At 42.6% G+C, this 140,421-nt stretch overlaps 10 protein-coding genes across 20 annotated transcripts in view; 6 read left to right on the top strand and 4 right to left on the bottom strand.

Annotated features, from left to right (window-relative positions):
- The first annotated feature begins 12,502 nt into the window (after positions 1–12,502).
- tcf20 (transcription factor 20) lies at positions 12,503–23,639 on the top strand. 4 transcript variants are annotated; one of them, XM_041061805.1, is made up of 5 exons: positions 12,503–20,011; positions 20,336–20,429; positions 20,555–20,618; positions 20,838–20,938; positions 22,027–23,639. In XM_041061805.1, exons 1-5 carry the CDS (start codon positions 12,791–12,793, stop codon positions 22,029–22,031), a joined length of 7,485 nt encoding a protein of 2,494 aa, XP_040917739.1. In that variant the 5' UTR covers positions 12,503–12,790; the 3' UTR covers positions 22,032–23,639. The 4 variants fall into 4 exon arrangements, with proteins under 4 accessions (XP_040917739.1, XP_040917738.1, XP_040917740.1 ...); XM_041061804.1 differs by having other exon boundaries at positions 22,032–23,639; XM_041061806.1 differs by having other exon boundaries at positions 20,555–20,604.
- A 1,732-nt stretch (positions 23,640–25,371) lies between these two features.
- Positions 25,372–30,103, top strand: LOC121198292 (germ cell-specific gene 1-like protein). Its single transcript, XM_041062304.1, has 7 exons — positions 25,372–25,483; positions 26,034–26,349; positions 28,623–28,670; positions 28,779–28,943; positions 29,036–29,147; positions 29,623–29,988; positions 30,043–30,103. Exons 2-7 carry the CDS (start codon positions 26,052–26,054, stop codon positions 30,101–30,103), a joined length of 1,050 nt encoding a protein of 349 aa, XP_040918238.1. The 5' UTR covers positions 25,372–25,483; positions 26,034–26,051.
- Positions 30,104–30,565: 462 nt separating this feature from the next.
- LOC121198013 (epithelial membrane protein 2-like) lies at positions 30,566–35,754 on the bottom strand. The gene is made up of 5 exons (XM_041061816.1): positions 35,614–35,754; positions 33,715–33,802; positions 32,903–33,011; positions 31,892–32,032; positions 30,566–31,774 (listed from the first exon to the last, which is right to left on the bottom strand). The coding sequence occupies exons 2-5, from the start codon at positions 33,790–33,792 to the stop codon at positions 31,614–31,616; spliced, it is 489 nt and encodes a 162-aa protein (XP_040917750.1). The 5' UTR covers positions 33,793–33,802; positions 35,614–35,754; the 3' UTR covers positions 30,566–31,613.
- Positions 35,755–43,619: 7,865 nt separating this feature from the next.
- Positions 43,620–52,430, top strand: LOC121198293. The gene is made up of 14 exons (XM_041062305.1): positions 43,620–44,160; positions 44,770–44,925; positions 45,131–45,249; positions 45,411–45,582; positions 45,701–45,819; positions 46,281–47,970; positions 48,268–48,372; positions 48,614–48,789; positions 48,888–48,982; positions 49,540–49,670; positions 50,237–50,417; positions 51,540–51,693; positions 51,913–51,982; positions 52,399–52,430. The coding sequence occupies exons 1-14, from the start codon at positions 43,620–43,622 to the stop codon at positions 52,428–52,430; spliced, it is 3,741 nt and encodes a 1,246-aa protein (XP_040918239.1).
- A 563-nt stretch (positions 52,431–52,993) lies between these two features.
- Positions 52,994–59,595, bottom strand: zgc:65811 (uncharacterized protein LOC393524 homolog). 2 transcript variants are annotated; one of them, XM_041061814.1, is made up of 9 exons: positions 59,508–59,595; positions 59,134–59,241; positions 58,654–58,759; positions 58,437–58,534; positions 56,096–56,170; positions 55,871–55,975; positions 55,447–55,542; positions 55,186–55,269; positions 52,994–53,809 (listed from the first exon to the last, which is right to left on the bottom strand). In XM_041061814.1, the coding sequence occupies exons 2-9, from the start codon at positions 59,197–59,199 to the stop codon at positions 53,720–53,722; spliced, it is 720 nt and encodes a 239-aa protein (XP_040917748.1). In that variant the 5' UTR covers positions 59,200–59,241; positions 59,508–59,595; the 3' UTR covers positions 52,994–53,719. The 2 variants fall into 2 exon arrangements, with proteins under 2 accessions (XP_040917748.1, XP_040917747.1); XM_041061813.1 differs by having other exon boundaries at positions 52,994–54,657.
- Positions 59,596–62,732: 3,137 nt separating this feature from the next.
- Positions 62,733–103,557, top strand: LOC121198010 (RNA binding protein fox-1 homolog 2-like). 6 transcript variants are annotated; one of them, XM_041061812.1, is made up of 13 exons: positions 62,733–63,744; positions 73,290–73,340; positions 85,211–85,414; positions 85,807–85,980; positions 86,466–86,519; positions 86,791–86,883; positions 95,947–96,034; positions 97,507–97,560; positions 97,872–98,019; positions 99,734–99,776; positions 101,416–101,513; positions 101,673–101,748; positions 102,090–103,557. In XM_041061812.1, exons 1-13 carry the CDS (start codon positions 63,490–63,492, stop codon positions 102,132–102,134), a joined length of 1,383 nt encoding a protein of 460 aa, XP_040917746.1. In that variant the 5' UTR covers positions 62,733–63,489; the 3' UTR covers positions 102,135–103,557. The 6 variants fall into 6 exon arrangements, 5 of the variants coding, with proteins under 5 accessions (XP_040917746.1, XP_040917744.1, XP_040917742.1 ...); XR_005896310.1 differs by lacking the exon at positions 102,090–103,557 and adding an exon at positions 99,185–99,227 and having other exon boundaries at positions 62,734–63,744; positions 97,504–97,560; positions 101,673–101,708; XM_041061810.1 differs by lacking the exon at positions 99,734–99,776 and adding an exon at positions 99,185–99,227 and having other exon boundaries at positions 62,734–63,744.
- A 4,046-nt stretch (positions 103,558–107,603) lies between these two features.
- Positions 107,604–111,281, bottom strand: LOC121199008 (G-protein coupled receptor family C group 5 member D). Its single transcript, XM_041063441.1, has 4 exons — positions 111,094–111,281; positions 109,028–110,230; positions 108,439–108,494; positions 107,604–108,249 (listed from the first exon to the last, which is right to left on the bottom strand). Exons 2-4 carry the CDS (start codon positions 110,175–110,177, stop codon positions 108,160–108,162), a joined length of 1,296 nt encoding a protein of 431 aa, XP_040919375.1. The 5' UTR covers positions 110,178–110,230; positions 111,094–111,281; the 3' UTR covers positions 107,604–108,159.
- Positions 111,282–113,911: 2,630 nt separating this feature from the next.
- pde6hb (phosphodiesterase 6H, cGMP-specific, cone, gamma, paralog b) lies at positions 113,912–115,628 on the bottom strand. The gene is made up of 3 exons (XM_041063442.1): positions 115,575–115,628; positions 114,140–114,297; positions 113,912–114,029 (listed from the first exon to the last, which is right to left on the bottom strand). Exons 2-3 carry the CDS (start codon positions 114,280–114,282, stop codon positions 113,912–113,914), a joined length of 261 nt encoding a protein of 86 aa, XP_040919376.1. The 5' UTR covers positions 114,283–114,297; positions 115,575–115,628.
- A 19,323-nt stretch (positions 115,629–134,951) lies between these two features.
- On the top strand, positions 134,952–138,040 carry LOC121198951 (matrix Gla protein). Of its 2 annotated transcripts, none has more exons than XM_041063343.1 (5): positions 134,952–135,068; positions 136,533–136,621; positions 136,752–136,781; positions 136,995–137,100; positions 137,484–138,040. In XM_041063343.1, the coding sequence occupies exons 2-5, from the start codon at positions 136,561–136,563 to the stop codon at positions 137,641–137,643; spliced, it is 357 nt and encodes a 118-aa protein (XP_040919277.1). In that variant the 5' UTR covers positions 134,952–135,068; positions 136,533–136,560; the 3' UTR covers positions 137,644–138,040. The 2 variants fall into 2 exon arrangements, with proteins under 2 accessions (XP_040919277.1, XP_040919278.1); XM_041063344.1 differs by having other exon boundaries at positions 134,966–135,068; positions 136,536–136,621.
- Positions 138,041–140,118: 2,078 nt separating this feature from the next.
- Positions 140,119–140,421, top strand: part of LOC121198741 (bone gamma-carboxyglutamate (gla) protein) — a 1,571-nt gene continuing 1,268 nt past the window's right edge. Inside the window, exon 1 of the mRNA XM_041063047.1 lies at positions 140,119–140,291. Coding sequence (XP_040918981.1) covers positions 140,234–140,291 — 58 coding nt within the window. The 5' untranslated portion in view covers positions 140,119–140,233. The remainder of the gene's footprint in view (positions 140,292–140,421) is intronic.

The following is a 140,421-nucleotide window of genomic DNA, read 5'->3' on the forward strand; positions in this document are numbered from 1 at the left end:
GAGTAAACCAGCACCACAAACACATTTTGTGGCTAAGCTGAAAAAGCAAATTGGTGTTATTTTGCTTCGTGATATACCAGCTCTTCACTCAACGTGTCTGTGGCATTTCTTGTCTGATTATATAGCTTTCTCTCTTTCGCGTGTAAGAATGAGATTAGCGCAGGTCTGTCCGTTAGTATCACAGCTCTGCCAGGGACTTGTCATTTGTTTATGCAAATCCCTGGTTGCCAGTTAGATAGTACTGAGGTTGCGTTAGAGGAAAAGTTATATCTCTACACTGTTGTGGAGACATTTCACTAAAAAACAAGGAGAGTGATTGACTGTGGGCCAATGGGAGAAGAGAAAGCTGTTTGAGACAGAAAGAGAGCATGAGAGATGAAGAGTCACATTTGGCATCACTACCATCATTTCAGCTCCCCCCCACCCACCTAAAAGAAAAATAGTGCAGATGAGATGAAGTGTCTGGACGGTGCAGCTTCTCCTCCCAGCAAACACTCTCACCTGCTCTCCCAACAGACCACAGCTAGAAAATAGGTGTCTACCAAGGAGCCTGACAAGAGCAAAGTAGGTAAACCCAGTCTGGCTCTGCAGGGTTGAACCCTGCAAAACATGCTATGAGTGAGGCCACGCTGCACCTGCTAGACTTAAACTGCAAAAAATGTTACAACAATACTATAACTGAATACCTTGGCATCCACTCTGCATGCTAACTGTCTGAGCCCTTTGCCTCTACCTGCACGCAGCAGCCCGTCTGTCCCCCGCCCAGCTACAATGACACCCACCTCCCATCCATCATCCTTGGAACAGCACACAGCCACCCCCCTCCTGTCCCCCACCCACTCCTAGCTCGCATTAATTTTTCAGTCACACTGGCAAGCAAGACTTATTAAATTATTGATGGAGGGAGTGAGGTGTGAGGAAAAAAAGGATGAGATCTATTAGTAAGATAGAGAGCCACGTGTGAAGTTGCACGTCACCTCCACCTTAAATGTGAAATGTCACTGCCTGTGCTACAGTGTTGTGTTTTTGTTACGGTGCCTTTCGTTACTGGACAGCGTGAGTGTCTCAGCAGAATCCCGACGTGTGTGAATCTGAAGGCTGAAACTTTTGACAACTCTAATTCAGCAGCCATCACCTGATAAATCACGTGATGCTCTCCCTTACACTTACACTTCCCTAAATTCCTCCCTCTTACCTCCCTACGTAACTCCTCTTTTCTTTAACTGTATTTATCCCACTCTTACTCTCTCTCTCTCTCTCTCTCTCTCTCTCTCTCTCTCTCTCTCTCTCTCTCTCTCTCTCTCACTCACTCTCTCTCTCTCTCTCTCTCTCCAAGGCCCACTTATATTGTGCATCAGCTTGAATTATTAGGATGGAGGGAGAGGTGAGTGTGTGATGGAGTGTGTGTGTGTGGGGGGAGGGGTATCACGGTAATAAAAGAAAGAGGGCCCTGTGAGTTATGGATCAGAGTTCCTCCAGAGAGCAGGATGGAGGGAGAAGTGGGGTAAAAAGGACAGATGACAGTGGTGGAGGTGCTGCAGTGCTGTAGTTCCATGAGTCCAACAAAGTGAGCTTCTATGTCAGTGACGCAGCTCACTTCATCTCTGAAACTTGTGACCTTAGGAGAGTCATTTGTTTGCACAAAATTGCTCAGCTTTTTTGTGTGTGTGTCGGTGCCTAACCAACATCTACAGCACCTCTCTGTCATTCTCTCGCTCTCTCTTACTTCTTCTCTTCCTGCTCTTGAAGTATCTTGAAGTACCTCCATTTAAACAATTAATGGTTACCAAGCAACAAGATATATAAAATAAAAAACCAAGTGTCTGAAGCAGCGACGAAATGTGAAGCTTATTATTTACAGTATGTACTGCTAATGCATTTTAGTCAGTGAATGTGAGACAGAGGGTCTGGAAGATCCAACAAAAGCAGCTGACTTGTTTAATTTAACTTTCCTGCATTTGGTTTAATGGCAGGCAAACGCATTTTGTTTGACACATGCTGATTACACACACACTCTGCACACAGCGAACAAACTGTTCCTTGAGATTTAATTTGGCTGGACACTGTGATTGTTGTTGTTGTTGTGTGTGCATATCAGCGCTGAGCTCCTTGTGGAATAACATCAGGCACTGATTTCACACAGCAGTGGGACAGCACACACCAGAATTCATGATCCATACAGAGGAGGAAGACCGCATGTCATCAGTACACACCACACGAAGCGTATAGAATTGTAGCATATGGTGATGGCTTGTTTATTTCATAATGCAGCATTCAGAGAGCGAGAGAGCAAATACTGGAAATTGGCGAGTGCTGAGGCACTCTTTTATTATGACCTCTAAACGTCCTACTTTGCACTGGCAAACCTCCATCATATCACATGGTTACACAGGAGTGAACTTTAATTTGCTTGTGAATTTGATTTGATTTAATGAAGGTCACAGACTCACAAGATTGCTCCAAATGCAACATCTCAGATATATAAACCTCCTCCAGAAGGACCACAACAGTATTGTCACCATTTATTCCTTCAGGGTGGTTAATCAGCTTCAGTCATGCAGGCCATCATTTTGTTACGGCATGTGTCCAAGTTTTCAAATCATCAATAACACCTGTACTGAAACAGTTACTTAACACAGTTCAGCACAAATTGTCACTGTTCTCTACCACAGAATGACTCAGAGTTAACAAAGCACATGTGTGTAGACAAAATGACAGGTGTGCCAACATGATGAGGATGAATAATCACGTTGAGACCGAATGGCTCACGAATCAAGATTTTGTAGTGCAGAGTGATGGGGGGAGGAGAGAGAGAGAGAGAGAGGGATGGAGAGCGGAAAGATGCATGGAGATAAAGAGAGGGACAGATGGGGTGACAGGACAGCAACAAGTGAGAGAACGCTGCTATGGCAAAAGACAGAAGGTGAAAAGGAAGTGCTGAGGAGAAAGGGTTAAAGAGGAGAGGGGAGAGAGATGGTTGCCTCGGCAACAGCAGCCAGCGTTTTCTCTCCTTCTTTATCAATCCCTCTTACACACACACACATACACGTTCTCTCCCTCCTTCATCACTTCTGTGGCAGAGAGTTAAAGTTTTGCAGGCGTATATTAACACTCTGCTCTTCCTGGAACAGATTTCTTCAAAGGATGATGTGTCTGTCTCATGGTGTAGCAACACTCGGAAGCACAGGATGTACTTTGAAATGATTGGCGTTGCACAATGAGTTCAACCAATGAGTTTAATCATATCATATATCATATATCATATATCATATATCATATCATATCATCATTCCTTTTAATATTGATGTGAGTCCAGTATTGTGCTGTCACTGATATTCCAGTTCTTATCAGTGCTGTTAACGCGCCTCATGTTGTCGTTACATAGATTTTTGGATGTAATCCACACTGAAATTCAATTTTTTTTAATGTCACTTATGCAGAGGTGTATTATTGCAGCTCTGTTGATCTCCCGCTGCGATTAAATCAAATGTTAAATTAAATGTTAAATTAAATGTACAGTCACCGCAAGGTGCAGTGAATAATAAGACTATAATAACAGTTCATTGATGGAGCTTTAAGTTGCAATATGCTGACAACTCTCTTTTCCAGGGGAACATTTAATAGGCTGGTTGCTTCAGAAAAGTTTACCATAGTATGTAAAATACCTGCACTCTACTATATTTTTTCAAACTTACACTATAACACATGTATTCATTCATGTACCCACCATAACATAATGTCATGTTTAAACATTCAAGGAAGTATCATATTGCATTAGTTGCGAGCTGCACACAACCTGTCAGCTTTCACTCCACTGACTCCTTTTGTGTATCAACCTGCCCAGTCTCCCTGACTAAACCCTGTCATGCGTGTATCTGTGTAGCTCATCCCCACATGACAGCCGCCACAGGGGGAGGAGATCCAGTGTCTAAGGTCACTGTCGCATCACACGGAGAGTGTGTGAAGGCTTGTGTGTTGTGACTGTGAGTGACAAGCGTGTGTGCACAGTGTTTTTTCCTTTGTGTTCTGTATGCACGACATGTATACGCAGGATTTTACATAAACTTGTTATGTGACGTGTGAGCGCGTGGCATCTCCAGCACACCGGCATAAGTGCATTTGACATGTGTGTGATGTCACGTAGGATTGCGCTGTGTGCATGCGCACATGTTTTCTGCGTGCACACCCCATGTGTGTGTGTGAGAGAAACATAGATCACAGGAGACAGAAGAGTGCGGACCCCCAGGAAAGAGTGGAGTAATAAAGCACTGAGGCCTGCCGCGAGTCACAAGGACAGAACACAGATGATGATGGTACCATCAAATTTAATGGGCTGCAGGAGAAGGTGGGTGAGAGTAGAAGAAGAGAGGACTGGAGTAGCTGCTGGGGAGGGACCACGAGCTGTGGAGGCAAAGCAAAGGGGACACTCAAGACAAACTGGCTTAATTGGGGCAATCACTCTCCTCCTCTTCACATTCTGTACTGCAGCTGATTTGAATTATGATCTCAATATGTCCCTGAGAACCTTGGCTCCATGATTCACCTCTCCCACCACCCAACACCCAACATGATCCGCCTCTAAAACCCTTGGATCAGCTTGTTACCCGGCACTCAGGCTTTGCACACTTTCAGCGCTGCTGCTTGGGATGTTGATGCCGAAGCCTAGCCAGCCTTTCCTCCTCTTCCTCCTCCTCTTCTTCCCCCTCTGCCTCTTTCACACTCTCCCACCCTCCCTCCATCCCTCCCGGTATCCGTAGTGATTGGAGGCAGGGTTCTGAGGTTGCTAGGAGACGAGGAGAGTGTGGCAGCCAGCCTCAGTGTGAGAGAGAGTTATGTGAGAGAGGTGAGGGACATTAGGAGAGAGTGCTCCCTGCTGGCCACTGCAGGCTATTGATGCCTACCATAACACTGATCACTTCAGTGCTTCATGCCTCCTCTCATCTTTGGTGAACAAGCAAAAGGATCACACAGAGGTGAGTGTGTATGTGTTTGTGTGATCACAGCTGAATGTTTGTTTAAGTGGGACAGAGCTATTTTAGAGCTGGAGTGTATGGGTTTTTTTTTTTTTACTTGATAAACATATTTGGTAAATATCATTTGTCAGATAGGAACAATCACTCTAATGGCAGTGGACAGAGCAAATACTGATAATATCCTTTTGAGGAAAATACATCTTTGCATCATCAGCCCCTGTTAAGGTCACAGATTTAGAGTTGGAGCTGTTGCAAGTGTATTTCAACTGGGCTACATCATGCTCTTTGATCTATGAGAGTTTCACTGGGACTATGAGAGGGGCACCACACCTAATAGCAATCAAAGTTCAAGATCTCATTTCTCTGTGCACTCAGAATTATGTTTTCAAAGCTGTGCCCATTCTACTGTTATAATACTTAATGTCGGTGGGACACTAATTGGGATATTGTAGGACATTCCACATGAAGGAGGATCAAAGTCTGTGAAATTGTACCAAAGCATAATTTTAGAAGCATACACTTCAAAGGGACTGATGGATTGTGATTTCAGACAAAATAATATGAGAGCTATTTTTCATGCTGTAATGCAAGGCCAGAGTCTGAGCGTCAGATCACAGCTGCATGTTTGTTGTATGACTCTGACTCCATGTGGTCATCAAGGAAACTGCAAATCTCTGCTGCTTTTGGGCATGTCATCTGGTTGTTGCTGTATGAGCTGGATGCTGCAGGATGCTTATGTTGTCCTGGCTATTATTTAGTTTTGAGTGAATTGTTTTCTGTTTTTCTTAGGATCTATTCTATCCACTGTTTTACAAAAAACAAAGGCAATTAAATTACACAGACACTGGCATAAATAATGTTATATTCTATATTGTATGTGCATATATTCACATGTATATATGTGTACCTACAGGGGAAAAATATATATATATTCACATATGAAACCATCATCAAAATAATATGTGTAGTGCATTTTAAAGGATGGGTTCCCTGCACAGGGATGGTTCCCTGCTGAGATGCAGTGGACGGACTGTACCTTTGGAATATACCCATTCCTTATACTAACTTCAAATCAACTTTGTCATTTATTTTCTGCACAGAAAGAGTCCTGTAGATTTGGTCCCTCATCACTTGTAATGGAAGTGCATTAGGAAAGGATCTCTTTGAACAGGAGAAATGATTACAGCAAGTAAAGCCCTGCTCTAATGTTCGTTTGGGCGCCTGACTAGTGCTTTCAGACAGACTTGAAAAACTGTGAACCTGCCCTTTAAGTGCCACACGTTCCCCCAGTAGTGACTGTTCTTCTGTGGGAACAAGTGATTCTTATAAAATGTTATCAAATCATCAGCATTCAAAATGGAGTCATTATTGGATATTATATCCACAGGCATAATCAGTGACAGAAAGAACCTCCTAGGTAGCCTCAAACCTTCACATAAAAATGTCTCTTAAGAGTGGATTGTATTCAGGGGGAGCAGTGAGCACACAGTGCAGCCACTTATCCACTGTTCCTCTTTCCATGCACTCAGGTTGTAGAACCATGCGCCAGCTGAGATTTAATTGCCCATTCACTTGCTTGAGTGACATCTAGTTTGTCTGTGTCTCAGGCCTGTGGACAGTGTAGATCTTGTGTACAAAACCAGACAGACAGATTCAACACACTGAAATTAATTCTATGTAAATGTTTGCGCTGGTGCAAAATGTCCTCTTTCAGTTTTGGCATGTCAAGGGCATTTTAGTAAGACTGCTTACATATTCACTCAAGGTACTGAGTGCCGATATTTGCTCAGATTCCTGTGAAAGTAGATGGTGTCAAACTGGAAATGTAGACCGTGCTTTCTCATGCAACAGCTCTTGTATAGTATTCACAACTTTACCTGGCTGGGTTGTACTGGACTTTGTAAATATGATGGTCTTATATATGAAGTAGTCGACATGTTGTTTTCCTATTTATCGAAGGATCTGTAGAATTTTCAGTTCCTGTCATCAGGCAGAGTGCTGGAGAGGGCACAAATCGTGACAATATCAACCATTGGTTGCACAATGCATTGCAGCCTTGGGATGTTTCCTGTAATGAAAATACACTGAAATAAAATTGAACTTTTTTTTAATCATCATTTTAAATGAAAAACTATTACCAGCGAGTACAGGGCATAAAACACTAATCTTCCAGTACACACTGAAAATATCACTATTACATGAATAGATACAAAAATGTTAGATTTAAAGAAATTTTCTAGTCAGTCAGGCTCTCTTATTTTAAATTCACAAAATCGGTGTAATAGTTGACTTTAGGTTTGTACTAATACAATTTAAAAACAAAACATAAAAGCTATTTGCTAGATATATTCTTAAAGGACCTGCTAGTGAGGGAAGGGATGTGCAAATCAGAATCACCTTTGTCGATGAAACGGAGGAGAGAGGAAGGTTCTGTTGGATTGTGTGCGTCCATGATGGTGCGCATACCCCAAAGATGTGGAGGGAATTAAGTGTGTTCAAAACTGGTTGCTTTCTTTACAACTGTGTGCTCCGAGCCTCTTCTGTAGAAGATTTTGTGACCTTGTCCATGATGGAGAGAGTCTGTGTGTATCCCAGCAGGCGTTCCTGTTGATTGGACAAGCCTGGCTGGCTGACTTGCTGGCCCAGAGTATCAATGCCCTTTATGCCTCCCAGCTCTTTCACTTCGACTGAGTGGCAACACAAGTACACAACTGCTTGCAAGTGATTCATGGTTGAAGATTTGTGCCGACAAACAAGAGTGGCTGTGTGAAATTGCACATGTAAAAAGCAAATGTAGATATGTAGCCTAAAAATTATCCTCAGTTAAGGCTCTGTGATGCAGTTGCTATGGCAACTATGATAGAAATAGACGTGTATCTGCAAGGGAATGAAATGTATTGAACTGTTGTTTAGAAACTGAGAGAGATTTTACTCTTGTGATTGACAGGTTAAGTGAGTGACTGCATACAGATGTGTACGCTTGTGTGCCAGCTCTGTGTGTGTGTGTATATGTGTGCGTTTCACACTGGGTTTTGTGTCTATGTCTTTGTATGTTCATGTGTGTTTTCTGTGGATGTATATATGTAGGAATGCATGTAGTGGTGAATGTGTGTGTGTGTGTGTGTGTGTGTGTGTGTGTGTGTGTGTGTGTGTGTGTGTGTGTGTGTGTGTGTGTGTGTGTGTGTGAGACACACTGCAGTACATTAAAAGTGCAGCACCATGGATGGGGGGCATAGGGCACATCATTATGACGGTGGGAGAGTGTGAGTGGGTCTGCACTGCACTCACTGGCCCTGTGTGAGAGCAGATAAGCTCAGGCAGAGACAACACAATAAATTTAATGGGAAAAGGATTCTGTTTGTAGCACCTCCATTGTTGTTCTGGCCGTGATGATGTTCTGAGCGTGTCGTGTCAAACATTAACCAATGGTTAGATATTATGCTAATGATTTAAGTGGCTTTTCTTTGTGGAAAAAAAAACAGAGCTCCACTGTGTGTGCATTTCTGCATTAAGAGACCACAATAAACTTAAGCTTCATCCACTGCGCTGCAGTCTTCCTCTGATGCAGTCACATCTATTTGCTCCCAAATGGTCTTTTATCCGTTATAGACTTATTCATTTCAGGCATACCCTACCATTCCATTCAATCCAATCCTGTCTCCTCTCCATATTGCCTTTGTACCCTGGTGCCTTCATTAGGCTACCCTAATTCACTTTCACTTGAGATGAAATAAGAACAAAGGAGCTGTGTCAAAACGCTCAGCCCAGACATTCAAAAAACTGCATTTGCAATATTAATATGATCTTAGATTTTATGGTGTAAATAGGTAAAAATCAGAGAAATAGCAAAAGCCTCAGAGAGGGAGGGGAGATGGAGGGATGTGATGGAGAGAGATGCGGGAGGGGGTGCGGGAATATGAGTGTGTATGCATTTTCAAGGCGGTCTTTCTGTTGCAAGAAAAAAAAAACAGTAGTCTAACAGGAAAACGAATAGGTCGAGCTACTGATGAAGGCGTGCAAATGCAATTTAGTGACGGGAACTAGCGTTTGAGATCTTCGTGTGTCAGTGGAGGCTTGTGTGATAGAAATGTGTTTAATTTTAGTTCGAGATAGGTGGAATCACCTAAGCGGTGTGTGAAAGAGAGGAGAGAGAGTCGAGGGAACAAGAGGGGAGGGGGCGGGGGTGTATGGACCTCACTGGTTACGGGACCTACAGGCACCCCGATTGTGCTCTGCTCTCATCATTTTTGGAGGTGAGGACAAAAGGAAAAAGGGGGAATCGGAAGAAAGGCCCGGGATCTGAGTGTCGTGACGGGCCCCCCGACTTCGCCGCCGCTGGTCGGGGTTGTCTGGACTCAAAAGGGTGAGGGAAAAGCGGCGGAGCGGTCGACTCCAGACTGGGGTTTCCTGCCACAGCAGCGGGATTGTCACAAAACAGCCTTTCAGTCTTCGAGGGGCCTTGTATTGCTACGTTTTCAGGTATGCATTTAGAGTATGTTAGCTAGCCTGTCTCTGACTCACTTGCCTCTCCCTGGCCAAGCTTAGCTCTGTTTATTTAAGGAAAATGTCAGGCTGCGTGATGATCATTTTCTGATGCAGTACCCACACCAGGTCTCTTGCTAGTAAACGTTATTTATGCTAGCTACCCCATTTACTCACAGCCCCACTGAATTTCTGAGGGGGGGAAACATCTGCACCTAATCACCTCTCTTTTGTAGCTAAACGCTGCCTGCCTGCCCTGTGCCTTTAGCCTGCTGTAACTATCGGCTTGTGCACGTCCTCAAATACTGGTTGTAGTGTAATAAACGCAAATTAGCTGGCTTGCTAAGATGCTAAGTAGTGGTTGTAGCTTAGCTAGCTCCCAACATATGCGACTAGCTGGCATATTTAATTTGCAGTATGTGAAGTATTTTGGCTAACGCTAACCCCACAAAGCTAAAAGAGGCAGCACCACAAAGCTAATTGTAATGCGTATACCTTGCTGTTGGGCTAATGTAGCTGCTAAGGCTATTGTACAGAAGCCAGTGCTGTGTTGATGACAATTTGAGACGATAGAGCAAATATAACAGAGCTGGCGTTTGGTCATTATCTGCAAAAAGCGTTGCGTATGCTCTTATCAATTAGGCAGCTATGCAACTGACTGACTTGCTGACAGACTGCACTGAGTCAGTTTTCATTAATGCTGCACTGTTGTGTGTATTGTGAATGCTGCTGCCTGGTCGTGCACAGTGAGCTGCTGTGATTAATTAGTAATCAAGATATGGGCTAATAAACGGATGGAGATTAATAGCGTCCCTCTAACTTTGTCGGTGTTATACAGCATCGCCCACGTACGAAAGCTATGACCCTCAAATGTGACACTTGGACTCAGACCTGTTTGATAACGCAGTCTGTTTGACTCCCATTTGATTTACAGGGTATGAGCAGTTTGTTTTGTAGCGACCCGGGTCCTGTGTTTTTTGTTTTCATGTTCTTCATTCAACTGCTGATCACTTTCTCCGTGGTGAAAAATAATATACCATAATGATCAATAACACCACCTCGACTAATGGTTATGATCATAAACAGCGTGGCTCTGCTTAACTCTATAAGACAAGTCACGTAAAGTTGTTTTAGGGTCATTAACCATTTTACAGTGTATCTGAATAAGACAATAGAGGCTTGTGTCACACATGGTAATTACGGGCACTGACCCCATAAAAGTGGCATCATCCCTTCAAGTTTCACCAGTAATAATTAAAGCCCATTAAAACAAGGTAAATACCCTAAAGTTAATGGTGTTTAGTGTCAGTGTAAAGAGGTGGGAGGTGAACTGCTTCTGTCTTGACTCCACCAGGTTGTTTGTTTACATGTGAAGTAGTGTTTGTGACCTTGTCTATGTGTCTTTGTTGCCCGAATTGGATGCTGCTCCTAACCCACTTTCCTCTCCACCAACCCTGTTTGTTATCAGTCAGCAGAGACAGCTTAGGCATGTATTGTAAAAGCTCCAAGCACAGTAAAGCCCGTACTCACAGTGCATATTAAAATAGCAGTGTTGAGATGAGGCCAGCAAGACTTTTAAGTCGTGAAAGTAAGGAGCTGAATGGATAGTAAATGCAACAAGGACGTAATGTTAACATGGTTATTGGTTTGGTTAATATGTCTGTGATAGACCTGTGTGATTGTTTTGGTGAACTGCTAAAGATAAGGCCACTTAATGGGAAATGCTGATGTAATATGTAATGCGTGATCCTTAGATCCTATTTTTTTATTTTTCAATGAGCTCAGCTTCAGCAGTCTAGAAATTAAATTATCTCAAGTTACAGAAGGCCTAAGCAAAGGGTGAAAACTAATTTCATTAATTTTGTTTGAGTCTACATTTGTAAATGTGTCATATTTGCCACTGAATTGTTTAAATTAAATTGATTAAAAATACAGCGGAAAATGTAATATTAAACTATCATTAGCCAAAAAATGCATTTTAGTATTGTCGTTCGTTTCTCAAAATAATTATTTAATTACAACAACAGAGCTTTAGCACAAGGTATGATTAACAAATGTTGCTTCATTTTTGCATGCTAACTTTTTTGATTCATCTTTTGTATTTGCAGAGTTGTGAAGGCTTCTGGTCAGCAACTCCTGGAAAATGAACTTGTCCGTATGGAAATACTGAAGGGAAACAGAAAAACGGAGCTTGAACTGACTGAACTTGAAGTGGAATAAATGGATTACCCTCCTTTTGGAAAATTGTTGCCATGGAACTAGGTAGAATTAAATGATGGTTGACAGAAAAAAACAAAGGTAAGACGGCTACATGCTGAAGAAGAAGAATCACCAAGAAGAATCTGAGCACAGAGTCAAGGAAAGAACGATTACTAAATAGGGACCAAAGACCTCTACAGTCCAAATGAATGCATGCAGTAGCAAGAAAACTAAAAAGAAAACAGCATTTGAAAGGGAATGACCAAGAAAGAGAATGTCTCAGAAAGTATAACACTCTGCATCCACGAGTTGATGAGAATATCAATGGAGTGTTTGCCCCTGGGAGTGTTAAGTGAGGGTCTGTATTCAGACCTCTTGATTCTGTTGCTGCAGTTTTTGTCTCACACAGGTGTGAGTCAAGTCACACATGTTGACAAACTGAAGGATTGCTGTGACGGAACACAGTCTCAATGGTTTTGTTGAGATTTTTTTTTTTTTTTTCACACAAGTTGCTAATGGATCATAACTCAGTTTAATCCTAACATAGCTCTGCTTGCTTGAGCTGTTATTATAGCAGAGTGTATACATGTAAAGACATTTGAGGTTGAACATCTCGCATGGTGGTGTGTCAGTTGTCCATGATATCATTGCCTGCTTAGTGCCAAACCGCTTCAGCTTTCATGGGAATGACTGCACACTTTTAATCGTGTATTTTTCTGCATTAGAAACCTGCTTCACTACGTATTTCTTCTCTTTTTTTTTTCTTTTAAAATTTCCGTTTTTCAAGACCCAGCTATCAAGTGAACCTTTTTTTTCTAAGTGAAAACAACAATCACATTGAAGAAGAAAGATTTTTACCATTTGGCCTTTTTATATACTGATAAAATCGTCTGTTCAACCTCCCTAAAACTTTCTGCTACAAAAAAAGTGATTACAACATCTGTGATATATATTCCTCTGCTTCAGCTCTTTGGTGGATTTCAAAAGCATTTCCTTGTTTTACTGCCAGGCCATAGACTCTCTCTTTGTCATTTATGGTTACTGCCATAAGCCTTCCAGTTTCTGATCAGAAACATTCCCTGATATAGACACTGACAGATATTTCCGTTTTTAATCCAAACTTGGAAAAAAAAACAATGCAGAATTTTTCTAACAGTCCAGCTCCCACCTCTCTCCCCCATGGGTTCAGTGGGAGGGGTGGAGGAGGACCTCCGTATCCCCCTCAGCCAGCAGACCCCCAGATCTCCCCTAGGATGACAGATGATTACGCAGGGATGCAGCAGAGCCTGCACAGAGGCCATCACCACCCCAGTCAAGCCAGCCACATGCTTGCTTACAGTGTTAGAAACAGAGGAGCTGTGGAGCCACCACCAACACAGGGTAACATTCACAGTGGCAACAGTAACAACCCTTACAGGAAGGACGCCATGGATTATTATTTTTCAATGGGCGGGAAGGACAGGCACAGAAGGGGAGGTATGGGTTACGGGGCAGGCTTCGGGTACCCTAACATCGATGGACATATACCTCACCAGTATCGGCATGCTGGATCTGGCTCTGCTCCATCATCTGGCCTGATGTCACCGTATCCAGTAGACTATGGCAGCGGTGCCGGTTCAGGTGGAGGTGCTGGTGCCGGTGCGTTCTCTCCTACTCATCAGTATAATATGAGTCAGAACCCTGCAATGCAGTCAGTGCCGGGTTCTCAGATGCAACACCGCCAGCATGGGCAAACCTTCCCAGGTGTCCACCATGGACAGCAGCATAGGAGCTATCCACATTCTGGCCACAGAATGACCCCACAGTACCCACACTACTCCCCACAGGGTGGAGCGTCCACGGGGTCATCAGGAATGTACAGCCCCCCTCCGCAGAGATATCTCGACGGGGCTGCTAGCACTGGGTTTGATCCCAAAGTCAACAGCTCTCCCAGTGTCAACTCCAGTTCAAACTCAGTCTCCAGTTCAGTTGCTGCTAACAATGTGGGGCCAATGGAGAATGTTCAGCAGAGTTACCATGCTTCAAATTATCCTGGATATTCCCCACAGACGCATTCTCTTCACAAGCAGGCCACACTACAGCACCGCAACTCACAGCACAATTTAGGGGTAGGCTATGACAACTCTCTCAAGATGCAGCACCAGGGTCCGTCTCCAGGGTCTGTATATGCTAAACATCATCAAGCCTCCAATCCCAGTATACCTCAAACAGCATCTCAAGAAATAGCCAAATCCCCAATGCATCCCAGTGCTCAGCAAACCCAAATCAACCAAAACTTTAGCCCGATATCCAACCCCTCTCCAGCTGCCTCAGCAGTGCATTCCCCCAGCTGTAGCTCCTCTCCTTCCCCTTTGATGGGTGTCTCGGAGGCACATGGAAACCCCTCAGGTCATGGTCCTTCACATCCTCCTACATCAAATCCCCGTAGCAGCCATGGTCATGGCAGATTACTGCAGACCATGCCTCAGTTAAGTCCCACACCCAACTCAAATAGCAGCATCAGTAGTTGTGGTAGCAGTGGCAGTCATAAAGCTCACAGCATGAGTTCAGTCGGAGGGAGCAGTCTTCCTCCAACAGGCCGCAACAAAATGGGTGTAGGTACAGGAATTGGATCCAGAGAGGAAGGCTCCTCTGTTTATTCATCTTCTCCACTTGACAAAATGCAGGATGCGGGCCTGAATAGTCTTAATGCCTTGACCTCACAAGTAGCCAATTTACCCAACACAGTTCAGCACATGCTCCTCACTGACACGGTGCTTTCGCAGAAGAAGAAAGAGGGTGGGCAGATGCAACAGGTGACACATGGCGTGCCCCCATCGCAACCAAGGAGTCGAAATGCAAGTGCAGCCTCAAGTACTAGCACAGTCAAAGATGGAAGTGCAGTGGGGAGCGGTGATGGTGCCAGCTTAGATGTTGGTGCTGATGAAGACTCCTCATTGATGTCAGTTGGAGGCTCATCAGGGACCAAGGTGGAGCGTGAGGAACAGTTTTCTGAGGGAGAACAGGGCAGAGTGAGGCAGATGAGTGGTGCAAGCAGTGGATCTGAAACAACCGGCTATCACCCTCCACCTCAGAGTCAAACCCAACCGCAGACTGGACAAGCATCAAATGTTAAAACAGTCAGCTCTGATTCAAAAGAAGCAAGTGTTTCAGAAACAAAAGCGAATGAAGCTCACGCTCCTTTGTCCTCGTCTCCATCCTTTGGATGTCAGTCGGCGGAGACTGGCCCAAGTTCGCATTCAGCACCTCCAGTTTCCTCATCCCCCTCATCCACCTCTTCCAGCATTCCTCCTGCCCAGCCAAATTGTGTCTCAGAGCCTGGTTTAACATATAATGACAACAGAGGAGGCCACAGAAAGACAACAGAAATTAAAAACGAAGTCATCAAAAATGAAAGTGAAAGTGCCGTCGAGAAAGCAGAGAAAGGCAACAGCCAAATGCAACAAGATGGGGAAGTCAATACACAGAATGGTCAGGACAAAGAAAATAGGTTGCACACTGCATCCAGATTACACAATAACGAGCGGGAAGAAAAGCACACATCTGAGGAGCAGCAAAGTGCCAGTAGTGTCGGTGTGATTGTTTCAGCTCGATCTGAGGGAAGTCACACAGAAAAAAGCAAGCACCACCTAGACAACTGTATTGAAGAGAAACAGTCACACCCGTACTTAAGAGAGTCAGGCAGTCATAATGGGGAGGAAGGAGTAGATCTGAGTCTATATTCCTCCCATCACCAGAAATCAAATTTTGGACGGCCTCAAAATCCTCCTCAGTCTGGACCACATAAATATGGCTACCCAGAATCAACATATGGCTCAGATTTGTCGGTGAAGAAGAGAGGGAGGGCTGGCGCTGCAAGTGTAATGGAATCAAATTCCAGATATTTAGGTTACCAACCGTCACAAACTGGTTATGGCCCTGTGCATCCAAAAGATGCTGGTTCTGTAGCAGAGGGTTTGGTGAAGAGAGGGCAAGGAGCAGGAGGTAAAGTTCAGGAGGATAATTCACAAATGCAGCAGTTTCCCAGCCTTTTGCAAGAAGTTCTTCAGGGTTACAATTTAGATAGACGTTATGGCAGACCCGAGCAGGCATTTCCTGCCCATCTCCAGGTTCAGCAACAGTTTCAAACCAGACATCCTTATGGCGTGGCTGAAAATATGAGAATGCAGAGTGGAGTTACTGAGGCTTCGGCTCATTCTGCCCAAATGGGCAGCTCTGGAAAGCCCTCACATGCAAACCTGAGGCATGGAAGTGAGCCTGATTTCACCACAGATCCTCAGTCTGCAGTGAAGTCAGAAGTATCCAACGCTAAGATTTTGCAAAATGCTGAAAAACCTGAAGTGGGTGTGTCCCAGAGTCATTTACCACAGGCTACAGAGTCTCAGCAACCCCCACCCAAACATATAAACTTAGCTGACTATTCTCTGCCTCAGAGAAAAGTGTTATCTAATGTGTCCACTCCATCCTCTGCTGTGCAGGAGCTCCTTTTGCAAGAGCCAGAGCCGCTAACTGGCAGCATTGGTCAAACAGAGTCTCAAAAATCATCAGGCTCCGTATTAGCCCCATCAGAGCGACGCTCCGTCATCTGTGATGTGTCGCCAAACCGACGCAGCACACCAGAGAGGGACAGGGAAAGTGACAGAGAGAGAGAGCGGGAGAAAAGTCAGAGTGGAGCCTCTGTGATTCAACAGCCATTTTCCTCTCCTGCAGCAGCAGCAGCCAATGATCTGAGCAAAAAAGATACAGGAGAGAAACAAGTGGTGAAAATGGAAACGGCATCAAAAGAGGCTGGTCCAGATGCTGTAAATTTGCAAACTGATCATCATGGCAGCGGTGGAGCAAATGAGGCAGACATGGAGTATCATCCCAAGTCTATTCATTCATCTGTTGTAATGAATGCTGACCCCTATAGGCGAGGTAACGTAGATATTTCCCCCTTGCCTTCTCACCCTATGAGCACTAATCCTTTATCTTCACCCTCAAGGCATCAGCCCTATCTTCATGGTGTTGATTTATCAACTGGCAGTGGCAGCGGTCTTCCTGGATATCGCTATGGAGATACAAGAGAAGGCAATATAATGCCACGCAGCAACCCTCATTTCCCCCCTCACCATCCATACCACAGCTTATCCCCCGGGGCTCAATCCACAAATAAGCTTCAAATGTATCCTCACCCTCGCGGCCTCCCTCATCACCCACATGACATGAGTGACTGGGTAAAAGCAATGAACAGGCCATCTAAGGAGATGATGTTGCAGCCAGGTTCTTCTCCAGGAAGACATAAGGTCAGCCAATCAGAGCAGAGACAGAGGATGATCTCCCAGACTGACATGCCCGGTGAACACGCAACCAAAACTTCACTCCATCATCAAAGCACTTACTTTGATATGAAAATGTGGGAGTCGACGCACCCTGGAAGAGAAGGCCCCAGACTGATGGAGGGAGACTCCTACTACAGAACACAGCCGCCTCCACCACCTCCTCCTCCCCCTCCCCCTCCTCCAGCTCCGGTAGCTTCGCATGGCCCCACTCCTCCACAGATGACTCATGGCCCAAATGCTGCTGAACCTGAGGTCTCCCGAGGAACCACAGAGGAAGTCAAACATCCCTGCCCACCTCCTCCATCCAGCTCCACTAAGCCTCCTTCTGACATGAACCCCGCTCCGCCGCAGGTGCAGCGTCAGACTAAAGCCGGGGGTCCTGGAGACACAAATCCACTAATATTGAGAAGGCGAGTTCGTTCTTTTATCTCTCCGATTCCCGCCAAAAGGCAACTCCAGGATGCATCTCAGCAGAGGGCTGCCACAAATTCACATCACTCCCCTGGGGCCCAGTCTGAGACCAGCCATCACAATGAAGATGACTCATCCAGTTCAGATATCCCATGTCCCAGACTCTCTTCTCCTCTGCATGGAGATAATACCTATTCACAACCTCTGTCTCCATCACATGGTAATACCAAGGTTTTGCATCCCAGGAAAGGACGAGGTTTGAAACTAGAGGCAATAGTACAGAAAATCACACCAAATATTAAAAAGCCAGCAGGCCACGGTGACGATGAGTCGAATCATTACCCAGGCTTCTCTCACTCAGATATACCACCATTTAATGATTCACAGGACCAAGACTTAACACATTTCCCTAGGGTTGCAGGAGGGGATGACAGCTACATGGATGAAAGTCACTCATTAAACGACATGATTCCCTTCAGAGGAGTTGATGAGACTGGGCCTTTACCCCCGTCTGCTTACCCATGTGATCCCCACCAGACATCCCAAGCCCTCAAACAGCAAGACTTTGACTTTGGATTAGGAGCCGCTGTGGCATCATCATCTGATGACAAGGAGGACTTTGCTTTGCTCGGACCTTTGCCCCCTCCTCCGCCCCTTCCTCGCCCAGTCCAAGGTTCCCCACCGCCATCCTCATCTGCCCTGTCAGACATTCAGCATTTCACCAACACTTACCAACAGCTTGAGACTAGAAGAGGAGAGCAGTCTGCTGCTAACCTTCTGCGACAGAAACTTCAAGAATCTGGCATAGGATTTGATGATTATCCTGGCAGTGACTACTATGGAACCACCACGCCCCACCACGGCCAGACTCAAGGACACATGCTGAACAGACATCAGATGTCCTCTGGGAGGTCCAGTCTGTCACCACAGGATTCTAAGCCCCCAGAGAATGTTGTGCCTAAAGGATATTTCCCATCTGGCAAGAAGAAGGGCAGGCCTGTAGGGAGCGTGAATAAACAAAAACGGGCCCAGAACCAAGCCCAAACACAGGCACAGGCTCAGTCTCAAGTCCAGACACAGACCACAACTCTGAGTGCTCCTCCAGCCCCACCCACTCCAGCTACAGCTGCTGCTACAACTCCACAGACAGTGCAGACTACCAGCAGCACACCAGCCCCTGCAGCACCCCCACTGCCAGACACTAAAATCACTCCCCCTCTGGCACCACCCGTTTTAACCCAGGTAGTGAAAGTGGATGTCGAGAGTGAGGACACACAGCCAGAGACTGAGGTCAAACCTGTGCGACGGAGACGCAGAGGTGTGAAAGATGAAGACGAGCCACTAGGAGTAAGAGGGCGACAGAGGAGGAGGAGGAGAGGGGCAGCAGTGGCTACACCATCCGTGGCCAAAGATGACCCAGACACATCTTTAGGGGCAGGAGGGAGTCTCGGCACAAACAGAGTCTTCTTGGATCCAAATAGAAAAGGCCTGTTTGTTCCACACATACATGTGGAAAAAAAAATACCAGAGATTGGGGCGGTGTGCACCATTGTAAATGCTGAGGAGGACAAGATGAAAGGAGAGCGTAGTGCAGTCGTGGGGAAAGCAGGCGGGAGTGGAATTGAATCTCTCCTGACCTCAGCTCTTTCCTCCCAGTTATCTAGGAGAGACAGAGAATCAGAGAAAAGGACGACGGACGAGGTGGAAACTACACTTCAGTCAGGAAAAGCACTGCCTTCGTCTGGCTATGTTGTTTCAGGCCCCGTGATTACAGAGACCGACCACTCCGGCCGCTTGCTTTGCTGCCTGTGTCAGAAATGGGCAAATTACAAACATCTTGGAGATCTCTATGGGCCTTACTATCCAGCTGAATATGCTGCAAAGCTCCCCAAGAACCAGCCCCAGGTCAGACAGTGTCAAGCAACCACAGGCACAAACAAAACAGGACCAAATTCAGATGTAAGCTCAAATGCTCTGAGCACTGTCCAAGACTCACAAACACAAGATGCTCAGTTTACCAAGCCTTCAGCTGAGAGCGACTGTGCCATCAGCCTCGATTCAAACCCAACATCTCTTACCACGCCAGTTAGAACTGCCTCCCCAGCTGGTAGAGAGGATATGTTGATGCATGAGGCTGGCAAGCTCGGGAACACCGCCTCCTCTCCCTCCTCCTCCTCCACCACAACCACCAGTAAAACGACATCGCTAACCTGGGACATGAACCTAGATATCCGACCTATCCCTGAGCTTAAGAGGGAGCCAGACCTAGAGGTTGACCAGCAGCAGGTGCAAAAACAGCTGCAGCCGCCGACTGACGAAGCTCAACAGCGACCTCAACACAGAAAGCTGACCTCACATCCCCGCTTTAAGAGGAGGCACAAATCTAGTGAGGATTCCCCCAGAATGGTGCCATCCAACAGCAAGGCGTCCCTACCCTTCCAGCCCCCTCCACCGGCCTTGGATTCCCTGGGACCCCTGGCACAACTCGCCCAGCTGCCTCAGATGCCCATGGACCCAGAGGAGCTGTGGGTCCACGAGGGATGTATAGTGTGGACCAGTGGAGTGTACCTTGTCAATGGGAGGCTGTATGGCCTGCAGGAGGCACTAGATGGCGCCAGAGAAACAGTGAGTGTCCTCTGTATTGATTTGACCTGTTTTGTGTTGGGACAGTTCAGGTTTACAGCTCCTTATTTCTGGTGTTGAATGGAATTGTTTAAAAGGCAGGTTGTGAAGTCTGGCATTAACTGATGAACAGACATGTCAGTGGTTCTTATGTTAGGGTGCATGCTATGAAATAACACATACCAGTGTGCCTTACTGTATGTTATTAATAGTGGTATATATGTATTGATTTTTATCATTTTGTTAGGCCCTAGCTGTTCTTCACTGTCTAATACAGTTTTAAGATGTATTGATTTCTTCTTTGCCTCTCTGTCCGTCTCTGCTCAGAGCTGCTCATATTGTGAAATGGTCGGCTCAACGCTGGGCTGCTACAGTAAAGGCTGTACACTTCGCTATCACTACCTGTGCGCTATTGAGGCAGGTGAGTGGATGCATTAAACACAGACGCACTGTAAAAAGCGAGTTGGTGTAAAACGCATACAGTGTGTTTCAGAGCTGCGTTGCAGTCTCCGTACAGTACACTGATATTTTCTCTCTTCCATCCAGATTGTTCTCTGAACGAAGATAACTTCTCTCTGCGGTGTCCGAAGCACAAGGTAAAGAAAGAGAGGTTGGTTGGTTTCATTTCATTCTGTTTCTGTGGAAATTTTTATCACATGTGACTTGGTGTGAAAATGCTTGCTCTTTTCCCTTAGCAACTGTAGCTCCTCAGCATCCAATCAGCAACTGAGCCGTTAGGCTTCATTTCTTTCATTCACCACCTCTAAGCCCAGCATATTTCTTTCTTCCTGTCTTCCCCTCTCTCTCTCTCTCTCTCTCTCTCTCTCAGTTTACCCAGAGCATCCGGCCAGCCAAGTCAGTGTACCTGGAGCAGTCAGAGAGAGGCTGAGAGAAACGGAGAGGAAGAAGAGACACAGGAGTCTGGGAGCTGTAAGTTTAGACTCGGTTGTATGATTTTTTTGTTTGTGTGTGTGTTTTCAGTTTTCATTTGAATAGCAGTTTGTTCTTTGAAGCTTTCCAACACTATTTGTTTTATAATGTTGTTCAGTGTTCCCCACATACTAGAATTATTCAGTCCCCCCCCCCCAGATCTGCCCCCATCCAAAAAGATGTTTATTATCATTTCTCTAAAATAATTGTGGAATTCAAACACCACACTTTTCAAGATGTGATCAAAAGTAACAGAACTACATCCTTATGAAATCATTCAGACTGGAAAACACAACTTTCCTATTCAGATGGTTACATGTAATATAATGTTATTATCCAGTCAACTCTCACTGCACCTCGTCACCCAGCGGGTTCAATCACCACAAATACATTTTCATCTAGGAAATGCTGTTTTCCCAGTACTTGGTTGGAGACTGGATTCTCATTAACGGAGCTGCAGTCATTTCACACAGTAACACAACGGCTACTCTTTGTCGGCTGCTTCTCCGACTCCTGTAGATGAAAATCATCCTGCTCTCACACTCCCCCTCACCTCGCCTCAGCTGCTGTACTCTGCCTGTCACTCCCTGTCACCACCTCCCTCTCACTTTCAGTCCAGCCCGTGCTCATGGAAACTAAATACATACCACATTTCTTTCTGAGTGAGGTTACAGCAGAATGCTGATTGTGTATGGATTTAGCTGCTTTTCCTCTTTATTTCATGTTTGTTTTCATGTCAGTATATTATATAATCGCATATTAGTAGATGTTTGATGTAAGTGAAATTTACCTGGTAACAGCTGTTTGATTGGCTATAAAATGAAGTAATTTGGGCGCTCGCCTCAACTTTCACATGGACATTTAATCAGTGTGGATTCTGTCTGTTCTTGGCCAACAATGCGTAGCAATAATAATAATAATAGAAGAATAATAATAAAAGCTGTGATTACCTGCCTGTTAGTCCAAAGAGTCTTTAGAGGTTTTCTCTACTAAAGAAATTGTGCTAAATGTGGAAGTTGCATGGACCTTGGTGATGGTGCTTACCTCTGTTTTTTTTTGTGTGTGTGTGTGTTTTTTTTTTTTCCTAGGTTAGTTTGGACAATAGAAGGCTGAGAAGCCTGTTTGTGAAGCAGCCCCAAATGTGAAAGGACAGGACTGGCATCTGTGACGGACAACAACAAAAGGGAATGTACAATTTCTCTACAGGAATCAGCATTATTTACATTTAAGACAATGAGGAAAAGAAACCTTTTTTGTTCTGAGAGAATTATTGCTCTTTACTTAAAAGCAGAAAAAGAAAAAAAAACATGGACATGCAACATAGAGGAACAGAGCTACAAGAAAAAGACAAAAAAAAAAACAGCTACAAAGGTCAAAGTGGAATAAAATGAGATGTCAAGACTGATGGAGGAACTAAAGGAACTTTTCTTTAAAGAACAAAAGAAACTTCCTCCCTAGGCTTACTTTGATTTTCTTCAGACACCCTCAAAGTGTTAAACTCTTGTTTATCATCATCTGTATTATCATTTACCTTTTTTTTTCCAGGTTTTTTTTGTTTGCTTTGAAGAGGAGTATTGGGAGCAAGCTGGGTGTCAAACCCAGGAAAGAAAAGGAGAGAATTTTGTATCCTCTCGCAAGTAGTATTTTATCTTATGTTATTAGGATGATCTCAATTATTATTTTAGTCCTCATTATTATTTTGTATCCTCATTAGTATTTACTCATAAAGATGAAATGGATGTATCTCACTTTATATTCAGTCAACACATAAATTGAATTTTTTTTTTTTTTAATTTTCTTCCATTCCTGGAGAGGGAGGAGCCAGAGTGATGTCTGGAATGTCAGGGTTGATTTGCCACAAAGACATTATTGCCTTGGAGAACGGACATCTGTTGCCTTTCAAAAGTCATGTGTATGAGTGAGAAGTGTGTGTGCGTGCGCGTGTGTGTGTGTGTGTGTGAGAGAGAGAGAGAGAGAGAAACTGAAAAATGCCGATATCTAGGTCTTTGATTCCATTTTGGTCCTTTTGAAAAGTGTTCTTATTTTTCATCACTGGGGTTTTTACGGTACAGATAGTATTCATGAAAAATCAGATGGACACAGTCTTATTTTTCAAGTACAAAATGTTTGTAATGTGCAAAGAGAAGGACAGAGCCTTGTAAGAGGAGGAGATAACACTATGGACTAATGCGTGTCTGCCATCTTTAGCCGTGCTGACTGGAAAAAGATGAAGGACAGGACGCTGAAGAGTTTTCATTGTTGTGAAACTGTGTACTGGGTGCACAAGTGCATATGTTCTACATAGGAAGTAGCGTTTGACTGACGGGCGTCAGTCCCTCGGACAGTGATGAAACTTTTCTGGGACTGAAAACTTTGGAGAAAGTGTCATACGAGTGGCTGTGATTGGCCAACTGTACTGGCCCGTGGGGAGTAAGCCTGACCATGTACTTTTGAATGGTTTCATTCCTAAGTGACACAGCAGCGACATGATCGGGAGATGCAAAATCCATTCAAAAGAAGCATTGCCATAAAATTTAAAAGTGAGTCGTACATGGTGTTGTCTTTATCATTTTTTATTGTTATTCTTGTAAAAAAAAAAAAAAAAAGCTGAGAAGAAGACAGTTACACTATCAAAACCATGCTGTATTAGAAACCTGTCAATATGTATATGAATTATGAATACACTTAAAAAATGCTTCAAGTATGCTCCTCTTCTTATTCCTGACACACATACTTTTTCTTCTTTCTGTTGCACTGATAAAACCACCTGTTTCAGTTCCATCTGATATTTTTCTACCCCATATTTTTTTTTTTTTTTAGCTTTTACAAACCTCTCTGCCTTACTTTCTCTTTTTTGCATGTGTTCTCAGTCATCTTTTTATGGCACATTTGCACATAAGCTATCTCTGCTTTAGTCACACACACACACTTTTTCTCTTCTTCTCGTCCTTTCAGTTTGATGGGAGTGCATAACCCCATTCTGACTTCTTTTTCAGACTGTCTGAATGCTTTCTCTTGAGTCTAAAACCCACTGTACCAGGTCAGGGATTCTGTGTTTCTGTCAGTCTACGCCTTTCAAATATTCTCAGCCTGTGAAGAATTTGGCAGCAGCCTCAATATAAAGACAGAATTGTCTGATTCAAGTAAAAGTAAAAGTTCAAATTGATTATGAAAATGTGAAAATGCAATGGTAATGAAAGAAAGATAAAAGCAGGTTCTCAAAATTTTAAACATTATATCTGCATTTCCATGATAGGGTGTAAATTGGTGCGTGAGGTTTTTCTTCATCACAAATGAGACTGCTGCTGGCATCTAATGTATTTTGTTCCAGCGGCTCAGGACAGTGATTCACAATCAGGGGTAGAATCATCTACTATCTCTCCAAGTAACATTAAGGGGTGAAAACTAGCAAGTGTGCAGAGAGCTTGTAACTGCTAACATTAGCTAGAAGGCTAAAAGTAATGAATAAACCAATAGTTAAAAGGAATATATAAAGGGTTGAAACAGAATAGATTGATAAAAGGTTAAAATAGCTAAAAGTGGAAATTACCTGACAGTAATGGTGAAATAGTTAAAAGCATTGAAAAAGTGGTAATATACCTTAAAGCAATGCACAACCAGTAAAGATAAGTCAGCCAAAAGTAAAGAATGAATTCTTTAAACAATCATTATCCTGTTATGCCTCTAAAAGATGGTAGTACGAATGCAAACTAAAAAACTGACAGTTGAGTTCCAAAGTATTAAACAACATCCAGATTAAAAAGGGACAAAAAAATGCCTTTGGAACATGATGGGTGTACTTGGGTGAATCTGGGTGTAGGGGCGCATACAGAAAAGATTTAGGACTTGATGTCTTTAAAAAGTGAACCATTATCCTTCTCTGGCAACCACATAAAACCTTTGCAGTCAAGTGATTGCAGTTGACTGCAGTTATTAAATAACCCACCCTCATAGCCCCCTCTTGGGGGGGTCACCACCTCTTAGAGTCAGATTGCTGTCTCTGAAAATTGGTGTACACGTATGGTGCTGCAAAGCAATATTGTCCATGTAATATTGTGTATCTGCCATATTTATTCACCATTTCAAGGTCATGAAAACAGTGCCGCATGCTTTTAGGGGCTGAGAGCATTGGAAGAGGGGGCAGATGAGAGGAGAAGAGATGAATGAAATAGATCAAAATAAGTGTAGGAATCAAAATGAAAACAGATGGAACAGAGTTGTCTGTTTTGGATTTATACGGGTGGATTAAAGAGGAGGAGTGTGTGTGTGTGTCTCTGTGTGTGTTTGTCTCTCTGTGTGTGTGTGTGTCAGTTTGATATGTTCACAGTTGTGTTTGACCGCTGGGGTCGGATCATAAAGGCTGACAGTCACTGCGCTCGCAGAGGTCAGAGTGACGGCCAAAATCCTCCATCACTCTCGCTATCTGATGAAGAGCGAGAGGGACGCAGACAGGTAGAGGAGCAGGGCCAGATGTTTCTTTCACCCTCCTCGCTTTCTTGATGAGGGAACGGAGGACAAAGTAAGAAAAAAGAGAGGCTGAAGGAGGTGAGTGCTTTTTTTCTTTATTTGTTCAAATTTAATTCACCGCTTGACGTCAAGTGCTCAGAGGTATTGGTTTGAGCATCTGTCTCCTGGAGAGGTTCCACGGCGACAGCAATTTTCACCTATTTTCCTCTGATTTAGCTGTCTGTCTTCTCACCAATTACCAGTAGTGTGCTGATTTTCTGTCAGTCTTTTTATTCTTTAAATGTGATTAGTCATGTAAAACCGTTAACTCCCCCGCACTTTCTCTCTCAAACACCTCACTAATCATCTCAGGCAATTGGGCAGAGCCGCTTCTCCTTGGAAACTAATAACGTGCTGGTGATATTTTTAGTGACGTGCAGGAGTGGAGGTGTACCTGAAGTCAAGTAGATTAACAGTGAAAAACTTCATTCCCTTGTCAGACATTTAACATGCATTGCTGACATGTTACCTTTTGTTGTTTGACTGAAGCAGCCCGTACCCACCCTTTAAACATTACTGTTGGGTACCTGCATATTTTACCATCTCCCTATGTCTCTCTCCATCCCTACTTTCACTCCACCATCCCAAGCCATCCTTAAACCCCTGTATGATGGCCTTCCTGCAGCAAATGCGTTCCCCTCGCCTTTCCTTTATCCAGACGGTCGTGTCTCTCTTCCTGGGAGGCACTGCCCTCCTGTCCTCCTACTGGTGTGTGGGTAAACAGAAGGTGCCCAAGCCGCTCTGTTCGCCCGTCAAGCGCAGCAACTGCATCCCCGTTCCCGGCCTCTCCAACTCCTCAAACATCCAGTTCTCCTGGGAGACGGGGGACGACCGCTTTGTCTTCCCCACCTTTCACACTGGCCTGTTCATCACCTGTGAGGAAAACATCTACACAGACGCATGGGGTGAGCAAGGAGGAAAACAGATAGAAATAAGAAACAGATTTAAAATATTAAGACCATTTTATTGGTTTCTGTGCTGTTCAGTTGAGCCTAAAAATGTGAGGGGAAAAAACATTCCCTAACCTCTCAGCTGAAAATAAAACTCCTCACTGGTCACAAAAGATGGTAAAGGGACAAAGTTGCTCAGTTTCTTTGAATAGAATAAAAGCCCAGACATGTCACAAGTGACCCTGAAAAGGATTAAGCAAATAGAGGAAATTAATAAATGAGAGAACACTGGATTTGTACAGAAATCTGAGCAGAAGCAGAACTCAATAATACATGTGGTCATGGTTGCAGCATACAATCAGTATCATTGTAAGGGATTTCAGCGTGCCCCTGGACATATGTGCACATCAGGTTGTGTGTGTGGTGGAGGATATACCCAAGGTGAAATGAGGATCCACACAGAAAGAGCAGGTGAAACAAACTGTATGATAAACTGTGGCACTAGTGCGACAGACAATGAAATAGGTCACAGGAGGGGAGGAAATCCAAGGTGATAATATGAATTGAGGTCTCGGGTGTGTTAATTTGTATGTGTATATGTGTATTTGAGCAAGTGACTGAGCGAGTGAGTGAGTGAGTGAGTGTGTGTGTGTGCGCGCGCGCTCAGCCCAAAGAGGATTATCATCAGTGTGTGTTCTGCTCGCTGAGATTTAGACTTCAACAGCATGACTCAATTATGGATTAGAAACCCAGAGAGAGAAAGAAAGGTTAATAGGATTCACAAACATCAGCCGGGTGTTCACCGTCTCATTTGCAGCTGATTTGCAACTGATTTTAAGGACTGAGTTTGAATGACACTGAAGTTCAACCAAAAGTTTCAGCTGACTTAATGTGGTCATTTACCCAAAACCGTTGGCAGTGGTGCTGTAAATTTTCCTGTTGTTGAAAAGATGAATATTGATGAGATTTATAGCATCTTTGAACTCATTGTTTTGGTTTTTCGACCTGCAGCTTTGCTGTTTTGGTTCACTGTCAGCACTGTACAGCTCTTGTTTTGGCCGCAGCAGGCAGCAGTTTTAAAGGAAAAGGTTTTAAAACCCACTGTACACTACCTACATGAACATTACAGAGAATTTAGCTGCTAAACTGCCTGAAATTTCCCTCAGACGCTGGTGGAGACTAAAAACTGAGCCAAAAGGAGAGTCAGTATTGGACAGAAACACAACTCTGAGTGAATGCTAATGATGCTTTTTATCTGCTGGATCTGCAAATAGGCAACTGTATGCTAATGTTAGCTATATCACTTTAAAAGGTGACATGTCAGAGCTTTACTTCTTTTTCCCCATGATGGCACAAAATTCTGCCACCTCAGGTTTAAGAGCCTCTTCTGATAATTTGTCATTTATGTTAACGTTATATTGATGACTGTTACAATATTATGATTTTTTCTTGAACGTTTTATCGTAGCTTCATGTTTTGCCTGAATACAACATAATTTTACACACATTATTATATAACTCAATAGAACTCAGTCATTCAAAGCATTTCAATTCTCTGTATGTTCTCTATGTGTATCTTCATTTGCTTGTGCTTTGTCTGCCTGCATCTGTTTTCTTAAGTCACAGTATGTTGAGCTTTCACAGCCGCCGTAATTTAGAGCCAGATACGGTTCACTGATTATTGCAGCTGTCATGTAAACACGTTGGTAAACAAGCCACAAAGAAGCTTAACTGACAGCAGAAACTGATTGTTTCTGTGTGGGGGGTTTTTTTATGCCATTGCTAGCAGTAGTGTAAAAAAGTCATTTTTGGGGTTGAAAACAAAATGCTATCGTTTGTAAATTAATAAGTGAAGTGAAAACATTACAAAAATGAAAAATAAGACACAATGATAAAGTCTTGTTTTGTGGTGCTGCTGAGATTTTTCCTGTAGGCCCCATCCTTCCAGATTTATACCGAACAAATCTTATAATCTTCCCATCAGGTTACTTCAGGCCATGTAAACACTTTATGCAAACTGTTACCTCAATCTGGTTATCCACACAGTAATTATGCTGCAGTGTTCATTTGAATGCACAATGTACAACCTTATGCACAGTCTGAAGGATATCTGAACTCCAACGCTCTTGGGAATGGAGAAATGATGCTGACTACACAGATGTAGTGGTTAGTTTTACCAGCTGAGGTCTTTACTAAAAGCCAAATTACCAAAAAGCCCAGTTTCCTTTTAACACAAGCCTGATTTATTGTCAGTGAGGTTATAACTAATCTTTACGTTTTGATTTCTAGAGGAAAAGTGTCGAGGATTTTACACTTTGACTCCGGGATCTGAAAAAGGTAAATGAATTCATCACTTTCTCCTACATGTTTGCAGACACTTTGCTCTTGGTTGACTGATAAATTAAATCCATATATCTCCATCTGCCTCTTCTCCTCCCTCTGCAGCAATGATGTGGCTGTCACTATCACTGGAGCTCATGTACATAGGCCTGCTGTTGATCAGCTGCATGCTGCTCTCTGTGCAGTTGTGTATCAGGGCCTGGTTCCCCTCCACCCAACGCTGGGGCCAGCTGCTCAATGCTTTTGCTGCTGTCTTCACAGTCCTGGGAGGTACAACCATTTTTTTTAAACCTTTTTTTATGACCAGTGATACTATTTATTTAGCCAGTTGTTTGGTATGTTTGCTCCCCCTGTCCTCTCAGGTCTGCTTGGGATGGTGGGTCACATGATGTTCATGCAGGTGTTTCAGACCACTGTCTCGATGGGGCCAGAGGATTTCAAACCTCACAGCTATGGCTACTCCTGGGCTTTCTAGTGAGTTCATTGTGCACACCATAGTCTTAAATCTCACACGCGAGGCCTGACTGACACTGCATTGAGCCACAAGGATCCACGCATACTGATCCTGGGTCTGTTCAGCTACTTTGTGTCAGATGTGGACCACAGTGTACAAAGGGTTTTGGTCGTGCATTTACTTGCAAAGTGAATACTGAAAACTTAATGGTATATTTATGTTCCTCTAATCAGTTGCAAAACAAAGCTCTCAAGCCATTGACCAATTTAATCTGATTTAGAAGTCTGTTACTTGATCCTGGGCTCTCTGCAAGAATTCAAATCAGAAAGAAAATCATCCCAGTTTTTGCTTTTTCCCTTGAGTCAAAGTCAGAATAGACCCAATATATTCTTGCTAACACATTTACACATCTTTTGAACATTTATGTAAAACACAAAAGCACTTACAAACCACCTGTTTGCCACCACCTCCCTGTTTCTCTATCTCTGTCGTCAGTGTGGCCTGGTTTGCCTTTACTGTCTGCATGTCAGCCGGTGTCTCCACTCTCAACAACTACACCAAGAAGGTCCTGATGGTGGGACCCAGGCGTAACTCTGGCCTCAACCCGTGCAGCTTTAACTTTGTGGGGCTTCTGCCACCTGCTCCTTACTACACCCCTCCAAACCCAGCCATGACCCTGGCCTGTCCCCCGTCTCCGCCCCGGATTTCCCACCTGTCTCCCTACTATGAGCCCCCATCAGCGACGTTACCGCCCACCACTCCGAGGCTCACGCACTCTCACTCCCTTCCTCTCCCCCACTCTGACTCCTTCCCTCCTCCCCCTGCCCATCCTGCTCCTGCATCCCCATTCCACCGCTTGTCCCTCCCCTCTCCATCTCCATCTCCATCACCCACACCATCTGTCTCTGTCCACAGGACCCTGCCGGGACACCATGAGAACCGTTATGAACCAGAGGAGGACTACAGCCCACTTTGAACTATTAATCCAGACAGGAGTCCTTCAGAGGACCTAGACCCATCTTGGCTTTGCAGTTCAGTGTTTGTCAGGGTCTTGTCATGTGCTCTAAATTTACACTGCAGTCCAGTGACTCAGTGAATCCAAGTAACTGGCTTTGATCATAATCACTCTGTCCTAACAGAGAAGGGCAATACAGATGCAGAAGACCCCTCAGGAAAATCAACCACTGCTTTGTAAAATTAATATAATACAAAACATACAATATTTATATTAAATAAATATGATCCCCAGACTTCTGTCTGTTTGAAACATTCCACTGTTTTAAGCTTCAAAGGGAAAATAAAAACATTTTTAAAAAAAAAATCTAACATAGTAGCCACTGACACAAAATTGAACAATTTACCTTTACTTTTTACTCTTACTAAAGAGGAAAAAGTAAAAGAGAAACAAATGAAAGAGAAACAAATAATAGCTCCAATAACCGTTTGAAAATCAAGTTTTAATATTGTAAAAAATCATTGTCATTGTCCATAATGAGAAATAACGGTAGCAAAAATAAAACAGCATTAGACATATGTAGCATTATGGGAAACACAACGTACTGTATTTACACATTATATCGCACACTCTAAGAGTCAAGGCAGTTGCGCATATGAAAGGATGGTATATTATTGGTGTATGATTGGATTTACAGTCTGAAAAGATATTTGATTAGTTGATTTATGTAGGATGGCAAGTTTCATACATAGGAGTGTAACTCAGAATGGTCTGCTTTATATCACTTTATTGGTTTGATAGTTCCAGGGCAGGCTGAGAGCCACATGGTTTATGATTTGGCGTAGTACCGGTTTGATGTCTTCCCAATTAGTTAGAAAACAAACAGTATTACATAAATGGTTTTAAACTTAATATTGTTGCATAGTCTAATCATTAGGTTACACGCAAATCTACAACATGTGACTTATAAATGGAAAACTTTTAAGACTTCAAACAGGCACAGATTTACCGAGCGTTCTGAAAATCGATGGCATCACGTTGTGGTTATACTCTGTTTAATCTGTGGCACATTACATAAAGTCAGACCAGAGCAGATAATAATACTAACATTATAGTATGGGAAAAAAAACAATATACTAAAATCATAAACTCGCCCCTTTTTATCCAACACTCACATCCATATATTTAAATGTACAATACAAGAAAGACCAGACTAGACTAGATCTTAATTTATCATATCATCTTATAAACATGAAGGCCTTTCTTGTTCAGATAACTACAAAAATATTCTTAATCCTTAGATGCCCACTAGAAATCTAGGCCAAACTCAGGGTTGAAAAAAAAAAGCCCAAATACAAGTGTGATTGACTGAGTTTGCTTTTTTTTTTTTTTTTACTGCAGAAATAACCAAATCCTGATTATCTGAAAGCAGACTCAGTTAAACACTGTATGTATTTGAGGGATTGAACAGGTCTGCTGTATCTGTAGCTGAATATACACTAGCTGGTTGGAGGAAGCTCTAGTGTCCTTTTCATGCTGTCTTCTTGCGTAGCACAAAGTAAATGATGGAGGAGATGAATGTTAGAGCAAAGGAGATCCACGCCAGGATGAAGCAGTGTCCGTACCAGCCGTTTTTCTCATCGATGTGGAAACGGTCTGTGTAGATGGAGGCTGCGATCATGATGCATAGGCCTGAAGTGAAGGAAGCATGGACATCAGTGAGGGCAGTGAAGGAGGACAGGAGGAGAGAAAGGCATACAGAGAGAGAAAGGTGACACTGTTGAAGAAAGAACACACACAAATACTCACAGGCGAGTAACTGAAAGATGCCAGAGATGGTGAACCTCTGTCCTTTGTTGAGGGTGAAGAGCTGAGCGACAAACACAAAGATGCCCAGGATGGAGAATATACAGGCTAGGACAGAGCTGGCCTGCACTGCCTGGAGGTAATCTGCAGGGGGAGCCAGAGAGAGAGAAACACAATGAAAGATGCTGTGTGTGTGTGTGTGTGTGTGCGCGTGTGTGCGTGTGTGCTGGGGTATTCTAAAAATTCACCAAACATCATTTAAACACACCCAGGAAATGTTGAGGTTGCAGTCACACTGACAGCTGCAGTTGTGAATGGCAGGAATGTTACGTTCAAACATCCCAAATGTTTTAGGATTTAAAAAAATGCCAATTATGGTGCCAAGTAAAGATAAACAACAGCTTGGGACATAAACATAAGTTGAGTTTTGCTATGTGCTGTTATAAGTTATAAGGCAGCATCATTTTGAGCAACACTGATTTTAATTTTTATGCTGTTGGATGACTGCAAACATGTTTGTGTTTCCCCAACTGATCTACATGTACATGTTCTGGGGGGATGCCAAAACAAATAGCACAGCAAAACAAAGCTTACTGAAAAGATTTTTTTTCATATCACTTGAAGATGTGTCTTAAATGTGCATCTCACAGCTCTCAAAATATTACTGCTCCTGAGTTCAATCAGGCTATCAACAGAAAGACTTGCTTGATGGAAACCTGTTTTTTACACTAGCCCCTTACTGTGAGTTATGGGATCTTACTACAGGTAGAAAAAGGTGGTGTCAAGTACTTCCATCCACCAATCAGGATTTAGCAACATTTAAATCAGAATCCGATCACAGTCGGTGGGTTGTTTGGCTACTGCCAATCAAATCTGAACAAACCACACGGCTCTGATGAGGCTGATTAGTTTTTAAGCATTAAACTACCAATAAATGACACCTAAAGATTTTTTTCTCAAACTGTGGTGATGGAAACATGTCCTCACACTACATCTTTGCAGGATAGGTCTTACTTTCTGGGTAGTGTGAGCCTGTGGGAAGATCAGTGTAGTTCCACACTCCGTGTGTCTGTATCCACCGGGCCCACACGTCAGTGGAGATAGTGTCAGTCATCCACCAGGCCTGAGGGGAAGGACAGAGGGGACAACATTTTACATTTTGAATAGTGTTACAACTCAGCAGTTGACCAAATATGAATAACTTTCTTACATGTTAAATTAAAATACATTAATCAATAACGGGGAAGTCTGAAACATTAGGAGAGCTGAAAACAGGAGCAGTAGTAAACATAGAAGCAGCGCCAAAAACAGTGTGTGTTTGTGTGTGTGTGTGTGTGTGTGTGTGTGTGACACTGTGGCATTCTACAATTCTTACTCTGGTATGCAACCCTCACTACAACGCCTGTCCGTCACATATTTACTTGTGCATATACAGCATGTGCTGGTGCACCGTCTGACCGACAGCTTGCAAGGAATTTACATGCACACTTAGAGATGCACTCCCTAACGCCAGGTGACGACACCATGGCCGGCCCACCTGTCAACCAGAAATGCCAAATATGTGGCCCTGGGAAGAACAGTGGACCATTGACAGAGAAGGCATGAAGGAACAGAGTGATGAAAGACAGCATGTTAGCGATGCACATGGCTCCTCGCTACTGTCATTTTAACACTCAATCTAGGAAGTAAGTTAGGGATTAGGCTGTGGCAATTGTGCCTTGAAGCTGTGAGGCTATGTAGATATGTGTATGGCTTTGTGTATGTGTGTGTGTGTGTTCGTGCAGGGGAGTGATGCCGCAAAAAAGGCAGCAAAATGTCATACGTACATTGTCAATAGTAGCCACCAGGAGGAGGATGATGCCGATGATGTGAAGGGCAAAGATGGCAGCGAGGAGAATCAGCATGATGACTGTGCTGGAGAGAGAGGGAGGCGCAAAGAGAAAACTTGTTACACCACTTTCCAGCCGTTATTATGCAGGATGACTATAACCGGTGAGCTAATTCACATTCAACCCAAAAACAAACAAACAAAAAAAAAAAAGACTCAACACACTCTGAACAGAAGGAACCAACTATGGCCTACAACAAAGGCTCCACACTTCCTGCCTGGTTTCAGACAGGGAGCCATTAATGACAGCTCCAAGCACACACACGCATACACGCTCACACACACACACATCTTCATAAACACACTCAAAGCATGGCCAAAACCTGGCACCCACTCAGGGCGTGGCTTCACAACTTCTAATTACTTTGAGTTACAGCTGAAGCACTCCCAGTGAAATGCCTGCGAACAGACTGCGAGATAAAGTCCATATCAAGAATAAGACAGGAGACAAATGCAGAGGTGTTGCTGTATATTTGTGAAGACAGAGATCAGTAAACTAAATCCATTTATCCATGGGTGAACACATACTGATAGTAATGAGGGGGAGAAAGCGTTAAGAAGGGAAGTTGATGGCAGGCAGATGAGTTTGGGCTTGTCTTGTGCTCCTAAGGAACCCGCCACTCCTTAAGATAACTGTAGAGAATACCTGCTATTTCCCCGCCTAGCTGGCCAACACCCAATCCCCCCGAGTTTGAATTACTAACACTATCACACATAGCAGCCCCAAAACGCCAACTACTTAAGAGTAATTCAAACAAACTCTGTATCCCACGGTTCAGCAGTCGTTCATCAGTCCGTCTGCAGGTGGCTCTGCCCTCAGATACCAGTCAGATCAGAGATTTGATCAGTATATTCTCTTATTCATATGTGAACTATGTGTGGATGTATCCAGTGTGGAGGCTGAGCTGGGTGTGAACAGAGGAAGAAGCACATCTGGAATGTGCTGGTTCTCTCCCCGATAAAGGAGTGGTCAAGGGCTGGGTTCACACACACGCTCGCCAGCTCCTTCTCTCTCACACACGCAACCATTCTCATATACAGACGTGGAGAGCCAAAAGGCGCGCTGGTACACATGCGATCATACCCAACGCACCTCTACAAGTGTTTCCCACCTTTCATCTGCTTCAGACGGCTACAATTAAGTGAAAGGCTGAGTTTGTAAACATTTGCTCTGTATAATTTCTGCCTGAAGCGCTACGAGCACTAATACAGACGCGCTCTCGAGCTGTCTTGTGCCAGATGATCAAACTTTAATGAAGAACTTCTGGGTGGAAAAAATAACAAGTGAATGTTCAACAGCTGGACGCTTTAATTTAAAACACACCCGTAGAATAGTTTTGTCTTCCAGTTTTGTCTCTCTCATGTAAACAAAGGACGTGTCAACTGTTCCTGTCCTGGATTCTTAGGTCCTGCCTAGATGTGGCATATTTTCCATTACATGTGGCTGAGGGTAGATTTTTGAGAATTGCTAAAAATCTAAGGAAGAAAAAAAAAAAAAAGCAGAGAAGCAGTCCTGTGCCTTTTCACAGTTTCACAACATTTAAACTAGTCTCTTTAGTACACCAAAAGCTGCAGGAAGACATCTGGTAAGTAATTCATTCGCAAAGTTGCCTGTGAAGGTGAACAGGTATGTGGGAGGTGTATACACACACACACACCTGTCTTTACTCTGTTACTCATCATTATTTGCTTTTCTTGTATAAAAAAAAAAAAATACTGAATCAAAACTGCAGGACATCTCCTGTTCAAATACCACAGTGTTAACATTGCTAACCAGCTGTAGAGAGGTAAGATATAATATAGAGGGAATCAAAATGCAGAAGGATCTCTGACTTACTGTTTGATGGCTGTTTGTCTCTTCAAGTGTAATTCCTCCCGCTCTCAATGACACTAATTTCAGGCTCAGAGTCTAAATGCACAAACACTAGAAACTACCCTTCCGCCCACTTTTACCCTGCCCTCTTTTTAAGTCCACACCCCAGCCAAGCCTCTCGCTTGCTTGGTCACATAATCTCTGCCTCCTTTTCTGTCTCTCTTCTTTCTCCCCCTCCTTCTCCTATTCTTCTGTCCCAGTCCCACCCTCTCTTTCTTTCTGTCTACTTTACAAAGGTTGAAACCAGCAACTATTTCAACATTTTTTTTGTGGTTCAGGCGATGGATTTTCCTGATGTGTTCGGTGTCTCATGTCTTTGTCACTCATCTGATGGTGCTGCTTCTCTCCGGGTGGGCAGCTCATGACTCACTGATGTTTGAGGGGGGAACTCCCACAACATTGGACACTGTTGACAGTGATTCTACGCATGCTGCCATGGTGACAGACTGTAATCTGGCCCGATCACAATCACATTGTTGCCATTAAATATATAAACAAACAGTCAAACTCGGGCGAATGAACACATGCACACTCAACTGAAACTGTTTCTTCCTGATCAGCACCCTCCGTCTTTTCCCGCTTTTGTTAGAGAGGAATAGATTCAATGATGTAGGAATGTTGTTGGTTGGTTGGGAGGGAAAAATAGGTGGGGGCAAACGAGTGCAAGTCATAGCTTGAGTGACAAACGGGAGGGAGGGGGGAGGGGGGTGTTGTTGGAGGCATTTCACACTGCTATGAGTTTATTAATTATTACTCACCATCATTCTTTCATTGTTTCCACCATTAATGTTTCCAATGGGGCAAAGTGATCTGCATTGGTTCACACTGAGGGAGAATCTTTTAACAACCAAAAAAAACTTCATCATCACCAGTGTCATATCACATAGTTGCGTAACACATAATTATGGTTGAATTCCTGTGGCAAATCAGACATTAATGGGGAAGAGTGCCAGTGTCAGAGCCTCCGTGCCAATGATATCTAACAATCTGAAATGTTCCCTAGAGAGGAAAAGTGATTTTTTAAAATTATTTTTATTTTTTTTACTTACTCTAGTCCTTAGAGAACTAGGCGAAAGAGAAGTGTCTTAGGTCAGCCTCAAAACTTAGACTAGTTTTAAAGTTTTTTGGGGGCTGGGACAACTGTTGGATAGGGACATTAAACAACAATTATTATCCATTGTTTAATGTTCATCAATGATTAAAATAAAAACCCAAAGTTTTTATGCAAAATACATGTGTGCTCATAGCTGAACACTTACTGTTGAAACATTTGAAATACTTGACAAACCGAAACAGTAGGAAGTTGAAGTAGCAGTTGGAATAAAAGAAACTTAAAGAAGCTGAAATGGTAAATGACATAATGACAGAGACAAGGGCAAAGGAAGTGTAAGCACTGAATGAAGCAAATGAAATGTGAGCATTAAAAGAGATTCAGGTGTCAGTTGAAGTGTTATTCATGAAAAAAGATGAAATCTCTGTTAAAGAATGAGACACGAAAGAAGGGAAACTGTCATTTGACGTGTTTGAAAGCAGCTGTGTTGCTTGGTGTTACTTACTGGAAGATGAAAGCAGCTGAAATGTCAATTAACATCTAACTACTAAAAGCCTTGGAATTGTCAGTTTAAGAGTAAAAGGTGAATGCAAATATCAGTTTAGGTGTCAGGGAGTAAAAGTAATTGAAGTTTCAGTTTAAGTGGAAGCACTGAATGTGAAATGTAAGCAGATATAAAAGTAGCTGATCTGTCAGTTAAAGAATAAAAAATACTTCAAATTGGCATGTAATATGTGAAAGCAGTTGACGTGTTGGTAAAAGTGTTGAAAGCACTTGCAATACACAGCAGGTAAAAAGTGTTAAGTGTAAAAGTCTGAGAAGGAAATGAAAGAGAATTAAACTTCAACGTTGATTACAGAAAAGTGATAAGTATGAAAAAGGTAATGTGATGAGGTACAATGACTGGAGGCCGGTTCAAAGCCTGAATTAAGTTTCTAGGTGAATGTATGAATGACTATGAATAGGTTGAAGAGGTTTGATCAGTATAGGCGACAAGTTTCAAAGATGATTGAAAGAAGATTTTCAGAATGTAAATGGTTTGTCCACTTTGTTGATTATTTAAAAAAAATCTCTGAAACACAGATGTTCTTAATTAGCTAAACATTTTAAAATTTGAATTAAGTTTCTAGGAAACAGGAACCTCCCAAAAAAAAAGTTTCTAGAAGAAGAGGAAGCACAAGAATAACAGTAAATATGAGTGTATGACTGTGTGCATCGCTGAAGGCAAGCACACTAATAAAAGCCAGGCAGGAAAAAGTCAGATACACACAAGTAGATAGAGACCGACAAAAATACTCTGGGTGCGGACTGGGAGACTGAGGTCACTTGTTTGCTTCTGGTGAATATAAAAATATGCAGATACACCAACAGCGGTCTGAGTCAAGAGCTCAGCAGAGTACCTGGTCACTATCATGTCAGCATGTCTCAGCCTCAGGTATGAGCCAGCAGGATAATAACAGGCTTCAGAAATAATTTCCCAGCCTTTACAGTGACCTGGAAAGACAGCAGAGCCTGCTGGAGTTTACACCAAGGCTACTTGTGTAGATACATTCTGGTGGGGTCACGAGGTTACATACACACATACACAGAAAAACACTATGAGACTACGATGAGATCTTTCTGAAAGCTGAGAACAATGCTGTGTATTTCAATACGGTTGTCATGGAAAATAACCTTTTTCACATGCAGACAGAGGGACTCAGAAAGCTGGAATGCTAAACATATCCAGCGCTGAAGTGTTTAACTAAATGATGCCTCTGCCATGGTAACACTTTAGGTTTCTGTGCCTTATGCACATCACTCATTTCCATGACAACACTATCAAACTCCATAGAAGCCACAGTAGATACACCGCCCACCTTACCACTTCAGGACAGGTGACACAATGTTCATCCATTCATGTTCAACAACACCACACCCTGATCATACCACTTAACGTCCTAAAGTGTCCCACCCAGTACCCGTGGGAAAGAATGTGAGTCCACTGAAATTCTGCAATTCAGGTTTGGACTTAAATGTTCTGATGTCCTCGAAATCTTCACTGCACCTGATAAATCTAGCCAGAAATCTATCACAGACACAAACAGCTCCACCCGAGCTGCCAGACAACTCCATTCATACATGCAACGACGGCGAATGTGCTCATATCAGGGCACCTGAACTATTTTTACAATTTGACTTTAGATTTAAAAAGAATAACAACAGGTGGTACATCTGTATTTACAGCTTGTTGTAATCATCTGAAGATGATACAGAGCGTAGAAAAACACAAGAGAGACACAGACTGAGTAAAGAGCTAGGTGAGAATGGAGAATGTGGTAAGACCTGATTCTATTCTGGGTGTGTGGACCCCACCTTGCAGGTGAGGTAAGCCACGGTTTGTACTGGACCATTCAGTGCGATATGACACTCCTCCCATGGCATAACAACAGCAATGCTCTGCGAGTCATTGAGTGAAACCAGTATGCATGCCTGTGGAGCAAAAACTACTTTTTGCGACTGCAGTTATGCAAGAATCAAGACTTTTTTTTCAGTTCTTGTTATATTTTAGGGAGAGGAAATGCCATGAGTCATGCATCAGTCAGCTATCATTTTTCAGAGTAAAAACGTAGTGGGTGTTTGACCATGCCACTGTCTACTGCTGTATGTAGCAGGGGGCAGGGCAGGAGCGTAGAGCTTAGCCACAACACGTTTTTTAGATCCAAACACAAGTCGACAAATCACATGCCCGTGTAACTACTGAAGAAGACCAATAGGGTTGCTCGCTCAACAATCTGCCCTTTGTCGTTCTGCCATTGCTGATCAGCACTGGAAAAACCAGAGTCATAAAGGATCACATGGAACAGTTGTGATATTGTCTGCGAGGCCAAGTGTTGTGTGCACAAGTATTAATGATGATTCCTTGCAATGCTTTCTCAGGGTTGGCTTGGTTCAAGGTGGTTCTATTTGTTCCAGTGTGCAGTTTTAATGTACACTGTGGGATCATTAAAGATTTGTAAGCAGAACTGAATCTGCTACTCAGAAATCACTGAAATAGACAGAAGTGAATTACATTACACTTGTGGAAAGGAAGTTATGGGCCCTGTCAAGAGGAGGTAACTTTTCCAGCATCTTCAGCAGGCACTCCTCTATCACGGATTACCTGTCGCATATTCTGTCTTAAAGTGGTGGCACTGAGCCTTGCATTCTTATTTACTGGTTGTTTGTTAAGTTGACAATGTCAGACATTAATCTCTGACACATGTTAGATGGCCCTGAAACAGAGCATCAGTTTAATGTCAAACATGTGAATTTGACGTTGGCCTGTAGCAGGACAGATTGCTATTTTTGGGTTGAGTAATAATAAAAATCTCTTAATTAAGGTGTTTGTGAGGAGTCTCAGCGAGGGAGTATTTCAACATGACTGTGTGAAACAAAGCCAGCAGAGCAGTGCCTACATGCCAGGGGAGTGAGTCTGACCACAGCCAAGTCACTGCTGCTTTACACAATAATAAAGCTCTCTGTCTGTGGATGATGTCTCACTCTGCTCATTCCTTCTCTGTCTTACACAATGTTGCACCCTGCCCTGAGATTTCTAAACGCCTACAACAAAAACAGTCTGAGTGTATAGTACATTTACAGGATTTGCTGGGGGTAATTTCAAAGACCTTTTGTATGTATTTTGAATGAGGCTGAACAAACAAAAGGGGCCAATGTCAGAGATTCTGTGTTGAAACTCTCACCTCACATCAGGCTGTTGACTAATTGGAAATGTTGACCCCCTCCACCTCCCTGCTCCCAGTGTCACCGGACTGGTTTTTGATGATAAGCCGCTGCACAGGCATGTCAGTGCAGGAGTGAGACATACACACACACATATACATGTTCACTTCCTTATCTAACTCTGACAACCGCACACGACCATACATTCTGCTTACTCATCAACGTCAAAGGGAGTGACACACCTGAGAAATTAAGATCAAGATGGTAAACTGAGTGAAGCAAGATTCAATAAAACACACATTTAGTAGTAACATAGCTAGAGAAAATCAGACAGGAGTACAGGTTTTCTTTTTTTTGCCGAATCAACCAGGATTTGGAAGCTGTGTTAAAAGTGATGATGTTTGCAATAAATGTTAAGTGATCAGGTAGTGAGTTCCAGGACTTGGCTCCTTTCACAGAAAAAGCTGTCTGAGCAAAAGATGTTTTGCAGAATAACAACTTTACGTTTGCCACCACAAGCTGTTCTGGTGGATCTGCTGCAGCTCTGTAGTCTCTTGATGTATTTGCAGAGAGGCTGAGGAGCCAGTTCATTTTCAAACTGGAAAATCAATAGCGTTTGTAAAAACTTAAATTCTTCTCATTACTTAGGATAGAGCAATGATGATACTTTATTTGCCTTTTGTCCAAGATTTTCAAGGCCCCGATTATAAAGATACTCTGTGGAATTGATTACTGACTGGTTGGCCTGGGACCAGGTCGGTAAACTATAGGACATATTTGAGAGTATCACTGAACAGTGATATAGTCAGGGATTCTGTTGCAGGTAACTTTTTAAAAACAGATGGACTTTGTTTTCTTAGTGTTTAATGTATGTGTTTAAGTTTTTGTTTAGCTTATTTGCAACAGCATCACAGGTTTTGCTAGGTACATGGACGACTCTGTGTTGTCAGCGTACATCTGAACACTATTTTTTTTACCAGGGCATATTTCTGGCAAATCACTAATATACAATGTTTTTTGGCATGCATATTGTTCAGTTGTAGATAGACGAGCAGCATGGCAACACTGATTGTGTGTGTGTGTGTGTGTGTGTGTGTGTGTGTATATATAATTTGATGTTAAGGACTTTGATTTGACTTCTGAATTTTATGTATGGAACGTGCTACACAAAGAGCCATATTATTATTATGCTTTTTATTCATAATAATAAAATAATAAAAACAAATACATTTCCTGCTCTTTACAAACCTGCTTACTCTGAAATATAAGAGAGGAGAAGAGAAACAATATGGACAATGCTACCAGTCATGTAGGAGATAGGCAAACAGACGTAAACTTTGAGTGAAGGGGCAATCAAAATCAAATTAAGACATCAAAGAAAATGCTAAATGTGTAGCTAAGAGCATTTCTTTCTAAGCATTTGCATGTGCCTTGTTGGCTGCCTGCCAGCGGTTTGAACAAAAATCAGCCAGGAGCAGCTTCAGGAGTCTGTAATGAACCAGACATATTGGATATATTGTACAGTAGATGTGAGCTACTGTACTTGTGAAGCTGCAGCTCAGTTTCCAGTGGGGCGAATATTGTGTGTGTCAGTTGTGGTGCCCCAGCCGCCGTTTACATTCAATAAAAAAAGAATTCCTCATATTTAGTCGAGCCGACCCGTTTCCATGGTTACTGGCCAGGGGTTTTCATTCTTGATTCAGTTCCTCACCCTGAGCGCTCTTTTTGTAGACCTCACTCTTTTTTTTCCCTCTTTCCTTTGCTGACATTACTACATTTAACTCCAGTTTCTCTTTACGTGATTTCTTCTGTTCTTTGGGAACATTTGTGCTCCTCCTGTTTCCTTCTCAGTGCCACCCCTGCATTTATGCCGCCCCCACAAAGCCTTGCTCTCTCAATGAAATCCAGACATGCACACTGTACTCGCGCTCGCAGTCTAAAGAAAACAACTCCTGGCTGTAGCTAGGCAACTCCAAATATGAGTCATCCCACTGCCGCGCCCATCATCAACTGATCAACCCCCCCCACCCCCCCTTCAAACACAGCTTCAGAAGTGTAGTTCTTCAAATCATTCAAACTGTGTAACTATTGCCGTTAAAAGTGTGTGGATGTGTGGTTTTTGGTTTTTGCGATATGTGATTTTTCAGGACTCTTCTTACCAAGAGGTGGAGGCAGAAACAGCACTTTTAAGTCAGCCACCGTGAGAAAATTACCAGTCTGTCCTCAGTTGACAACAGTATGACCACAGTGTGATGAGTGATCACAACTCTTGGCAGAGAGGCCTATTGTCAGATGATGGTGCATTTCACGAAAGTATGTATAAAATACAAAAGAAGCTAACCAATGAAATGCAAATGAATGTAAATGATATACAGGAGTTAGGTGGTGAATTAACCTTCCTACGTGACTTACTGTGGGATTTATCTCTGTCAACCAGATGATAGGTTCAGTTTGACAAAACAGAGAGAATACTTCAAGATGACTTGTAAAGAGGGCAAAGGTCAAATGTTTGCCTTGAACGTCAGCACGGCATGAGATCTGTTAGAGAGGCAGAGAATGCCTAAATGTCTCTCTTTTTTAAAAGAATTTCATAAATGATACTGTAACAGACAGACACAGACAGATAGACAGATAGATAGATAGATAGATAGATAGATAGATAGATAGATAGATAGATAGATAGATAGGTAGGAAAGTAACTGATAAGTCCATGAATTCACCAGTGTTCATGAAAATAATACACTCCTATTGCTGACTCAGTGCAATGAAGTGCTGCCCTCTAGTGGACAGAAAAGTACTTCGTGTTAAAGATTTTTAATAGCTGGTGTAAATAAATAAATAAATAATAAATACGGTCAAATCAATCAATACTCTGCTTGAGGACCAAATTTCAACAGATTGAAATATGGTCAGAAGAAAAAAAAAAAAAAAAAAACCTAATGACGTTTGTGGGGAAGTAAAGACGAGTAAAGAAAGTGTCGAAAAGAAACACCCCTTTTAAGCACCTCCTTGATAAACTTCAATTTAAAACATTATACAGCCATAATAAATAAATACATCTAAAAAACAGTCGCGATAATAAGCCACAAACTGCAGAGCATCACGTGCCACCTTGGCTAATTAGTGAACAGGTGTGATGACAGGAAGTCTACAAAAACACCGCTGCTCCTCATCCTGTCCCCGTGTCTTGGTGCACAGAAAGAAACTCGTATTGGCAATGCATTTGAAACAAAAAGGCCACTGCTTCGGTGTCCTTCTCATTTACACCATCACAACCACAGCTTTATTTTCAGTGGGCTGGTGCGAGCCTAATCATTCTCCCCAGCCAGATTCTCATGCGGCTCTTCATAATGTCAGGAACAGCGTTTTAACAACGGAAGGCCTCCTCTACCCTTCCAGCCGAGAGGACGGAAAGCGGCAGCGCCTCGACTCAAGGCAGGGTGAACCAGAGTCGACCAGCCTCCCAGTCTTTTACCACCTCGAAAGCAGAGACGGGACACGGACTAAAAGCTCAGCAGGACGGCCTGAACAGAGAATTGGACCCAGAATGGCGACTCCTTCAAGTGACAAAAGTTTGAAGAACCACCGCAAACCGAAGCAAACCAATGGGGAGTGGACGTATTCTTCCCCTGTCTCCTCAAAGGAAGACTGCAGCAAAGGAGAAATTAAGAATGTAATTCACGGAAAGTTTTACATTATTGGTCAACTTGAGCCAAACATCGCCAACGTGGGCTACCAGTCTGACTCTTCTGTTTCAGGTAAACTGCTTGCCATATCATAATGCTCTAGTGTGGCTTGAATGCTGACACGTTTTCAGACATACAACAATGGTATTTTTAATAATAATTCATAAATATGGTATTTAATAAATATGGGTCGCAGCTCATTACTGATAATACAAACATCACAAGTGACAGATCTGGAACCTTTTTATTTGGGTATTTAGACAGAGCTGCAGTGTGTTGATGTGAGTGCTTTACAGCTGACAAAATGCTTTTCTTATAAGCAGTGAGCAGTGTGTTTACACACTGTTACCTACTGGAGATCAGTTTCCCTAAATGGGCACAAAATTTAAATTTTGTTCTCTGATAAATCCCAGTTTACCAAAAAAGAGTTACTAAGTGAGACTAACAGGCTTTTATAAATGTTGCATGTGGGTTTTTTTTTTTTTTTTTCGGACACATCAAAGAGGAAATTCTGTTCTCACTGTGACCAATCTCTTTTATTTCTGAATCTGAAATCAGAGTTGGAGCCACAGAGACACTCAACTGCTGCCTGATGCTCTACATAAATACAAACACTAACATGTTCTACTGTAAATGTATTTTCTGTTGTGAACTCTGCTGTGGATTGTTTTTGTTTACCAGTCCAGACTGAGGGAGACCAGGCAAGGATCAGAGGTCAGCGGCCCAGCAGCTCAGAGGAGAGCTGGCAGAGGCTCCAGCCTGTGGTGGAGTGTGGAGACGACGCCATGACCCTCGTTGTCAGGAGGAGACGAGCTGTACAACTACAGCTGGATCGAGGTGAGGCTACAGCTTCTCCATTTACAAATACTCCAGCTTTATGTCTGGGATAGTGGATTTGGTGTCCATAGCTTAAATTAGAATTTTAGGGATATACTGTACAGTATAGTTAGAGCTGGTTTACCTAGGCCTCTACTTATCATCTTTCTTTTTTCTTCATAAGAGTGAAATTAAGGTTTTCTTTTGGTGTCTGTATTTATCTCAGCAAATGAGTCATCTGTGCCCCTGTCCCAGCTGCCACCTCAGTGCGGTTACTCCGTTCAGGCCACGTGGAGAGACCTCAGGCTGATGGCTCAATATGATGCCTGCCATGTCACACAGGAGGTACGGGTCAGATTTCAGATCTCAACACATCGGTCCATATTATGTGAACAAGGCAGGTCATGTCTGTGTGTTTCATAATCATAGACATGCCTTCTCTAATGGATGGAAAATGTCAGCAAAAGTATTTAAAATAAATCCCATTTAAACTTGTGTGTGTTCAGGATGACAACTATGTGTTGCCTCTGCTGTGGAGGGGGACTCCAGTCAAGATGTCCTGTCCAGTGTCTCAGATGCAGTCTCATGTCATGGGCCTGTCCTCCTTGTGCTGCTCCCTGTATGGTATGACTGTCAAAGTGCAAGGACTGTCTGCTACAGAGGAGTTGAGGATAAATGGTAATAAACTTAATTTTAACTTTGTTGTGTTAACACTCATTTCACTCTAATGACTTTTTTACCTCTCCTCCCTGACTTTATAATAAATATCACTTTTTTTTTATCCTTTTCGCTCAAGTGAGAGGAGAGTGGACCCCTTTGGCGTTGTTAGCCGAGGAGTGTGGCTTCACCTTTGACAGACAAGATGCAGAAATTGTCATCGCTGCTCCATACCTGACCTGTGGCATCACAGTAAAGGTGAGGTGAATTCCAGAAAAGAAGAGGCGAGATATGCTGTAGGTGGATACGGATCCTGCTGCTGTAAACTACTAATAAAATCTGAAGAATTTCTCAAAATTCAAAATATCTTCAAGAATCACAACTATCATTTGTCAGCTCTTAATGGAATGTTATAAATGAAATAAATGATTTCACCAATTATCAGCAAAACTGTAAATACTAATAAGATTAAATAGAAAAACAAAATCCAATATGATTTTTAAAAATATCTAAAACAATAGATTTTATTATTTTAATTACTAAACACACTCAAAACCTAAAAAACAAACTGAAAATTACAACAGAATGTATGAAATGACCTAACATTATTTCCTGGTGCATCTCTGAAGTTTAGGCATCTACTGTTCAGTTTAAACAGAATTACATTTGTTTTATTTCCTTAAACTTCTCTAAGAAAATCTCTGGTCTTTTTTTTCCAGGATGGAAAATACACGCTTTCTCTTCAAATAGGAGAAAAAACATTCACGCTGTCCTGTCCTGTTTCTCCCCTGGAAGAACTCCCACCTGCCCATCAGCGTCTTGTCGACAGCCTTCATCATCTAAGCAGGGACACAGCGGAGCTTACACCAACCCTGGAGCCTTTCCTATGGGCGCCACCTTTCTACCTGGCCCCACCTTACTATCCCCACCCAACATATCATCACAAGTATCCTAAACCTAATGTTCATGATGGACATAACCTTCCTACTCCCCCATCTTCAACTACTGACCCTATATTTAGTCCACACCCTCTTCCCCCTGTTGATTCCCAGCCAGACTATCCAGAATACGAATCCCACCATATTCCTGTCAGGGAGTACTATAAACAATTCAGTGCACACAGTTCTCTATCACCTGCAGATGAAATGGAAGATTCAAGTCAGGTGTATTCAGAGCTACAACAAAAACAAGAAACTCCTGACTTAGGTCTCGCTGAAAAGCACAGTGCTACACATTTTCCCTCCTTAGCGACAAGCTATCCTGTTCAAGTTGAAGCGCCGTCTCTCCAGCCTCCCAGCCATGTCTTCAATCCATACTACCACTACTACCATCACCCCAAAATCCCTCTTCCTGGCCCGACTCAAGACCCTGATCCAGGTCCTGAGGTTCCTTCAATTAATTCTCATACCCATGAATTTTTAGAGTTGCCCCCCAATGTCCAGCAGTCTGAGGCTAGCTCAGACCAGTTCCCTCAGCCTGTGCCTGAGGCTTACATCTTTCCAACAAGTCCTCAATTTGTTCACCAAGTCCCTTCCCCTCATGCACTTTACCCACAGCCTCATCCATACCACTACTTGTACTACTTTCCACATATTAGTAGGGGCGAGGCTAAAAGGTTGGCTCCTCTACAGCACGACATGGCTGCAAAAACAAATTTGTCCTATATTCACCCACTTTCTCGCTCATCAGTGTTTCCAGGTGATGGTGATGTAAAACCAGAGCTGGATGACAGAAAAAGACACTCTACACCTGTGTCTCCTGTAGTCCAACCTCCCCTCCCACGCAGTTATCCTCCCAAACCAGACCCTGCTGCAGCTCCTTCTCCTGAACAACCCTCTTTCCCTAATCCACCCAACCATAATCCCCCTCCTTACCCATACTACTACCACCCTTACTATCACTACCATCAGATGTATTTTGGACCTCAAAGTTTAAAGAGCACTGACAAGAGTGTGTCTCCAACTCTACCCGAAGAACCTTCAGACCCTCTGCTTCAAGCATCTTACTTTCCACTCCAGCATCCGTCCTATCGCAAACATCAAACCACTTCTTCACCCACAGAATCAGCGAATGTTCAAAACAGCCACATTCAACCTTACTACTACTATTACCACCCCTTCTACCAGCCTCAGGTGTTCAAGGACAACCAGGACCTACATCCTGCAGGCAGTGAAGACTCTGACCAAGCATCCTCAAAATCAGAATCTCAGCTTCCCTCTGACTCTGACCACAGCAGTGTGGACGTCCTGGCTCATGCTGCTGAAGCAGGATATCATGACATCCCCTGGTCACCGCACAGTCCCTTCCATAGCTTCTATTCCCATTATATGACTCAACAACTTCCACGTGATCCTTTTGTTCATCCTGGTGAAGAAGAAGCAGAACAGAGGCTGGATGATGGAATGAGAGGTAAAATCTCTGGTTCAGCTGTGTTCATATTTCTGTGTCTCTGGGTTAGTTGGCATGTTTTCTGTGTAAGGACAGATGTGTTGGGCTGGTGTCTTGACCTCAGATCACCACAAGGGGGCAGAAAATTGTTCAGTCCTGACAGGCTAAGGTCTTGGATCTGGCTGTAGCTGTAACCAGACACCTGAATGGCATATTATGACTCATCATCTTTACATTCATCCGTCATCTCTCGTGCTGTTGAATAGAACCGTTTAAGAATAACTAGCTTTCCTCTCTTTGTTTACTCTGTGCACTCAGATGGCCTCAGTGCTAACACACCCTCTGCCTCGCCCTGTGGCATTGGCCCTGTGTCAGATTTTGACTTTAGCGGTTCTTTGGGCTGCTGTACCTGTCCTGTGAAGGGTGAGTCTTTCCAAGAAAACCTTGTCAACACTTGTCTGACATAAATTAATTCACAATAAAGAAAATCACAAAACTGTGTGACTGCTGTGTGGGCATACAGCCAAGAAGACTACGCCCAAGCCACAGAATTGACAGAATAGTTTGTGAGTTTTGCTTCCGCTTGAATAATAAGAATTGTTTTTTAAACACTTTTTTTTGACCATGGCCTTTTGTGTGTGTGTGTTTGTGTCTGAGCCAACAGACTGTACAGTAGGACAGTATTTTGTCTTTGCTGTGCCTGCCTCTGTGGTAGAGCCCACAGTGGCCCCTCCCGCTCATCCCTCTGAGGACAGTACTGGATCCTGCACGCTGCAGAGGCTGACCTCTGACCCTGACATCTACATCGTGCCCCTGGATGGCTGTGGAGTAAGCAAACATGTAAGGCACACTGCTATGTTTATGGCTAAATAGGGTGACATGGAAAAGAGCTTTTCTTTGTGAAATAATGGAAACCCTTTTCACAATATATCTGCTAGGTGTTTGGTCAGACAGTGGTTTATATGTTGGAGGTCCAAGGTTTCCATTCTCTTCAACAAGACCACCGTTCTGTGCAGGAGCACTCTCCCATCAGGTCTGTGTGCAGAAAGTATTTCTATTTATTTTTTTTAATATGTTCTATTCAGAGTTAAATGCTGCCTTTATTTCAGAGGCATGTGGGAGATGTCATTTGGCTATGAAGTCAAACATTTGCATTGCAAACATCGTGCGTGTCGTTATACCTTTTGCTGGATACAAGTGGCAGGCCTTTGATCCACCCTGAGCTGTCTGAGGGTGACCCTGATGATCACAACATGTTAGTTTGCTCTCATTTCCTGTAATTAGGGGCATAAACCAAAACGCAAATTAGGAAATAAATTTCCATCCCTGTAACTTCCACTTTTACCATACATTTTTACAGGTATTCACATGTGCTTACATATACATAGACATTTTTTTTTTCACCTGTTGTGAGTCTGGACACACCACTGGAATCATTCAAACCAACTGATCTCACAACGCACACACATATACCTCCACAACCTGGGCCACATTCCATACAACAGTTGCATCTGCATCCACTGTGTTGTTTGAATTGTTTCTGTGAGCCACTGTCTTCTGTCTAAGTCGGTTGTCTGTGTTGATCCACAGGTTGATGGTGGAATGTAGCTCCTCCTCAGGTTCTCCAGGTGAAGTAAGGCTCTATGTGATGGATCAACCTCCTCCACCTCCCATTCAGTCTACGCCAGCCACGGTCACTGTGCAACTGAGGATTGCAACAGGCAAGCAGTTTTCTTTATGTTTTTTCTAAGTGTTATGCAAAAGCAGCTGGACTTGCATGAGGTTCGTGACGTTTCACCTCTTAACTTGAAAGGCTGCTTCGCTTCTGACTGCTGGGGAGTCCCAGGTATTTCACCTGTTGTGGGATTGTTAACACCGTGAAAGTCGTTGAGGTCACATGCAGGTTGTTGACTCACCTCTGTCCTTGTGAGCTCATTCTGGGCCCGATGGTGTTCTGATAAGCTTGTGCTCCAGTGAGTGGTAAGAATCGCCCTGTGTGTGTAGGTCTCCTATATACTGTGACGTTGAGGCTTCTGTTGTCTTCAGTGTGCATTGCACAGGCCAAAAAGGCACTTAGAAATGCCATGACCTGGATGACGGAGAATCTCCACAGACTCTTTTCTTATTTGTAATCTTCTTGGTAATTGCACATCATACGTCTTGACATAATTCGGTGTTCATTCAGTGAACAGATCTTCTGTGGGCCTGTTTTGAACTTCACGTCTGAGCACCAGTTGAGATTTTGCATCTACTTGCTGTTGACCAGATATCATTCTTTTCCTTGTAGACGAATCCTTCACCAGCTTCCACCCTGAGGCTCACCTGCCTCTCAGTCTTGTGCGAGGCAGACCACTTTATTTTGAAGTGAGCCTGCTGGACCCCCCGGAGCCCGACCTGGTGCTGCTGGTTCACTCCTGCCTGGCTTACACTCAATCTCCGTATACCAGCTGGATGCCCCTTTACAATGGGTATGTTTTATACAAAAAAAAGGAAAATTAATTTAATTAACACAATTAGTCTTGTTTAATTGTGTGTAGTATGACACCTTTGGCAAATTTAGCCTTTGGACTAACCAGGATCCCAACTGATTAAAACCTACTGTAATATTTGTAATAAGGATTGTGTATGTGTGTGCATTAGTGTGTTATTGTACCACAACTCATGGCAGAAGCTCGTCTTTATCCTCACAGCGGTTGTATTATTTGACTGTCTTATTCTCTCATGCATTTACAAGAGTCAACAGGCCAAGTCAGTGTATCTTCAGTTCTCCTTCATATGCCAACATAGTTTGTATTTTCATTGAATTTAGATGAACGCTGAGCAGCCATCTGAACAAGTTATGGAAAGGACTGATGCCTCTAATAACAGACCTAATCCCAGAATCACACTTCACAGTGCCAAAGCGATAACAGCCTGATTTTACAGATGCTTGGTGTCAGATCACGGGTGTGGATAATAAGTGTCAAGCACAACAATTTTGTTCTTTTCATGTAGGGTCTCACAGTGAAACACTGAGGTTTCCGCATCTTATAAATACATCAACATGTTGATGGAAAGGTTGGGATGTTAAAGTTTCAATAGTTTAACATCCACTTCACACTTTGTGACAATGACCAATAACTGGACAATTGAACTTCACGTAAATTTGAATATGGTGAGTAGAAAGTGGCCCCTCTTCCCTGATAAATTGTGCATGGTATGAAAAACTTCAAGCTATGATTGTGAGGTCAACATGATCACCTAATATGACATTGTGACATTTTCATAAGCCATACATGTGTAGTTTGATCCTAGCATCCTGAGGATGGTTCATCAGTTCGTCCGTCCATCATTTTACCCTGAAGCCAAATTATCACCAATTGTTGGTCACATCACTGTAACGTTTGGTAAATGTAATATTCATGGTTCATGGTATATTCATCAAGGCAACATTTCCCCTTTAAACCAAGTCTTCAATTAATTTTTACTTTTAATTTTGTGGGTTGTTGGCGATCTTAAATCCCAAGCTGCAAATGATCTTTTTGCATGTTATTTCTTCCTTCCGAAATTTTCATTGTAACAGTCCTTTTACTCCTGTGTGTGTTGTTCAGCTGCCCCAGCGGGGGCGATTCACAACTGCTTCCTTCCCCACGCTTCAACCCGCACCACATCCGGAAGATCATAATCCCTAGCTTCCTGTCTCTGCCCTCAGAGAGTTCCTCTTACATGGCTAAAGGAGGATACTCTCTCATGGATGACCCAGAGGTACAGCCCACTTAAACAACAAACTCACACGTCTGCCGCTGATGTTCTCTTGTTTTTTAAATGACTAATCGTGTGCTGTGTAAGTTAAGCTGGGCCCAAGTAAACTCTTAAAACACAATAATGACAATCCAGAAGGGTGACTAAGTGTAGACTGTAATTATGCAGTAAAACCGTTTAGAAGTTTTTCCTTTTTTATTTTTTTCCCTGATCTCCCCTCAGATCTACTTCTCATGCTTGGCAGAGGCGTGCTCCGCTGCAGATGGCGACTGCACTGTCGGCTGCATCAGCAGTAAGTTGAAACAGTAGAAACATACAAGAGGAACTGGAAAGTGGTTCAGTAGGTCATCATTCTTATATCTTTTTAGAAATATATTCATTATCATTTGAATGGGTCAGGGAAAAAGAATGTAATTCACTGTGCATTTGCTACCCAAATTCTTTTTAGTGCACTAAATATATTGAGGTTACATAATTTTATTTCACATTATCCAGTTAAGTCATTATATTTCATTCTGTGTATTTCGTGATTCCAAAGAGCTTTAATAACATGGCATAGCTAAAAGACCCACCACAAATTCATTGCAAATAATGCTACAGAAGAATCAAATGGGTGAAATCATGATGTGTGGTGAAAATGTGATTATCAGCTCTCAGTATCAGTCTAGAGGACTCACGCATCATTACATTAACATTTTTTTCTCATAGGTCCCAACAGTGACGTGAGAACAATGAAATAAAGACACTTTTACAAAACTACACTCTTGTTTTTGTAATTTTATGGAAACAAGTACACGTTGGTGAAGAAGGAAAACAGTACTCCATGGAATATTTATTTCTAAAATTGTAAACTTGAAAACAATACAGTGCAAGCTTGTACTATAAAGTGAGCAATAAACAAGCAGTTTTCTTTCTAAACAGGACACTTGATATAGTTTTATTTGGTCACAGATGCTTTTGACAGGAATCTGAGGAAATGAAAGTTTAACAATTTTTACGGCAAGGTGCTTTTCTCGGTATCAAACGCCCATTTACAGGAAGGCAGCACTTGCCACTTCACAGATGTTAAGCATGCCATTTGAAATGTTTATTCAGTCAGTTTCACAGCCTCAAGCAGAACCTGATATCCAAGGAAAGTATGTAGTTTATTTTTATCGTGCTGAAGGTGGTCCTTGAATTTTTTTTTTTTTTTTTTTTTTTTTTTTTCTGGCCAGTCTTGCAGCCCATTGAACAAATACGAGTAAAGGAAATTAAGTGGAATGAAGTTTTTTTTTGTTTTTTTTTTTTGTTTGTTTTTTTTTTACAAAACTATGGCAAAGAAAAAGTACCAATGTAAAATTACCAACTTCTGTTTTAGGGTGACAACAATGTAGTTTGACCAATCCTTAAGTTTATGAAATGGTTTAAATGAATCCCTTTTGCATTTGTACATACAGTTGTAACACAAACGGTCATATCTGTCACGGCTCAGTGAGTATTTAACTCTTCCAGATGTAACAGGGGAAAAAAAAGCACAAAAGCATTAGAGCTGCTGTTACTAAGTCACAAACACTGCATATTAAAATAACTGCTAAACAGTGTAACATGTGGATGTTTGTTATAAACAAGTCTCCACTCAACTGACCTTGTCATTAAATGGATGTGTTTTACTCAATCCCAGATTATCATAGGTCCACAGTGATCTAGAAGCCTGTCAGGCACATGCTGCCTAGCTGTTACCATTTTTAGTTGCATGAATAAGAGCCAATTGAGAGAAACATCCTTTTCACCAAGAGCCACTGTATGATGATTTTTTAAAATATGTTTGGAAAATATTGATAGCTGCTCTGAACAAATTACTTTTTTTGTTTCAAAAATAAAAAAGATTAATTTAAACTGAATTCTACGTCCAGAATTAGTGTGATCAGTAGCTGACATACAGAGGAAAATCTGTAAACATTGATTTGCTGGTTGAGCCTGAATTCCAGCAATGGTCTTTGTTGATGAGGCAGATGAAGGGAAAGGAAGGTTGAAAACCTAATCCTCTTCTTTAGTACACAGTCGAATAGTACGCTGAGATCTCTTGGTTGACTCTCTTGAGCTGTTTCATGAGGATAATGGCGCAGACCAGGGCAGTAATCTGTCGTGCAGACACAGAAGGGGTAGTAAAGAGCAGGGATGGAACAAAGAGCTGTGAAAAAATCTGCTTTTGCCTCCTTATCACCTCTAGGATTAAACCAGCCACAGAGTGAGTTAGCCCAGCCCCTGCTACCAGTCTGTACATAAAGCAGAGCTAATGTGAAACTGAAAAAGGCAAAAATGTTCAGTGAGGTGTGAGTAGACAAGGGAAAGAAAATGTATGATGTAGCTGCAGATTTCAATTTGTAGAAGAAAAGGAAAAGAGGAGACTGAACTGACTTGTTGGGGAGCACAAATGTGTAGTTTTGCCCAAAAAAAAAATATAGAGGAAAAAATTTTGAACTGCTATCAAATTCACCCACTGTGGCTAAAAATCTTGGCCTATCATTTAACATTTGGCCAATTATCTGTGGGAATGAGGAAAAATACACCACCAATGTATTATAATTGTGTCTTATGTCTTTTAGGGTGGATTTTATTCCTTTAAAGGGAACTGATGACATCCTGCAGTGACCATGCTGGGAAAGGTGGGTAAAAACATGTTTGTATTCTCTGTGCCAAAGCATTGTGGGGAAAAAAAAACAAGATAGCATGATAGTGAGGGAAGAGGGAAAAACTGGCCCAAGCACTCTAGCCCTGAGCCACAGGGATGTTGGCCACAGTGAGGGGGCTGAAGATGACTGGCTCCTGGTCAGGGTAGGGATAGGAGGAGGTGGAGACAAAATGGGGATGGGATGGTTGAGGGCCAGGCAGGGCAGGGGGGGAGTGAGTCAGGATGATGTACTGAGGTGATGAGGCAGACAGGCGAATCTTTTTACTGAGTGTTATGCTGCAAATCAGAGCTAAGAGCTTTGGGAACCAATGATTGAAGAATGAAGGAGAAGGCAAAAAGAATGTTTAAAGCAAGGCAGGGGAGGGGAGTATTGGTTTAGACAGAGAAAAGGGTGTGATTAGAACATCACAAAACTTTATGATCACCAAGAGCAAAAGACAAAAGGTTTGCATGCAACTGAACAGGGCGTCACTTTTCTTCTCCTGATGCTCAGTACTGTGTTTCAACTGTAACTTGATGCTAACAAAGCACTGGACAGTTTTACTTGCCAACAATAACAACGCTAACATTCTGGTGTATAATGTTCACCATTTTAGTTTATGTTATTATGCTATTTACTAACTATTTGATCAATTGCTATGAAATTTAATTTGCATTTATTTGCAATTTAATACACTTCATCATGAACTGTGGTACACTGTGAGTGAATGGGAAGTTTTTAAACTTACTCTCTGGCTCCTAATAATAAATATCAATAACAGTGTGTTAACTTCACTCACTGCCTCCAAGCATAGAAATGTGCAGTGTGCAACACTTCTGCTTACCAAAAGAGCTGCAGTTCCAAGGAAGATGCCCAGGACCAGTGATGCTTTACTGTCAAAGACATTTGCGATGACTTCAGGACAATTCTGTAAAAAGACCAAGACAGGAGAAACTGTAAGCAACCACTGTACTATAGATAACCCAGAGGCCACAGGATACAGAGGGCCCAGGTGGCTCTAAGATGAAATCAGAACAAAGCAACATGTCATATATACAATGATCAACTTCATTAAAACATCTCATATTTCTTGGCACCAACTTACCGGCATGACCAGGTGCTCAAAAAATCCATCTGGCTTGGGACAGGTCTGTTGAGCCAGCTCTATCACCTTGACCCCTGTCACTCCACAGCAGTGAAGCTACAGAGCAGGTAGAGGTGGAGGGAGATGAAGGGAGATCGTAAACTGCACAATGAAGACTCAAAACAAAATTAATGAGCAACAAAACCTCAGATTTGACATTTCACATCATATCGGCATCATCAACATATGAAGTGTTTAAAAATAAAAAAATGAGTAATTGTGAAACAAACTGTATTTTGAATAAATGTTTAAAATATATAAATTGAGAATTATATACATAATTTAAAAATCATTTAAAGTTATTATGAATGTAAACACACTAAGGCATCAGCTTAACAGTGAAACCTTTTTTCAGACTGGAAAGAAGGAAATAGGTTGTGCTTACCATGTTGTGGACGAAGGTGAGAGTAACACCAATGGCTGGATCGCCGCCACCTTTCACATACAGCAAATACATGCTAGTGTAGAACTCCGCAATGCTAGCTCCAACCTTAATAATGAAAATGAAAACACAACATCATTGCGAGTTTGAAATATAAGGTATTTGCAGACATTTTTGATTTGACTGTTTTCCATCCCATTTTCTTGTTCCTCTCCCTTTCCCTCTCACCTGATATCTCCTGGAGTACGCAACCACACCAAAGCCGATTTCAGCTCCAGCCAGAAGAGCCAGAAGGGCGGAGAACTGAAAGGAGAGGAGGAGGTCAGTAAACTTCAACTGCCTCACGTTAATGAAACTGTTTATTAATCTGATAAACACACAGAAGCAAGTACCCAAACAGCATAAATCTTAATTTACCAGTAGTCGTGTGCATCAAAACAAGGATATGTAAATACGCTTGTTTTTGTTTTCACCAGTAGGAAGAACACTTCACATTACAAACTTTAAAAAGCAGTATTTTCCAAAGGCTGGCGGCTACTGCAAGAACATGTTGAGACAAAATGCACTTCATGCCCACTGAGGCCATTTGAGCTTATGAAACTACACTTGTCTGACTGCAGTTACTAATGATTCAGAGATTTTCTGTTAAGGCTGGTAGGCTTTGGAAAACTTGTATGGAGAAGAAGGCAGTTTAATCAGAGGTTCTGTCCTTGTTAGTTGCCTAGAGCCTGATGTGAGCTTCATGTTAACAATCTGAAATACAGTGTTGTAGTTTGTAGCTGTGCAAATGTCTTTGCTCTGTTACTTTTCTGTGGTATTTTCAACTGTGTCATGGCCTGTTTGTTCCTACAGCACACAAGCCTTCTCAGTGTTCAGCCTTTGTTCTATGTCACAGTTAAGGAATGCCTCTGAACTTTCCTACAAGGACACTGAGACGAGACTCTGAGCTAAAACTGGAAACTACTGTTGAACGGGAAATCAGAGGGAAAAAAGTTTTTGGAGGTAATCACAGATGTTTTAACGTTTGTGCATGTTTCGACTTTTCAACATATTTTATGCCCCCCCCCCTCCCGTTTGATATTATTTATCACGCTGTTGGCGAAATCTTTTTGCACACCACACTCAGTCTTTGTGCTTAAGTATAAGCATAAATCTTGTCACCTGCAGAAAGGATGATGGATGAAAACAAAGAGACTGTTGGATGCCAAATAAAGACGGAGGTCAAAAGTGCAGAATCCCAAAAATTCAGAGATCTCACTGGAAGCAGACCAGTGAGGAACTAAAAGGATCTCCTTACATTCCCCATTCTTCTCTCGCATTCATTATTCGTTTCTCAGCATGAATTAAAAAAATAATAATTCAGAGAGAATCTGTGTGTGGGGGTTTTAGGAAGTGAACTTCTAGTTTAACTCATTGTCCTTAAAAACCACAGCTGCTGTACCTTAGGGAGTGACTTATCTACAGTTAAGTCTGTATAAATTTAAGTTGCACAAGCAAAGTACAAGGTAATTGCCAATACAAAAAGTTTTGAACAAACCATGTATCTGGTTGTGCTGTTGTTTTTAATCTGTTAGATAACTGAACATTTGGCCTTGACTTTAAAAAAAAAAACTGTCTTGTGTCTGTGAAAGAAAACAGTTCACCTTCGTCTTCTTAAAGAACAACAATTCATTGTGGTTTTCTTGCTCATCATTTAGCTATTTAATAGTATTATTAAAAATCCACTATAATTTTTGATGTTATTTCAAAGTTGCTCTGCACGATCTAGTCATGTGTTGTTGATTTGTTTGTCACATATCTTGCTGGATGATGTGAGGATTGGACATAGTTCCACAGATTGGTTGCAAAGAGGAAGTTACTCACTGAATTGTTGAAATCGCTTTGAGAGAGGACTGCAAACCTTCCTGTTAAACAGGAACATAAAATCTGCCAGCTTTTTCATTCTCTCTCTTCTTGAATTTAAACCACCAAGAGCAGGCATACTGGCAAAGACTTGTGTGTGGTTTCTTGCAAGTCAAGTTTGTTTCCTGTCCTGTCTCAGTCTTTTGAGTCGGGCTGAAACGCTGCAGGAGTCCTTACGTGACCCATGTCACATTGACTGACCTGCTACATGTCTTGGCCTCACACAGGTGTACTAATAAATTTGTCACTGTCTGCTGTTAACCAGTTTTTAAATAAGGAGGCAGGGGAAGCATAGCGGTGAATTATTTATAAATAATGACGCCTCCTCTGGGTGTTAGAATGAAATTTTTTTTTTTGTGGCTCTTGTACAGAGCAACTTTTATATGCAGGCACTTTGACGCTGATAATACAGGCAGACAAAATGAAAGCCCAGCCTTTGTTGACTTTCCAGTATCTCTGTGAGTATCTCAAAAACCAAGAGAATGCACTAGTGCACTGAATTTTCCTGACAGTGTAGAACCTAAAATAACAGTTTGTCAAGTTCAGACATGTTTTTATTTTACTTGTAGTTGAAAGCCTGGTGTGTAAGACAAGTTCCTGTAATTTCATAACCGAGAAAATAAAAACGGCAGTTGCCCAGTTACAGTGTAAAGATGAAGCATCTTACCACTTGCAGAGCGCATCTTTTCTCATTGCAGGCACCATAGTCTCCAAACGCCACCACGATCAGCATCACTGAGCCCAGGCCTATCAGAACCGCCACACCTGATGCAGGAAAGAGAGAGACGTGCATCTGTCATCGAGTGTGTGTAAGAAGCAAATATATATTCATGCTCGCTTTTATTTATTTATTTATGGGCACAATTTGTGAAATACAAACTTACCCACAACAAATGCACTCGAGTTGAGGGTATCTATTTCAAAGATGCCTCTGGTGTTATTACTGAACCTCAGCCACATGCCTATACCCAAAAAGGCAAACCCCAGCACCTGCCAAAAAGGAAATAAAACTACAGTGTGAATGTGGAGTTCACCGATGTTCCTGGTTACATGGTTTCAAATCCGCAAATATTCATATTCATCTTTCATGAATTTTCTTTCTTTCACAAAGTACAGGACTTAAATACCAGGTGGCATGTTATTGCTGTTGCTACCTACCACACACACACAAAAAAAACTTTTAGAAGAACAAACAGCACAATGAGACCAACTGGGACAGCTAGGTAAACAAAAAAAACAACAAGACAACAAGCCCTTTGTAGCAACCTTTAAAATGTTTGCTTGTTTTTTTCTTCCCGAGTGAGATGTTATTAAAAAAAAAATCATAGTACAGTTAAATGAAAGAAAAAGAAACAAAGACTTACCGCAAAGATGAGGTTGAAAATGACGAGGATATATTTGCAGATGATGCCACATCCATCCAGTGCCATGATGACCAGCGGGCTGTTATGCTCTGTGTGCACTGGTGAAGTCTGTAAGGTGTGTAAAGGAATTACCTCATCACTTCCGCAGGCCCGTTTGCTGGCAGGCTTTATTTAACATACACACCTACACACATCTTATAACATCTTAGTTACGAGGGGTCTGCAGCATTTTAGCTGTGAATTCTGTATTAAACTGTTAGGTTGTAAAGGGCTGTTTTTTTTTAGACATTAAAGCCTCGAGTGATGTGGCGGTCGTGCTGAGGAGAAAATTAGCTGCAAATGAACACATGAAATGAACAAATGAAATAAAATACCTGTATTTGTGAGCGTAGCCGAAAAGTCAACAAGCTGCCAGCAGATCCAAATTCCTAATGCCACTGCGTACTGCGTGCTCACTTAACTGCCCCCAACGTTATCGTACCCCGCCTCTTTGATCTCGCTCCGGCTTGTCATTGGCTGAGAGGAGTGACTGACACGAGGCAGCACCTATGAACAGAGGAGGGCACGCAGGGGGTGTGGGTGGCCGACGGAGAAGCGAATTTGAGGCAAATGAAACTTAAGTAAACGAGAGTGAAAGTCTGAGTCCTTTGTACTGTGAACAAAGGAGCTCTGAAAAGAAGTTAGTGGATTTTTTTTTTAATCGGACGTGGCACAGTTACAACAGGAATCCAGAAACAAACACAGGGCCAAACAATGTTATCGCTGTTATTCTTTTGCATTATTCTGCTAATATTCAAGAGACAGGTGTTTATAATACAGAAAATTGATCAAAAGAATGTTGCACAATTTTGTTTCCTGCGGCTGTGAAACTTAAACCTTACTGAGAAGGAAAAATGAAACAAAGGACGGTCACTTCCCTCCCCCTCTCTACCTCTATCACGCTAACCAACACACGCGTGCACGCACACACACACACACACACTAATTAAGGTGCATTGCGCACTTAGTGTAGGCCAGTGTCTGGCTTTGTTTGCATATTCTCATGAGCACATTCTGTAATATTTCATCTCATATCGGTTTAAACTACTGAAATCTGATGGGTAAAGTGTAGCAGCCCATCTTGCACGCTACCTCTCTATGTGTTATATATATTGTGCGAAAAATGTGTTAACTGTTTTGCAATACAAAGATAGAGAGAGAGAGATGGGTCATAAACGCTTAAATCAAGTGGCACTTAACTCAAGAAACAACTGGAAAAAGTAGACATAATTTACAAAAAAAAAAAGCATTCCACTTAAGTAATGAAATGACTTTTTTTGAAATTAAAGAAACAGAACCTGGCAGTACGCCAGCTAGACACATCTTCTGTATTACAAAATCAGTATTTGGTGAAATAATTTTTCAGCTTGTAAAATGAACAGCCATATTTATTGTGAAATAAACATGGTTCGGGGTCATACGCACAAGTTTATTCACAATTTCATGGCTTGGTCAACCCCACACTGAAAGTGATAAAACACCACGTGTAAGCTGTGACCGCAGTGATCTGTACAAATCTATGTATCCAAAATATACAACTGTAAATACACACCTAGCTTTATAATCACCAAGTGTGAATGAGTGCAGCTTCCTCTGGCTTGCCTGGGCATGCAAGTGAACTAAGGCTGCAACAAACAATTATCATCATCATTTTGTCTATGAAATATCAAAAGATAAAAGACAGTGAAAAATGCTCAACAGCTTCCTTGAGCTAAAAGTTTTTAATTTTCTGTTGATCTAATAGTTTCCGCTCTAAACTATCCAGTGAGGACTGTGTGACTTTGAATCTCTCAGACTTGTCTCTGAAAATGGAGGTGTTAATCTGACCTGTGTGAGAAATTAACCTTTTTTTCTCTACACAACACAGCACTGGTGTGCAAAAGTGCATCTCACCTACTAAAGTGTACTGGTAATACACTACTTGTATACTACCTGTACACTATTAAAGTGTGCTATGTGAGGACAACAAGAACAATGGGAAAATTAAAACTGTGGAAGAAGTACGTAGTGCACACTAAAATACAGATGTTGCCACAGACAGCTTGGTGTACTTTTCATTACCAATTTTTTTTCATGACCCATGAAGTCTGTGGCTGTATTAAGAGAGTAATGGCTTCTGCTGGCTCTCGCAGCCTGTGTCAGTGAAACAGGCGGCGGTGTGGAGTGATGTGACCTCACCGCCGTCCATCATTGCAGGTTCAGTGGGTGGCAGAGGGACAGGTACCAGGAGAGAGATGGAGGTTGATAGAGTGACTCAGAGAAGGAGAGGGAAAAAAAGCACACACACACACACACACACACACACACACACACACACACGTACACAACACACTACACTCTCAACTGCTCCTATGCACATGCAAACACACACAGTTGCATGCGCTTAGATGCTGGCGTTTGGCCTAAAGTGACAGCAATCATCTGTTCTGAGGCGGGCAGGTGAAGTGAGGAATCAGTGCAGATTTTATCACATTGTGTGTGTGTCTGTGTGTATGCGAGTGTGTGTTTCAGCAAGGACACAGTATTTCTCTTTTTGATGTATCCCTCTGCTCTCAGTTATTGCAGTTTTGCCTCCATAAACCTTTCTACACAACAGCAGCCATATTTGATTAGTGTTGCTTTTGTATGAATTATATGACAACAATTTCTCAAGAGAGTATTGATTTTTTTTTTTTCTGTCAAGGTGGAAATTTTCCTCTTCAGGCGCTATGTCATTTAAGACCCACTAGAGGGCGCAAAAACATTAAAAAACACGAGTGTGCTGTAAATCATCCCTACAAAATAATCCAACTCAAGAGACTGCAGGTGCCGGTTCGCTGCTCTTTTGCTTTATTTATATTTATTCTTCATTTCCGTCCTTATTACTTGTACTTGTCGGGATTTTTTATTTGAGTTTATTTAGCCAATGCCTTTAGAAAATACACAAACAATAACAATATAACTGTGATTGAATTTGTAAATCGAACGTGTTTGGAGTATGTTAGATTTCCCGAGGAACGCAAACACATTACATAATTTACAAAACTGGAAATCCGTTGTTTCTTTGTAAATGTAAAGACACACTCAGGAGACATTGTGTTATGACAATGTGTTGCAGGTATTGTCTTCAGCTGACCTTCTATAATAAATACGTTTCTAACTCCCGCTTATGGATGTAAAATATATTATATATAATATGTATAGATGTCCTGGGTCCTGCAGTAAAATGTAGCTTTTATTCTTAATATGTCTTTCTTGACTGTGGATATTTCCATGCATTTTTCAATATTCTTTCACTGTGTAGTTTTTTTTCCCTCACATATATTTTGGGGTGATTTACTCGTAAAATTTTGTGTTGTGAGCGGCAAACTAGAATTTGCATCTTCGTGTTTTTTTCGTGTTTTTTTTTTTTTTTTTTTTTTTTTTACTCGGCTGAACAGTGAAATAAGTGAGGATGGAGGAGGCGGGGAGCTGAGGTGGTGGTGGTGGTGGTTGTGGGATTGGAGGAGAAGGAGGAGAAGGAGAAAGACGCAAACGCAGACCTCAGACCAGCCCACCTCACCTCATTGTCCTCCCCTTCTCAGCCCGGTGTCCGTAGACAAATCTGACCGTGGATCAGCGCACTCGGGCTCCCTCCACACTACGAGTTACACCAACTGGGACTAAGACCAGAGGAAATCGTGTTCGTCGGCAGCCAGGTCCGCACGCCAAGACACATCCATAGCAGACCACGGCGAGGGAACGGACGGTGTGATAAGAAGGGACCGACACCAAGGGGAAGGCTGGTAGGAACAAGTGAGGGCTTTAATGCAAAAACACGTTTAGAGGCGAGAGCGGAGAGGACTGGCTGGCACGGCACACCGAGAAGTATTACGTGTAGCTCATTTCCAACATTTTCTATTATTGGCAGCGGGAGTGTGCTCTCCGAGCCACATTTATAAAGAGAGCTAGCGGAATGTAATGCTAGCGAGCTAGCTAATGTTAGCTAGCTAATTAGCTTGTCAGGCATCCAAGAGTCGGACGTGTGATATTTATTAAAATAGGTCGCTGTTTGGCGTGGCTCTACTTTTTAGACATAAAAAAGCTGTTCTTAATGTGCTTTGTCCGGAATCCTGGCATGGTCATAATGGTCTGTCTCGAATAGCTAACGCTAAGTTAGACAATAAGCAGTGTAAGCTGCCTAAATTGATGAAAATCTGTTCAATATTATACGTCTTCTTCGCGTCTTGGGAAAAGCCAGATCCATTGTGAATATCGAGCCGTGGACCAACCAAGAGGAAAAAGGCAAAGGTAAAGAAAAAAAAAACAGACTTTTGACTGGAGACTGTCTGCCGTCCAATGTTAATGTCGACCGACGTTGCATCTATAATGCTACCCGTTAGTCGGGGGATAATGGACCGGGAAAGAGACATTGATACAGCAGCCGGACCCCATGCAAACGCGGCCGGGGGTCCAGCAGCTGTCCGGGGGATGAAGCGAGGAGACCCGGAGCCCGACGCTCAGACAGCCGCTGCCCTGACTGACTTAGCCGGGGCGGAGTGCAAGAGACCAAGGATAGACGGGACCGGGAGTGTTGTTGGTGACATTGGACAGGTAAGAATGCAATGTAAACACATGTAGTATCCATTTCTCACAGCTGTGTCGTTTTGTTTCCATCTCAGCTTCATGTGTAGCAGCTGTGTAACAAAGTACCATCTAACCTCCTCTTCCCTCTTCTCTAAAAGCTTTTGTTCCTAAGCATCAGCAGGGAGTGATGATAGTGTTTTGACAGGCCCCTTTCTCTCATCAACAACATAATCATGCATCATTGCAGCAAACAGAAAATCCTCTGATTAAAACCAAATGTGAGATTTATGAATTACCAAAGAAAAAAAAAGTAATGGCATAATGAAATACTGTGACTGTGCTCCTGGAGCTGCTCAGTGAGGGAGCATGACCAAGCCAGACAAAGGTAATATGATACAGACTCCATTGCTATGACAGACAGCAGCACAGCAAAGATCAGACCCATTCATCATGCCTGTCTTACAGAAAGTAAACCAGTTCTTTGTCACATGTTGTGAGGCACAGGCTTCTTTCTTTGATTCACATGGATGATATTACTCAAACCTGTGATGATAATTTGCAGTGAGTCACCACATCAAATCCTGATACACACCGCATGTGCCGTTAATCGCTCCTGGCCCCCCCTGATTGTCGCTAGGTGTTAAAAGAGAGAGGCAGACAAGGACTGGGGGAGGGGTCACCACAGAGAAAGACAAAGAACAGAGCCTTTTGGTGTAGGCTGAAGGAGCGAGGGGGCTCAGGGGGCCCTCCTTAACACGGGTCTTCCCTGCTTTCATGACTCGGCTGCTGAGGCAGCAAAGCAACAGTGACCATTCCTACCTCTGCTGGATTCATCTGCGTATATTACTGTAAACTAGGAGGTTGCCGAGGCACGGGGCGCCCCTCTTTCCCTTACTCTCCTCAGGCCATTTGCTCCTTATTTCTTTCTTTCTTTCTCTCTCACAAAGACATACGCTAAACATAATTCTTACACCTTACACACATGTGCTTTGAAGTGCTTGTAATCCCACAGCGCAAATTTTAGCTGACGTGTGGTGTTTTAGTCTGGGGTAATAGCACCGGCAGCAGTGGAAGGGCAGGCGGACATGGTTTGAGGTCATCGGCAGGTAATTGAATCCCGGGGAACTGGTAAAATACTTTAATTGGCTGTGCGGCTGACCTGCTGCAATGACAAATAGGTCCCCGCGTAATGTTGTGATGCTCGGCAAGCTTCACAGAGAATGGATGTTGATGATGGGAAAAGGTTATAGCCCGCCGGCAAAGATGATGTGACTATGAGCAGCGTGGCATGGCGAGGGTTCTCGCTGCCCATCAGTTGTATTGATCGCTGGTCACTGGGGGTGGGTCAGGCTGGAAATAGGATGGAGTGGGGCAGAGACGGGGAGGGAGGGTGAACTGATGGATGGATGGAAGATGAGGTAGAAAGTGATGGGTGTATGCATATAGTAAGAGAAAGAAGGATGGCTTGAAGGAGAAACAAAGAAAGAGTGTGGTTTAAATGGACAAAACATTTAGGTGTATAGCAGGAGGGAAAGGAGATGCAGATACATGTGGCCTGGGTTGATAGATGTAGGGGGAAATATAGGATGGAGGCAAGGAGAAAGAGGACAGAAAAGAAATCAGAGCCATTAGCTTGCATCCATCAGGGACCATGATAAAGGATGAGAGGAAAGTGATGGATGGCGGGATGACATGATCAGGTGGGGGGAGAGATAAGCAGGAGGAGACGCTCTGAATGAAGATGAGTGGTTGAATAACACTCGATCCAAAGGGTAAATAAAAAAGAAAATTGACATTGAGGGCTAATGCCGGGCAAGTCAGTCATGGTAGTTGAATGGCGGTAGCTTACTGTAGTTGTGGGCATGCTCAGGATGGGGAAGATGAGTTCAGTGGATGATCCTATAAGTAAATGCAACCAACAATTACCATAGTGTGAGCAAGAGCCAGGAGACTGCTGACCTTCCAGGCTGACTGTAAATCAGGACTGTAATAATAAATGAGAGTGCAGCCTCCTCTCCCCTTTGTTGCTCCTGCTCTCCTCCCCCGCTCTGCCTCATACAAACTACAGACCCCTTTATACCCCCCCTCCCCGCTGCTCCCCTCTAGCTGTCCTCTGATTTCCCCCCACCCCTCCAACCCCATCTCCCCCAGGCATATTTCCAGATTGCTAATTGACTCCTGGTTCACAAGCTTTCAGCGTGCCAGTGAGGCAAGCCACCCCAACCCCTCCCCCCTTTCACTCTTTCCCTCTGCTGTCCCACCTCTCCCCCATTCCATCTTTGATTATCTCTCCCTTTTTTAACATGTCTCCCATCACTCTAATCTGTGTAACATCTCTCACTTTTTCCCCCCTCAGCTTCACATCTGTCTCGTCTCTTGTTTTCCTCTCATGTTTGTTTTTCTCCTCATCTCCTTCTTGCCTCATCATTTTTCTCTCTCTCTTTTTAAATTTTTTTCCCCTGCTCTTTGTTGGTAGTATTGATGCTTCCCCTGAAGGGCAGTTCTGTGGTCCACTCAGATGCAGCGGGAGTACAGTTACTAACTCTCTCTGTCTGTCTCTCTGTCAGAGAGCTGATTTGTCCTATCGTTGGCAGTAAAGAGGCTTTGTGTCGCGCTAACGAGATCAAAGCTCATTTAGGAGAGGGCATTAAGCAGACTGATCGCTTTAACGGGCCAGAGCGAAGGGAGGGGGCCAAGCAAAGCGGGGGGAGGTTGATATGAATGGACAGATCACTGAGATGGGTTATTACTGATAGTGAACAGTTTTTGTTTCAGAATGTGCACCACAAGCGGTGTTCATCCCATTGTTTGAGTGTTGCTTGTTTGTGTAGAACGAGAGCACTTCTGCAAACTTTCTTTCTTTTTTTTCCCAGGAGTTCAATGAGAAATTAAGTCTGTTACATTGGTTGGTAATGAAAATGTATTGCTGCAAGCAATCTGCTCCTGACCTCCTTCCTCAGAGAGCAGGCATTAAAGGATACTCTGGAGATTGGTTTTGTTTTGGTTTTTTGCCCAATTATGGAAGTAAATTGCAACCAAAATTTAGACTCGTTTCTTGCTGCGAAGTGCACAAAATCTCCTTCTCGACATTCTCTTGTCGATATCACATTTAGAGTTGGAATGATTGTGTGATTAACCAATTAGTTGATTGACAGAAAATTAATCTGTAACAGTTTGTTTTTTCACAGTTGTTTTGCCACTGTGCACATTAAGAGATGAATTTAGAATGTAATCTTCAAATATAGTCCATAATGAAAATAACTGTTAATCCCAGAAACACACTACATTTGAAAAAAATACAAACAGTATATGTATTTATTTATTTTGACATCCAAGTTTACAAAAATTCATCTCAGTTTTAAGAATTTATTGATTACTTAAATAATTAATCAAGTAAATATATCAAACATTTGACTAAGACAAACTACACAATTTGAAGACCTCAGTTTCATCATTTGTCATTATATTTGACATTTTATAGGGTTAAAAGTTGCTGAATTACAATACATTGAATAGATTAATTGATAATGTAAACAATCATTGATTGGTGTCCCCTGTTCAATGGCTGTAATACAGCAAGAGAAAATGCTGTTGCTGGCTTTTGTAATAATTGCCAATAGGCCCAGTGGTTGCATAGCTACAGTAGTAAGCAGTCGTGCCTGTGCCCAGAGAGCCTGTGTGTAACTGTAGACTAAAAGTCTGAGTGTCCTTCAGAAGTCAGCAGCCTGAATTATTCACAGAAAAGAAGAAATATCCACAGAAGGGGAACAGCATTACAGAGAGGCAGAGGAGGTGGGTCAGGTTGTGTATTCAGCCGGTACCGATGTGTGTTAATATGTGTTACAGAGGGTCACACACAATCCTACCTGGTGTCACATTATGCTCCCTGCTGCTGTTTAATGATTGCTGTTAAACTTTGAGCTGTAGCACAGCGGCGGACTCACCCTTGACTTTTGAACTGGCAACGATAAGCTAAAAATTCCCCAGACAAAGTTGCTCAACTCATATTCTCTCTCTCTCTCTCTCTCTCTCTCTCTCTCTCTCTCTCTCTCTCTCTCTCTCTCTCTCTCTCCCTCTCTCTTCTCTCTCTCTCTCTCTCTCTCTCTCTCTCTCTCTCTCACTTTCGGTGTGTGTTTTCAGTTCAATTTACCATGCTTTATTGGCGCAAGTGCACCAGCTGTATTGTCAAAGCATAAAGGAATAATAAGATTAAAGAAAAGAGAGGAAAGGCTCCATTCATAAAAAGAAAAAAATAGAGTCTCTCACTCTTACTCTCTCTTTGCTGTAAAGCTGAGCCGTTTCAGCTTCTTAACATGACACTCGCATGTTAACTCTCCCTTTATGGTCATCATGTTACCACCCCCCACCCCCCCCCCCTCCACATGCCTCCTCCCCACTTCTGCCCCCAAACTGTCATATATGCTCCCATCTCCACCCACACACACAGGGCAAAATGTCAATTCTGTGTCTCCCTTACATGGGGTCGTCTGTGATTCATTGCCACAGTATTGTCACAGCTGCCTCAATGTCATACGTAGTGAAAATTCAGTTGTGAAGTATACCTGGGTCCATTAAGTGGTGCGTGTGTGATGCTTTGTCCTCTACCCATCTCTAATACTGAGCCCAGATACTTTATTATTAAGTGGATCCAATACGTCATTATATAAATATACCACTGACAGTCTGTTAGAGCATGAAATGAAAAGCTGAAATAGACATATGTTCCACTTTCAGCTATTAGCCATTATAACATAATGCATGCCCATGGTGCACTACAGGCTTTGGCTTGACAAACTGAAATAATTAGATCTGAATGAAAACAATGAAGCAAACTGTGCAGTATGTTTTTGGGGGCAAAAAAAATCACACAGCATTAACAGTTTTAGTTTAGGTATTGATGTTGGGATTGTTATATTTTCATGCACAGTAGGAAAGCAAACAAAAAGTGCATACTTTAATGACCAGCTGTGCTGTGAATGCGTAGAGATCAGCAACGTTGTGTATGAGTCACGTTCTGTACCCCAAGAAATCGTTTTCACTTTTCTGGATTTACTGTGTGATAAAGAGCCAAAGTCGGGGCAAACCTTTGTCCAGCAAGCTTTACTGGCACCACAAACATTTAAAAAATAATTCAGACCAAACAGAGGTGAATGTGTGCTGCTGCTGGTATGCGGAGGGACCTGTATGAGGCCCACACATGAGCACCTGCATAATTCTTAACTGCAGGCCACACAGTCAGAGGAGAGGTGACAGTCATCAATAAATCCGGCCAGTAAATGCCCTAGAGCCACGTCTTCTTTTTTTTTTTTTTTTTTTACTGTCAGGACTGCGGGAAAAAATAACTTGTATCCAGCTCACATCAGAGGTTTCCAAGATTACTTCTCCTTCAGAAAGTACAAATCTATAACTAAAAAAGAAACTCATAACTGTCCCATCCTGTGGGCACATTTTGGGCTGCGTGGTCTGAAGAAGTTGCTGTCATAAGAACTAATCCTTCAGTCGCAGGGGAAACTTTGAATTCGTCTTGAGTTTCCATCCTTCCTCTTGGTTGCCGTTGTCTCTCTTTATGTCCCCGCATATCAACTATCTCTGTTGCGTTTTGTCATCTTCAGCTTCATCTTTTGGCTGTGATACACCTTTCGGAGTATAGCACGTTGACAAAGCGCATCCATCACTTCCTGTCCTCTGCCCTCCGGCTTGTTCTGTTAATTCCTTCTTCCTTCAGTTTCTGCGTTATATGGTGACACTGTTTGATCCCCTCAGAGTGTGCCCCGTTCATCTCCAGTTTTTCCTTCACTTGTGATTTGTTTTTTTGGGTTTGCTTGTGTATTGAGCCGACGATTGCCAAGAGCTGTCCGTAGAGAACACTTGATGAATGACTGAAATCTACGCAGCATGTTTTTTTCGTGGCTTTCCGTGTCTCGGGTTGGAGTTTATAATCTTGAGCTGAGTTTTAGGGAAGCTGGGTTTCGTTTTGCATTTGTCAGTGATTCTGTTATAAGTAATTTGACGGTTGCTGAGAGGTCATCACCAGACCTTTGATATGGTGAGAGTACTCCACAGTAAACTGAGATTTTGTTCTTTAGTGTAATGGTGTTTTCGGGGTAGCAGGTGAGATTATTCTTACATTTGCTGGTATGATTGAGACTATAAAGCCAAACACTGGCACCGTCCACCTCCTCAGGCTGGATGCCTACAGCAGTCCCCTTAATTACCCCACCCCCGTCCTCCCCTCCTCCCTCTGTCTCCCTCCCCTCTCACCATCTGTTGACCTCATGTCATTTTGCCTTCCTTCACCACTGCTGCTCCTTTTTCTTCCCCTGCTCCTTCCCACTTGCTCCAGCAACTCCCCAACTTCTTTCCTTCTCCTAAAATAGCAAGTCAAAGAGAGAAAAAATAAACAAGAGAGACGCCCTTTAGTTTTGCCCTCCATGGAGTCAAAGAGGGGGGACAGAGAGAGGGAGAGAGAGAGAGAGAGAGAGAGAGGGAGAGAGTATGTTTATGTGTGTGTGTGACTGGTTTTCTGTGCTTTTGCTGATCCCTGCCAGTGCAGTCTGAAGCACTCTTAGTCAGCCAGGCGGCGCCTTCAGAGGCTCCTCCTTGCTCACAAACTGTATGGAATTAACTTAATGGAAACTTGCAAAAGTGCAGTACGAAAGCCCAGTTTTCAATCTGGAGAGGCTTAGTTCAGTGCGCCGTGTTAATTTTTCATTTATTTAAAAAAAAAGCATGGCAGGCATAAATCTAAGTGCCTTTTGTATACTCTTCATGACACACAGGCATGTAATATACTTAAAAGCGATGCCATATGGAGAAGGGAGTGTGTGCCAACGTGCGCTCTTTAGGGTGAGTGTGAGTAAACGAGTGTGTCTGAAAACTAGGTATCAAGTTCAGACCCCCCGTTCCCTTCCCCCACCCATTAAGAAAATATAAATCACATGACATTCTTCACTTATGACTCATTGTCTCCATTTTGCAAACGTTTTACTGCTTTATATTTCTCTCCCCGTTCTTGGCTTTGGCCGTTTTTTTCCCCCCACATTCCTCCTCCTCCCGTGTGTGTCTGTCTCTGCCCTTATTTTCATCTCGTTCTGTTCTTTCTTTTCTTGTTTCTTTCTCCTCTGTCCTTCCCTCTTCCATCTAGTCTGCTCCCTCCCTCCCTCCCTCCCTCTTCTCCTGCAGACAGATTGATTCCAGATGTTGCTAAACTCTACCCTCTCTCCCTCCCTCCTGTTCTTAAACTCCTCCTCCTCTTTCTTCTTTCCACCCTGTCCACTGTAGAACCAACTCTGGCTCTATAATTTGACGGTTGGGGAAAAGTTTGGTTTAGATTTCACTTGCATTCCAGCTTTTCTCCCAGTTTTTGTTGCTAGTGCAGTGCCGACACCCTTTCTTGGACTGTAAATGTGATAAAAACACATTCTCAGCCTTTTAATCACCTGTAATTGTATGTATTTTGTAGTAATACAGCAAAATTATCACATTTCTTGAGCTGCTTTGGTGGCCTGCCACCACTGAATGGATCTATCAAACACTGAATAAATACAAGCTCTAGTTTTTGCTGCACTGAAACCACAGTTCAGTCCCGTTTGAAATGCAGTGCAGTGTTGGTAACTCCCAACATGCATCTCTTTTTATTTAAAATAGGAAGAGTTTTCTCATTCCCGTCGACATTGCCCAAGGCTTTGTAGACTTGAGACTCTACTCTGAACAGTGCCCTTATACTGCATTTCCATCTGTGCCGTTTTGAGCACCAGCAGCTTCTACACAGTCAGTGTGCTGCTGAATATAAGCCAGTCCATTCCCCTGTAAATGTGGCGCAACAAGGAGAGTGTTCCCCCTGGGGACGAGGCACGAGGGGGAAATTGGTTCCAGATGAAACAGGAAGTGGAGAGCGGAGACAAAGAAAGGGTTGTTTCAGACAAGGGAAAGGGAGGACGGGCCCAGAGTGTGGACACAAACACACACACACACACAGAGTCAGAGTTACTGCCTGAGCATCAAAAGAACATTTCTTTCTCACTCTTACCTATTCTTTACATCTGCTCCATTATTTTTAACCTCATTCTTTCATTCCCCCTTTGCTCCCCGCTAATCCACTCTGTCTAGACACTCCTTCACTCGTTCATACATCATGACATCTGTTTTTGAATTTAGCCTCCATACCTACAGGCCCTAGTCTCACATATGGTAGCACTGCATTTAAGCTAGCTCTTTGGGATCAGGGTTGTTAGCCATTTGCCCGTATGTTTTGACAAACTGTGTGTCAGTGTACTGTTGCCGTGGCCTCTCTGTCTCAGACTCTTGCCCTTGATTGGCTGGATGAATGCTATCAGGAAGTGATTTCCGCAGCAGGCAGCTCGAGGTCAGGGCCAGGAGGTTAACTCTGTTGACACTCTTGAGACGCCAAATCTGCCCCTCTCATCGCTGCGGCACTACACGGCCGACACTCGAGCTGTTTGCTGAATGGAAGAGTGCGTTGAGGCCGAGGGGAAGCAGCGTGAGGATTTGAGACTTTTTTTTGTCTGTTCTTCAGTCCAGCAGATTAAATGCAATAAAAACATCAGCAGTTCTCAAGACCCCATCCCCCAACACACACACACACACACATCTTTCTTTATTATACCCCCTCAGACCTTCTCCCGTCCTCTCTCTTCTCCTCCCCCCTCTCTCTTCTCGTCCGCCTAGTGAGACTCAGAGGCATGAGTCTCACTGGGCGGTCATGTTTTCTCTGCGAGGCATGCCAGCAGGCTAGATGGTGCTGGTGTCATCTCTGTCTCTGCTGTCAAAATATAATCATTTGACTAACTTTCCCCATTGTTCCAGCCCTCCTCGTGCCCCCCACTTTCGTCTCTTTGTCTTTCTGTCTTTTTTTTCTTTTGCCTCCTCCTCCTCCTCTTGCGCCTCCTCCTCACCTAGCCCTGCAGCAAACAATGGCTCCTCTTGCCAGGGCAAAAATGACACGGCAGAGAAAATAATAGTCACACAGAAAAGAGAGGGGAGAGAGACAGAAATAATCTAATTAAAAGTAATTACAGAGCAATTAACCACAACACTGGTTTCTGAGACAGGATCGTTTGGGTTGGGGGGCTCACGCTTTGCTAGTGGATTTTGATTGGTTAACTGGATATGAAAGCTTGGTGTAAGCTACAGTGATGGTTCACCAGTCATGGCATTCATTGTTAACTGTGAACTTAATTCACTCCTCAGTCTTTTTGCTACAGGGAAGCGTCTTCTGTCCTTGTTTGAACTTTGCTCTGTTACTGATTGACTGACTATTATTTTTTATTTTTTATAATCCTGGGTGTTGAAAAACAGCAGCCCCCTTACTAAAGTTTGGATGTATTTTGATGCTTAAAAAATGATTTGAATAGTAGTGAAAAATTCCAGCTATTCTATCTTTCAACTGCTTTTTTTCTTTCGCTAGTTTGAAACCAAGCCAGGTGGAGATTTTTGTCTGAGAGTGCATTTCACCTGAACTGTAAAAGTTGTGGACCGTCATACTGCATCCACTCATTTTTCAAAAGCCCATCCACTTACTCTGCTCTCTTCCCTCCTGTTGTCTCTTGCAGAACAATGAGCCTTTAAACCCCGGTTTCCATGGATACCCACCTCACAGTCAGGTAAGAGATTAGTTACCACTTGCAAACCCCTGTAACAATAAATTAAAAACTAACGTAATATCGAATCCTTGAATCACTCGGGATGTGCTAGTTTTCAGCCACCCAGTCCCTTTGAACAGCCTTAAAAGCAGCTAGAAGAGAATTTGTCAAGTCTGTTTGATCAGATGCTGCTGGATCAAAGAAGGTATCCACTGAAATAAGTGTGGCTCTTCAGTATAGCTGCACTCTATTTCCTCGCAGTTTTGAAACAAAGGGGACATTTTTGTATAACGTGTGTAACGCATATTTTAGAAACCAAATCTTAATTCTTCTTTGCCAGGTGAGCCCAGTGTTGTCACCCAGCAGGATGCATTCTGTTGTACTACGACATCCTTATCAAGACAGTTATGAATTTCTTCTGCTACAGCCTGTGGCAGCTTATAAATGATGCCTGTTAGAAGAACTGATGAAAGAGGAACTGGTAGTGACTGTGCTTCTCTTTCAAGGGCTTGACCCATAGAAAGCGAAAGAGAGAGAGAAATTATGCTACCACCTCCTTTAAACTAAGCTCTGACTGCTCCACATGCAGCACTGTTTCACAAAACCTTTCCTATCCTCTCACACTTTCTCTCCCTTTATGCGTCTCTCAATCTCTTTCTCATTCTAAGTGTCTCTCCATGCATATTGCTCTCAGTAATGAGTGCCTTATGTGTGCAGCGCAGTGGCAGGGTATCCGACTATTTTCTTATCTACCTCCAAGCAGCAGAGCACATTGAGCGGCTCAAACCAGCTCAGTGCTCATGTGTGGATGTGTGGGAATGTGCGTGTGCAAACCACATTGGAGTGTGTTTAGGAGAAAGGCCTCTGTATCTGAGAGCCTGCGTGCATGCACCTTTGTCTTTGTGTGTGTGTGTGTGTGTGTGTGTGTGTGTGTGCGCGTGCGCGTCCCCGTCCCCAGTCTGTGTTTGGGATGTGCAGCTCTCTGGCAGTGCCACAGGAGGGGAGTGTTGGTCTGTGAGTCTGCTTGCCCCCAGCCTCCCTCCCCACATCACAACATGGGAGATTCTCACAGGCTTCATCCCCTCTTATGTATTCTACTTTTTCATCCCCCCCTCCCCTCCTTGCTGCTTGAATCTCCACTCCTGCTCAACTCTCAGTATCTCCTTTCCTGGAAATACAGCTCTCTGAGAGTCTGAGAAGGAGGCCCGGACTGTAACAACTTCAGGTTTAAAGTTAATTCTATGCAGATTTCAGTTTCTCTTCCCTTGTGTTCAGCATTCAGTTATTTCTGTTTTTGTATTGACCAGACAACAAAAAAAAACAAGGACTGTGCAAGAGATTAAAAGCAAGAGAGGAATGAGAGGATGAGGCAGAGAAGTGGAGCAGAGGTGAAACAGAAATGGAAGCAAGTTATTTAAGATGGCTTGCCTGCAGGGCACGAAATCATACAATTGTCAGCTGCTCAGTTAGAGCAGACTTATATTCCTGTCTTGGCCCCCGCCCGCCTGGGTTTATCTGCTTGTAAGACAAACACCTGGGCAGAGAACACTTGTGATCTGCAGTACGTCTGAACTCCCCCTTGTCATCTGTTAAATTCATAGCCAACGCGCACTGCTGCATTTGTTTTATAAATGATTTAAAAGTCGTTCCTGCTAATGTATTCTGCCCTTGAGCACACATATTAGGAGTCTCCAGCACACTAGCTGCTGGTTATCATGCAAATGGAGCTAGCCAAGCCTAGCTTAGCCGGATTGGCTTGTTCATTGCTGCAGTACATTTGTCTTGGTAATGCCCCTGTCTTACGTTGTGTATGCATGTTTGAGCTGCCTGTAGGTTTCTCTGTGTCAATATGAGTGTGTTAAACAGTGACAGGCTCCTGTGGGTCCCTGCTGCTGCTGCGCACTGCGAGGGTCATTCTGACCTGTGGGGCCATATATATGTCAGCCTCCTGCTGTTTAGGTCACAGAAATGATCGGGGCTAACAACACACACCCACACATACATACATACAACATAAATACAAACAAGACACGTACCCTGAAGCATTTTTCTACCGTTTAGCAATAGGATTGTTACTATTGAATAGTTAATCTTGAGCTATTGATTATCCTTTGCTGGTGTGTTTGGAGTAGCAGGCCTTTGTTTGAATTAGCTGATGAGTGTGGGATGGATATAGCCCCTTGTTTAAGTCCATGTGTGTCCGCGTGTCAGCCAAGGTGGAGCAGCAGCATGAATATGATCCCATCACATCTGTGTGTACATTATATGCATGTGTTTGTGTGTGCCTGCATGTGTTTATCTCTGTGTTCAGTCTGTGTGCTTAATCCTCAGATCATCCCCTATTCATCCTCTCATCCTCCTCACTTACAGCCCTAATCCTGTCATCCCTCGCTCTTCTTTTCACCCTGCCCTTTATCCATTTATCTCCCTATCCCGTTATCTCCCGCTCGCATCCAGTGCCCCTCTGCCCCCCACTCCAGCCCAGCTCCCTTCGTTTGCTCCCTTTCCCCCTACCACCTCCAATCACTTGTGTTGCCCTCCCTCCATCCTTCCATCCCTCTGGACCCAATTCTAGCCAGACTCAGCAGATGTCTGAAAGCTTGGCATCAGGGCTTTTTTTCTGCAGAGTTCAGTCCCTCCCATATGAAAATGCAGTGCAAGGAACTGCACTCTCATCTCTGCAAATTAAGCGCCTCCTAACAATACAGTGGTGGCAAGTGAGGGAACTGAGCCCGAGCCAGAAGGAAAAGGCGCAATGCAGCTTGATACAGATTCATGTTCAGGTTGAGGTTTAGATACTGGAATCGGGGCTGGCGCTCCCTCAGTTTTGTGAGACTTCCATCTGTGTGATGAAGGCAGCTGCAGCAGAGAGATGGTGATCTAGGAGCCTACCCACGCAGCTAGCTACCTAGCTGTCTACCGACTGGCCTACCTACCACTGTTTTTTTGGAGCTGACAGGCTGCCACGCAATAAATAAATCATCAAAAAAAGCTGCAATGCAGTGGGGGTCGCGTTCGTGTTCTGTACTTTGAGGCAGTCAGTGCGTGGATAGAAGACAGCATCTTCTTCCTTCCTGTTCCTTTTCTCTCTCCGGGGGTTTGAGGAGACAGCAACAACAGCTTTCTGACTCCATCCAGACAGGGTTAGATGGCTACATGGAAGGATGGATGCTTTGATGAATAGGAGGGATTGAGGCTGAGAGGGAGGGAAAGTTTTAAAAGAGGGGCGGGAACAAGAGGAAGCAGGGGGAGCAGCAAGACGTGTAACGCGAGCGTGTGAATGACAGACGCAGAGCAAAGAGAAGAGAGAGAGAGGAGGAGAGAAGAGACTCAGGCTGTCAGGAGGAGAGAGACAGAAAGGCCCGGGGGGGGGGGGATCAGAGCAGCAGGGCCGGGGAGACGAAGAAAAGAGAGGGAGAGAGTGACAGGCAGACGAGGCTTGCGTGCTGGAGAAGTGGAAGAAGGGACGCCGGCGAAGATAAGGAGGAGGAAGAGGGAGTGAACGAGGGAGAATTTGAATGTGTGAGACAGACGTGGACTGAAGCCATCGTCAGCTCATGGTCTTAGAGCACAGAGAGAGGAGAGGAGGAACAGGAGGAGAAATAGAGACACAGAGAGAAGGGGAGAAGAGAAGAAACGGGGAAGTGGAGAGCTGGTCAGCGGTTGTTCCTCTAGCTCAGACAATGATGGGGCTTTACTACCCAGCTATGCTGCCGGTGAGTTCACTTCTTGAGCAGAGCTTCTTTCTGTAAACTACTTTGTGCACGTGATCACAACTAGAAAAACAAGTGAGTATTTTTTTTTTCATTAGTCTGGCTCAATGAAAACAAGTAATTGGTGTGCCGTGTATGGTTTGGTCTGTTTTAGTTTGCGGTGTCTTGGCCCAGGTGAGGCCTTTTTCAGATAGTTGGCAGGGCATCAGGCTAACAGCAGGGCTTGTCCCTGCAGCTCTGCTCCTTTCACTTTTTAACTATTTGTGCTCAAGTGTCTCTGATTCTTTTGGTGGAAGAATCATGTTTAATGGCTTCTTACCACACTGTAAACATGCAACATTTGCTCCTCCTGTCACTGCAGTGGAAATGATATACATAGACATATGTCTGCACAAGGATTCCAGAGCGACAACAACTATATTAAAAATAATTACTCAACACGTAATGTAGTTGATGTTGTGCGCTAGGTTTCTCTTAGCATATGGTGGGCGTGTCTGTGCTACTTTAGCTGAGAGACAGCCTGAGGATGAGAGCTGTTCTCTGGCTCTGTTCTAGCATGTCCTGGTCTTGGGTTCCTCTGGGCCTTAAGGGGGGTTTGTTGGGTTTGGGGGAGGTGGTAGGGAGGTACATGCATGCAGACATGTGGTAGCAGCCGTTGCGTAGAATGCCTGTGTTAACAAGCATGTACAGTAGGTACTGCATGCTTCGGCCATGCTGACTGCACACAGTGTCATGTTGTGTTATGTTATTTCATCTGTATGTACGTACGTGTGTATGTGTGTGTGTCATGCCACGTCATGTGCACAGAGGGAGGAGGCTGAGATTTTGTCAAGCGATTCAACGTTGTCATCCAAGCTGTCCATGCAGTTTAAACTTCATCTGTCCCTGGATTGAGGGAGACAGGTGCCAAGGCACAGTTGTTTCTTTATACACAAAGACACACACACACACACACACACACACACACATTCATATACATAGACACACACACACATCATTTGTTGCTAGGAGTACTTTACAACACCCACCCCCTCCCCAATGGCACAACAAACTCAGGCACACACAGTTACTATTAATGAATACACAGACACACTCCTGTTCTTTGGTAACATATACACACACACACACACACACTACCTGCATTTGACCCATCCACAGGACTACACCATCTGTATACTCCTCAAAGCGATGCGAACACTTTCCATAATTGCAGTCTCTGCAGTGTTTATAGTGAAGATCCAACAAGGTGGACAGTGGTGTAGAAGAGCTTTTATATGGTCTGAAAAGTTACAGCAGGCTACACCTCTGCTTCAGCATGTGGAAGTAACTCTGAAATTGAAAAGAGACATTATGGTTGAGAGACAACAGGTCAAAACTACTGTGAGGATATGCTAATCATGTAATAATTCTGTAGTAACCCTATAATTATTGTTGAAATGCCGTTTCTTTTATGCAGAGCTATGCATTGATGGTCATTCAGATTGACCATCAAGGTCTAAATCTCTTTTCTGCATGAGCTTTCCTTTTCCCCATTTTCTCCTTCCTTCATGTGTTTCCCCCCCCCCCCCCCCCCCCTTTGTTTACCTCCCCCCACAGAGCTAGAGCAGCTGTAAGCTAAACACATTATTCCTCTTCAAAGAGAATGACACCAAATGGAGGACGGCGGTAGTAACTAGAAAGGTGTGAGGGCAGGAGTGTGGGGGGTTTAGTTCCATGTGGGAAAGCACTTTAAAGGTGACCCACAACCAGTCACACCGTCCTCTGTAAAATTTATGGTGCTGCTCTCTGTTTTGGGTAACACATCTTTATAGCATACACTGTGGATAAGAGTTCCTGTCAAAGGCTTAGTGTAAATGCAGGTCTCGCCTGATGGCACCATTTGTGTTACCATTTTGCAGTCTGCTGTGCTGATGCTACAGACGGGTAAATATGTGATATTAAAGCTAAGCACACGCTAGCTCTGTCTTCTGGTGAAATATCAAATATGTTCGATAATGAGTGAGATGTTGCAGACTGGACAGGATGCAGACAGAGGCGATGGGGGTGGACATGGCTGCTGATTTTTAAAAACTCCTCTGGTTGAATGCGTAGTGAGCCTTACAGCGGGAGGACATACAGAGCCTTGCACCTGTCGTATTTTTTGGTTTTTGGTTTTTACAGTTCAACAAAGATATGACAGAGAATTTGTGTGCACATTCATTGCTTCGATGTGTGGGTGTTTGTAGATGTCCAGAGGTGTTGCGTCGTCCCTCTGACCTGCCTGCTTAGTGCTAAACCCATGAGCAAAGGTGTCAAGTAAAGCCACTGTTACACTGAGTGGCATCTATTTAGGTTGCCTAACTGTTCCACCTCCCATTTTATCTCTGCTGAAGGTCTGACTGCTTGGTTAGCCGCCGTATGACAACGGGCCTTCAAGGAATTTGCAAGTGATCCACACCCAGATCTGTTACCCTTAGGGCTGTGTGTGTGCGTCTGGAGCGTAGCTGCACACATATGGACAGAAAAGTGCAGCTGCACTCACATATCAAACTGACAGAAACCTGTTTTGTTTTTTCTGGATCATTCTGGCTCTGGTAGCACAAACACTTGGTTTTACCTGGTAACTACGTATTTAACTTAATTCGTTATAGTTATCCTGTGGGATTATGGTTATTTCTTTGTGTGTTGCAGCTCCCACATTAGAAAGTGACGGATAGTACTGACTCAAACACAACACCTCTTACCAGAGATTAAGCACTAAACCCAAGTGCAGAGTCCTCAGTATTGGTGGCCTAATGCACTGTGTGACACTACTCCACCCCAGGGTTAACTGTTCTCCCACTGTCCATGTAGCCATGATGATATTGTCTAACACTAATGCTGCTCTAAGTGCCTCTGCCTGGGGCTGTTTGCAGTGGGTTGAGGTGTGAAAACACTCCGCATGTTGCCTCACACCAGAGCACACATACATACACATACGCAAGTGATGCCTTGCACAGATGTGGTGCAGGACAGCCCTAAACGTATGCAGTTACTGCTGGGTTACCTACTCCTGCATGATAAACAGCGCTGTAGCTCTGTGCCTGTGCATACACTCAACCCTGGCTTGGACTGCAGCAGTAAGTCAGTGCCACAGGGTTTTTGAATTTAAACTTCTTCCGCAAACTTCTTCAGCAGTGTGCAAATTCCCCTTCTTGTTGCATGTACTCAGAATTAGCAATATAGGATTTTAGTAAACAGATGAACAGTAAAACAAATGGAAGAAGCAGTGCAGCAAGCATGTTAAACATTCAAGGTCTCCACTGGTCTTATTTGCAGATTTTCATTGATAATTTAGTGTTGATTTTATGGATTCTTGGTGGTTTAGGGTGTTAAGCTCATTCTGCTGTTGCATCCCCTGTGAATCCGTTTGGATTAAAGGCCCTTTAAAGTGTGAATGTGGGTCAGTGATTAGATACACCTGAAACATGGCTATGGACAAAGACAGGCTTGGAACTTGAGGTATGTTTGGACTGAGTTTGCCTTTTTCATCATTTAGTAGAAACTGCTCATTGTCACTGAAATATATCAGCAGGGGACTGAATACAGCCTAATTATTAAGGAAACAGTATTTTATTTTAATTACTTTTAGCTGAATTTCTCTTAGCTGTCCCTGTTATTTTGATTTAGATGTACTTTTGAAGTTTATTTTAGTTTACTTTTAATTTAAATCAGCCTAAATCCATTTTAGTCTGCTCCGGTTGGCATGTACTGTCCAACTTGGGCTGCAGTTAATGATTATTTTCATTGTTGATTAATCTGCCGATTATTTTCCCAAGGAATTGCTTTTTCTCTAAAGCATAAGAAAACAGTGTAAATGCCTGCTGTATCCCAAGGTGGGTTCTTCATCTGCCTTGTTTTGTTGGATCAACTGTCAAAAAAAATATATATTTTTTTTCAGTTCACTATCATTTATCACAAGGAAAAAGCTTGAACCAGCAAACACTTCGCACTTTTGCATAAAAATTACTATTACTATTACTTTGTTTATCAAAATACTTGCAGATTATTTCTCAGTTGATCGACTATCTGATTCATCTGATAACAACCTTGATTTTTATGCACATTTTTCACAGTCTCAGGACACAAAGTTTCCAGAAAACAAATCTGAATCGTGCAAAGGTTTCTTTTAAAAATTTTTTTGTAATGCCATATTGCCCTGCCCGAGGTGAGTCAGAGTGTTACAGAAAGGGTTGTCAGTGTGATTATGATAATGATGCTAATGGTGATGATGATCAGAACTGTCAAAAACAGACAAGCTGCTTGTCACTGGTCTCAGCGCAGCCACAGAGCTGCTGACACTGACAGATAACATTGTGTTTGCCTGTAGTTAAATAGGGAATTACTGGAAATTGGTGGCTTTGTTTGAACCATGAGGTTCGCACTGGATCAAATACATTAACATCAACTAAATTTTCTCTGTTTGGTCATTTTCCTTGCCAAATAAACATCCATTTGTCCTCTGGACCTGTGCCAGTTAACTATTGATTTACCTCTAAGGGACATCCTTTGTGTAATCTGATTGGCCCACAGTGAGGAAGGAGAGACAGGAGCTTCTGCACAGACACAGCCGTATAAGGAGATGGGCTGTGGCCTCTGCTTTGATGGACATCGCAGTGCAGTAGAAGCTTTGAGTGACTTGAGGGGCGGGTGTTGTGGTTTTAAAAGACAAAAAAATCTCCCTCTGGCTTTCATCAAGCGTGGCAGGGAAGGGGAAAAAGGAGGAGGGGAGGGGGGCATGGACGGAGACATACTTACTTCTCCAACCACAGGAAAAAGAAAAGAGACGGATTGCAGAGGGAGAAGAAGCTGAAAAGAGTACTTCTATCCTCAGTCAGGCTACTTTACAGATAGATTCAATAGACAAACTGTCATGAATTTGCACGATTGATGAGTTTCAGTAGCATCAGCACTTGGCAGCTCACTCTGTGTGTTTGTGGCTGGTGTGTGCTTTACTTTGGTGGCTAGAGGCTAAAGTCAGCAGACAGACGCACGCTTGAAAGGTTTGCCGTGAAAAGGCCTCTCCTCCCCCTCATCCTCTGCGTGTATGGAAAAACATATGGTGTCTCAGGTAACACAACTGCCGTGTGTATGTGTGTGCATGCATGAGGTGAGAATGAAACAGTATGGATGACTAGGTCCTACTCCAGATGGTCCTTTTTGGCTGTAATATCAGATTGAAAAAAAAAAAAACAAACACATCTCATTTGATATTTGATCGACTGTTTTCAGCTCTGCTCAGATCGTTTTTCTTACCCTTTTAATTCGATGCTCAGCCTGTTTAAACCTTATCTCACAATGTCAGTGATTCAGTCTGGAAAGACTAACGACATAACGAATAAAGGAGCATGTCATTATTTCCCATAATCCCCATCCCCCTCCCATTAAGCCCCCCTTTCCTTTTTTCCATTATTTTTTTTTCCTTTCTCCCCCTCTTCTTTCGACTATATGATGCTGCCATGTAGGGCAGTGTTGCTCCTTTAGTCAGCGAGTCAGGAATGCCTGTGTGGACTTAAGGTTGTACTGTTTTCTGTTCTGATCTTAATCCACTGACAGCTTTCACCCCTCTCTCTGTTTATTTGTCCATTATTCGTCCACTGATTCATTTTTGTTTGTGCTTCATTAGCTAAATCATGACCATGTATGTAATAATAATCAAAACATTCAAAAATGAAATAAGATTATTAATAGAATGTGAAGAAATAGACTGTCTATGTATTGTGTTATAGAGAGATCTACTGAAGTTGGTGTGCTAACTGGCTAGCCCCGTCCCGTTTCGTAATACCACCTTGTACTTCAAGAGGCATTAGTCAGTCAGTCTGTCTCTCTGACTGGGCAGACTGGGTGTGAAGTCGTCGGCGTCAGTCTAACAATAACTGAGGAAATCAAGCTACACTAGATCCATAAATACATTTCATGGTAAAGCTGTGTAAAAATATTATTCCCCAATCAATGCAGGTTTGGTAACATGTTATCAACTGGCCTATGCTGAGGTTAGATTTATTCAGGCTAATGTTAGTTTCAGCGTGAGAGTTGAAACTTGGTTGTGATTAACCAGTGAGTCCAGTCTCAGGACGTGTATGCAGCACACTCTCATGAGCATCCTGAATGACAGGTACACAAAGAGCCGGTCGGTAAAACCTTTTCTGGATTACAATACACAAGCGCTGTGTCAATGTGCTTTTAACCTCCTGCAGTAGGAGCCTAAATATTGTAACACCTTAAAATGTTTTTTCCACATGGCTAGTCATGTGAGAGCCTTGCGTAATGACATCCAGCCCATTTGGTTCAGGCCTGGCAGTGCTTTATTCAGCCTGAACCATGTCAGTGACAGAATAAACAAAGTTGTAGCCTTGCTTTTATTAGCGCTAGCGTGGCGCTTCTTCTGTGGTTCCCAAAAGCAGTGTCTGGAAAACAACTGGAAATCAGTGTCCATAATATGGCATCCCCGTTAATAAAATATCTAGTCCGTGGGAGACCCAGTCACTGACCAACTCTCCTCGACTCTCTCTTTCAGTAAACCTTAAAACATAAATGGCCACTCCCGTTAAAAACGTGATCAGGTCTGATTCCCTTTGTCCAATTATAAACTCTAAATTTCTTGTTAAGTTGTTACTCCTTTTTTTCTTTTACTCTCTCTTCTCTCTGTATGCCCAGCATTTGATGTGTGTGTGACTCAGCTCTGGGCTGGGATATGACTACAGGACACACCCATTAGTGGCTGGGTACAGGCTACTGCATGTTTACGAGCTTGCGTGCCCTAACAAGTACACTTCGGCTTTGATTTAACCTAGCCAGGGTAGACTAAGGCCTAAGCTGTGAATATTAATAGCTTATCTCTTTTGAACAGATTTTTGATGGTTCCTCTTTTATCATTAGGTGACAGAGAGCGTAGCGGATGTGAAACACAATCAGCTTCCACACATTCTTTCCTAACTCACATTCAGCCTTACCACAGTGAGAGTGGCAGCGATGAGTTTCCCAGATTTTTCCATCCTGCTTCCACCCAGCCTTCTTTCTCTGATGCCTCCTCTATCTGTTGGGCCCAGTCCCCAGAAGCTGTCTGTCTTGCAGATGGGCCTTTTAGCATCAGCTGCCTGTTTACAGCCAGGGAGGTAGTCACTGCAGAAGAACAGTGGGCAATCAGGCTATAGGATTAGAGAGAGAGAGGTCGTTTGCTTTGCGGCATCTTGGTTACTCTGTCTAATTAAAAAGACTGTCTGGAGACCGAGTGTCTCTAGGCGTCACCCGGCCCAGATCCAGCCCACGGCACAGACCAGACCAGTGGTTAATGGTGTTGGATGCTGCATGTCATCCTGCCCAGCCTGGTGTGGACGAAGCAGCCCTAACCCCAAAGCCACTGGCCTTTTTTTTTTTTTAAGCCTTCTTTCTCTCTCAGCTTACTGACTCACTCTGTATCCATCGTCTCTTCCTTTCTTTCAGTCTGTATCTTTGCTGTAAAGGGGTTTTGTCAAATGTAGTCCAAGATGCCCTTGAATTTGTGAAATGATTGAAGCAAGCAATACTGCAGAGTCACCACCTGCACACACACGAACACATACAAGATAAGGTGAAGCAGCAGCAGCAGCAGCAGCAGCACAGCTATAAAGAATCTGTAGATGATCCTGCTGCTGATACAGTTGTAACAGTGCAGAGAAAAAAAAGGACCTGAGGCAAGAAAGTCCCAGCTGATACACAGTTAATCTGAATTATAGATGGCCTCTAAAAGACAGTCAAAAATACAGGAACCAGTGTTCACATAATGCAACGGTAGCTGTAAACATATCACAGTTAACATGTCATGGTTTGTATTTATCCTCCTGCATGTCCATCCATCCCATAAGCATCTCAAACCGTGTATCAAATTTTCTGACTCTTAATAATAGATGTGTTTTCTGTAAATATTTCATGGTTGGCTGACTGAAAACACATGCCTGTCAGAGATATGGAGGTGGAGGGAGGGCGAGAGGGTAGCATGCAGGGAATGGAGAGACCGAGTGGTGAGAGAGAGTGAAATTTAATAGGCAGGATTTTAACCCCCTCATCTACCTTCATCAGGACACTGCAGCCACTATAAAAGGCTCACTGAGTACATATGTTAAGTTGTCTCCTTCTCTCTCCTTCTCTTCTCTCCTCCCCCTCCCCTCACCGTTTCCACAGGGCTCTCAGGATTCGACAGGAGGACAGGAGGGTTTGGTGGCCCCACCCTTCACAGCGTTCCCTCCTCCACCCCCTCCTCAAAACGGGCTCCCAGGGACGGAGTTTGGCCCTGGGGCCATGTTTGGTGCTGGAGGCCAAGGAACAGCAGAGGTAGGGGCTGGTGGTAATGGAGCCACCACCACTACCACCACCACCAACAACAACGTAAGCACAATGTGTTCATAAAGCCTATACTAGTAGTTTAGTTAAGTGTGTCGGAGTGTATGGGATATTGAGTCATTTTCCGTGACATGCAGTATTTGTTTTTCTCATTCTTGACATCTTGATTTGTTGAAGTTGAGAAGGGACTGTAAAATTTTTATTATTCTTTTTAAATAAAATTGCATAATAAATGATGCTGTCAAGACTGTTCTCAAATGGTTTTCTGCATCTCGTACTCATCAACTCTGCATGTGTCCGTTAGGGTTACATCTAAAATAAGAGGTGCAGCAGAGCGTTCACTTTGCTAAAATTATGGTCATAAGCCATTTCTACCACTCACCTTCCTCAACACATTTTCTTCTCTCTCTCTCTATGTCTCTCTCTCTCCTCCACAGGGAAAGACAGATGAGACTTCCCAGGGTGAGGCGGGTGTACAGTGCGGTACAGGAGGCACAGGGGCAGGAGGCTCTTCAGGAGACTCCACAGAGGCCAAAGGGACCCCCAAACGCCTCCATGTCTCAAACATCCCCTTCCGCTTCCGGGACCCAGATCTCAGGCAGATGTTTGGGGTAAGAAGCTGGGAATGTGGTGGAGCCTCATTTTTAACAAGATCAATAAATCAGTCTAGACTCCCTGGGTCTTTGGCAGAGGGGCTGCGGCACTAGGGGTGGGTTGTAGAGACGGACAAAAAGTAACAAAGGAAAGACGCTCGTGGGTGCTCTCTGGGTACTTGTGAAGGGGCAGTTGGCTGCTATGTGTGTCAGTGTGTTAGTATGAGTGACTAAGTGAGTGCGGGGAAAAGGGTACAGAGCAGAGTTCAGGGCAAACGGACCAACAGAAACACACTGAAATGTGAGAAGTTTTTTTTTGTATAACAGTGACCCCTAGTGCAAAGTAGCTGTAACTTACACAATGTCAGAAGCTTCTGACTTTGCAGCAAATCGACCCTAAAAGCCTGAGATATGAACCCGAGACAGCTCAAAGATCTAAATTATAGCTGTCTTGGATAATATATATAGTTTTGGCTAATTTCTCTTCTCAAATTCATTTGCAGCAATTTGGGAAGATTCTGGATGTGGAGATTATTTTCAATGAGAGGGGTTCAAAGGTAAGTGCACAGACACCACTTGATTTTCTGGAACAACATTACAATTTCTCCTTGACTGATGACAGTTATTCCCACTATGCATGTATTTTTTTTCCCTGTGACTCTTTGTGCCTTTGGAGATCATTGTTGTGAATCTTCAGTTATCTATTATACAATGTCAGAAGGCACCCCAGGGTCTAAAGATTCACAGATACCTCCTCTCTCCCTTTCCACAATGAACATGCGCCCGTCACTCTCCACCAACCTGTTTAACCTCTGCCGTGTACCACAGGGTTTTGGCTTTGTGACATTTGAGAACAGCGCAGACGCAGAGAAAGCCAGGGAAAAGCTCCATGGCACATTGGTGGAAGGTCGTAAGATTGAGGTAATTTTCCTCTCTCTCTCTCTCTCTCTCTCTCTCCCCTTCTCTTCTGTCTTCTGTCTGTACTGACATCGTAATTCTGCTTGATCACTGACTGCTAGCTAGCTCCCATCCTCCCTTTAGTGATATGCTCTAATGCAGCCCACTGGTATCCCACTCCCTGGTCCTCTGCAATGTTTTTTTTTTATTTTTAAATCTAAAAAGACTTGTTTCTTCCTTCTTTGTTGTTGTTTTTTTTTGTTTTGTTGTTGTGGTGGGAATGTTTGGGGGTGTAAGAACACTACATAAGGCATGCTGGGTACTTTCCCTCTGCAACATTTTTTTTTCCACATTAAGCTGCTGCCTCTTCACCTTTTTTTTTTTCCCCTCTGATGCGCAACTTGTAGCCACACCGATGTTACGACTTTTTCCGTGACAATTGGAATGACGTTTGTGTAGTTGGCACCGGAGGGCACGAGAGGAACGCAGTGAAAGGATGATGCATGGCATATTGCCGTCAGATGCTCTTATTTTTTTTTTTTCCCTAGTGTAGAAATCCTTCTGTGTTCCCCTCTCCCGGTGTTGTGGCTAAGTGGTTGTGACAAGCTTATGGCTCCTGGTGCAACAGCAGCATGCTGGGAATCACAGCAACACTGACGCATGTTCACTTTATGGAAGTCTGGATTCTTACCAAAGATCTGTACACTTGAGTTCTTATGTGTGTAAGCTCTATGTGTGTTAAGGTTATTTATTTGAATTTGATGAAATATCATTTTTATTTGTAACACAAGCATGTGCTGATTTATTTATTTATTGAAGCAATGTTTCTTTAATTGGGGTTTCAATCAGCCAGTTGTCCATATTGGATCTTTTGACCCAAGCCACTGTAAGCCAAGACTTCTGCATGGGCTTACCGTGGTGATTTCCTTGTGGTGTGTGTGTGTGGGTGTGTGTGAGTCAGTTCTTGCATGATGGATAAGGCTGGCTGGACCCTTTTTTTTTAGTTCTTTACTCTCAGTTCTGCTGCAGTGTGGTCGAGAATGAAAGACAGCCACCTGCATCCACCGGTACAACGTACTCCCTCCGCCACCCTCAGTCAATCAGCAAGCTGAATGGATACTGATGGAGCCAATGTACCCTGCATCAGTCAACAACCTGTGTTGTCCCTGACATTGCTTTGATCTGATTCTGTGTTTCCTCCCAAGTTCTGCATGATGTCAGTCACTTTTATTAATCAGCGAGCAGTTTTGTCTGTGTTTTCAGTTGTCACTCTGCATGTACTCTGTGGTACTCCAGTAGCGGTGTGGGGCTGTAGCAGGTCATGTATCGGCTGCATGGTGGGGCCAGCAGCAAGAGTCTGTAGTGTGTTTCTTTCTGTCTGTTTATGGTGCATGGGCTTGAAGAGACAAAAGGCTGGCGCGGGACGAACCATGGATTTGTGTTTATACATTCTTTCAACTGAGGAGAAAGGGCCGGACATTTCTATTTGAGGCAATGCTCTCTGGCAGTTCTCCCTCCTTGCAGACGTTACTGCAGTAACTCTTGCTTTAATTGGTCATATCATTTCAGAGTTTATTGAAGTATGTTTTCAGAGACAAAGATAGCAAAAGATAACAAGAGTAATAATTTATTTATATTATCATTCAGAAACTCTGAAATATAGGCCTACTGTATACCATTGTTATACATAAATATTTTACTATTATTGTGTGTCACTTTGTAGTTCACTGTTATCTACTGGCATGGGTTTAGTCGATGTAGCCTAAGTGTGCATGGTTGGTATTTTAATATGGAAATGTTTAGCCTGTCTGGGGCAGTTTTGCAGACAGCTGGATGATTTTTTTCTTGCATGTTTATTCTCTACTGGCTATTTTGACGAATTAGTTTTGGTGATGGAACTTGTTCCGTTAGCATGAAATCAGTTGCACCTGAGTGCCTCATTGAAAAAAAAAAAAAAATGAACAGCTGAATCCTTAGAATGATTTTTGACTGAGAGTTTTCTAAAAGATTGCTGACCTTAACTTGAGTGCTGACATTTCTTATTCTCGGTGCATGCCAGTGGGAGTTAGTTACCGGTAGTAGTTTTCCTCATAGCTTAGCTGCCCATAGTGTGCATGTATGTAGCCTATATGAAATAGAAAAAGAATTGTTGTGCTTAAAGTCATACTGTACTTTTCTTTGTCTGGAATAAAACTCTGCGCTTTGAAGAAGTCAGTTTCCTGTGCGCTCCCAGTGTATCCATGTAAGTGGCCCAACTACAGTTCACTTTGTCTCTACCTGCTTTTCTGTGATCCCATCTCACCACCATTATTTCTATATATAGAGTCTCATAGGCCTATATATAGGTATGTCAGTGTGTATCTTATTCACAAATATACACACCTCAATGCATCTCCACCCACCCATGGCTGTGATTGTGTGTATGCTCTAACATAAATGGTTAAGTAGTCCTCACTCATAACATCTGTCACCCAACAAAGCTAACGATAGGAAATTCTCTCCAAACCATTTTGTCACATATGTGTACTCACATATGTACACACATTTCATTCTTTTGCTGCAATTAGTCGCTGTACAGGAAGTATATTGGGGTCCCTGCATGGTCTCATTTGCGCAGCTGCAAACCTTGATCAGAAATCATGGATTTTATGCTGCTCACACAGAACAAGATTTCATTTATTCAGGCTACACAGTTTTAATGTTTCCCTACCAGTTTCTCTAGATTGTAGGTCCAAAAGGAAATACGTAAAACAGCAAGGTGTATGCTGGATAAATTGCATTAGTAGTTTAATAACTGTTCCATCTCTGGGAATGCCAGACTACCAAGTTTAAGTTTTGATTTGTCCACATTTCAAACTACAGTGTGGAAGGGAAGTAGCAACTCCTGTAAGGACGAGATCACAGTCAGTAGCGCTCGCATGGCTGCAGAGGATATGGCACACAGACAGAGACCATGGAGAACCCCTAAGACTCCCATTCACTAACCACTGCTCCAAGGTTGTGTGTTTGCGGTTTGATGTGTGTGGCTGGAGCGTTACGGGAAGTGAGAGCTCCTCCGCAGCGCAGAGTTTTAGTCAGACATCTGAAAACAGTTGTACAGAATAGCTGAGTTGTCTGAGTGTGTTTCAAAAGTGGTGCAGCTCTGCATGTAAGGTTGGGGCGGGGCTATTGAGTGAAGAGTGTCATCAGCACGGCATGGATGTGGTGAAAAGGATGAGAAGAGGTTGTGCCTGTGGTTCTGCATGCCTTACCATGCACACTCTCACCAACCAATGCTGCTGCCACACACACACACTCCTCAGTGGGACACAGCTGGCCTTCAGCTCATCTTGGCCTGGGCCTGTTAACAGTCATTTCCATTAACATTTTGGACATTTTGGATGACTTTATGCAGTAGTATTATTCTTATTACGAGAGTTTGAATCGATAAGAATTTGACTGTGAGTTGATGAATTGCCAGTGGCCAGAGGTGAAGGATTACCAGCTCCTCGTGTCCCAGTTTCATAGATGAACCCCTCCAACTGCCCCCGCTCCCCTGCTTTGGAATTGACCAGTCATGTCTTGTTTTGTTATCAGAACTTTCTGTTACTGCATGATTTGCCCCTGGAAAAATTTATGAATGAAATGTGCGAGTATCCGTGTGTGCTTGCTTTTGTACATGAGTGAAAATGTAGAAAAGGTTGACAGAAAAGGGGAAAGAGAGTTTGTACTTTGCCCTTTCCAACCCTCGGCCTTTCTTTGTGTGTTGGCTCCATTCTTTCTCTTCCTTATTCCTTCATTCTCTCGTCGCCAGTCAAGTTTGTCTTTCTGTCATTTTGTATTTCATTTGAAAATGATCTATAGCTGTTGTTTTCTAACTTTAATGTTCTTTTTGTTTTTGCCATCATCTCCGTCTGCCTTATTTTTTCACATTTTTCCATCTATTTTGTTTCCTGTTATTTCCTGCCTTATTTTTATTGTTTGACTATCCTCCGGTATGTTCTTTTGTGGTGACTGGTAAAAACTGGAAATTATAGCCACTCTACCAACAACCAATTTCCAAACACACACACACTTCTCTTGTGGCCTAACTTTTCCACACAAGAATGAGTCATTTCTTGCAACATCTAACCAAAATACCTCCGCTTGTTCTTTTGACTGGAATAGACCCAGACAGCATTAAACCAACCTTTGCTATTCTGCTCTTACGACGGAGGGTGGTGTGCATTTGAATCTGCTCTTCTGACCTTTCCTCGGAGGTGTTTAAAATTTCTGCATCTCAGTCCCTCACTGTATTGTGCATTCAGTAGGCTAGTTTTTTGGGGTTAAGGCAAGGTTACCCCGTATCTCCATTCTCCTGTACCGTGTCTTTTGTTCTCTAGAGCACCAAATGCCTTCCTGTCACTGGTCTGATTGTTGTAATGATGCTCAGAGCTCTGTTAGGCCTTGAGAGCTAGCATCCTCTCTCCCTTCTCTTCCTCTTTCTCCTTTCTCTTATATTCTGTTCTGAGCTGTAACACTGCTGCTATCAGGTTTTTTAATTTCACATGGGGGCAATAATGGGGGGCATTTAGGTTTCTTTTGTTACTAGGATTATTTGTTCCTTTATTTATTATATTTTTTCTGTTTCCCTGACGACTTCTGTGTGTTGTTGTCAGTCTCCACGGTAACCACTCGCTGTTTCTACGGCAACGGTAAGTTGTGTACAAACATCTATCACTGAACTGATCCCCTTCCCACCCCACCCCTGAAATGGGCATTTGATACAGTATTATGTACAGTATACTGTGAAGTTACAATATTAGACTTTGCATTTCTACTCACCAGAATGTGATAATCATAGGCCCACGCAGTGTAATGCCCTAGAAAGCTATTGGTATTATGTAATTTTACAGTGCACAACACAGTACCGCAGGCACACAGACAGATGGACACAGCATCTTTCAACACATTGGATCTTTTAGCAGTAATATTTTCTCCACATGTCCGTCCCCCACCATGTCATTAACACCTCACTGGGAATGACCGAATGTAATCACCCTCCTCTATGCAATCACACAGCTATCTACAATCCATCTGATTAATTCTCCATTGGACTCAATGTATTTAGTATTCATCTTCCTAATTAATTGAAATCAAAAGTAATATGAAGCTTTGCTCCCTGTTGCTGCCTACGATTGCTTTGAATGAATGCAGACCCCGAGCTGCAGGGTAAATAACGCTGTTCTGGTTTTGAATTTCTTTATTTCACTGACCTGCCTGCTTTTAGCATAGTGTACTTTGTCAGATGTTAGCCAACTGGACACGATGTGCATTCGAAAAATGCCGTAACACTCCTGCCTGTCTGTTCTGCTAAGACAAAGACCTTCCAAATGTACATACGCAGACTAGCACACTGTGTCTTGCCATTAAAAATTAAACTGGAACTGTGCATTGGGGATCTTATGTTAATTCATGTAAAAAGAAAAATATGTTCAAAAACCATGCTGTTGAAGATCTGGATTGGGTTGCACCAGCTATTCATAAACCCATTATTATGTGCATTAATTAGTTATTGTTGAGCCTTGTCAATGAAAGTTTTCTGTTGCTTTGTGGCAGCCAATAAAGTTATTCTTATTCTTGAAAAATGGAGTTGCACCATTAAAACTAAAGAAACTACTTAGTTTGTAAAAACATTAAGAATTAATTGTTAATTGGTTGCTAACAAACACTTATAGTGCTGTCCAGTCAATCAAGAGTAAACAACTACAAAAACAGGGGGTCACAGGAACAGGAAGCTGACATAACTTACAAAATGACAGGCGTCACTTTGTTTTGTTATGCCTGTGTACATGGAGAAATATGTGCGCTTCAGTGTGAGTAGTGTTCTCACACTTTATTACAAAGCATTTATTTGAGAGTTTAAGGTCATATATGTTGACCCTATCCCATATTACCTCTTACTTTTTGCTCTTAATGGGTCACATATTAGCGAGCTAGCATTGGTTTGGTTAGTTGGTTCACCAAACTGCAACATCAGTAACACTTGGCAGTTGGTGTGTGTAGATATTTAGTAACAGCTAACGCAGTAGACACTCAGGTTTGAAGTAGGCTAAGTTTGAACTTACGAACAGCTGGTGCAACTGGCTGGTCGCTTATCTAATCAGCCAGGCTGTGTCCCATATCACTTCTGAATCATTCCCAACTTACTGTGTAGTGCACTACATTTATGCTCCGCCCTTTTGTCCGAGTGTCCGAAATCTGAGTGTGTAAATGTGTCCACTACAGAGTGTCCTCAAACAATCCACAACAACATTTAAAAAATATTATCTCCATTGCATGTATGTTACTTTCTGTAAAAAAAAAAAAATCCTACAATGCATTGCATCATATTCTATAGATGGAGAAATTACAGTTGCTCAACAGCTGACAGTGATGACGCAAAGTGATAACGATGAGTAAGTGTTTCAGTGTCTGAAATCTCAGTTTGTTGTCTATTAAATAGGAAGTAGTGAATGAGGGAGTGATTTCGGACACAGCCCCAGTGTTTTGTCACCATATGCATCTCTAAACCGATATGGGGTTTACCTCGCTGTGTTTTTGGGTCTCTATTATGCCGCCATTTTGTTTTTTTCTTTTGGTTTGGTTTTCTTGTAGTGGATTGTCTGTGTATTAGTAGTTGTAGTAGTAGTAGTAGTCGTAGTGTACTGGTCCTTAGTTTGTGACACACGGTTCTAATGCCTGGCATAGTGTCTCATGTTTATTTTATTTCTCTCCTTTTTTGGGAATGAGGATTGCTCTCTCTCACACACACACTCACTCTCTCTCTCTCTCTCTCTCTCTCTCTCTCTCTCTCTCTCTCACCTTATCTCTCTCTCTCTCTCTCTGTTCCCTCCATCCTTTGGTGCTCTGTTTCTCAACCCACCACATATAATGAGATTTTCAGGAGAATGGTCACCAAATCTAATTGCTTTATTTGAATGATGCACCTTGGTATATATGTTGTGTTTTAAACAGTAATTGTTATTAGTTTTTTTGTGTTGCTCATGTAAACTTTCTCCCTTTTTTTTTCTTCTTTCTCTTCACTCCATCTTTACGTTCTCCTGTTTTTGTATATGGACTGGCTCTGTCTCTTTACTTCTCACCTGCATCCCTTCCTCTTAACGTACCTGTCCCATCTTTGTCTCGTATGTGTTTGATGTGGGAGTGCTGCGATTGTTTTGATTGGTCTCTATGCTGCATCCAACGCTTGCTGATTGGCTGAATTTTTACTTTTTTTGGTTTATTACTCACTCTTGGTCATGTGATGCGCCCATATTTGGCTGCGTTTAATTTCTGTGTTATATGATTATTAATTTTGTCAAACAAATGTTTTTGCACCCCCTCTTTCTCTCCCTCTCCCTTGTATTTATTTTTAATATTTCTTTTTAGGTATGTAAACCCCACAAGTTTGGTTTCATATGGAAATGTGACTTCATTTTGTCCGGGTTTATTGCTCAGGCTGGACTGGGAGGGCAAAAGTGGGACGAGAAAGGCTGAATGTTTTATTAATCATTAACACTTTGAGATTTGCCTTCCATATTCCATATTGGTCTCTGTTGATTTGCATGTGTTCTTGTCAGCCGTTTACCCAGTTTCATTAATTGTGCATTACACAAACACAGGTGCAAATACTGTAGAAACAGAAGTGATTGCCCACCATCAGTGTAGGCTAAACTATATCATTAAGTGTTGCCAGTCAACATAAAACATCTCACAAGTCTGGACAAATTTTCACTGTCATACCTAAAAAAATGTTGACATTAATTTGATTCATTAACACGATTTACATTTCAAAACCTCTCCTCCCAGACATCCGTGGACAGTTGCGTCAGATAGCTAGCCAGGCTAGGCTAATTGAATCGTTTGCCACTGACCTTGTCATTTGCAATGAGGGAAAAATGAGGTAAACCTCATTTCCATTTGAATGAAGCTCGGCAGATAAAGAACGTGACTCACTGAGAGAGGCACTGGGAATGGCAGTTGAGGCCTTAATGGTCTTCTAAATGGGAGTGCTGTGGGTATGTACACACAAGCACTCTCATTCCTCAGTGTCTCTCTCCTTCTTTGTCACACACATGCACGCACGCTCTCCCCTCATCTAGCCAAAAGGTCATTAATCTTTAGCTTGTCACACAGTCAGATGTGGAGCTTCAACAGCGTACTCGGACAGTATGGGTTATTACGGAGAGGTACAATCTCCTTCTCTTAAAGCCCATCAAAGGAAGATGAGGATAGATCAAGGGACCGGAGTGTGAGCCTTTGAAGCTCAGAGAGGAGATTAGCGGCCATCTTGGACTGAAAGGCCTAAGCATTAGTCTGAAATATCAGCCAGCATGCACAGAACATGCGCACACACATCAAAAAATCCACCACACTTTCACCTGTGCATGCCAAAAAAAAAAGGAAAATACAGCTTAGTTTCCTTTGCTGTGTCCTCACCCCCCTTTATGTGTAGTCACAGCAGCAACCTAACCAGTGTTGCCCATGGCAGCCCTCATATCTCTCCACAGTGAATCACCAAATCTCTACTGGGCAACTCGCTTTTAATTGCATGATGACTAAAAAAAAAATCCCCTTAACAGCCCCCACCCACTTTACACGCAAACATGGAAATGTGCGGCAACATAAACACACAGACACACACCATTGAAAGAGTTAGCAGCCTCGTCAGGAGTAAGTCTCTTCCACACTGATCACACAGTGACAACGTCACGTGTGCAACCTAACGATAAAAACAAGGCTATGTTACAGACTAATCACATAAGGAAGAATGTTTGGGGGAAATGTAAACCAGATGTTGACACAAGTAAATGGGCCATAGCTTCAAAATGACACCAGTGTTCTCCTTTCATGAACTCAGAAAATAAAATTAAATACAAAGATATATGAAAAACATAGTCAAACATAATAGCAGCACATAGCAGCAGGCATGTTGAATGTAATTCTACTTTTAAAAAAAAATGTAAATAAACGTGTATCAGCTCCGGCCTTGTGATATAATAATCTTTGTTTGAGTCAGTGTGCTGCTTTAGTTTCCTGTGTTGACTTGTTGTCTGTGTCTCTGACCGTCTGCTCCTCCATCCCCAGGTGAATAACGCCACCGCCAGGGTGATGACTAACAAGAAAATGGTCAGCCCTTATCCTAACGGAGAGGCCCTCAGCACACTGCCTTATGGTAACGACCAAACTCACACACACTAACAATGAACCGTGGCCCCCGCCTAATAATCCAAACAGCATAGTTACACAGGAGTAGGCAGACGTAGGCTTGGGTAGATTACACAACATATCCACAGTGTTCCCTCCCCGTAGGATGTGCTGTAGACTGCCTTCTGTAAGGCCATCAGCAAACCAGATTCATGCAGGTTATTTTAGTTTTGTTATTTTTGCTACCACCTACCAGCCACGATGTCAGTTGACTTTAAAATTTAGCTCACATTCTCCAGATCAACTTAACAGCGTGTCGAGCAGGAACGAAAAGAGCGAGGAGTGCAACAGAACAGGTGTTCTGCAAATAATCTTCCATTAAGGAATTGTGTAACAATGTTAGCTTAATTAGATAAAAGGGGAAATAATAAATACAACTAAAAGCCAGAATAAGAGCCAGAGGGGTCTCCCCACCATCCTGCAATTCAGTGTAACTTGTTTGTTATAAACTAGTTAACTTTAGAACAAACATTCTTTTTTAGTGTAGTAGAAGACATTGTGTATGTTTCAAATCTCCTTGAATAACTTGAGTAACATAATTGTGTGTAAAAACTCGAGAAGTGTCAAGTTACTTTCAGAGAGTGTCAAAATACAGCAGTTTTATTGCTGATTTAGTGTGGAACAAAAAAAAACCCTCACACAGCTTACTGCTGCTGTGTTTGAAGATAGATTTGCTCCAAAGATTTGGTCTGTGTCCCATTATGCACGCAGCAATTAGATCAGACCATTTGTCGACCTACAGCACCTGTCCAGGTCACCCATTATCCCTAATGTTCATCTGTCATGGCCGTGCTCATTTGTAGCCCCCCCCCCCCCCCCCCCCAAGCAAAAAGTTCAGCCAGAGCTGAGTCCTGTGTCTGTGCTGCTTCCTGGGTGTTTCACCTCAGCCGTGCTTGACAGTTCACTGGTTTCTCCTTTTGCGTCCTCTTACCAAGTATTGATCAGTAAAACTGGTCTTCAAACACCTAGTGAACCTTGAATGCCAGCAATAAAGGTGAATAACTGAATGACTAATGGTGAAGAGAAATTCATGTGTAAAATGTGTTTGTGTAGAAGACACCATACTACAGTATGTTGAAGTGCAGCAGGCACATAAGGCCCTGTTCAGACCTGGAATCGGCACATGTGCATGTACCCAAGATGCACTGAGGACACGTTCAAGATCCAGTCACTCAGACCACATTTGGAGGTGGTCTGGGCTGTATATGGCCACAGAACTGACATACGTGTTTATTTTTGCATATAGTGTGGAAATGAGATTTGATCACTGGAGACGCATGTGGACACATTTTAATGCCAGATGTGAACTCGAGTACTTAGAGCTGTCCACTTGTGATTGGATCACCCCAGACGCATGTTAACCCCGGGTCTGAACACGGCCTAAGAGCCTACACGCTTTGTAAACTGCCACCTGACCTCTCTCTGTGTGACTGTTAGCAGGGTGGAAGTTGAGTCCCATGGTGGGGGCCGTGTACGGGCCAGAGCTCTACGCAGGTAAGGCTAGTCTCCATCTCCCTCACCCACAATAAAAACAGTCTGTGCAGCCTGTTCTGAATTTAAGTCACATTCCTATGCATTGCTTGACTAGCGTTTTTCTTCTGAGACTTTAAGTGATATGAAGCCTTCAAGGCTATATTTGAATTATTCCTTTCTGCTCTTTAATTCATCCTTGGCCTCCCCTTATTTATCTATTCACCTTGTCCTTTTCCTATCTATACTTCTTTCCCAAATACTTTTGCATTCACTCCACGTTTCTCTCCTACTCTCCACCTCTTTCCTTACCCCTTTTTGTCCTCCTCCTCCAGTCCCAGGGTTTCCCTACCCTTCAGCAGCAGCAGCGGCCACAACAGCAGCTGCAGCGTTTCGCGGTGCCCACCTCAGGGGCCGAGGCCGGCCCATCTACAGTGCCGTGCGGGCCGCTGTGCCTCAGCCTGCCATCCCTGCCTACCCTGGGTAAGAAATACGCACCGCTTCCAAACAAGAGCTGTTGACTTCACATGCGGATCCAGATCTTTGTGTTTTATGGAAAACACTTTGGAGATAAAACGGTTACAGTCAGCTGTTTTGTTTAGTGCCTGGTACATCTATTGAAGAAGCACCTGGTGGATGCCATTTTCAGAATCTGTTTGACCAGGTCTCTGTTTAATACAGCTGTGCTCATACACTTCTCATGCTCAAACATTATTCACACTTCACTCTCTCCAGCAGTCCAACTGGCACATTGTCAGTCAGTTCACAAGCTATTCAGTGGAGTATGACACACTGATGGGATTGCACCATTGAAGGTTCATTTGAATAAACACACAGATACCACCATCAGCCGATTTGCATAAACACACACAAACCACATTCAGTCATTATGCAGAAGCAGTCACCCTGCTCACAGATTTGCTACAAATTATTCACATTTACTGTGATGTGTTTTTTTTTTTTTTTTTTTTTTTTTTTGTGCCTTCGGTACATTTACTGTGCATGTTGTTGCTGTGCTGTGATGATTGGCTAATGGGGTGATATGACTGCTATGATATTCAGATCAAAGCAGAATTGATTGGTTAATGGCCTTGCGGTTGCTTACTATGATGACATTCAAATCAAGCTAAACAAAGTGAAATTGGGGGCTGCAGGAAATACCCTCTCCATATCTGCTCCACTGGAAACTGCTTCAGACGTTATGTCCCCATAAAATGATCCATTCAAAGTGGCCTTCGCTGCCTTTGATTCTTCTCGTAGCTGGGGAAGAATTGCAGTTTATGGTCTCATTTCAATACAATGAACTTTATCTATTAGCCCCACGAGTCTGTAGTTTAATGTGTTTGGTTTCAGTTGTGGAGCGTAAATGGAAGTTGTATTTCCTCTGCATGCTGCATGGGTGTGAAATAACTACTCTTCTCTCTCCCTCCCTCTCTCCTTCTCTCTCTCTCTCTCTCTCTCTCTTCCTGTTCCCTCTTTTGTCTTTACTGTGTTGTGACCTTCATCTACTCTGGTTTTTGGGACTGTGCACCACTCCATTTGCACCACCCCCTCCTCCACTACATCACCCCCCCTTTCCCTCCTACTTTGCCCCCCCCCCCCCCCCCCCCCTTCCCCCCCTGTGTCTCCCATTTTCTTCTTCTCTCAGTGTGGTGTATCAGGATGGGTTTTACGGAGCTGCGGACTTATATGTAAGTAAACTCACCTCCCACGGACACACCCTCTCTGTCCCTGCCCTCACACCTTTCTCCTGCTCTTTTTCCTCTGGGGGTGATTCTGCATGTGCGTCCAGTCATGCCCTGCACAGAGCTGCCTGCATAAAGGTGAATGAGCCCACAGTGAAAAAGCACAGCACAGCACAGTCACAAATTAAGGCAACATCCTTTATGATACAAGGCGTTATTTTTTTTTAATCATTATTATTAGTTTTTGCTGTGACAAAAATATGCTGCGTTACTATGCAGTTTGAACCCAGTTTAGGTCAAAGTAGGCTGGAAAAAGCAGAGCTGTGAAATCATAGTGATAGGATCAAGGGTCTCAAACACCACTACAAAGGCTGCTCTGTGGGCGGATGCGGCAGCGTGCATCAGTGTTTGAGTGTGCGAACATATGAACAAGAGCGTGTCTGTGTGCGTGTGTGTGTGAGTGTGTGTGTGTGTATCCAGGTTGACAACGGTTGTTTCTGTTCTCTCTATAGACTAGTGTTTCAGGACTCAGTCCTTAGTCCCAGATTGCCTCAGGTAGGGTCAACTCAACACCAAACCCACAGTGTGCATTGTTTTTACTGTACTACTTCCTCTGATCTTATGAATCATCTTCTGATCTGATCTGGAACATGTTGTCTTTTAGTTGTTATAAAAAAGAATACCACTACTTTGAATTGTGCTTTATTTTTCTACTAACTCACTGAAATGTGCGCCCTTTTTTTTCCTGATTGTGGGGGATGGGCTTTGTTTGTTTGTTTGTTTACTAAACTACTAAATTGTACCAAGTGTATATTTTTTCCTTCCAGTTTGTTCAAAAGAGAGCCTGATCTCTTTGGTCTCTTATTTTGGCAAAAATGACAATACACATATAAAAAAGGAAAATAAAAGAACAAATCGTAAGCTAAAGGTTTCTTAGATTATTCCTTTGAAATTGGAGGCTAGCACTTCGCAGCAAAGGTCCTGTCTGTGTTAGCCCGCGGTGTGAGATGCTCTCAAATCCTTCAAGTTTAAACGGAGAACATGGTCTCTTCCTGAATTAACCCCCCTGACCCCTCCTAGGATGATTACTGAAGCATGTGCTGATCAGCTGCTGCATGCAGACATACTGTATTACTGTTCCATGTCCTCCTTTCCCTGCACTCACCCAGAAGGCCTTGCTCTCTCTCCCCCCTCTAATAAGCCCGTTTTTTCTATCCCACCCTTCTGCCTTTGCTCCATGTCCTGCAGGCGTCTCAGAGAATGCCGGGGTGTTTCTGTTGTGCTTTGCTGTGCTCTGTTCTGATCAGGTCTAAATGCAGTGGCGTTATGTTTTTCTTTTTTCTTTTTTTTTTCTGAGTAGGTTTGAATTGTGTTTTGGGTCATGCATGCAGTCTCAGTGCAAGGAGATGATTTTTAGTGTCAGCATAGGCTTGTGTGGGTGTGTTTGTGTGTGTGACCTTTTTTTTTTTCCACCTTCCTCTCTGTTTTCTTTCTCTTGAATCCATGTGTAAGAACACAAATAATAATAATAACAACAACAAATGCTGTTTTGGCCATAAACATGTCAGACTCTAGCATCCCTTAGTGTCCTCAAACTGCAGGTGTTCTCTTGACATATCCACTCATTACCTGAATCTTCTGTCCTGACGAGACAATGAGGTCTCAATATGGCCTCAACTGTGTGAACAGTTTCTCTTCCACTGTTTTTACCTCCCCTCTCTCCTGTAGTGATAATAATACAATCTAACTCAAGCTCGACAGTCCAATTTCCTCTCTCTGTCTCACTGATAAAGCACTTCTTGTCCCACATCCAACACCACACCACCTCCTTCTGTCCCCACACAGGAATGCAATATACTGACGCACACTGTATTTCATTTATTGTAAATGCTGGGAAAAAGTTTTCTCAATACAAGGAAAGGTATATCCATAATTTAAACACAGTGTATTGGAAATATACCATTGATCATGCTTAAAATAATATATATATATACATTGAAAGTATACAGTAATGATAGTGTTATAACTACAAAATTGTTTTAAAAATTATTTCTCAGAATTAAATGTCAGTATATTCCATCTCTAAATTAGACCCCTCCCCCCCATTTACACACCTTAGCCCAGGTGTCTTCTTCCTCAGAGACATGTGACTTAATTCTGTTTTGTGTGTGTATGTGTGTGCGTGTGTCTCTAGGGAGGCTACCCTGCTGCTGCTGCCGCCGCTGCCTATCGCTACGCCCAGCCCGCAGCCGTAACCGGAGCAACCGCCGCAGCTGCCGCCTACAGTGACAGGTGAGGTCAACCCAGGACACACATCAACAAACAGCCTACAGCTTTGCATAATAGCATGAATACTGGTCCCAAAATCAAAGTAGGGTACCTTTTAATCATTTTGTCCTTTTTTTGTAACTCAGATGAGTCATTTCCCATGTGTTGTGTTTGTGTTGCTAGTTATGGCCGGGTGTACACTACAGATCCATACCACGCTTTAACTCCAGCTGCTGCTGCTTATGGAGTGGGAGCCATGGTGAGAAAACTGACACAAGCTTTACAAAACAACCAGGACATAAATTCATTCTTTTTAAGGGGGCAGTTGTACGCTACACAGTAGGGGGGGGGTGTCCTGAAAAGGGTCTGACCATGTGAAGCATTTCTTTGGGTCCACTTGTGTCCCCTCTTCACTGGAACAGGGTCAAACTTTGGTCAATAAATGTATAATTTGGCCATTTGTAGTAGAACATTGTGTATTGACTGTATTTTATATATATAAACTCTAGATATTTGTGTTATGTTTTCACAACAGCAGCATATAGCTGTAACTTCATTTTTGCCGCTGTATGACTGTGTTGTCCCCTCTGTCTCTTGCAGGCCAGTTTATACCGAGCAGGATACAGTAGGTTTGCTCCATACTAAAAAACCACAAATCACACCCAAGGAATTTCACATCGCTCCAAAACACTTTTTCAAGCTCTTTGTTTGGCAGGAGCTTCCCTCCAGTTTCCTGCAGGCGGACTATAGTGACAACTCGTGTGTGTGCGTGTGTGTGTGTTTTGTTTTTTTGTTTTGTTTTTTGTTTTGTTTTGTTTCTTTTGTGTGTGTGTGATAGTCTGTTTGGGGTTTTTTTTTTGTGGCGAGAGAGGTCATTGCCACATCATCAACTCAAAGTCTTTTTGTCTTGTACTCTGTCGCTGACATGGACACAATGGGGGGAAAAAAAAACAAAAAAACAAACTACCAGGACTGTCTCCCACATAAAAAGCTGGAGCCTACTACTTTGATCTACGTGGCACAATTTAGGACGGTTTTTAGAAACACTATGAGACCTGGAAGGAGAAAGACTACTGTTCCTGTGTGATCCTGAACACTACAAACCTTTTCTCCTTAGAGTTTCTGAACTTACAGTATATCCACTGCCCTATAAGACCTAATCAGACCTGTATACACACACATAACATTCAAAACGTCCTCTAGTCCTCTAGTTTACATTTTCCTTTAGTGTTGACCTGCACAGAATGATAGAACTGCCACAGCACAGCGTTACTAAAAATATAAAACAGAGGTACTTATGTTTTTAAACACTACATTGATGTAAAGCGTCCCTCTCACAGCAGAGACGTCCCTCTGGTTTAACATTGTGGTAAAATAATGAAAAAAATGAATCAGACTCTGGCTGCTCAGTACACAAGGAGTAGGATTTATTCTTGTTATTTTGCAAAGCTGGAACACCGAACATTCAGCCGGAGGGAACTTGGGAGCATCGGACTGACAGAAACCACTGTTGTCCCGGTAACGACAAACTATGAACAACAGTACATGGGGAAAAGTCTCTTGTTTTTGTCATTTTCCAACATTTCCCAGTTTCCCCCAAGTGTCAAAAGGAAATGCAAGAAAACAAAAACTAATGTTTAAAAAAAGAAACTTAAAAAAAAAAAAAGGCGAGAGAATGACAAGGAAAAAAACCAAGTGACTGTTTTTTCTGCATTACCTCAGTTTTTCTTTTCATCGATTCTGTTTTGCTGCCATTGATAAGAAGTTGCATAGACATGTCATCATATATATATATATATAATGTGGACGTGTTGAAACTGTCCATTATTTTCAGTGACAGAGCCATTAAGTTGTCCTTACTGCTGGTCCACACATATTCCATTTATTACTAGAAGTGCAACACTAAGATGGGATGTTGAATCACTTTCTACCCCCTTTCAGCTGCGAACTGACCCTGTGTGTATGTCCATTTTGAGAATTCATTGCACTTCACTTCAAAGGCTCAACCATGATCTGCTCATCTTCCAAAAAAAGAAGAAAAAAAAAAAAAAGAAAAAAAAAGGACGCGGTACATTTCTTTCTACGTCCTGAACCGTCAGACATTTTTCAGATGGACATGGAACCGTCAAACACAAATGAACTAGATTTCGCAAAGCAGATTTGAAGCGGAAACACCCACATGGGAAACTAATCATCTGCCAGTCAGCCAAATGGGAATCCCTCCTGGCCAATTGAGATATTTATGCCTACAGGCTTCAGGCAGAGCTGCTCTGTGCGTGGAAATGGTGTCTGAACTCAACTCAGCAGAACAGTAGATCCCAACAGAACAGCCCAGATTAGAATAGAGTGAAGCCCGCTGAAACAAAGACATTGCAGCCATGTAATGGGAGTGTTGAAGTAATGAGAATTTTCTATTTATATTCCTTGTTTTCACTAGTTGTCCACATCATTTTGTAATTTTAAATCCTTCATCATGCTCTCTGGGAGTGTTTGCTCGGAATAGTTTTAAAGTTCTCTTTACCGGTCTTTCTGAAGGCATCATAAAAGGACTTGTAAGCAGACAATTTATAGACCAAGTCTCTGTCCTATGTATTACATCTCCATATAACTCTCACTGTGTTGTTGTTGCTATTATTTGCCTTTTTGGTTCCAAAGATTTTACTGAAGAAAGCACATTTTTGGTCCTGATGTATTTCTTATCTTTGAGGTCGATTTTTTTTGCCTTTTACTTTATGTTATATTGTTTTTCTGTGGGTTGAAGCTGTATTTTTCAGTACAGTGTTGAAACGGCACCCAGGGAAATGTCATCGAAGCTCCAAAAAACACAGAGAACATGTTTAAACGGTTGCAGCAATTTGGGGAATTTAGAAATTTGATTGGCTCCACACACTAATTTGTCTCACTCTCTCTCTTTTTTCTTTTCTTTAAATTAACACATGAACACGCTGTACATGCAGAGGTGTTTGCTGCAGACAAGGGAAATCAGAGCAGATGGAGTCATGAGGGATATGCATGCTGAAAGACAAAGGTAGACACGAGGATATTTTGAATTGCATTTGCCAGCGGGGCCAAATTACAGGCAAAGTAAATGGAGGGAGAAACGTCCACACAATGTCGAAAGGGCCCTGTGGCCCAGCAGTGGCCACCTTTTGAACAATGAAACAATGTGTGGGTGGTTAGTCGAGGGATATTGTGGCAGTGATGGTGAAGGTGAGAAGCTGAGCCATTAATCATTAGCTGACAGTATAACAACATCCCCTGCTGTCTTCTTTTTCTTTCTTTCTTTTCTTTTTTTCTTTTTTTAAATTTTTTTTGGCAAGGGGATACAGTGCGCTCAGGGTGGAGCGGAGAGTGTGAGCAGGGCTAATGTTGTTTTGTATGATTGTGAAAACTGTGTGCAGTAGGTCCAATGAGTATTTTCGACGCGCATTACCTCTTCTTTTTTTTTTATTGTCTTATTATCCCTTACAAGTATTATCATAAGTGTTGCTATGCATGCTTTTGTGAGAGAGGAAGGGCGTCCGTCAGAGAATATTTTCATTTGTGCATGAGTTCAAATCCTAGTGCTGGAGGAGGAAGATAAAGAGGAGGATGGGGTGTTTACATAGCAGGAGGGGAGAAAGAACTCGGGTGTTATGTAATTCAGGACAGAAGTGATGGAGGAATCTCAGTAAAGGTCCAGTACGGAGTGTCTGGGTGGGGAGGGGAGAGAGGCAAGGGGCCCCCGCAGTCGCTTTATGGAGGCCAATTCGGTCCGCTTCAATAATCTGGGTTATCTCTGCTCTGTGCCTCTGTGGTCGTCGTGGTAATCACCAGTCATATCAGATGTGTAAAGTTTAATATGGTATTTCTGGACCCTTGTGCGTCTCCAAAATTATAACAATGATGACATCAGCCCATTAAAAGATAATCATGCCTTAAGATCGTATGTAAGAAAAATAAAATTTAAATGAAAAAGTTTCTACATGTTGTTGAGGCTGGTGATCTGGCAGCAGGGCCTGCTACAGAGTACTATTATAGTGAACCTGCCCACAGAGATGCTCATTTAGCAGCATCTCCACCTCACTCGTCCAGGTGGCAAAAGCTGGTGTAGAGGTGGTGTAGTCCTTATCGAGCTGCGAGTGTGATTCAGCTGCAGCGACTCCCGTGGGTTGCTTTTGCTGGTTTTTCGACTCTTCTAATTGGAGTAAATCTTACTTTCTTTTCCAAGGCTACAGAATAACTGTGCTGGGAAAAACACAGAGGCTAAAGTTATCCTCAGCCGCTGACCCCCGACTCCCCTGCACTGTGCCCAAGTCAACCCAGTGGGAGTTTTTGTACAGGGATTTAATAAATGGGTTTGAATTGCATGTGGATTTTTTTTTTTAATGTCACATGCTCTTAAAAGCTCATTTATCCAAGTGATATTCTTTTTTTCAATAAGTGACATGTATTTTTTCTCACAATGTTTTATTTTGCCATCCTTGTGTCTGCCTTCTGTTTATTCTCTTCATTATTATTGAATGTATATAATAAATAAACTGTTTGGTTTTTATACTGGTTTTGGATACTTATTACCTTGGGCCTTTCTCAGGTTTAACATTGTTGTCCCAAGCATTCGTACGTAACGGCTATCAGGAGGTGATAGAGCACATTCCCAGATATTTTTCTTGATTTTGGAGCTGGTAACCATTATGTGATTTCCTTCCCATGATTGTCTGAGTCTTATCATTTTCTTTCCCGTGTTGGTTGGAATGAGGTTATCCAATCAGGAGAGAGGCTGCTTTAAATAGTACAAAACCCCTCATACCAGAAGGAGATAAAGCAGAACTGATTAGAGGTGTATGGTATAGGAGGTAGGAGGATTGTTACAACCTTTTGATTACAGGCCAAACAAGAATCACTTACTTCTCTGACTGTCCAGAAACTTCTACCCTCTCAGTGGTGCATTAGCTTGTGTGAGTCAGATGACTGATGGAGGCAACAATTGCACACGATTAATACTGCTCGGCTGGGTTGCATTTTCTGTTAACTCTTGACTTTTGTTCCTCCAGACCAAATCTGCTGCGCGACGAGCTTCACCAACACCTCCGACTTTCTCATCGCTGCCAAGGGGAACAATCTGGAACAATCTTTAATTGCATCTGGAGTTAATGGCCGTAAATGGGTTGGATGTGACGGGAAACCTCATATCCCTGCTAATTGCTCTAATGCACAAGAGGCCAATTGCCAATTTGATGGCATGCTCTCTGTGAGTAATTGAAGTCGGGCTAATTGGAAGAATAGATTGAAGGCCGTCTGATAAGAGGGGAGGGATGTGTGAAGATTGTATCTGTTGGAGTGTGGAATTGACCTTTGTGGATGGTGGAGTCACTACAGGCCACTGGGGGAAAAATAAACATGCAGAGCAGACCACCACAAACTGCATGAACCCTGTACATGGATTTTAGTAGTATTAATTATTCCAGGCTATTGTGTAAATAGTATGGACATTACATTGGTATGACACTGCTGCTGTAACACCAGTCTTTCTCTTTAACATGGCAGTATAGTTGTTGAAAAGTTAAGCACTTCTCAGTAGTTTCCTCCCATCCAGCCTGAGCCAGGTCAGCCTCGCTTGCTATGCCTAGACATTGCCCCCTGGTGGTGTAGCTGTGGTACTGCCACTCTGCTCCCTGTGAGGTTGAGGCTTCGGTTTGCAGCAGGTGCCTGGAGGCATGGCACTGATTCTGGACGAGAGAGTAATTGGCCTTTGGTCTGCCATCTGTGCAGAATGTGAGCGGAAGAAGCAAAGGTTCTTTGAGACAATTATGATCAAATCCGGGCTTTTGTAGATGAACCTTTTTATTGACAACAGTTGCCACTAGTGTGTATAAAAAACATTGAAATATCTTTTGTGGAAAAGAGGTATACCTTGTATTCCTCGTATCTTTCTATGTACAAAGAACACAGCTACTGCTTTTGCTGCAGCACAGCATCCAGCGACTGTAATGTAACTTTGAATATGGAGATGTTAATCGGTAATGGCACAAGCCTCCCACAGTGCTGACAGGTCTCCTGTCCTATCTTCCTCCTGTCTTGTCTCATCTCATCTAATCTCCCATCCTCTCCTCTTCTGTTTTTTTTCTCTCTCTCTCTCTCTCTCTCTCTCCTCTTTTCTCATTCCTCCTCCTTTCATCCCTCCTCTCTACCGTTCACAGATGCCTCTGCTCCGCTCAGCAGTTTGGCACCTTCAGAGTGACAGTTTCACGCCTCCTCTGTCACCTCAGGGCTATTATATACCATCTCAGGCTAGCACAGAATGTGCACACCACACACGCCATCATAAAGATTCACTTCCCCTAAGTATTTGTGATGTGGATTTCCCGCCAGCAGAAAGCTGGACTATCTGAACCCATCCAGCCTCCATGATGAAACTCAAGCAGATGAGTCACACTGCTGACTCTTTTTTTTTCTTTCTTTCTTTCTTTCTTCTCTGTGGGACGGAGGATTTTACATCCTGCTGACAGATTAGAAATAACATTTCTCATAACACTACGCAGAAATATTTACATTTGCACAAGGAAATGAAAAGTAGAAAAACATTATTTTTTTTGTGCCAAGTGCTTGAAGTACAGATTAGTGCAGGAGTTGGGTCATCCTCAGCTTTGGCTTTGGTATTAGTTTCATCAGACAGAAAATGAATTTGATTTTAATCACGTCCATAATATTCATCATAAGGTTCGTTGTAGTTGGTGGTCTGAGGGCGAGGGATGGTGTAATCTTTGTCAGGGTCGATTTCCTGCAACACACACAGATACATGTAATCACGCATTCATCATGTCACTGCCATTAATACCCATGATAAACTGTGCTTTCATTAACCTTACAATGTAAGTTAGTTATAATTGCCTCTAGTAGTAAAAGGTCACGGTGCTTAATTGCGGGGTACGTGGAGTCAGATTGTTAATCCTAATGGTTTATTACTCACTGTCATGGAGAATCCAGACTCGTAGGGCGACCGCAGACTCGGCTCAGTTCTCCTGCCTGAAGGGAGACACATGATACAGTTAGCTAATTATCGGTTCATTATATACTGTTCATCATAAAGGCCCACAGTGAGAGCTGAGCCGACTGCTAGCTGGACACAGGCTTTCAGTTCGGCATGCAGTTATATTTTAACATCGCAAAGTCAGTTCACTGAATCTGGAACTGCTGTCCAGACTCCCAACAAAATTTCACTAGTTCCATATGTTTCTATGCAAATATGACTTGTTTTACTCCTTTATCATAGTAAATTGAATATCTTTGGTTTTGGACTGTTGGTTGGACAAAACATACAACGCGAAGAAGTCACCTTGGACTCTCCGATCTGAGGCAGGGATTTTATTTTCTGACTTTTGTTGACCAAACAGTTGATTAATTATGAAAATAACTGGCAGATTAATGAATATTGAAAATATTGTTAGCTGCAGCTACAATTTGTTTTGTCTCCCTTGTGTAGCTTTGCCCTGAGCATAAATTACTGTCTTTCAATTTGTCTCCACTCAGATTCATGGCTAATGAGGACAGCTTCTCACCTCTCCTCTCACCATCAGTCTCAAAGCTTCCATTTTCTTTTCCCTCCTTCTGACTGCCCAGTCCTGGGATATCAGCACTGGGGCTTGTCCAGCCGGCGAAGCTCAAAGGGATATCCTTGGACATGGCTTCCCCCCTGCAGAGAAAGGCAACCTGGGACAACCCGTGCCCCATCAGTAACACCCAGCCATTGGCTACCAGTGCAATGCTAATCACTGGGTCGTCCCACTGTGGCCGGCGGCCCACCTCAGGGTTTCCCCTGATGAGCATAGTGATCCACACCACCCAGATGCAGGCGGACAGCAGCAGTGTGACACAGAGCACCATGGCCTGCATCCTCCCCTGCTGATTGGTAGGCCCTGTGTAGCTGTAGCTGTATGTGGAGCAGGAGCGGCACAGTAGGTGCAGTGAAAGGATCAAGCTGATAGCCAGGAGGCACAGCACGTAGATCTGCAGCATGACAAATTCCTCCTGGCTGTACTCGCAGGGCTTCTTGTCCCGGACCAACACGAGGATCAGCCACTCTGTGGAGATGATAACCTGCACAGTGAAGAGCCCCAGGGCCAGGGCAGGCTCTCCCCAGCTCCGGGCAGCTGCGAAGCCCAGCAGGGCAAGGCAGCGAGCCAGCAGACAGGAGAAGGCCAGAGAGAAGAGCACGTTGAAGAGGAAGATCCTGGTCGGGCAGGTCTGAGGGGTGAGCTGGATGATGAAGGAGAAGGTGATGGCAAAGATCCCGGCTGTGGCGAACAAAAAAATGGACGTGCAGGCCACTGTGCCGCCAATACTGCTGCGTTGCTGCTGGGATGAGACACAGATGCAAAGGGACCAGAGCAGCAGGCCTAAGAGGAGACCCATGCTTAACAGGAAGCCTGAAGAGGCCAAGGTCTCCACTACAATCCCCCATGCTGCCCGACGGTCACACAGGTACCTGTAGATGGGATCCAGTTCTACGCCGCAGCCTGGCACACGCTTCAGGAAAGTAACATTAGAGGTGAGAGAGAAAGTGGTTGGGGTGTTGATTGTGGGACTGGTAGAGCTGCCATTGGTTGCCTGGCATAGACAGGTGAGAGAGACATAGAAAAGGAGGAGGAGGGGGAAAAGGGATTTGTGCTTCTCGGATAAAAGGGCCATTTTCATTTTAGTAGTCCGCATGGGGATACAGTCTTCTTCTTTGAACAGTCCTTTGATATGGGAAGTCTTTTCTCCTGAAACAAACAGCACATGTCAGCTCAAAATACAGAAGTACAAGTTTCACCCAACACACTGTGTTGACTGATGATGGATGAAATGGAGGACAGGCTAACACAGAGGTCGGAGCGTGGAAAATAAAAAAGGTGAGAGAGGTTTGACAGCAAGAGTGAAGACAACAGGAGGAGGGAGCGTATAAACATGCCAGAACAAGGCAGAGAAGCGTGTGAGCCAAGGCTGAGAATGGAGGAAAAAACAACTGCAACATGGATTCGAAGGTTGGGACAGAACAGCAGACATGAAAGGTAACTGCTCTGTGGTAGACGGAGATAGCTATAGACATGGGGATTGCAGTTTTATACACAGGACAGATTGGACGTGAGAGACACAGTGGAAGATGTTCACTTCTGATAGCTGATTGTCACTTCCTCCAGCCTGCAATAGAGCCTTTGTTTCGACCTCGGAGATTCAAAGATGACCTTTTGCAGGTCGGTCACACGTTAAATATAATGGAGGCAACCAGCTTTAGCCCTAACACTGGCCTTCATTTGTATTGTGGGTGAGGAGATCAGAGAGTGGGAGAAAGACTTGTAACAATGGCAGGAGATTATTTCTATCTTAACATAAGGGCATGGAGGTTCGGATCATCTGATTTGAATATGAGGCACTAAACATGATTGTTGGTTAAAATAGCTGTTATTAAACTAGGGCTGAAAACGTAAAGGGCGGTGAAATTGCAGAAATGTTTGAGTGAAGAGAAGATCCTCACGTTTGGTGACTATGACTCAAACTATTAAAACTCTACCTCACTATAGGAGGCCATCTTCCAACCCTGAACTAATCCTGTTAGATTTTTTTTTTTTTTTTAAAAGCCACTTACCTTTTATCCTTTGGGATGTGAGTTCAAATAATGCCCCAGTTTCTCCGCTTAACCCCACTCAAAAGTCTTGATTTGAAGTGTGGCTAAAAATGTTCCAGTAATGTCTCTGTTTGTGCAGCGGCGGTCGCCTACTGTGTAGCCATGCACCTTCTATCCTGATGATATGCCCATGTCTCCGCCAGCCCCCAGGTAACAGGAAGAGCACAAGCTGGGGAAGAGAGGGAAGCAATACAGCCGCTGAGGTGTGGAGCCACTGGGAGAGAGAGGAGTGTTTTCACCTCGCATCAACAGGTTGGGCAAGAGCAGAGAAACCTGCACCCCTTCTCATACTTTCCTCTCAGACCCCTCCTGTTTCTCTTTCTCTCTGCGTCCCTCCCTCAAACTATAGGTGGGGCTCACACACCTGGTTCGATCCACACAAACACACACAGGGAGGGAGATAGTTCACTCCTCCCTATTTATGAATCCCCATGAGAATTTGCATCTCTAGATAACGTGCACGCATCATCTGGATTAACTAGTGTCTGGAGCAGGTTTGAGGTGTTCTATCATGGGAAATAAACACTCAGAAGGGGGTGAGGAGCATGTTGCAAGGGAGGGAAGGGAGGGAAGTTGAGTCTGACTGACTCACTGGGATATAGAACAGGACCAGTCGTCACCTTAGTTACTGGTAAATCACAGCAACAACAAAATTGAAATCAGTGAGTTAGCCGGAGGGGGAGTTGCTTTCCAACTGTTGTCTTTTACATGCCCATACGTAACACCCCGACTCATGCCTGTACAAGTACAGAGTTTATAGGGTGTGTTCAACTGAATCCTTAGCCTTTCTTCAACTCTAAATTCACTCTAGTTTAAAACCCTGAAGAGCAGAGTTTTATCTTTTCAGTTATCAAGCTTCTGTGTTGCAATGTTTACAACAGAAACTAGTATTTACTGAATATTTAAAAAACACTAAAACCTAAAGTCTCCCTGATGTGTCATTTAATACCAGAGGAATTCAAGCATGACAGGATGACAGGAAACATATGCTTTCAGACTCTTAGTCACTTGGTGCTGATAGCAGATCACTATTTTGAAGGGAAACCATAGCAACCCAAGTGTGTGGGAAACAATACTGATGGACAGTAGCAGTGTTGAAGGACGTTGGCAGATGCCGTGTGCTCGTGTTTGTTTGATTATTGTGAGTTAAGATCTTCATTTTTTCAACCTGTTTTTGTTTTGCTAGTGGCACATGGGCCTGTGGATGGTTGTGCTGGTCCTTTGTCAGTTAATCACTCAGTTGATCCACCTTTTTGGGCCAGACTACAACATCTCACAAACTATTTGATAGATTGCCATGGAATTTTGCATGAATGTTCACAGTCCTGCAGCCCAGGGTCACCAGTCTGAGGCCCCCCTGCTCAAGGTGTGTTGGTTTTCCCTCACTCTGACTTAAAACTGAGTGAGACTGTGCTTCTGAGGCTGTGGCTCCTAAACTCCTTTTAAAATCCTGTACATAGGATTTATATTCATTAGTTAAAAATGATTATATGTATGCTACTATATAAATTCCTGAATATTTATTTTCAACAGTAGAACATAATATTCTAGCTCTTAGGACTTGCTGACTGAATGTAATCTGGCGTTCACTGAAGGCTCTCATACCCAGTCGATCAACAGATCATTTGTTTTTCTTGTGAGATGAGAAAGAACACAGTTTCTTGTTACATGACATTTGCAAAAGTAAACACTATGGTTTGTTTTGCGTTTCCAACAAAGAGTCTTGTGGGAGTGTGATGATTTCAGGAAGCCTTAAAATCAGCTGAAATTATTATTAGATGTACCCAGAAAGCACTGCAGTTAAGACACAGAAATAAATGTAATCAGTCTGAGTTAGAAGAATTTCACTTTCTCACCCAAGGTCCTTATTAGTAATATTGTTAAATCATTATTTGATTCTATCTATTTTTTTCAAATATTATTAAGTGTCCGAGGAAAAAAAAAAACACGAGACAGCATGATTACTTAAAATAAACACATTTTACTATAGCTATCAGGACATACCAGTTCACAGTACATTCTCTGTGTCATTGTGTTCGCAACACAACACAAACGGTATATGCATTTATTTTCTCTAAGGAGGGATGTGGGTTCAGATAGCAGCAAGGAGAGAGAGAGATGGAGAGTGGGATAAAAGGGAGTTCCTCCTCCACGATCGTGTGAAAGTGCATTGTAGTTTTCACGGTTGCAGCATATTCCACCCTCTCCTTGCATCTCTTGGTGTTTACAGTAACCTTGTGCACAAGGAGTAGAAAATACAATGCAAAATAAAAGAGGAAGGAAGTACAAAAGGTAAGATGGAAGACAAGGTAAAAAGGTTCAACACTGAGAACAAAATATTTACATTTTAACCGACAGCTAGAAGCAAATACAAGCTAGTGTTAACTAGTGTTTTGCTTGCGTCCTTTGCCGTGGGTCAGGAGTAGCAGAGGGGGGAGGGTAGAAAAAATGAGGAGGGAGGAGAAGTCAGGAGAAGACTATTGTCGATGGATGAGGGTGAAGGGAACAAGGTACGTGGAGTTGTTTTTCTCGTCTTCTCATTTCAAGCATATATACTGTAAACAGTATCATATAATAATAATAATATAAAAATAAGAACATTATTATGCTTTCCATCCACTTAGTGGTGTGAAGCATGAGGTAGATAGACGAGAGGACTTTAGGGGGTTTGCTGGCGGCCTTATCATGGCGTGCCGAGCTGAGGTGGGGAGAAGGCAGGGTGGAGAGGATTAGACAGGAGAGAGGTGCAGACAGGCAAGGAAGGCAGGAGGCAGCAGGTTTAAATGATCCCGTATTTGGCCAAGTCGCTGAGCTCCATGTCGCCGAAGGCTTCCCATGGGCACACCACTGTGATGTCTGTGCCAAGACCCTCCATGCCAGGAATATCGTCACCAAAGCTGGAAAAGAGAAAACAGAGAAGTCAGTGGCCAAGGTCCAGGTGTATAAACAGATTTGATTGTGTGTATTAACAGATATATATATGAATATAATATAACAGGACTTTTACCCCTTCTGGCCTGGCTTGGGGGCCTTGCTCTTGAATGTGCGAGTCTGCCTCTGCTTGAACTTGGGTGGTCCCTTCTTGGGTGTAGTGGGGCCAGTTGCTCCACCGGGGGCCAGGGCGCTTCCTGCAGGGGGGCTGGCGTTCATTTCTGCTGAGGGTCTCTAAAACACAGAGCAGATTTGATTTTAAACCTGCAGCCTCCTGCCGCTTCCTCTGCCTTCTTCTCTTTTGCCCTCTGCCCCTCTCTCTGCTGCCCTCTGTTAATCCCGTTTCCCTCCAGCTCTCAATGCCAATCAGTGGAGATTATGCAGATTAGGTTAAACAGCCAGATTAGCTCTAATCCAATCCGTGGTGGACTAATTGCCCTTCTCAAACAACAGGGATGCCATGTGCAATGAGAAAGCAACCTCTATTCTTAACCTCAGACTGTAGCATTAGCTCTTCATTTCCATTCAACAGCTGAAATGTGAGCAAGCTTAGAGGAAACTTTACAGGTACTCATTACTAAATTATAAACTACTGCAGTGACATCTTCAGTGTATGGAAAACTTGCATGTCCTGGTGTTGTTTTCAGTGCATGGAGACCCTGTCTGTCCCTCATGTCCTCATCTCAAACCTGATCTTAAACCGTATCCCGTCTAAGCTCTGCTTCTCACCCCCCCTTCCTGTGACCGCTGACACTGGTAATCCTGTTAATGTAGTTTGAGTCAGAGGTGGAAAACACCCTGGTTTGACAAGTTGTATAACTCAAACAAAAAACATGCGCCACCTGCATCAGCACCAGCAGATCTAGACTGCTTATGGACGAGGGGGGGTGTCTACAGAGGCTTCCCCCTCCTGAGTTGACTATCTTTCCGCTCTCACGTTTAGAGATCTGTGAAGCTGCGCCAGAGCTGTGCTGTGGAGAATCCGCCCAACGTGTTATTAGCCATCTGTTGAAAGTTAAAGTCAATCCTCTTTACAGCAGGCATTAGAAAATACACACACCTGTTCTCCTCTTTGAGTTTCTTTGTCTTTTAGTAAGACTGTTTTGTTTGGGGTTTTTTTAACTATTGCATAGCTGAACTGTACCACATCTGTCGTTAAGCTTAATTCTTTTTTAAATCCTTTTTTAGCTTTAATTGTAACATCAAAGCACTTTTCAAGCATAAGTAGAAAATTTCATAGCTTTCAGTCGGTCCTCTCTTTCTCTTCAAGCTCTGTGTAGACTTCTTGCTCAGTTTATAATTATCAGTTTATAATTTTAACAGTGCACAGATACTGAATTAAAGCCATCATCATCATCAGAGTAAAAGTCATCCTATGAGAAAATCACAAGTGTCGTACACTGCAAATTCAGCACCATGGGAAACATTATAAAAATTGTATTAGCAGTTTTGTTTGTTCCATTGATAAGTCAAGTCAATTAGGTCGGAGCAGCAGTAGAGTTTGTTCTCACCTGTTGTCACAGATATCCACAGAGGCCACAGCCAATCTCTGCTCAGAGCTTCTTCCTTGTTCTTCTGGGGTTCGTGAAGATCTGCTGTCTGTGCTGTGCTTTTATATGGTCATCTGTAATCCCCACAACCTCCTCTTTCGAGTCACATGGTCACCGGAAAAGGTCAGCCAAACTTTTCCACCAAACCAGCATCTTCTTCTCACCCCCCCACCCCCCACCCATCGCTGCCCCTCCCTACCTGCCATGGCAAGGAGGCGGTGAAGCGTACCGGGTAGACAATGTCAAAGATCAATCTGGAAGGATTTTATCGGGCTTATCCCTCTAAACCTCAGCACGCCTGCATCTAGCTTTGTCGGGAAGAGATGACATGCTGCTCGAGCTTCAGGTCCATGTGAGATGCTGTTCTCACATGTGACATGTTGTTGACTGTTGATTCTGTGTAGCCACCAGTGTACAATGGTCAAACCGACCTTGTAGAAATGTTTCAAACATCCATTTAGAAATAAAATTATTTGTTTTATTAGAAAAACATAGTTTCGTATGCATTTAAATTATTACTTAACACTTAAAAAGTGTTTTTAAAAACATCGGTTTAATCGGGTTCTGGCTCTGGGCCTAAAAACCAGAGTCAGAACCTAGACATTAACATCTAGTGTTAATGTCTCTAGATGTTCAAGTGATGTTCTGATAACACCAAAAAGTGTAAATGAACTCCCTCATGTACCATTACTTGACTCGTCAAACGGCATAAAGGATGTTAGGAAAGAGAGCTGCCATTGGTTTTAGGATTGGAGTTGGATCGTGTTGCATCTGTAGCATGAAAAATGAAGACATTTTCATCAACATCACATTTTTGCATTTGTTTTTAGCTTTAGGCATACCTCATATCCAAAGTATTTCTTCTAAGTAAGAGTTGATTACGTGCCTATTTGTGATTTTGTCTGAGCTTCACAGCATGGGTTTGGCATTCTCTCTACAAGAGAGCTGCAGCCAGTGTGGGAGGGCCAGTGTTGCAGCAAGCTGATTAAACTGATGGAAACAAAGCAACTGAACGTGGTCTTGACAGTGTTTTGCTGGTGGTGGAGTGAAGAAAAATCTTCAAACTGAACACACAGCAGGCCCAGTTGTCTTTGACTTCATGACGGCAGTTTGATTTAGAATAATATTGAATTGAGCCTCACATGATCTGTACTTGTTATCATCTTCATCATTCACACGACAACCTATATGAGGAAAATGGTGGATGAAAGATCCAAAGTCTTTATCTACAGTGGTGTTAAATAATGACACAATGTTATGTTGGCTTCATATGTGGAAAGCGTTGAACTTCAAGGGAGGATCCCGGATTAGTCTGTCTGGAAGCAGGACAAATACTGAGAAAAGGCCGTGACATGAGCACAGAGCACTGACAGGAAGTTGTGTAAGCAGATGTTTTGGTCCAAATTCTTCACATTATTCAGTCTCCAGTTTTTTGACACTCAAGAGACACTTACAGACTTTAACACCAACTCACATAGACACAAGAAAAACATGCAAATGCCACACAGAAGATTAGACTTCAGATTAATCATGATTTGTATTATTATTGTGTGTTACTTCCTTGTTTTGCTTTTTTGTTCTTCATTTTGTTTCATTCAAGCATTAATTTTTCTCCTTTTTGTTCTTACCTTGAATTCCATCTTGAATTATATTTTTTATTTTATATTTTTACAAGGGGAAGTTACGCTGCAGTAGGTGAACACATGAGTCTACAGTCATGCTAGCAGCTCTATGAGGCTGTATTTAGACAAGGCGGTGCTTTCAGCTAAATGTTAAACATGCATGCTGATATGCTCACAATAACAATGCAAACATGCTAATTTTATAATGTTTACCATGTTCATCATCTTAGTTTAAGGCCACATAACTTCAGTGGCCTTAATGTTAGTTACAACTAAATCTTTAATGGCTGCCATTAATAATCAAAGTTATTAAAGATTTTTCCAGCCTGTAGCTCTTATGATCAAACATTTAAGGTAGGTGAAATTGAGGTTGTTTTCAAAGACCGATAGCTTTTTAAAATGAGAACCTGCATTTGTTTTTGCTAAATGGTTATTTTTATTTCATATATGGGTTTGGAATTGGTGTCAGTCACAGCCTGTACATCGGTACTGTGAGGTTTTGAGGGCAGTTTTTAAGAGCAGGGCAACATGGGTGCCTGGCCCTAAAGGAGGACAGGACAATGGCTAAGCCTCTTTCACAGAATGTGGGCTGGGGATAGGAAGGAGCTGTCCTCTTTAACAGCACAGACTGAAATTCTTCTTTAAGTCATGGAAACACTGGCTTCTATAGGTCTGTGGGTTGGGCACCACTGTGAGTGCCAGGTCTGTTTCACAGAGGTCAGACCTAGAAGTTCTGGGTCAGGTGCTGAAAAATATTGAGACATCTGATGTCCCAATATTTGTGTGTGTGTGTGTGTGAGTGTGTGTGTGTGTGTGTGTGTGTGTGTTGTAAGTGCATCAGTAAAATGTTGGAGAAACTGTGAAGCATATTGCACACATCTGACACTGAGTCAAATCAGTCAGCTCTCTTATCTCTTCTTTTCTCTGCCACAGCCAGTGTTGTGAGTATAGTAGAGAAATGCTCCTGTAAGTTAACTCATCTAACCTGACCTTTATCTGTGGCCCCTTTAAACTGCAGGAAGATAATTAGTGAACTACTCCTCACAAACGGTGAACTGGGCTGAACTGAGCAGAGCTGTGTTGACATCTCTGAACTGCAGGTCAATACATCAATCTTCGAGCCCACCCTTCATCTGTCTGTGTACAACATGCTAATACTTAGGGCACTAATTAGATTAGCCCAGGGACTCAGTATAGAAAACTAGCACTGGGACGGCAATATGACGCAAGATTTTATTTTAGTGGGCCACTGTACAGTATGTGTGTAATGTTTTTGACTTCACAGGCAATATTTTACAGCTTCTCAAATTTATGTAAACATCTTGACATGACTTCAACAGACAACTGTGTTCTTTCATGAACCTTATGAATTCCTGTGCATGTGTGCTCAGGGGCAACCATACTCTTTTTATGTGCAAGCCTACTGCCTTGAGAAGCAAGTATACAGTGCTGGCATAGAGTGCATATGATCTATGGGATGTATGGGGGTTTTCTTCCAACCCGCCAAAAACTCAGAGAAACCATGAGTGACTATTTGCGGCATATGAACACACCTTTTTTTTTATTATCAAAAAGGGTCCAGACAGGACTAAACCACAGTCTGTAGTGTTGCTCTGGTCTCAGATGTTGAACCCAAGCTTTGTGTCAAAGACAAATTTATATGTTTGAATTCCAAACCTTCTTATATTTAAGAAAAAAAACAGTCTGGGCCAAAAATAGGAAAACGTGACCATAGGCACAAACAGTTTGAAGTTCTTTTTTTTTTTTTTTTTTTCCAAAGATAGAATTAGGGAAAAGGCATTAACATTCACTCCGCTTCCAGTCAACTCTTTACTGGGCTTTACTTTTCTCTGCACTTGAAGGCTGAAATATAAGCTGTATTCCCAGCAACGTTGTGTGGCCAAATGATGACTCCCATCTTCAGTTTGGTCTAGTTTTTGTGGTTACAGTAGGGTAGCGGAAATGGTCTTAATAATGATAACTCTACTAAATGATGGGTGGAGTGAGAATGTATGTTCCAAACATTCACTATTCCCCAAAAATATGACTAAAGACACAGCTTCTATCAGAGGTTTGAGAAGGAGCATGACACAGATGAAGTATACTTAGCTATACAGGAGAAAATAAGCTTGTCAGAGCATACAGCTATGTATGCTGTATGGTACAGCAGAGAAGTGGATTATGCTGGAGGAGGAGTTCGAGAAGTTTTAATGGATGTTTTGATACTTTTTCCAACATGAAAACTTGTCGCCAGTGGAACCTTTTTAAGGACAGGAACTGCAAAGTTTTAACAGCCACCTTTCAAGCTTTCATGGGTGAGTGTTAAAATATCGGTTTAAACTTGTGCATAATGCAGTGCTTAGAGTAATAAGAGTCTTGTGCATGAACCACATGCATGTAATAACATGTGTGCCTCATATGAACAAGGCCAAAGAGCTCAGACTGTCTGGTTTGCTGGTGAATATGAGGTCAGATGGTGGCCGACCGATATTGGTGTTGACATTTGTAGAGTAAGTTCAGAGAGCGGTGCGTGGTAGATCACATACAGCCTACTTTAAAGAGGCAGCACTTCCTAATCCCATTTGAGCACCTGCTAACGCTGGTCACTGACAGCAATACTGACCTCTGACCTCAGCTGCAAACTCATACACTATGTCAGTGCTTCCTAACCCATTTCTTTAGACGTAGGGCCACAGCTCTGTCAGATTAACTCAAGTGCCCCCTCATCAACACCACCAGTCACGTTCCAGATGTCTGATCTACCATTTCATCCATTACTTTTTATTATTATCCGTTATGTTTACCTATTTCTCCATTGCTGTGGTACTTTAGCTAAGTCCTTTGACTTATTGTACATTACTTTTAATCAAGTATTTCACTCCTTATTTATTGCGTTAAGCTATTTAACGTTCTAACAGTTACTTTTAGCGATTACAACATCCCATTTATTACTTTAAGATAACAATATCCCCAGTTATCTGTTTTATCTGCTCATTCCCCCTGTTTATTCTTAGCTAACTATTTCAGCCATTTATTGTTTGCTTTTAACTAACCGCTTAAAACTCAAGCTAACGTGGTAATTAGTTTTCAACACTTGTTCAGGTGTTACAGCTGACTCAATATGTAGATTAAAACCTTTATTTAAATGGACTGTAGCTACTTGTGGTCACATGCATGACATGAACAGTTACATGTAGATCACAGGTACACACATCACAGGTTGCTTTTGTGCCTTCAGTGGTCAAACTGCTGAAAAATGTAGCTCCCGTTTGCTTAATCTTCTATGTTGTTGTTTGTAGTAGAGCTTTCTTTTTCAGCTTTGATAAAATTCAAGCCATTCTGTATTCAGGTCAGAGAGGCTGATCCCTCATAAGGAGCTTCTGTTCCACATGAGGCATCGCTGTGGCTCCATCGAGTTCAAAATGCTGTGGCAAGGATGTAAGATAGGAGCCCGTCTCCTCTGACTTGGCTGTGGTTATCAGTATGAATGTTTGATTTAGGATCTTCTGACTTTTCCAGGCTTATAAGTCAAACTAATCAGGCTGTTTTTTTTTCTTTGGTCAGGGCTCTGCAACTTTGAAACAAAGAATCTGGATCATCACTTTCAGTCTATTCTTAAAACCCACTCTTGTCAAGTTTTCAAACTATTTCTGGTTTTATTTCTACGCAACATTGTGCTGCCATGTCTGTCATTCTATTAGATCTGCCTAATCTCTGATGTTTTTTCGCTTTGGTGTGGCTTTGATGTTGGCATAAAGTTTATTCTATTTTATATTTTGTCTGCCTTGTCGTTTTCCTGGTCTGTCATCTGTCACATCTTTTATATCTCTTGACTAACTTTTTTCAGAGGCGTTGTTTTTCTTGTTGCATTAAAATTAGACTAGAAATCAAAATCTTTAAAACACCCCTGCTTTGTATTTTACATAAGTTGTTTTAATTCCAGTTCAGTCTCCTCTCCCTTTTGATTGAAATTCCATGCCATGGCTTACAGAAATTCACTTCAAATGCAACTAATGATTTTTCTCATTCGTGCAAACACATTATGCGTAACCATTTCCTATCTGCCACGCTTCTTTAAGCTTTGAAGTGCAAAATCCCTTCAGTTTTAGCCCAAATCTTTTACTTTTATGGCAACTAGCAAATTCTTTTATATATGGATTTGCCCATAGTCAATATATTCATTTCCATTCTATTTAACAGGATGTTTTTTTCCTGTACTGGATGTTTCCATTTCAAAGCTAATTCCAGTTCCTGAGTATCTCTCTGCTGTTGAATAAGCTTGTAAAGAATATTGGGGTTTTCCTTGCAAGTCATCATATTATAGAGTTGACTTATTAGCACAATGATGAGGTGGCAGGGTGTACTTTGTGTTCAGTAACTTGTGCTGTATTTCTACCAGCTTGTTTTGCAAAATGGTTGTTATTATTCTCAGTTTCTGTATATTGATCATTGGTCCAGTTTCCAGGAGAAAAATGTTTATATATAAGTTTATTTTTACTTGTTGTCTTTTCTCTAAACACACTTTTTTTTAAAATTGCGCTATAAAGTGGATGATTTATCCTTTTTATTGTTAGTTGCATAAAGCTATTTCTGTTTTTGGTATCTGTCCAGGTGAATGCTGTGAATTTTCCTTTGTGTGTCAGTGTTATGTAAGACTTTAAGAAGCCAGCATGCTGAACTAATTGGACACTAGGAAGAATTCTCTGAAGGGCAGATTGACCTGAATCTCATTTCACAGGCTTACGCTCTTTGTCGTCATGAGCATTTCCAAAAACATTTTCAGGATCTGTTTCTGTTTCTCCTCTGCTGAGGCTTGTATTTTTATTCCTTCTACGTCATTTCTTTGATCATATTTGACAGTGTAGCATATGTCTTGTGAAAATAATCCAATCCAATGATGGCCCAAATAAATAAAATAAAATCCATTATCTATAAACATATGAAGAGCCATATGTCCAAATGACATTAGTTGTAAATAAGTCAGTGCTGAGCTTTTTCTTCAGCAAAGGATTTCAGTGTGATTTCTGCTCTGAGGTGTCTCATCCATCAACATACTGAAACTTGTCTTTGAGAATTTGTTGCAGGTTCCACTTGAAGGGGAAAGTATCAGTCTTTCCTTCTGGGTCTCACTGTGCAACCAAGCGTTGTAGGTACAGCGAGAGGGTTATTCCCTGACTGGCACTTTTCCAATCCCCGCCCCACCCAAAACTCCTCAGTGGGTCTCTAAAAATTGGAATTACAGTGCAAAGATGCAAAACTTTCCACGGAAGAGTGATACCAAAGTCCCCTCTGCTATAAAATCCTGTTATTTTTCGCCTCAGACTGAAGCGAGCTGTGAGTTACGCAGCAGCAACTAAGTGGGTGTGCAATTATTAATATGCCATATTTCATTTGATTCAGGAATGAAAACATTGTGCAAAGGACAGAACGGAGGCAGTGGATAACTCAGCTATCCAGCAGCCATTATGGCAAAGTCGGAATACAAAACAGGAGAATGAACACTGAGATTCATGGTGCACAGAATCTGTTGAAACCCGACCTTGGCTCTGATGTTATATAAATCAGAAATGAAAGCATGGATAAAATGAGAAATTGTAGATTTGGCTTATTTTATATACACTGGTTGTGTAATTTCACATCAGAAGCCAACCACACAATGTTTGGACAAACTGTAGAGATTTCTTGTTTGTGATTGGATTCAGTCTTGGAATATTACGGGCTGAAAACACAAAGTATCACAGAAACTGAAGATGTAGAGACTCAGGAGAACAAATTACAGTGTAATTATACAGCGTATAAATAAAATAAAAGTGGGTACCTTCTGTATATGTGAGTATAAAATAACTTTTACTGTGTGTCCTGTCACACTTAAACACTTTGCTGAGGTTTACTGGACAACATAAAGCTGAAAAGCATGCATCAGATTACATCCAAGGTGATGTGTATTACTTCACCTAGTGGCAGTACATCAGTCAACAAGAAATCAATCTGACAGAAAACTAGACAAATTCTAGCCATGCAAACTACAAAGCCAAAACACAAATAAAAAAAAAACTTGAGATGGAAGAGGGCTCTGCAAGTTGAGGGGATGAGCACAGAAAATCCAGCAAAGTTCCAGAACAGCAAACTAACAGAGGGAAGAGGACAGAAAGAGGATTACCCTGCTCTTTTCTTTGTTTAAAGATGAATCTGAAATCATTTTTAGGAGGAGAGACTCGATTTCTTTTACTGTAAGAGTCTAAAAAGAGAACAAAATTCAAACCTCCTGTGATTTTGTTTCATGACTTTAACCCCAGAACAAATGCCTGATATTTCATCTGCTTCGCTCATTACTTTCATTGATTTTTTTGCATTTTAATTGATTTCTCCCTGAGGACACAGCAGACTGTACCTCAGCTGCTGTGGGAAACAAATAAACCCTTTTATATATGATACTGAAGTACATCTGCACCATACTAATGAGATGTGAGATTCAAAAAAGAAAAAAAAAGTCCTGCAGGAAGAGAAACAATCACATGGACTGAGAGTAAACTTGACCTGACTAGCAAAGCGTTTTTTTTTTTTTTTGGTTTTTTTTTATCCTCCTGACAAGTAAAAACTCTCCCTCCACACTTTGGGATGCCCACGTAGTGATAGTGGTGGAGCCAACTGCTCAGAGTGGGTGTAGACCAACAGAGAAAGATCCAGAAAGACAGAGAAACACCACAACAGTGAAAGTGAGGTACAGTAGATCTGAAAGGGGATGGGCAGGTAGATTAAATGAGGCTGAAAGAGGGAACTGCCGGACCTGTAATCTGGGCTTTAAGGCTTCCATTGGCATTAAGTGAGGACACTTATTAGATTGGAGTGTTTTCTCCTCTGAGGGAGAGACTAATTGGATATCACCAAATCAGAGAGCTTGACGTTGTCATGACACAGGACAGGATAGCGGAGGTGGATGACGCTCGCACTGGCTTGAAAGCAATGGAAACCCTGGTGACGCTGAGGCAGCCCAGAAACACTAAATACACACTGCCATGCACGTATGCGCACATCACACACACTCATATATGTGCTACTGTAACGCAAGTGCATGATCTAATGAAGCTCGCATGCACACAAGCAAATGCAGAGGCATGCAGCACATTTTCATGTCAAAGTATGCACATCCTGAGGAAGAACATGCTCAGGGATTAATGTGTGTATCTGTGTGTTGGAATGCCTGACACGTCGGGAATACGAATGCTTTGGGATGCACGTAGGATTGCCTGCAATCAGTCCACTATACTGCTATGAATAACAGAGGGTGCAAAAGGGCTACACAGATGGGGAATGGATTTTGAGCGTGTGAATGCAGGAAAGAGCGAAGACGGGGAGTTGAATAGAGGAGAAATACAGAAGCAAAAGGTTATTCAGTGTAGCAAGTGCTCGGAGGCATCCCTGAGAGGCGTTGCACACTAGCGTGATGAAACACAGTCCCACTGAGGGGAAATTAGTCTTTTGAGTTGATGGGATGTGATGTTACACTCTGCAGTGTCACACGGTCATGCTTCAGTTAAATGCTACAGCCTCTCCTGCAGCTCTCTCTACGTCTCAGTTTAATTTCACATTGTACACGTTTCCTGTGTTTTCTCTCTGCCTGCAGACCTGATAAACGCTGCATTCACTTCTGGATTGGAATGAAAAGGAAGGAGCCTTTTTTTCTCTCTTTTTAATTTTCCAGGAGCTATATATTTACTGGGTGAAATGTAAGCTGGGAAAAAATTCATGAGTGAGCTGATATTCTGGGTCTGTTTCATTACTGGACTGTCAGTGTTTAGCATGAGCAATAAATGTATGAATTAAGTAATTACTTATTTTACTGCTACACACATCCTGAGAGTTTTTAACAGGAACATCTGCCTACGGCGATGCTATTGCGTTCAAGATATTTTCGATAAACACACATATTGAAGTGTTTATGTCTCTCTTCCCTTTTGCTCTCTCACTCACAAATACGCATGTATGACAACACACACACACACGTTTGGATGGCTTACAGTGGCTGTTTTTGCCACATCACTTGATGCCCCACTAATGAACAAGATTAATGCATATTTATATGTTTGTGTCCTTCAAATGTAGCCCGTAAATTCACAATCTGTTCAGCTTTATTATTCAGTCCTGTGCGTGTACATGACAGGTTTCGCCCCTTGGCTAACTAAACATCCCATTTCCAGCCCACGGTGTAGTAATGTACTAAGTACTTAACATAGTCTGTAATAATGTGATGCCATGATTGCAGCTTTTAGGCGGTCATTAAAACCCAGGGAGCTGAGGAATACACATTATAGATCCTATATGTTGTTGTGAGCGGCTGTGAGATAATAAAATCTACAGCGTGCAGAGCATTTTAAAACAGGCTGCGAGAAAACAAACTCTGTGACCCCAGAAAACACACTGGAAGTCTGGTCCCCTGAAGGTTTCTCTCTAGCTCAATAAAAGCCTGGTATGCTGGATATGATTGGAAAAGTTACACTCATGGATGGATTATTGAACAGCCCTTCTGGGCAGGACCAGGGGCCCGTAGGGCCACAGAGCAGAGCCTCTGTTTGAAGTGACTGTTAACATTTGTTGTTGGAACATCACAGAGCTCAGTTAAAAGAAGGGGAGACCTTGTTTTTTTCCCTCCTGATCCTGATCAGAGTCTTTGGAGTCTACTCAGTATCAGTAAACCAGATCCAATCTAATATTTAGCAGGGAGCCTTTCTACATCTCCAGTGTGAACTAAATGCTTCAGTGTCGTACTTCAATCTAGCTGCAGATTTTCAACCGAGTTCTGCTTTCTCTGCAAAATGTCAGTGAAAGAGACAAAATAGGACCACAAAGAGATGCAAAACAGCTACTAAGAGACACAAAAGAACTACGGAGAGACTAAAATATTTAACATTAGCTCATCCTACAATGTCCTGTTTTTTTTTTTTAAATTAAAACAGCAGCAACATTTCAAGCCCAATGTATCTGTGGGTACATTTAGTTGTAGCTTTGCGCAGTATGTTAAATGGCTTAGACACAGCTCTGTAGGCATGTGCAGCCAAGGTGGAAGTTTCACTTTAGTCATTCACCCACACACACTGCTGCAATGTGCAGACACATAACAGCAAAGAAAAGATGGTGTGAGAAAGAGATCCCACTGAAAACCAGGAAGGAATGAGAGACAGGCTGGGGGGGAAAGGTATAAACAGAGCAGAACAACAAGAGAGTGGATGAAAGAACAAGGGGAGTGAAGAAGAGATGCTACAGCTCCCTTCATGAGTGAAGCGAGGTAAATCTTCAGACGGGTCTCAGAGAGAGGTGAGAAAAGAGGAGAAGCGATGAGGGAATAGCACTTCCCACCCCTCCCCAGTTAGCACTGTCAGGGCTAATATCTCATTACTAGTCTTAGCTGGCAGCTCTCAGGCAGTCAGGGAGAGGTCAGGAAAGCTCCAGAGAGACAGACTAACAGTGAGCCTCTCATTGAGCTTAATAAATAAAAGTCCAGAGACATGGAAAGACTCTGAGGAATGGTCTCTGAAGAGGATTCATGAGGGCATGCTTTCATATAGCTAATTGTGGGAATTAAGTACATGTAACACTCACATCAATATACCTATTCATATGCTAATATTACCTCATATGTTAACATGAATAGATATATTCATGTTAACATGAATGACTAGAGAAGCCACCCACATTAGTGCTGTGTTTATCTTAATTTAAGAGAAATGTCTGGTATTTCATTTGCTTTGGCAGGAGAGGAGAGGAGAGGAGAGGAGAGGAGAGGAGAGGAGAGGAGAGGAGAGGAGAGGAGCAAATATACGGGAAATGAAGCTTTAAGTGAGGAATTACAGCACTGGCAAGACATCGTAGACCACAAACAGGAGAAGGAGAGAAACAGAGAGGCCAAAAATAAAGGAGCGGGCCCCTATCATACGGTATGAACTCACTCTATCTTTCAAATCTAACTTCAGACAATAATGTTTCTCTTAAACAACATATGAAAAATAGAAGATATAGAACCAAAGTAGGGTTTGTTGAAACAGTCATATTCCGCAGTGGGGTAATCTCTCTTTTACACCTGCAGGGGGCAGATGAGTTTCACTCAGCGGAGCCTGGCTATTCAGTGCTGCAGCCATCTGTAGGTGAAATGTACCACTTGAGTTTTTGAGTCAGTCGCAGTGGCAGAGAGGGTGAAAGAGGACAGATCACTATGGTTTCACACTGCTGTATATCTGACCACAGCTCAGCATCGCACACACTTCATGCATACCAGAGTCAGCTATGAATAAAGTAAGTGGTTTTGTGGGTAGCACTCTCACTGTGTGGACATCTAATCCTCTGCACAATATTATCTGGGCTTTAGATTCAGGGGATAGAGACTGAGATTATGCATTATTGGTTTAGTTATAATATACATTACACACTGGTGCAGATCATGACATGTTATATCCTGCTGTGCTATCCTCTAAATGCTTTGGTTTTCAACACTGTGTACATTGTATGCAGTCTATGGTTTATGCTGTTATGTCTGGTCAACTTTAATACCAAGATTCTTTCTTTGAGCTCTACTGAATCATTTTTGACCACAAGGGGGCAGCAAGAAACATGGACATCCCATTGGTGTCTCTCTCCACTGAAAGCATTAGTCAACTGACTAATGTAAGTTTGAGTTTCAGCCATTTGTTCACTTCAGTTGTCTGCCATGCTGTGTTGCACTGGACAGGAACTGCCAATTTGCCTTGTCTGTCGCTGTGTTGGGAGCTGCTGTCCAAACAACTGATTGAAAATTGCTTAAAAGGTTAAAACAAACAAAAAAACCAAATGTGATTCAGTTTTAATACACAGTTGGAGTTTCCATAATCATCTAAATGCCCTTATATGAAAGCGATGGCTCTCATAAAAGCAGTTTGAGGTTCAATTAGAAAAATCAATTTTTTGGGGGGTGGACTTTTAAGACGTTCTTACTCCTGCAGGAGGCCAAGATTGTAATATTTTGATTGGACAAGGTGTGATCGTTTTAAACTCAGATCTTTATAGTCTCTTTGCATGTCCATGTTTTTCATTTATCTCTAAAGGATGGGTGAATCAGTAATCACAATTAAAGTAGAAAGATACATCTATCGTCACATGTCCTGCCTTGGTCATTCGGGGATACAGATCCTGTGACGAGGTTGTACCTTTTTTTCTCAGAGAGTGTGCGACCCTAAAATAAAACGACAGCTGAGAGAATGTGAGTCTGAAAGAAGCTGAAGGGGTTGTCGGGTGCAACCGTCGGGCCCCGTGGCTCCCCGTCACTCTGCGCCACTGGGCTGCTTGCGTGTCACCAGTCTGTTACAGACGATGTGTTGGTTCACTGCTTGGCCTGTTGTGTTAGTGGCTGCATACTTGTGATTACACTGACCGCTTCTGACAACCACAAAGAGAGAGAGAAAACATAGAGGGATGGGGTGAGAGGGAAAAAAAGATAGGGACACGAGATGGGATGGAAGTCAATGTCTCATCAATACACAGAGGGAGAGAGGAGTATGGAGAGGTGGTAAAGAAATGATGGAGGTAAAGGAAGAAAATTAAAACACGAGCTGAAATTTCAGAAGCAAAGCAGAAACAGATCAAACACTGAGCAGGATGAGGATGTGACAGAAAAGGACAAAATTAAAATTGGTTTGGACAGACAACAGCCTTAAGTAGGGTGGTATTAAGGCCGGGTCAGAACAGAAAGCGGCACAGTGGCGTTATTCTGCATGTTTTTGCGAAGCATTTGGTTCTTAAAGCTTGGTTTACACGGTGGCTGGTGAACTACTGCTACTACTGCTACTGCTAACACATTAACCAGGCGAGCTAGCTTTATCCAGTTCCAGCAACTCTTCCTATTTTTGCCTGTACTTGGCTGTCCCACTTGCATTTATTCAAAGCTGCACCATCTCACTGACTGAAAAGTTATTGTAGAGGGAAAATAAAGATATCTGAGCTTGTTAGTGATGCTCAGTCACTAACAGCACAATAAGTTCACACAGTTTAGACATATTTGTACCATCAGCTCCTGTCTCATAACTCCTTTGAATCATTGCTCTTTCGTGGAGCTAATAAGCTACGATAGCTTCTTCTATTTGGCACTGTCCAGCTCCCCATTCCCTCACAGGTCAGCATTGTCAAGACATCACGGTATTGGTCAAAGCCATAAATGTCAGAGTCAGAGTTCATCCAAGTTGAACTCGACACAAAAAAATTAATGCAGATTTACTGCGCCTGTGAATGAATCCACTAATCATGGCTTCTCAATTGGAATGAACTGAACTGGCCACTAAATTTCACCATTTTAAATGCCGGTGTGACTACGCCTTCAAACTAAGCCTCCCACAACAGCCATATATAAAGCCCAATATATACATATCCATACGGATTTACAGGCATATGTACACATTTATATACTTTGACTGGTTGTGAGCAGTCATCTTGAAGTCCAGCTGTAAAGTTTAAGTTTAGAATACCAAAAAGAGCTGATGCAGAGTCCAAGGCTTTGGACGTTGGCTTGGGATAATTAGCAGGAATACATGGCCAAGAGGAAAAGATGCAGAGCAAAAGTGTAGAATGTTTTTTTTGTTTTGTTTTGTTATTTAAAAAATGGAGGGATGGGGGGACAGAGAGTGAAAAATGTTAAGAAAGAGAAGGGAAGAGGAATGAGAGACTTTGCTGAGATGGCAGGCAGAAGGGGGAGATGAGAGAAGGTGCATAGTTGATTTTTATTTATAGATGAGCAGATTGTTGCAGTTAGTGTGTTTGTGGTCATGCATAACAATCATTGTCAGGATCTCGGTTGAGGAAATTCCTTCACAGCAGATTGCATAAGGCAGAGCTTATTCATCCTGTTCTTTCATATTCTTGCACTCAGTGGCTTTTCACAGACGGTGCCCCCAGCCTCTGATCATATGCTTGTGTTATCTGTTTGTGAATGCTATCTGATGCCGTGCTTTTATGTGTTTGAACATGTGTGTGTGTGTGTGTCAGATTCCTGACAGACGTAGTTGGGTGCTGCTCACATGCCCTGCAGGTCAGTTTGTTAGAGTTGGCATCTCAGAAGAGAGGTAGGGCACCAAAGTAAACAGCACATAAAATGCTGGATAGTGCTCTTATGAGAAATTGAAGCAGGTTATACTGAGCTACGCAGCAACAGAAACATGCACACACACACAAAAAACATGTGGCAAAGTCTCCTGAATTGGCCCCAATTATTAACACACTGATACTTAACACACTGATACTTAAATAATTTAGTGTGTGTTTAAAATCTAACAGCTCACAGCTCACGTGCCAAAGTCAAGCACATAATTCCTGGCACTCAAACCAAATCCTGGTTGGTGCAGGATTATATCAAGACTTCTTGATAGACTCAAAAAAAAACCAAAAACCCACAGACATTTCTTAGATGCACAAAGAAAAACACTATACATGGTAGTTTACTTGTGCATTACCTGCAAGAGCTACAGATAAACGTTGAGCCATCTTGAGAAACCTTCCTCTCACTTAAGATTAAACCCAAAATTATGCAAGATTCAACCTGATGCTTTGCTCTTATATTGAAACAAACAACTTCCTAACTGGAATCATACGTGCTTATATGTGATCTTCGTGTAATACCAGGCTAGGCTGCAGGAGTGAGAGATTGCAGGAGATGGAGGGAAAGTAGGGAGACACTACAAGGCATTTGTCTTTGACAGCTTTCAGTCATCTGCATGTCTTCTGCCCACCACCAGTCAGCGTGACAGTATGAAGACTTGTCTTTGTGAATATGAGATGTTAAAGAAGGAACGACGTGGAACACAGTCTTTGGAGACAAGGATACTCTGGATGATGAGAGTTTAGAAACGTTATGACTCATTTGTGGTAAAAGATTTGAACTCCGCTGGGATTCAACCCAAAGGATTTAGTAATCCAAACAGATTTCTACTCAATCATGTAACAACTAGTAGAAGCTGTTCTTTATCGTTAGCGTTTGTTAGCGTTTTATTGGCTTTCAGCAATAAACTGTTATGTTTAAGAAATCTAGAAAAATGAAGAAGTGCCCCAATATGAGATAACAGACAAATTTTAAGGAATGCTTTGACATTTTGAGAGATAAGCTTATTTTCTTTTTTGCTGAGAGTTTCGCTACAGTAGCCTATGGTAAATATGAAGATACTAGACTTTAGAGAGGGAGAAAGTTGAAGAAGGTACTGGAGCCAGCAAGACAGTCCAGCATATTACCTCCATAAAACACTGAATTTTTATTTTTACACTTCAGTTTTTGTACAGATTAGATGAAAAGATTTCAAGGCACGGGTAGTTACTTGTTATCTGTTTGTCACGGTTTCCAGTATCTATGCTAAACTATGCTGGGAGACTGCACAAAAATCCATATTCCCGATTACCTGCAACACATAGCATGTGATCTGCCTTTCCTTTCATTTGACTTTCCAAAAAGAAAAACAATCAAACAGTTTTTACGTGCATAAAAAAATTCCACAAATACACAAATACAACATCAACAAAAAAAGAAAAAACAGACCTGTAGATCCATGCATCTTTCAAGATGCCAGTGTTATACAACACCCATAAATCTACATGAAATTTTGTTGACGTCCATATGGCAAAATTCACAGCCGCAGGACAACATCAACCATCAGAGGCTCAGAGAAGGGGGATAGTTCTGAGTAATGTCTGTCCTTCATCCAGTCTGGCCGGATCCCCCTCCATCCCACGGACTGACAGAGCCAGGGAATGAGCTTGCATAGCATGATGTTTTCACCAACTCTATCTGAGTCACTCACTCCTTAACGTGTCTACCATTTTTTCGTATAAAATTATAAAGTGAGTCACAGCAATGACCATTAAGAAAATAAGCCATAAAAATAGCAGGAAAAATATGTGGGCTTGCCGATGAAGGGCTACATTTTTTTTAGTGCGTGTTGTTGTTGGGTCAGTGTTTGTCTGTGTCGTGTCCACAGAGCCACAGAGCAGCCTGAGGTACACCTGCTCAACCAGTGAGGGAAATGTAAGCCTGCCCAAACAAGTTAGATTATGTGTTTTTGCAGATGTTGTTTGGATAGTGTACACATTTGTGGTCGTGCCCTCATTACAAAATTCATGCTCTTTCCTTCACTCCTTCACCTCTCTGTTGTCTCTTGCCAAATGCTCATGCTTTCCTCCCATTCCTCCTTCTTCCATCCACACCTTGCACTTCTTCCACAGTCACGTCTCTTGCTATCAGATGTTCAGCCTCAGTATAATCTGATCCAGTAAATTTCCCTCTCCAAGTTCTCATTTTCCGCCTGTTTCCTCCACCTACCTGCTTTACTTAAACTGACCTTTAGTCAGTGCTATCACTAAATCAAGCCAGATGTACTGTACAGGTGCGCCCTGTTAGTCAAAACCATCACCCACAGCCCTGTCGGGTGACTCCCATCCTGTTTTTCACTTCCCTCTGTTTTTCATTTATCATTTACCCCAGTCTCTGGCACACAACGCTGGTTACAAATACAGGATTCAGGCTCACCCAGGCACATGAAAATTTTCTTTCAAGAACTAGATATGTCTTTGCACAACATAGTGTGAGAAGACTGAGGAGGGGACTGGTCAGCAGAAAAAGGAAAAGTACTGAACTAGCATGGAGAATAAGATAGGGAGATGCCCATGAGGAGTACAGCAGAAATATGACTTCAGAGACAAACATAGATAGGAACTAAGAGAATAAGAGCACTGGGAGGAGAGGGATGAAAAAAAAAACTGTGCATTTGACAGATTTTTTCCATGTAATCACCCTCTCCATCTTCTCTTATTTACCTCACTTTCCCTGTCCTCTTATGTCTGTCTCAAAGTTTAGGAACAAATACTTAAATAAGGCTGTCTATTCATAAACTCTTTAAATTCTGACAGAAAACTATCCCTCTCATTTGTCTTCCCTTCCCTCCTTTGTCTTGGCATACACCTGAGGGAAATCGGTACATTTAAAATCATATCTGCACTGGAGAACCAAACCACTCCTGAGCGGTTTCAGTGCTAACAGCCTGATGTAACCACATCTCTGAATATGTCTGTAGACCCTGTGCCAAAAACATCCAGGATCGTAACAACATGTGCTCTCTCTCTTTCTCTCTCTCTCTCTCTCTCTCTCTCTCTCTCTCTCTCTCCTTCTGAATCCTGAACCCCCCATCCCCGCCCCCAATCTCCCGATGGAGTTTATCTCTATCTTTATGTCTGTCTTAATGTTTATCTGTCTGTCTGAGTCCCGCTGATTCCCGGCATAGACTGTCCTGCTATTCAGGTTTGTTTACTGCTGGCGAGGGTCTACTCTCACACAGCTATTCACAGAGCGTTCTGGCTGAGCCAAATGTGATGTGGGGGTTACGTAACTCTCAGATAGACCAGATGGATGTTGCTCTGTAGAACTACTACACTGACTTTAATGTAGACTTCCTAAATGAAGTGTTGCATGTGCATGAGTGCAAGTAGCGTGAGAAATGCTCTGAAACTGAGTTCATATCACCAAACTTGAGAAAACAAGTTCAGTAAACTAAGGGCATAGAAGGGCATAGAGCATAAAGAGACATGAAGCTACTCACAGTGACTTCAGCTGAAAAGTGTGCAGGGTCTGGGGACTGGATTTAATATTGACATTCGTAATTATCCGCACTGTGTTCATTATTATGAAAGGAAACAACTCTGACTTATCTTGACTTGTATTACACACAGACAACCGGTTTCCTGCACATATGTTTTCTTCACACTACAAAAAAGAAGGGTTTCTGCAAAGTTCCAACTTTCATCCAATGCATGCTGGGAAGTCTGTTAATGAGAGAAGATTTAGTTGATTTCACTAAATTTCTGTGTGATGTTTTACAGTGGAGAGATTTAAGTGTTATGTCACTAGAAAACCAGAGGTAATGCACAAGACTACAATGGTTGTTTTAACACTGAAAGACATGGCTCATGACCTATACAAATATAAGTGTAGCAGATTACACTTCCCCAAAGCAACGGTCAGTGTAGTCTGCTCTTCGTGACAACCCATGATACCTCAATGGTTTGTAACACACTTAAATGTAGTTGTTAGCGGACATATAAGGACATTTATGAAGACATTTTTATATTATTCTTTATTAATTTATACTGTTTTGTTTTTTAATGTCATTCATTGTCTGTTTAAACAGCAGCCTCCACTTACAGGTATCCACAAGAGAAGTTACAGTTACATTATTGTATTTATTAAATCTTATTGTACTGCTTACAAGTGAAAGTAATGTGATATCCATAACACCAATCCAAGCACTGCAGTGCATGTTTTTCCTCTCTCTCAGAGACGTGTAGGGGCCAGAAATTGGAGCCAGTCCATGTTGTGTCTGTGTAGTGGATTCATATCATGCTGCCGTACTGTCAAACAGCATCAAATACTATCATGTGCTTGCTATGCGGCAGGTTAGATGTCCCTGTGCCAGCCTTCCCTCACCTTCCTCTCTGTCTCCCTGTTTACCGCCTGTTTGCTTTTCTCCACCGCTCCTCTCCTTTCCTTCACCTACAGCACTGTATTTTTCAGTGCAGGCGTGGGAGTTGGGGAGAGAGTGAGCTAATACTCACAGTCTGATTAAATGGTGGAAAAGAGGTCTGATAGAAGGAGAAGGGAGGAGAGAGAGGGCGAGGGCTAAGGGGAGGTGGGGGGGAGGCAGTCGGTGGGTAGAAAATGAAGGGGTGGGGGGGGAAGAGGTGAGTATATAAGCCTTGCTGTCAGGAATTAGGAAATATTCCTCAGGAGAAAGTACACAGAGAGATACTTCCAAGACTCCTTACTCCACAATTATCTTTCACAGTAAGTACATTAAAGTAAATAAACCTTTAAAACTAATGACAGGTGAAAAGTAGAAGTAGTTTTCATGTTTTAAACAAGCCAAAGTTTGCATAAAGTGCTAATTTTCTTTATTAGGTGATGTCCAGGATGCATGTTTTAAGGGTTTTCAGTATAATGCTGCTGTCCTGATAGCACAGTAGGCCTATAGTTCATGCACATATTTTGGTTTGGCTCTGTGCACTGCTAGCATCACGCCAGTGGCTTTTTCCAATGAGGTGGGCACATTCTGCCTCCAGGGAGGAAAGCTGTGAACCCACTAGGACCCCTCCAAAGACTCAGATGGGCATAAAACTCTGTAGACACTGTTGTCAGCACTTGACACATACTGGCACACACATACACACACTTGCTTAGCTGTGCTTGCCAGTCTTCGTAAGTTTCTTTTTGAACTTTGGGCCCCAGCCTTGCTGTTTCTGTGCCCACTGTTACTCTGGGTTTGACCGAAGCCAAGATATGCCTTAAGGGCTTGTGTGTGTGTGTGTCACTGATTTGTGAGTATGTTTATGTATAATGAAAGCTGCTATTGACATTGAAAAGGAGGGCTGCTGAAACAGAATCCCATCCAAATCCCACAAACAGAAGATGTGGATGAAAGCTTTTCTGTACTGCAGGCATGCGAATACAGCATGTGTGTGTGCGCATGCGTGCGTGCGTGTCTGTGTGTGTGAGCGAGCGTGTGTATGTGCGCACGTGTGCGTGTGTGTTGGGGTGTTCCAGACATCTGCCGTTGCTGTTTGCACAGGTGTCACACACCTTACCGTTGGTCACTTATGCATGTGATTCAGTGTATACGTTGGTACACGTGTAAGTGCTGCATGTGTACATGTGCAATTTGAGTGTGTACATTGAGCGTTATAGTTTACCTGCTTCTTTATAATTACAGTCTATCTCTCCGCATTAAGCATAAGCGTACTTGGATTCCATTAGCTGGCCGTCAGACAACTATTCACAGCCACAGCTATTCTCTTATTCTTTCCTACAAACTGAGGTTGCAGCTACAGAATGGTGTTTGTGGACTGGCCCTGACCTAAGTCCAGTGCACTAGAAAAACCTCTGAACTCTTGTTTATCTCGGTGAAAGTCTCCAGTGTGGTCTTATGAATATAACTTTGGTTTGTGTTTGTTCCATACAGAAATTCTGCTGCAACTCTCCACGCACGTGCAGATGTGAATGTACAGAACAGTGTGTATCAGTTGTTTGTGTGACTGCCTCCAGCCTGCATGCAGTAAACCACAAGCACAGATATAGAGATGTTGCCTCTTTCAGCCATCTATCCTGGCGTGTGGTTCTTTCCTGTTTCCCCACATATTCAAAAATCAGAGCCAGTTTCTCTCCCTCTCGCTCCTTTTCTCCCTCTTTTCCAATCTAATTCTTATTTTCTGGTGCTACCATGAGTCACTGAAACACTTTTCTCTTCTCCTCCAGCAGACAGGCCGATAAACAAGCCCCCAGGATGAGGAGCCTTCTTCAGTTTCTGGCACTCTGTGCTATGGTCTCTTTCTGTGTCTGCTATGGTACAGATCCCTCCTGACATCCTCACTTTGCTATCATTCAGCAGTCATTATCTATTTATAACCTGTGATATATCCGAGTTAGACAGTGATTCATCATTTATGATTAACCTGATTCCATGTTTTTCCGTAGAATCTCATGAAAGCACAGAATCCATTGAAGGTGATTAAATGTTGTCTCTCCTGGAAAAACATGCATGCAGTCCTAACAAACATAACACTGCCTGCCATACAGCGTAATATATTTAACCCTCATTTTACCCTTCACTAACTTACCCTCATCCTTTATTTCGCCTGACCCATTTCGTTTTCATGAAGGGCATGCCTGACATGGTTAAAATAGAGATTTTTGTCTAGTAAAGTTTCATGGTTCCAGATGTGTTCGTGCCTCCAAGAGATGCCAACTCGTTCTTCTCGACACAGAGGGGCAACATACACAACCTACCCAGAGGGAATGGCTTCCCCAATTTCAGAAGAATGAGGTAACCACAGACATGCACAGAGAGCACATAAACCTCCCTTTATGTTGTGCATATGGAAAACCACGAATCCCATGTGACGTTGTAGATCAAGACAAAGCACTAATTAAAATCTTAAACATTTACGTGTTCATTTACATTTACATGCATCCGCTGACACAAACACACAGAGCCTGAAGCTGAAGCTAAATGTTTGACTGAAATAATTACGTTTTTGATGTTAAACGTGAAATGCAAAAACAAAGACACAAGCCACTGTCTGTTGACGATCTGTTTCTGATTTCAGTTCTCTTCCACATCCTCACCATTCCTCCCTTTAACTATCTCCTCCTGCCATTCTACATCTATGCTCCCCCTCTGCCCGCCCTCTCCTCCCTCTCATCCAGGAAGTCTCCAGTGGAGATGCGTGCAGAGATCTGTGAGGAATACTCTCCCTGTCGCCAGTACGCCTATAGCTCCGGCTATGAGAAGGCCTTCATGAGATTCTTTGGCACCCAGAATCAACGCCAGAGACCCCAGAGACCAGCTGGGACTCGTCGGTATTAAACTCAAAGTGTCAGTCTGTCAAAGGCAGAATCATCATTATCATTATAAATGCATAATTCTATATATCACATCTTTTATATAATTTATGTTTTTTTGTGGCCTCTTCTGGATGTGAACCTAGAAAAAAATCATTTTATAAATACTGAAGCATCCAGTGTGGCTCAAAGCTCACAACAACCCATCATTATACCCATGTAGAAATTCATGGCCCACCTCTTGTGTAATCTCAGGATAACTTTTATCCTCTATTATCACACATTCCCAGCATTTATGAGCTTTACGTGACATGCGTGAGTGAAGTGTTTCTCTCACTGTTCACTAACCATTTCTTACATTATCCGCCTACTTATCCAGATTATTTCAATTGCTTTGAAAAAATAAAATGAAACTCCCTTCATTGGGTTTTGTCTCAATCCTGTTAATGGCATTTGTTTGCCACAAGGGTGTGTGAGAACATTTGGGATCCAGTGCCAGTGTTTGCTGTGTGTGGCAGCTGTTAAAATGACAGTACTGGTCCAACTTTGGTGACTGCTCAAGATGAAATTGTGCTAATTGTAATGGTACATGTGTTTTAAAAAGTAGACCAAGTGTAGTGCTGGAGGTGTAGACAAGGTAAACTTTTTTTTCTTACTTGTTTTACAGTAGAAGACGTAAAGGCTATAAAGGATTCTGTGTAGTTAAAGTTATTTAAACCATTTATTTAAATGAAACCATCTGAGAAGTTCAGAGGACAATAAAAATCAAATAAATAAGGACTTAAAGGCATTATATTTATCTCTTGAATGTAGTGGAGAAGACGCAAAAGCTTCCAACCACTGGCTTGTTGAGCAGTTAAACAAGGACACGTATTACCGGAAGCACACGAGCACCGCTGATTTTAACACGTGTAGTCAAGATCTGGTTTGTTTTAATCTCAGGAGGAGTCTGTGCGATGCACCACACATCTGTGTGTCAGTGTCCTTGCTGCTGCAGACGGTCGCAGAAACAAAGACAGGTCAGCACACTGTGGATGTCAGCATGGCTTAGTCCTAAAAACACATATTGGATGTTTGTTTTTCTATGTTGCCACAAGGCCATAAATGTGCACAATTAAAGCTGTCCTGAGGCTGAATCCTTGAAGTCCGTCCCTGAAACGAGACAAGGCACCAAGATTGACCCAGACAGTGAAATTACAGCTCATGTAATACGATCAGAACCGGTCCAGAGTCTAAATGTCCATCCAAAAAAAGCAACAAGAAGAGCAAGAAAGAGAAAAATCTATGGAAGACTTTTTCATATCATGAATTAAGGAAGCTCAAAGGACCGCTTCTGGAAATGTAACTCTGGTAATATGCAGTATATGGTACATCAGATGATGTAATTCATTATAGCACAACATTACCAGCGATGGTCCCTTTCTAATAAACCAATAAAATACAGAAGAATTAGACGTTTTTATAATCGGTCAGATATTTAAAAGCACTTTTCTTGTGGAAAGTTGTGTTTTGCTTCAGTTTAAATGACACATTTCACTCACTGCGTGAAGTTTTCTGCCACTTTGTTCCACTTGGTAAAAATATCTTTCCACATTTCAAATTACCCTCCTACAGATCTTCAAACACTCTGGGTTTGTTTCTAAATTTTGCCTTCTTTATGTAGGAAATCATTGCGGTTTGTAATAAAAGAGAAAAGCCTCGGATTAAAATCATGTCACATAATGTGGGACGGTGGTTTCAGTTTGTATTACATGCTTTTCTCTGCCGCATGGACTTTGTGACCCAGATGTAGAAGTGTGTGGGCACGCAGTAAAACTCTGACCTCTCCAGGCTGCCAGCTGGCATTGCATTTCCAACATTTCATCAAACCTTTTATTATTATCACTAAATCTGACAGCAAGTCATCCGGTTTGATTCTGCAGCTAAATTACATCATTCTGTGTCTCTTTTTAGTGCTTGCGTGTTTTTTTTTTTTGCTTACTTTTCTTTCATGTTTAAAGAAAAACCTGCCATTTCAAGATGAGTTAAGAAAAAAAACTGAGACGCACATGCAAACAATGATTCACAAGGACAATCTGGTTTCTCAGCAGCAGCTGAAACGACCTAAACAAGGTGCAAAATATTTGGCATAGAAAGACACGTCCGGTGGCTGATATTTGTGGCTGCCCACTTTTGTTTTCTCATCACCTTTGCTTTAAAACAAACATTCACCTTTTGGAAGCAGAGAGTACACATTCTCTCTCTCTCTCTCTCTCTCTCTCTCTCTCTGTGTGTGTGTGTGTGTGTGTGTGTGTGTGTGTGTGTGTGTGTGTGTGTGTGTGTGTGTGTGTGTGTGTGTGTGTGTTTACTTGTGTGAATGCAAACACATGTATAATGTATTTGCATATACATGCATTTTCTGGAGGTGTGTATTTCTGCGTCTGTGTGGGTGTGTGATACATGATTCCCTAACCAATCACATATCCATGTCAGAGTGAGGGCCACATCTATAAACCCAGCGTGTATCTATGTATATATGAGTAACAGAAAGAAAGAAAGAAAAAAAAGAGTCCTTGAAGTCTCCAGTCTCATTTGCTGTTTGACGCTGCAGAAGAAAGACAGAAAGAAGCTGAAAGATGAAGACTTTGGCCGTCCTGGTTCTCTGCTCTCTGGCTGTCATCTGTCTGACTTCAGGTAAGAGCTACACAGCAGCATATTATATTGTTAGAAAAGTTCTTTACTTAAAAGAAAAAAGAGTTTTATCTTGTTTCAACTTCAAGAGCTCTACAAAGTTTAAAAATCTGGCAGACTGATTTCACTAAAG

This window comes from Toxotes jaculatrix, chromosome 18, assembly GCF_017976425.1.
Source record: "Toxotes jaculatrix isolate fToxJac2 chromosome 18, fToxJac2.pri, whole genome shotgun sequence".
NCBI classification, from domain to species: Eukaryota; Metazoa; Chordata; class Actinopteri; family Toxotidae; genus Toxotes; species Toxotes jaculatrix.

What these genes read in the sequence shown, in the direction of transcription:
- tcf20 (XM_041061804.1), top strand. Translation starts at nt 12,791, where the DNA reads ATGCAGAATTTTTCTAACAGTCCAGCTCCCACCTCTCTCCCCCATGGG. An exon ending in CCTGTGCGCTATTGAGGCAG is followed by an intron (nt 20,430 to 20,554) that starts GTGAGTGGATGC and finishes TCTTCCATCCAG; the next exon opens with ATTGTTCTCTGAACGAAGAT. An exon ending in CACAAGGTAAAGAAAGAGAG is followed by an intron (nt 20,619 to 20,837) that starts GTTGGTTGGTTT and finishes TCTCTCTCTCAG; the next exon opens with TTTACCCAGAGCATCCGGCC.
- LOC121198292 (XM_041062304.1), top strand. Translation starts at nt 26,052, where the DNA reads ATGATGGCCTTCCTGCAGCAAATGCGTTCCCCTCGCCTTTCCTTTATC. An exon ending in TGTCTTCACAGTCCTGGGAG is followed by an intron (nt 28,944 to 29,035) that starts GTACAACCATTT and finishes CTGTCCTCTCAG; the next exon opens with GTCTGCTTGGGATGGTGGGT. An exon ending in GGCTACTCCTGGGCTTTCTA is followed by an intron (nt 29,148 to 29,622) that starts GTGAGTTCATTG and finishes CTCTGTCGTCAG; the next exon opens with TGTGGCCTGGTTTGCCTTTA.
- LOC121198013 (XM_041061816.1), bottom strand. Translation starts at nt 33,792, where the DNA reads ATGCTGATTCTCCTCGCTGCCATCTTTGCCCTTCACATCATCGGCATC. An exon ending in TGGTGGCTACTATTGACAAT is followed by an intron (nt 33,012 to 33,714) that starts GTACGTATGACA and finishes CCTTCCCCTCAG; the next exon opens with GCCTGGTGGATGACTGACAC. An exon ending in CATCTTTCAGTTACTCGCCT is followed by an intron (nt 31,775 to 31,891) that starts GTGAGTATTTGT and finishes CCTTCACTTCAG; the next exon opens with GCCTATGCATCATGATCGCA.
- LOC121198293 (XM_041062305.1), top strand. Translation starts at nt 43,620, where the DNA reads ATGCATTTGAAACAAAAAGGCCACTGCTTCGGTGTCCTTCTCATTTAC. An exon ending in CCTGCCATGTCACACAGGAG is followed by an intron (nt 45,250 to 45,410) that starts GTACGGGTCAGA and finishes GTGTGTGTTCAG; the next exon opens with GATGACAACTATGTGTTGCC. An exon ending in CACTGTCGGCTGCATCAGCA is followed by an intron (nt 51,983 to 52,398) that starts GTAAGTTGAAAC and finishes TTTTTCTCATAG; the next exon opens with GTCCCAACAGTGACGTGAGA.
- zgc:65811 (XM_041061813.1), bottom strand. Translation starts at nt 59,199, where the DNA reads ATGGCACTGGATGGATGTGGCATCATCTGCAAATATATCCTCGTCATT. An exon ending in CTCGAGTGCATTTGTTGTGG is followed by an intron (nt 58,535 to 58,653) that starts GTAAGTTTGTAT and finishes TTCCTGCATCAG; the next exon opens with GTGTGGCGGTTCTGATAGGC. An exon ending in TTGAGCACCTGGTCATGCCG is followed by an intron (nt 55,270 to 55,446) that starts GTAAGTTGGTGC and finishes GTCTTTTTACAG; the next exon opens with AATTGTCCTGAAGTCATCGC.
- LOC121198010 (XM_041061808.1), top strand. Translation starts at nt 63,490, where the DNA reads ATGTTAATGTCGACCGACGTTGCATCTATAATGCTACCCGTTAGTCGG. An exon ending in ATCTCAGGCAGATGTTTGGG is followed by an intron (nt 85,981 to 86,465) that starts GTAAGAAGCTGG and finishes ATTCATTTGCAG; the next exon opens with CAATTTGGGAAGATTCTGGA. An exon ending in GCCATCCCTGCCTACCCTGG is followed by an intron (nt 98,020 to 99,184) that starts GTAAGAAATACG and finishes TTCTTCTCTCAG; the next exon opens with TGTGGTGTATCAGGATGGGT.
- LOC121199008 (XM_041063441.1), bottom strand. Translation starts at nt 110,177, where the DNA reads ATGCGGACTACTAAAATGAAAATGGCCCTTTTATCCGAGAAGCACAAA. An exon ending in GACTGATGGTGAGAGGAGAG is followed by an intron (nt 108,495 to 109,027) that starts GTGAGAAGCTGT and finishes GTCTCCCTTCAG; the next exon opens with GCAGGAGAACTGAGCCGAGT. An exon ending in AGTCTGGATTCTCCATGACA is followed by an intron (nt 108,250 to 108,438) that starts GTGAGTAATAAA and finishes TGTGTGTTGCAG; the next exon opens with GAAATCGACCCTGACAAAGA.
- pde6hb (XM_041063442.1), bottom strand. Translation starts at nt 114,282, where the DNA reads ATGAACGCCAGCCCCCCTGCAGGAAGCGCCCTGGCCCCCGGTGGAGCA. An exon ending in CCCAAGCCAGGCCAGAAGGG is followed by an intron (nt 114,030 to 114,139) that starts GTAAAAGTCCTG and finishes TCTCTTTTCCAG; the next exon opens with CTTTGGTGACGATATTCCTG.
- LOC121198951 (XM_041063343.1), top strand. Translation starts at nt 136,561, where the DNA reads ATGAGGAGCCTTCTTCAGTTTCTGGCACTCTGTGCTATGGTCTCTTTC. An exon ending in AAGCACAGAATCCATTGAAG is followed by an intron (nt 136,782 to 136,994) that starts GTGATTAAATGT and finishes TCATGGTTCCAG; the next exon opens with ATGTGTTCGTGCCTCCAAGA. An exon ending in CCCAATTTCAGAAGAATGAG is followed by an intron (nt 137,101 to 137,483) that starts GTAACCACAGAC and finishes CCTCTCATCCAG; the next exon opens with GAAGTCTCCAGTGGAGATGC.